A 111,598-nucleotide genomic window follows, 5' to 3' on the forward strand; every position below is an offset into this window, starting at 1 on the left:
AAATTGGCCAGGTGTGGTGGCACATGCCTGTAATCCCAGCACCTTGGGAGGCCAAGGTGGGCAGATCATGAGGTCAAGAGATCGAGACCATCCTGGCCAACATGGTGAAACCCCATCTCTACTAAAAATACAAAAATTAGCTGGGCGTGGTGGCATGCACCTGTAGTCCCAGCTGCTCCGGAGGCTGAGGCAGGAGGATCACTTGAACCTGGGAAGCAGAGGTTGCAGTGAGCCAAGATCGCACCACTGCATTCCAGCCTGGCGACAGAGCGAGACTCCGTCTAAAAAAAAAAAAAAAAAAAAAAAGAGATGGATACCATCCCGGCCAACATGGTAAAACCCCGTTTCTACTAAAAAATACAAAAATTAGCTGGGCATGGTGGCACTAGCCTGTAGTCCCAGGTACAGGGGAGGCTGAGGCAGGAGAAACACTTGAACCTAGGAGGCGGAGGTTGTAGTGAGCCAAGATTGCGCCATTGCACTCCAGCCTAGCGACAGAATGAGACTCTGTCTGAAAAAAGAAAAAAGGATACATAAAAACATGGAAAAAATGTGAAAGGATTTAAACCAAAATTTAGGTAGAGATGACTTCTATGCTAAAATTTTAGGCACGATTTAAAATTTTCCTTCAGTATGTTTGATTATATTTTTCAATGTGTGTACTATTTTTGGAATTCTTTTAAAGGCTCGTGTTTTAAAATAAATAAAAGTAACCTGCCTCTTAAGATTTCATATCCACTTCTCATCAAAGACATGCATATAACTGACAACAGTAAGGTGAAGAGAGGGTCATTTGATGGATGAGACCATTAGCACAGCTGCTGAAAGCTGTTGCCTGTCACCCAAGCTCTCTGTAAGGATTAACATTCCAGGACTGACACATAGCAGCTGTCAGTAAGCAAACTTAAATTCTGCCTCCTGGCTGTAGCAGAGGTTTGGGCACATGTTCCACATATCAGTGTCCCTAGGAAACATCACCGCAGACTCCATCGGTCACATTTTCCAAAGCGAGAAGCTGAAGAATCAGCCGTGGGCAGATGGAAAGAACCTTGCTTAAGGATGGAATTTGCCAGCCTGATTCCTCCCTCCTAGTTCCAAGGGCCACTAAGATGCTGCTTCCGGAGGCCGCAAGGAAAAAGAAAGCCTCTCCCTGGTGAAGGAGAAAAACATCTCCCTTGAGGAACACACCCAAAACAGGGCTTCTCTTAGATTCCAATAGCCTGACCTTCACAAGAGGGCAGACTATTTTCTCAGCTCCTCACAGAAACTATGGCTTGTGGCTTTCCTGGGGAAACTGAGGTACTGTGCAGTGTGAAGTCTCAAATTATGAGAAATTATGTTTAAAACATGGGTGGGGAAGGTAGTACCTTCTGAGCAACAAAATCATCACTTTTTCCACTATTTGGAAAAATAATTCAATTGGTACCCATGGATTTGAGTATCTGAACCTGACTTTATATAAGAATATATGAAAATACGAAGAATTAGCTGGGCGCGGTGGCGGGTGCCTGTAGTCCCAGCTGAGGCGGGAGAATGGTGTGAGCCCGGGAGGCGGAGCTTGCGGTGAGCCGAGATTGCGCCACTGCACTCTGGCCTGGGCGAAAGAGCGAGACTCCGTCTCAAAAAAAAAAAAAAAAAAAAAGAATATATGTGTGGCCGGACGCGGTGGCTCATGCCTGTAATCCCAGCAGTTTGGGAGGCCGAGGCGGGCAGATCACCTGAGGTGAGGAGTTTGAGACCAGCCTGGCCAACATGGCGAAACCCCATCTTTACTAAAAGTACAAAAATTACCCAGGCGTGGTGGCGGGTGCCTGTAATCCCAGCTACTCAGGAGGCTGAGGCAGGAGAATCACTTGAACCCGGGAGGTGGAGGTTGCAGTGAACCCAGATCACACCACAGCACTCCAGCCTGGCGACAAGAGTGCTACTCCATCTCAAAAAAAAAAAAAAAAAGGAATATTTATGTGTACCACATGTACAACATAATAATATGGCTATGTATGCACTGAAAAGTTTCAAACGGGCTTTGGTGACAAGAATTTTAAATTTTCTGTCTGGCCCAGTCAGTCATGGGACTTGCCCTCAAATGCCCTCTCCACACTCAATTTCATACCCTCCCCACCACACAGTCCTTCACGGATCTACTGTCTGGAATTACACAGCATAAATAAATCGCGGGGACAAACAAGGTCCTGCTCACTTGCAAACTCTTAAATGCACACTTACTGGCCAGGTCCCAGTATGGCCTCCAGGCCTGCCACAGCTACGGCGGGAGTCACTTCTGACCTTTCCTTCCCGCAGACTGACCCCTCCCATGATGCCCTGGGACGCACCGGAAGCGACTCCCCTCCTCTCCGGACAATTGAAAACATCGTTTCTCTCCTGTAGTGCCGGGGTGTCTCCTTCAAAGCACACTGCTGCAGTCTTCTTTTTTTTTTTTTCTTTTTTGAGACAGTTTCGCTCTTGTTGCCCGGGCTGGAGTGCAAGGGCGCGATCTCGACTCACTGCAACCTCTGCGATTACAAGCATGCGCCACCACGCCCGGCTAATTTTTGTATTTTTAGTAGAGACTTGGCGTTTCTCCATGTTGGTCGGCTGGTGTCGAACTCCCGACCTCAGGTGATCCTCCGCCTCGGCCTCCCAAAGTGCTGGATTACAGGCGTGAGCCACCGATCGGCGCACTGCTGCCCTCTTTTGACGCATTATCAGCACTTTGACCCACTCCCCTCCCTCCCCACAACTAGATCATAGTTGTTGAGAAAACAAACTTTCTCTTCAGTTCCTGAAAAAATGTCTTCATTAGCGTTCTGTTGAATGAAGAGCAGACATTCAATAAATTTTGTTGGACAGAATGAACCAATATTGTAGAAAAAGAGCAGATAACAGATCCAACACCCAGCACAGAAAAAGGAGGAAGAGGCCGGGCGCGGTGGCTCACGCTTGTAATCACAGCACTTCGGGAGGCCGAGGCAGGCGGATCACGAGGTCAGGAGATCGAGACCACGGTGAAACCCCGTCCCTACTAAAAATACAAAAAAATTAGCCAAGCGTGGTGGCGGGCGCCTGTAGTCCCAGCTACTTAGAGAGGCTGAGGCAGGAGAATGGCGTGAACCCGGAAGGCGGAGCTTGCAGTGAGCAGAGATCGCGCCACTGCACTCCAGCCTGGGTGACAGAGCGAGACTCCGTCTCAAAAAAAAAAAAAAAAAAAAGGAGGAAGAAAACAGCCTTTATAACAACAGCTGACATTTGAAACCCGAAGTCCTTACCTTAATTTCCAAGGCTCTAAACCATCTGGCTCTTGCCTACCTCTGCCACTACATTCCCTACTACTGATTCACTCTGCCCCACTGGCCCACCATCTCCCAGAGCGTTTGCATTTGTTTCCTCTGCCTGAAATACTGTCGCCGTTTGATATTTTCATGGCTTACTCATTCACTTCACTAGGTGTCTGCTCAAATATCACCTCTTCAGAGAAACTTTCCGACACAGCCACTGTTTCCTTATCCTGCTTTTCTTTCCTTCAGAGCATTTATCTTTAATTGACATATCTGTTTGTGACTTTATCCATTTTGTTCTCCAGTACTTAAAATCCTCCCAGCATATGGTAAGGTTTCAATGAATGTTGAATGAATGAATGAATGAATGCATGTTTACCATGTTGCCAGCTCTCTGCTAAGCCCTATGTATGTATTACAGCTTTGCAATTAACAGTTCCAGGTGGGAATTTCATCATCATTCTAGCTTGGATCATTCTAGGAGATCTCAAACTGATTCCATCTATCCTTGTCTTGGTCAGGCTTGTCTTGTCAGGAGGTTGCAGTGAGCCGAGATCATGCCATTGCACTCCAGCCTAGTGACAGAGTGAGACTCCGTCTCAAACAAACAAACGAAAAAGAATACATAAAAACATGGAAAAAAATGTGAAAAGATTTAAACCAAAATTTAGGTAGAGATTTTGAGGACTCTGCCATGATACCCCCCAACAACTTATCAGGTATAGTGATGAATTTACCACCACTTGCCCAAGACAGTCCTGGTTTTAAAATGGAAAGTCTCAAGAACTCCCTTAGCCCCAAACAAACTGGCATGGTTGGTCACCTACTTTCAGATATCCAGGCTCCTATCTTCCCTGTTTTGTTTTACTGCTATGTGGGGAGGAATGAATCTACACAGAAAATTGGCTACATATACTGGGTAGAATGAGAGGACTAAAAAGACAGTGGACAGGCTTTGGCAGCTGGTGGGCCTCACCAGACAGCAGCATCAAAGACATGAACAACATTGGAGACACTGACTTGGCTCCCAAAGCCCTCTGCCACTGTCAGTGGTTGGTGCGTTCACCGAAGAAAGCTCATGTTTTTCAAAATCACAGGGTTCTCTGTTGACATAGCCTCAACCACTCTCCCCTTTCCCAAACTATCATGTCACATTCAAATAGTTCCCTGCCATGCATTCATTAATTCACTTAATTACCACAAGAACCTCCTGAGTTAGTTATTGTTAACATTCCCATTCTACAGATGAGAAAACTGCGGCTGAGAAAGGTTAAGTAACTTGCCCAAATTCAACTAGCTTAAATAGTGAAGTCAGAATTTGAGACCCAGCATTCTGATTGTCAAGGTCCATTCTTAGTGACTGCATTATCATGCAGATTTTTTTTTTTTTTTTTTTGAGACGGAGTCTCGCTCTCTCACCCAGGCTGGAGTGCAGTGGCGCGATCTCGGCTCACTGCAAGCTCCACCTGCCGGGTTCACGCCATTCTCCTGCCTCAGCCTCTCCGAGTAGCTGGGACTACAGGCGCCCGCCACCATGCCCGGCTAATTTTTTTGTATTTTTTTAGTGGAGACGGGGTTTCACCGTGGTCTCGATCTCCTGACCTCATGATCCACCCGCCTCGGCCTCCCAAAGTGCTGGGATTACAAGCGTGAGCCACCGCGCCCGGCCAATCATGCAGATTTTAATTATATAAGTACATACTTTTACTGCATCCAACAAGTTTTTTTAGGACACATTAAGACCTCAGTGGTAGTAGTTAAAAGTAATCAGTCATGCTTTCCTTAGCTCTAATGAGGTTTTAAGCAGCTGAAGTAACCAAAACACAGCAAATAGACCCTGAGGTAGGAAGCAAACAGCAGGAGATCCTAACTCTCACCGACATGAGTCAAAGCTATGAAACCAGGCTGGAAAGTCTCCAGTTTACTGAACAGACCTAGCTGATAGGATTTTTTCTCTGAACACAATGTTCTCAGGTCATCCACACGATCTCTTCATGTTATTTTCGGTGAAGGATGCCTAGTTTATGTGTAATTCTGAGAAGCATGTATAATTCTGTGAGCATTAGCGTCTTACAGGATCTTGTAAAGCCAGAAGCAGCTGTCTTCAAGTGAAAATACAAACTGAACTTGGAGTCAAAAGATGTTTGTTTTAGCTCTCACTCTGCCACTTATTAGCCGTATGGTTAGTCACTTATCCTCACCAAGCCTCAGTTTTCCCACCTACAAAACTGTGATAAGTCTCTCTTCTCACTAACATTTAATAATCAATTTAAATAATGCTTTTGATAACCCCTATGAACTTTCTGCTTTGCACATTTTCAGTATATAAATACCAGCAGCAAAGAAGTTTATATATTCTATTTGAAAGAGTTCCAAATTTGCTCTGTTGAGTTTGAGAGTAGAATGGAGAGGGGTCTAATTTTATGTTTAGCATGAATTAGATAACCTGTCTAGAACCTCAATTTCTGATTCTGTAAGGTAGGAGTTACTTTAGACAATATTCAAAGCCTCCTTTAGTTCCAGAATCTATATTGTCATTCAAATCTTTAGTTAGGCAATTCAAATATGAATGGGGGCCATTCACCAATGTGACTTTCACCCAGAAATTTCTGTTCCTGGCTGGAAAACTTCCTGCTGCTTTTTGAAATTTCATCTGTTACATAAGCCCTGAGATAGCCTGAGTTGTAAGGGGTGAGGTATGATCCCACTATTAGCACAATTAATTGCCCTTTCTTCTCAAGTAGCCTTCTGAGGAGTGACCTCAATCACACTTTTTTCCTAGTCTTATTTGGCCTTGCTACTGCCTCCTTCTTCCCACTGCGCTATCCACATTGACATTTCCTCTGAATGCATCTTAAATAGTGATTCGTGAAGAGATTTGTCCCTAGGAAAATCAGAAAAATTTTTTCCTCCTCCTTAACACCTGCTCATTCCTTAATCCCTTGCTGCCACCCCCACCATCCTGCTGACATTGCTGTCAGGATCACCTCCCTGGCCAATCCAATGCCCTGTTCCTGGTCCTCGCTTTCTCCAGCTTCTCTGTAGCATTCTTCATGATAGCCTCTCTCTTGAAAATATCACCTCCTTGACTTATTTTGACACTAATAATAAAGTTACCTTCACTTTAGAGTAGACTAAATGATTTTGTAATAAGACTGAAGAAAATTTCCAGTCATAGAACTCCTCTCAGGTTTGAGAGAGGTGGGCTGATAGTGTGGGGTGGGAGCTATGGACTTGGGGGAATAGTGAGGAAATAGAGATGATGAAACCCCAAAACAAGGAATCTCTCAGAGGTGATGGATATGACTATTACCTTGATTATGCTATATGCATATGTCCAGACTCATCAAATTGTGCGCTTAAGTGTGTATAGCTTTTTGTATATCAATTATGCTTCAATACAGCTGTAAAAAAAAGAAAGAAAACAATGAGTCCCTTTCCCCCTGAAAAAGGGCCTATATGAATAAAAATAAGTGGTGACCAAACTTGTTTCTAAAGATGAAAGTGGTCTTCTTTACTTGATGACTTTTATGTTGCTGAGTAACCAGAAGAGTAGAAATGCATGTCTATGGCAGAGCTAAATGATTCCACATAATAGAGGAACAACTGAGTACCCTAGGGGTGCAGAGAAATTCCTGAAAGGAAGAAAGGAAAAGACATCCAGCGTCAGTGTAAAGAAAAATGGACTTTGCAGAACAGACATTTCTGATGGAAACAGATAATGTATTCTGAGATGTGTAATATAATCCTCTTCTACGTCTCCCCTAAAATATCTTTAGTAAATTCTGCATTGCTCATTTAGATTTTGGGGGATGGTGGATTATATGCTGAGACCAGGTCAGGGTGGGTGGACATGAAAATACACAGTTTGGCATGGGCTAGAAGCAGACTGCACACAGAGATAGCCACATCTAGATGGCATAGACAGGATTTCATTAGGTACCTGCATCATTCTCGTGACTTGGACAGAAGCAGAAAAATTTTTTCTGATTTTGCAGCTGAAGGGGAAAGACTCCAGAGTTGCTAGGAGAAGGGAGGGGGGCTCACCCCAGTCAGAAAATGGCAGAAGTAAGCTGGGGACTCTGTCAGGTCTTCTGACTCCAGCAAGATCTTACCACTTCTCACTTGGTATTTGCTTACTTGCAGAATGACCCTTATTTATTTTTATTTACTTTTTTCCTCTTTTTCTGCTTTCATTTCCTCTTCCCATGTCTGCAACACCTAGCCTTCCTGTGAGCACTCAACTTTCACAATAGTTTAAAGTATCACCTCTAGACAAATGATATCCTCCAACACAGAGGACGACATCTCTAGCCTTGACACCTCCTTTAAACATTGAACCCTCATCTCTGCCACATCATCTCACGCTCAATATGTCCAAAATCAACACTCATCTTTCTCCACTTCAGTGTCTCCTCTGGGCTGGTGTCATGGCCCTAGATTCCAGGCTGAAATGAGGGCTGCGTGACAGGCAGGATCCTTTGACGACTCTTTGCCCCTCAAACTCGGCAGTCATCAAAGCCCTTTGGGTCCTGCCTTTAGGGGACCTCTTGAGTTTTCTCTCTTTCCTTTTGAACTTCATTTTTATTCTCTGTAATTGAGGCCCTCTTCATTTTACACCAATTTTTTAAAAATTTTTTCTGCAAACACTTAACTATGATGACTTAATCATGTTTTTTTTTTTTTTTTTTTGTGAGACAGAATCTCACTCCGTTGCCCAGGCTGGAGTGCAGTGGCATGATCTCCACTCACTGCAAGCTCCGCCTCCTGAGTTCACACCATTCTCCTGCCTCAGCCTCCTGAGTAGCTGGGACTACAGGCGCCTGCCACCACAACAGGCTAATTTTTTTGTGTGTGTATTTTTAGTAGAGATGGGGTTTCACCGTGTTAGCCAGAATGGTCTCGATCTCCTGACCTCGTGATCCGCCCACATAGGCCTCCCAAAGTGCTGGGATTACAGGCATAAGCCACCGGGCCTGGCCAATTATTTTTTTTATTCAGTGTAATTGATTGTTAATATACACTGAGTAGATTTTAATATATTGATGTAATATGGGGTAGAGCCTCAAAAAATAAGCCTAGAACTCACAAAGGTCTTAAATGGGCCCTAATATACACTTCTTTTTTTAATTTTTTGAGATGGAGTCTTGCTCTGTCACCCAGGCTGGAGTGCAGTGGTGTGATCTTGGCTCACTGCAACCTCCATCTCCCAGGTTCAAGAGATTCTCCTGCCTCAGCCTCCCAAGTAGCTGGGATTACAGGCACTCGCCACCATGCCCAGCTAATTTTTGTGTTTTTAGTAGAGACGGGGTTTCACCATGTTGGCCAGGCTGGTATCAAATTTCTGACCTCAAGTGATACACCTGCCTTAGCCTCCCAAAGTGCTAGGATTACAGGCGTGAACCACCACACTTGGTCCCTAATACACACTTCTTTTACCACTTGGGGTTTGAAATTTCACTGTTCCTGCTTTGCCTAAATGGGACATTGTAGAAGAAAAACTACAAGCCCATGCAATGCTCTTGTCCCTGACTCTGCATAACAGAATCAGAGCCACCAGGGCTGGACTCAGAACCACCAGCCACCAGGATTCACAACCAGTGCAAAAGCCACCCTGCGGTGCTGTGGGGAATTTTAACACAGATCTGAAAGAACAGGGGCATTGAGGGCTAAAGTCTAAGCATCTAACAGCCTGCCTGCTCCCACGAGCCATCAGAACCTGTCCAGTCATCTAGGGAAGTTTTACACCAAGATTTTTTCAATAGTCACAAATTGCTTCTAGGCCGCCAGATTCTCTTGCCACCATTACATCATATCACCAGTTCTAGACTCATCTTCAAATATGTATGTGTGTGTGTGCGTGAGTGTGTGTGTGTGCGTGTGTGTGTGCGTGAGTGTGTGTGTGTGCGTGTGCGTGTGTGTGTTTGTGTAATCTGCCCACTTTCATGCTCACAAACCTCAAAAGGCCTCCCAGTGATCTCGGAATAATGCCTGACTCCTTTCCTGGGCACTGAAAATCCATCACAAATAAGCACAGCCCACTTCTGCCTTCACCTCCGTGTTACCCCCAACCCCACCCCAGTCCTGTGCCGTGGCCTGGCTTTCCCAGTTGACCTTCCTAAAATATCCTGGGAAGACTTGTTTCCAAGCCATGATCCCTCAGTTCCCTAAGCCTAGAACCTCCTTCCTGTTCCCCTCACCCAGTTAAAAGTCTGCGTCCTTTAAGAGACAGGAGAGACTAGAGGAAAAGGCATGGCTTTGGAATCAGAAATCCTGGATTTCAGTTCTGGTTCAATTGCGTACTAGCTGTGGGGCCTTTTAGCCAATCCCTTACCCTTTTAGGCCTCAGTTTCCCCATTTAGACAGCGGGAATAATAATAATATGAATCGTATAAACCTCTCAGCCTAGTAGAGAAAAATAAACATAACAAAATATATAAAATCGTCATGTAAACTGAAAAGTACTAAAAGATTATTATTATCTACAGTCACTACTCCCGTCCAGATCTCTTCCCTCCTTCAAAATAAATAAAATGTTATTATTAATAATTATCATAACAATTCTGCTAATATTTTATATATACAACACAATTTATGGTTTTCAAATACCTTGTACATACATCAAATCCACTGTCCACAATCCAATCAGTTTAGGATAGTTTCATCTTGGGAAAGTGATTTATCCTTTTCATGTCTATGCACTTCTCTTCCCATCTGCAATGTCAGCTCCTTCGGGGCAGTGATCTTAGCTCATATCCCTGTTCCCCATTCCCAGCACAGAGTCTAACGCCAAGTAGGCACTCAAACATGATGCATTTCCAAAAATGAGATGTTATAGGCATAGGCTCTAGAGCCAGAGAGCATTTGAAACTCATTTCAGCTGCTGACTAGTTGCATGGCCTTGGGCAGGTTGCTTAAACTCTCAGTGGTTACACAATAGGAAGGATATTAGCACCTACCTCACAGGACTATTATAAAGCTTCAGTGAATCAATATGGATAAAGCCTGGCATGTGGTGAGTTCTTAAGTCTTTTTTCATTTCTTTCTTTTTTTTTTTTTTTTTTTTTTTTGTTAATTTGAGATGGAGTCTTTCTCTGTCGCCCAGACTGGAGTGCAACGGCACCATCTTGGCTCACTGCAACCTCCACCTCCTGGGTTCATGCAGTTCTCATGCCTCAGCCTCCCAAGTAGCTGGGATTACAGGTGTGCACCACCATGCCTGGCTAATTTTATTGCTATCTTTAGTAGAGATGGGGTTTCGCCATGTTGGCCAGGCTGATGTCGAACTACTGACTTCAAGTGATCCACCTGGCTCGGCCTCCCAAAGTGCTGGGATTACAGGTGTAAGCCACCACACCCAGCCTAGTTCTTAAGTCTTCATTATTACCATTAAATGAAATTCAGAGTCTGATTCCATTCTTTTCTTATCACTTCAGGCCATTCAACACATGAGTCAGGATGACTCCCCTATGAGTCATCTTTATTCATTTATTCACCAGAACGAACATTTACTGAGCATCTGCTACATGCAAAAGGCTGCACCTTGAATAAAAGCAACTGTGCTTATGGCTGATCACTCTTGGTTGCTTTCTTCTGGGCCAGAACTTTGCTATGGATTATGTCCTTCAGCCCTTCCTCTCTTGTTTTCTGGAACAGGAAATAAATAAGTTTGCGTTCCAACATCAAATCACCTAGGGAAGTTCCAGGTCTAAAAAAAAAAAAGTATTCATATTTCTTTACTGAAGGGCTTCTCACATCCCTTAATATGCTAATATTTATGATGAATCTGTAACAGGAGGTAATAGAGTTTAACACATTTCTTAAGCTTATTTAACCACAGGACCATTTATTTCAAAGTGACCCTCCCAATCTGCATTCTGTCAAATCTACTTTAGAAAATACTTTGTGGAAGCTAGGCGTGGTGGCTCATGCCTGTAATCCCAGCACTTTGGGAGGCCAAGGCAGGCAGATCACCTGAGGTCGGGAGTTCGAGACCAGCCTGACCAACATGGTGAAACCCCGTCTCTATTAAAAATACAAAATTAGGTGGGCCTGGTGGCACATACCTGTAATCCCAGCTACTCGGGAGGCTGAGGCAGGAGAATCAGTTGAACCCAGGAGGTGGAGGTTGTGGTGGGCCGAGGTCGCGCCATTGCAATCCAATCTGGGCAACAAGAACAAAATTCTGTGAAAGAAAGAAAGAAAGCAAGAAAGAAAGAAAGGAAGGAAGGAAGGAAGGAAGGAAGGAAGGAAGGAAGGAAGGAAGGAAGGAAAGAAAGGAGGGAGGGAGGGAGGGAGGGAGGGAAAATACTTTATGGAAGTCCTATCTTTACCTACTCCTCCTCTGGTCTAAAATTAACTTTGATTAATGCAAACTGTGTTTTGGAAATGTCCTACCTACATGAAATTCTACCCACTGGAGACTGATGAAGGAACCTTTGATTCAGCAAACACTGATTATATACAATTTAAGCAGATCACTCTGCATTGCAGTAAATGGCTCTAACTTCTACATATACAGTTGTTCCTACATAGTCAAACATTGCTTATATTTTAGCAAAAAATAAAAAATCTCCTGAGTAACCATAATAATTGTCACAAAGACCACGTATTTTCATTAGAACCCACTAGAGCTGCACTCAGAACTTATTTACTCTTACTTTAGCCTGATCTTAATTTTGTAATCTCTTTCTCAATCGATAATACAAAATCAGGCTAGTAAAGACAAACTTACCACAGACAGAAATTACACCTGAGAGGCTGGCCATGAAGGCAAAGATAGAAAATCTAAAAAGTAAGGCCGAGTGTGGTGGCTCACACTTGTAATCCCAGCACTTTGGGAGGCCAAGGCGGGAGGATCACTTGAGGTCAGGAGTTCAAAACCATCCTGGCCAACATGGTGAAACCCCATCTCTACTAAAAATATAAAAATTAGCCAGGTGATTATAGCACATGCCTATATATAGCACATGCCTATAATCCCAGCTACTTGGGAGGCTGAGACAAGAGAATTGCTTGAACCCGGGAAACGGAGTTTGCAGCAGGCCAAGATCATGCCACTACACTCCAGCCTAGAGGAGACAGCAAGACTCTGTCTCAATAATAATAATAATAATAAATAAAAGTATACACCAAAATTCACAGCAGGAATAATTAGTGCAGGCATGACCCACCAAGAACCAGATCCTTGATGACTTTATTATATCATCTCCCAGACCCCCAGAGTGATCAAGAAAAGCTTAAATTCTATTCAAGATAGTAGGTTACACAGAGCAGGATAATGTAAAATACATTTTGGAACGCTTTTCTTCCACTAGATTTTTAAACAAACAAATACATAAATAAGACTGGATGTGTTAAAAGGTCAACCTTAAATTTCCAGAGATTTCTGAGATGAGAAGCACACCATCCCATACCAATGCCGGGTAAATGAGGTGTAGTTACTGTCCACACTAGTGATCACCCATTGCTTGACAAAGCATCCTGTGGTTCTGTCCTTCAGTGACCTTCTTAGCACACTCTGCTCCAGTTCCACTCAGCCCCTAGGACTCTCTAAGTCTCAAAGATCTGTGTCCAACGTCAAAATCCCCAAGCAGCTGACTTGGCATTATGCAGCCTCCGCTGGTCATTTATCCAAGTAACAAGAGTGAGTGATCAGGGCTACGACGCATTTACATCTAACAAGTAAATGGTGATCCCCCAAATATAGCCAAGTTAGAGTGCTGGGCTGGCAGATTTGGGAGTATAAAGAGAGCTGGGGGGTCATACTCCTGAAATTGCTGTGACTGCAGCATCTCTAGGTAAGTGCTCACAAGTGCCCACTTTTTTGCTCCATGTAGCTATAGTTGCACCTGATCAGGTTACCAGTCAAGGGGGGAAGACAACGAAGTAGCCTTTATGGAGGGCCTACTAAGTGCAAGGTCTTGTGTTGAGGGCAAGGTTGGAGATAAGATGGAAAGACAAGACAACTGCCTTTCAAGAAACTTTTACAAGGGGTGAAAAGACAAGAATATAAGCAATTATAAGACAAAAAATATTCACCTGCAGAACAAAACTGAGTATAATGCATGATTCCTCCTCTGATTATTTAGGTCAATGTTATACTGTTCAGTTGGCAAATTAACTTGGTAACTTGTGGTACCTCTTCTGTGATTGCTTAAGCTATTATTTGAAATTTTTATGGTTATTTGTTTCCCATGTCAGGATTTCTGAAAAATGGTTGTGGGAAAAAATAATCCCAAGCATCTTACCCATCTTACAAAGTGTCATAGTCTGATATGAATTGACTGGTTTGCAGACTGTTCTCACATGGTGTATTTTATGGACTTGGGACTGGATTGTGTCTGACAGTGCAATAGCATCCCTCAGAGACTTGTGATACTTTGAATTCAGGCCACCATCTCTATGGAGAACTTTCTGTTATAGACTCATAGGGCTGAAAGGAATCTTGGAGATTTTCTGGTGCATCTGATTCATTTTACAGAAGGAAATAGAAGCCCAAAGAAATCATAACAGCTACTAACAGAACTGATATTAGAATTTCTGTAGATCTGCCTCCATATTTTTTTAAATTGAGGATTCAGAATATAGTATATAATACTTCAATTTTTTAAGAAATTGTGAGAATTTTAGGATATAGCTGGAGATTATTTAAGATGCATTAAAGACGGAGAAGGAAGGAGGCAATAAAGATAGTAAACCAAATCCCAAGTGTCTGTTCCCACCTAAATAGGGCTTCATGAACTACTCCCCTGGCTCCATAAAAGCACTGAATGGTAAATGGGAAGTTTGCTTAGATTACATTTTGAAAATTTTTCAGACACTCATGCCTCCTTGAGATAGCCATGTAGTTTATAAACTCCTAGAGCTGAGATTCCTTAGTCCCAGGTGACTTTTCAGCTGCCCTACCTTCATCATCTTCAGGGGGAATTTAAAGCATTGAAGAGAATAAAGAAGTCTTTGTCCACAATTTATAACTTTTCTCCTATTGCCGAAAAGAGGTGACTGCCCCTAACCATCCAAGCTGCAATCTGGAGCATTCCCCTCCCTACTTTCTTTCTTCCCTGACCCCTCCCAGCCCCCAGTCAGAAGCAGTTTCTCTAAGTTCCCATAGTACTTTGTTTAGACTCCTTAAAAATTTGTCTTAATCCTGTTCAAAGACTTATTTGAGCATTCTCTTATCCCTTACTAACGTTTGCATTCCTATAGGGCAGATACTGTACTTTCTTCTTCATACCCCCTTAAGGAGCTGACACAGTACGTTGTACACACAGAAGTTTCTCAAGAGAGTATTAATTAAATGTTGTAAATAACCATTTAAAGAATAATGATTTTAATCAAAAGTAAAAATTCAAAACAGTAAATTTATTTCATTCCACACTGTCTACTGTGTATCTATTTAAGGTAGATAAACTAGAACAAACATAGTTTCTATATTCATTTAAACTCTTTGTAGCTCATTTGGGGTTCTTTTTTTTTTTTTTTTTTGGTTTGTTTTTTGTTTCTCAAATTATCCCCAGGAAGACGCTTTATTCCTGAAGGACACTGACTGTCACTTGGGAACCAAGAAGGTAATACACGTTCTCATTCTTGCCACACTCATAAGAAGATGAAATTGATGAATTTGAAACCAACAACTTAACTATTCTTAAAGGTAGATTTTAAAATATATACAGGTTTTACCAAAGGAAGAATGGCTTCTCGTATTTGCTCATTACACCGAAATGTACAAAATATAATGCAGAATTTTGACATACAAGCTCCAAGTCAATATACAGTACTTTGTTGGCCCAGAACACGATGTTCATAGGGTCCAAATGCAGTCTTCACACAAAGGCTAACTTTGCTGCTCCTTGATCAGAGTCTGCACCCCTGAATCCACACAGCTGCACCTTCCCTCACATGTAATACTGAAGGAATGGGGAGGGATCGGTTCAATCCTATGGCCGGTGTGGTAATAAAAACCCTATCCCCTTAAAATGTGTGTTTATTAGAGGTAATTCTAGATGAATTGGGACCAAAAAAGCCAAGGTGTCATTGAATCATGACCACACCATTGCTGACAAGACACAGTAGCAGTGAAATTCCCAGGAGAGGGATGAAAGTTGAGAGTAGTGTCATGGTACACAGAGGATAAACAGAGAGAGAGGAGCCCTCACAAGTGGGTGATGGAGATTAGGCAGGCGGGGGTGGTCATCTCAATTAGAAGGCCCTTAAAGACAGGAACAGAGGTGGTTGAAGGGGCACAGCTATGCAACGTTGGAAGCAGGTCCTGCTGTTGGAACAGAGAAGAGGCTAATTAAGGAAACTGTAGAGGGTGGTGCTCAGTGGGCAGCATGAGTCATGCCTAGAGACTTGGTCGGATCTAACAAGGTGAAGTTTATCAGTCAAAAATGAATGGTCTTCCCTTGGGTCCCAACTCACAGTTGCATAAATATAGGGAGAAGATCTGACTTCGCAACTGCATGCACGGAGAGGATTGAGGGCCTTTGCTTGACAGGGAGTGGTGCGTCAGCAGTGTGAGACGTGGCTGCCAACAGGCAATCACCACCTCAGGCATGACACCTAGGTCAAGAGAGGTGAGGGCACACTCCAGTGAAGGGTGACATGTGGTTTGGATATCACACTTTAAGAGATTAACAGGAGTGGGTTCAGGGAAGAGTGACCGAGATGGTAAGGGATTCAGAAGCACATCATAGAAGAAGCAAAGGAAGCTGAGACTATTTAGCATGGAGAGGATAGAGCTAAGCAGAACACAGAACGGCCATCAAAAGGGTGAAGAGTTGTCACCCAGGAAGACTTGAACTCGTTCTGCTGTTACAAGGGGTGGAATGAGAAACTATTGTCTGAAGTTACGGAGAGTCAGATTTTAATTTAAAGCAAGAAGAATCTTTGGCCTATCAAACCTGCCCCAAAGGGAAAAGAGTTGTGCCTAAAAGTATTCAATTAGGTTAGATGCACCATTGCAGGAATATGGAGGGATAACGCAAGCATCATCTAGGTAACACTACTAGGAGATGCTGGGTTCTGAGTCACGGTTAGAGTAAGTGAAGGGAGAAAAATCTCTACTTGAAAACTCTCAGTGAGGCCCAGATGTAAAAGCCTTGTTTTTCCAGGAGGACTAAAAATGTGGCTCAACTATCAGTTATGGCAGCCTTTCCCTGACTTCAGACTTTATTCTCCTATTGTCATCACAAGTTTTGCAATAGTCATGTTAACATCAATACTGTCAATTTACTTAATATTTTTATTTACATTGATTCATTTTCTTTTCTTACTTGTTTTTAAAGTTACCCTATATGCTTGCTATATCAGCATTAGCTGAGAAATTTGTAGGATATTTAAAAGCTCAAACCCAACTCCAGACCTACTGAATATTCACAGTAGGATTCATATGCCCATTTAAGTTTGAGAAACACTGATTTATATCATAGAATACATGGATGTAGCACACTTCCTAAACGTTAAACAAATATTACCCTATTTCCATCAATTCTGATTTTTTATATTTTTTACAAATTTATCTCTGAAATGAGGATGCATATTACAATCTATGAAAGAAGCATTGCAGTTTAAATTAGCTGCATTTTTTTTCTTTATTTGTGGAACTTATAATTGATGGCACATTTTGATAAAATAAGGTAACAGGCTTTAAAATAAGCATACAAATATTAAATAAAGAAATATTTGCCTAACATTATTTTGTGTACAAGCAACAAGACTGTGCCATGGTTTTGGCTTTAGAAAAGCAGAGTAGTTTCATACAAGCAAAGTAATGCTTTAAACCGGTAGTTCCCAAACATGTTTCTGAGGACCTTATCAAAAAATCAGATTCCCTGGTCCCAGCCACAGAGATTATGTTGCAGATGGTTTTGAAGTAAATCATCTTCCAACACTTTTGGGTATCATGCTTAACGCTAAGTCAAGCTACATATTACAAGGCCGTAAACCTGTAATCAGTCAGGGTTCCCTTATGCAATAGGGCAGCCATTCTCAAAGTGTGGTCTGTGGGTCCTGGTAGACTCCCAAGAACTTTTCAGGAGGTACATGAGGCTAAAACAATTTCACAATAATACCCAGCTGTTATTTGCCATCTTCACTGCATGAGTGATGCAAAAGCAAGGATGAATAAATGGCTGGTACCTTATTACAAATCAAGTCACCGCACCAAACTGTATTAGTAATTACTGTATTCTTCACTACCATACACTTGCACTAAAAAGTTTCATTAATAATTTTATGTGATGAAATGGGAAGTCCACCAAAGTTTGATGGTTGTCTCCTGGAAAAGCACATGTGCATTTGTGTGAGTTGCAAGCTGAACTAGCCACTTTATTCATAAAGCACCATTTTTATTTAAAAGACCAACTAGCAGACAAACTATGGTTATTCAGACTTGGATATCTGGCAAACATGTTCTCCAAAAGGAACAATGTTGTTGTCATCTCGGGGAAAAAACTGACAGCATCTGTTATAAATCACAACTTTGAGCCTTCAAGTACAAACAAGAATGCGTACAGGAAAACATGTATTTGCCACCATTAGCTTGACGGCTTCCTAATACTGAAAGAATTTTCAAATGATATCACAGTGGTGATATTGATGATTGTAATTTTTTTAATATTGTGTGAGAAAATGTGTCCACATTTGGAAGTACTATATAATTCAGTGAACCAGTATTTTCCAAACAACCAATGTATGAAATCCACATATGGGAAAAGAAGATCCACTCAAAATGCAAGACAGACTAGTGGATTATAATGTAATGGAGTATAAAATGCTTATTGATATGGCTTCAGATTCCACATTGCAACTAACCTTTAAGAAACTACCACTTATCAAGTTTTGGTAGAGTATCTAAGAAGAAAATTCACAATTATTTGAAAAGGTGATTAAAATACTCTTTCCTTTTCTGAATTACATAGCTAAATATTTTATATTTATTTTCACCAAACATACAGCAATGGCATGAATACAGAAGGAGATATGAGAATCCAACAGTCTTCCATTAAGGAGACATTAAAAAGATTTGCAAAAAATGAAAAACAACACTACCTTTCTCACTAATCTTTTTGTTTTGGAAAACATGGTAATTTTTATTAAAGTATTTATGTTGGCCAGGCACGGTGGCTCACGCTTTTAATCCCAGCACTTCGGGAGGCTGAGGCGGGAGGATCACTTGAGGTCAGGAGTTCAAGACCAGCCTGGCCAACATGGCGAAACCCCATCTCTACTAAAAACACAAAAATTAGCTGGGCATGGTGGCGGGCGCCTGTAGTCCCAGCTACTCAGGAGGCTAAGACAGGAGAATCACTTGAACCCAGGAGGTGGAGGTTGCAGTGAGCTGAGATTGCACCACTACACTCTAGCCTGGATGACACACTGAAACTCCATCTCAATAAAATAATAAAATAAAATATTTATGTTAATGTAATGAATTTGATAGTAATTTTTAGTCAATATTTTTTAATTTCTCAATTTCAATTTCCAATATGGTAAATATCAATAGATATGACTTACATAAACCAAATCTTATGGGGCTCTCAGTCATTTAGTTTTAAGAGTGCGAAGGAGTCCTGAAACCACAAAGTTTGAAAACTGCTGCTGTAGTGAAATCCACCTAAGCCATTACATTAGGGACTATCTTCAAAGAAATGAGAGAAGAAAGCCATGCGGATGAATTCTTTCTCATCCTCCAGGTAGTAACTGAGAGACTCTAAACCAGCGTGATGGCTGCAGGCCAAGAGCCTTATTTGTGGGTGCTACATTTGAATTCCAGTCCCTTACTATGAAAACCTAACCACGAACCCACAGATGGTTCAGCAGAGCCACTGGACAAAGTATAACTAAAATGCAACTTATCTGAATAAGGCCCCGCGGGAAGCGGATGCTTTTCTTTCTGTAAGACAGAACCCCACAGAATCACAGGAAAGGATATTTCAACAATGGCCAGTTACCAATAAAGAGAACAATTGCATAAAGGCTAAGATGGGGGAGAGAACTATAACATGTTCAACTTTCCCACTATAAAGAGGACATAAAATACCTTATTCAAAAAATATGATGTATTTCAGGCCAGGCGTGGTGGCTCACACCTGTAATCCCAGCACTTTGGGAGGCCAAGGCGGGTGGATCACCTGAGGTCAGGAGTTCAAGACCAGCCTGACAAACATGGTGAAACCCCATCTCTACTAAAAATACAAAAATTAGCCGGGCACCTGTAATCCCAACTACTCGAGAGGCTGAGGCAGGAGAATTGCTCAGACCTGGGAGGCAGAGGTTGCAGTGAACCGAGATTGCGCCATTACACTCCAGCCTGGGAGACAGAACAAGACTGTTCTCAAAAAAAAAAAAAAAAAAAGATTTATTTCTTAAGACAGATATAGAGAGATATGTGTGTGTATGTGTGTGTGTATGACTTGACTCCATTTTATGTCAGTTACAGAATTAAGTGGGAAAGAAAAGAGGAGAGAAGGGAAGGAAAGAGGAAAGAGACTTGAGGAAAATAGGTAGTGGAGTAGAGGGAAGAGGTGCAGAGGAGGAATGGGAGAAGCAAATTCTGAGAAAAGGAACAGTCCACACAGGACTTACAGAAACCTTAGACAGGAGCGAGGCTGGCTTCTCCCTTGTAAGCGGGAAGAGGCTGCGCCCCAGAGAGCTTAAGCGGTTTGATCAGTGCTAGGACTTTAAGATGAATTTTCTGCATTCTAAACAGGGACAATACATTACATAAAAGAAGGAAAAAATACATAAAGAGAAGAGCAAGAAAGGCAGCAAAGGGAGATAGTTTAGGAGAAAGTGATACAAGGGATAAGAGAGAGACTAATACCCCCTACACACACACACCCATACACACACACACACACACACACCATGCAGCGAGTTCTAAGGTGGCTATTAATCTAACTAAACAATGTTTGTCACACCCTGACACTGATAGGCACGAAGTTTAGAGACTGCGTTTAGAGTTTAGAAGCCCAGTACTTCCCGATCTCCTATGTATAGAAATTACCTGGGGATCTTGCTAAAAAGTAGGTGCTGATTCCATTATCTTGGGTGGGTCTGAGATTCTGCATTTCTTAATGAAGTCCTGCATGAAGCTGCTGCATTTCAAGGACCACTCTGGGAACGGGAAGCCACTATGCCAGCCATCCTCAGTGTGGTCCCTGGATCAGCAGCATCTGCATCACCTGGGAACTTGCTAGAAATGCCCATTTTTGGGCCCCACTTCAGACCTACTAAATCAGAAACCGTGGGGATGGGGCCCGTAATCTGGCTTTAACAGCCCCTCAAGGGGATTCGGGCATGTTAAAGTTTGGGACCATCGCCCTGGGCCATTTTGCCTCCCATCATCTTGTTATTTAAACAAATGTGACAAATCTTCATGTTCAAGTCATTCACTTTTCACGGGGCTAACCGAAATGTCTATTAAGAATTATCAGCATTCCAACGATGATTTTCAAATATTCTTAAGATTTTAGAATGACACTGAGATCACAGGCTCAAACACGATGAGTGATTTAGAAAGTGCTCCCTAGGCCGGGCTTGGTGGCTCATGCCTGTAATCCCAGCACTTTGGGAGGCCGAAACGAGCGGATCATCTGAGGTCAGGAGTTCAAGACCAGCCTGGCCAACATGGTAAAACCCTCTCTCTACTAAAAATATTTTTAAAATAGCTGGGTGTGGTGGCAGGCGCCTGCAATCCCAGCTACTCCGGAGGCTGAGGGAGGAGAATCGCTTGAACCTGGGAGGCAGAGTTTGCAGAGCCGAGATCGAGCCATTGCACTCCAGCCTGGGTGACAAGAGCAAAACTCTGTCTCAAAAAAGAAAGAAAGAAAGAAAGTGCTTCCTGAAGACTCTTTTATTGGGTTCACCTTGGTTCTAATTGATTCAGACATGCACAGATGGGGCTGAACTAAAATATTCCCAAAATCGACACTCAGATGATAAAAAAACAACCTTCATACTTTTTTGTTAGAATAAAATAATCCCCTTTAGCTTATTCCCGCTTGCACACTTTAAGCTCCTAGACCTGGCCATAGATCCCTCAGGACCTGTGTTCAATCTAGGAGCCTTTGAATCTGGCCCCCTGTTTGAATAGAATAAGGGTAGGGGCCCTGCAGCTTCAGCAGTCACCCAGGCACAAGACTCAACAGTCCCTTTGGTCTTCCTAGCCCTCTACAGTCATGAGCTCTGATACAGAAATGGCCATTTTTGGAGAAGCAGCTCCCTACCTCCGGAAACCAGAGAAGGAGAGAATTGAGGCTCAAAATCGTCCGTTCGATTCCAAGAAAGCCTGCTTTGTAGCGGATGATAAGGAAATGTACGTGAAAGGCATGATCCAGACTAGGGAAAACGACAAAGTCATAGTCAAGACGCTCGATGACCGGGTAAGTGTTGATTCCAGATGTCTTTGATAACATGGGCATGCTCATTTGTCTTTGGAGTAGAATATTAGAAATTGCATGCTGGTCCTTCGGAATCTGAAGACAGCACAAAACTTAGTTCAACTGTGTTGTGGTGAAGTAGCAGGTGAAAACCGCTATTACATGCATCTTCACTCTTGCCTCTTTCCTTCTCCAAGGACTTGGGCTTTGAGGGATTTTGTGGTGTTTGCTTTAGAGGAAAGCAGCAGGTGAGGGCAGAAAAGGTTGATCTATTTAAGGAAGAGGCTGATACTGGATGGGCCGACCAATTATACCTCTCTGGGCTGCAGAGTGGCTCCTACAGAGGAAGCTCAGGAGCCATTAACTCGTTTAATGTGGAGAATTATCATGTACCATTCAGTACTTACTGGACATCCACCAAGTCTAGGTCACAGCATTGATCGCTTTGCAAATATAAGCATACCTCTGCACCTGCTTTCCCAAAGTTTCCCAAAGATGTATATGGCAGGTATGAATCTCATTCACAAACTCAGGCATATGAGACAGACCTTGCTTTTATTTTTTGTTATTAAACTTAACCTCTGATTCCAGTCCTTTTTAAGTGGGCTGGGAAAAAATGTGTTCAGTCACTCTTGGGGTGCCCCCACCACCGCCTCAGGGATATGTCACATTTTCAGAACCTTACACACCACTACACGGGGGACTCACAGCCTCCCTGGAGGATCTATTAAGAAACAAGTCCCAGTCCTTAAAGATTCAGGATACATAGACTTTTCTACCTCCCCTTTGGCTACCTTGAGTGTCTGTCTCTCTTTTTCTAGTCTTGGGTGGTGGAGTGGAAGGGCCTCCCTTCCTCAAAACATTTGGTCTATACCAGCAGAACTCCTTCCTTTTACATTTTCTGCGAAACCCTCAAAGTTTTCCTAAGGACTTAGGCTTTTGGAAAACAAAATCCAGGAAGTATTACAAGCTCTTTTTCTTCTCCTGTCCAACTTTTTTTTTTTTTTTTTTTTGAGACGGAGTCTCACTCTGTTGCCCAGGCTGGAGTGCAGTGGCGCAATCTCAGCTCACTGCAAGCTCCGCCTCCCAGATTCACGCCATTCTCCTGCCTCAGCCTCCCTAGTAGCTGTTCTTGCCCTATTTTCTATCTCTCCTGAGCCATGGAGTGCAGAGCCAGCTTGAATGGGGGAGAGAGGTGGGAAAAACACAGAGAGGGAAAAAAAATTAAATAATATTCTGAAAATATTCAGCAAAGAACCATGATGCACCCCCAAATGTTTGAACTATTAGAGCAGAGGTACAAATAATTATGGGAGCCTCGAAGCAATAGGGGAGAGAGGAGATAGGTCGTGGAAGAGCTGGTGCTGGAGCTGAGCTTTGAAGGTTTCTAAACAAAATTTTCACGAAGACATTCCAGCTGAAGGAACCCTCATGAGCAGAGATTTTGTGGTGGAAAAGCACAGAACACTTGGAGCAGTTCTTTGTAACCTTCCAACCTTTGTCTCATCACAGCACTCACGACAAATAGGGTAAAGAGGCAACCTGGCCTTGGGGCCAAAGGGCTCCAAAGCTCTGCACACCTGTAACCCACTCCTGGTACACATGACAGCAGGATGACTGAGGGGCATCAGATCGGAATTGGTTACGTAGTTTGACCAGAATCAGATTCTTCAAGAACTGTTGTTTATGGATCATGTTGGGGCATGGAAATGATCCATAAAATTATCCATCACAATGGGGTAATTGCTCTACAATATCTCACTACTTCCACCACACCAGTAAAGTGCAATGTGGGTGCTTGGCTCACCCATTTATTACCTGCTTTTCCTCTCAATACCCAGACGCTCACTCTGAACAATGACCAGGTCTTCCCCATGAACCCTCCCAAATTTGACAAAATCGAGGACATGGCCATGATGACTCACCTGCATGAACCTGCTGTTCTGTACAACCTCAAAGAGCGCTACGCAGCCTGGATGATCTACGTGAGTGTCTGTAAACACCTTTTTATTTCATGTCTCTCTCTGAGTAAAAACGAGATCCAAATGATAAATGTTCTGATCTTCCCAGACCTACTCAGGCCTCTTCTGTGTCACCGTCAACCCCTATAAGTGGCTGCCGGTGTACAAGCCCGAGGTGGTGGCTGCCTACAGAGGCAAAAAGCGCCAGGAGGCCCCGCCCCACATCTTCTCTATCTCTGACAATGCCTATCAGTTCATGCTGACTGGTGAGTAATTTCTTTGATTCATATTTTTTGAAGCCAACCTTAGTTAATTTTTCAAGCTTTTGATGGGCATTGGCCATCTGAATGGTGCAATAATCAAAGGATCTTTGGAGAGTCAGATGATTTGGGGATGAAAAGCAAGGGGTACAACATCTTCCATTGCCAGTTACAGTGCATGACAAGGCCTGTGGTTATGGCTGAAGCTACACTGAGCTCATGCTTATTTGGGATAATGTGGAACACAAGGAGATGCCCTACCTTTGTCCCCAGGGAACCCCCAATCCAGGTGTACTTTGAAGAGAAACCATATCAGTAGCCACTCAGGGAATGCTATGTTGGAGAAATGGGTAAAGCAGTGTTCCCGCGTTCTTCCCCAAACTCAGGCCCCCCTTCACCTCCTTAAATTTCCAGAATGACCTGGGGAGTAGGGACATGGTAACACTGTCATGCCATGATGCCTAATATCAAGTCTGTCTGTTCAACCTTCACCTGACTTGACTTGGAACAGATACTAGAAGTAGGAGCAAGGCTGGGTGCGGTGGCTCACACCTGTAATCCCAGCACTTTGGGAGGCCGTGGCAGGTGGATCACTTGAGGTCAGGAGTTCGGGGCCAGCCTGGCCAACATGATGAAACCCTCTCTCTAGTAAAAATACAAAAAAAATTAGCCAGTCATGGTAGTGGGTGCCTGTAATCCCAGCTACTCAGGAGGCTGAGGCAGGAGAATTGCTCGCACCTGGGAGGAGGAGGTTGTGGTGAGCTGAGATCTCACCACTGCACTTCAGCCTGAGCAAAAAGAGTGAAACTCCATCTCAAAAAAAAAAAAAAAAAAAAAAAGAAGCAAGCCTCTGAATCTGAAACCTGTAGATGCTTAAAAATCATCTAATGCAATGGTGCCCAAACTTCTGTCATTTCTGTCTCACAATCACAATCCTTGCCATGTCTGCAAACTTAATATTTTTCTTGAAATTAATTAATGTTACATTTATTTTAAAGGGAAGACTAATACCACGATTTCTATTAGTTTGCTATTGCTGCTCCAGTATCACAGACTGGGGGGCTTACACAATAGAAATGTACTGTCCCACAGTTCTAGAGGATTGAAGTCCGAGGTCAAGGTGTCAACAGGATTGGTTAGTCTGAGGACGCTGAGAGAGAATCCGGCCCATGCCTCTCTCTCCTAGCTTCTATGATTTGCCAGCAGAAATCTTTGTTGTTTTTTATTTGTAGAAGCATCACCCTGATCCCTGCCTTAATCTTCATATGGCATTCTCCCCATGTGCTTGTGTGTCTCCAGATTTCTTCTGTTCATAAGGATACCAGTCATATTAGATCAGGGGCTTGCCCTACTCCAGCATGATCTCATCTTGACCCCTGCATCTTGTTTACATCTTATTTCCAAATAAGGTCACATTCTGAGGTACTAGGGGTTAGAAATTCAATACGTGAATTTTAGGAGGACACAGTTCAATCCATGCGCTATTGTAAATGAAAAACCAGTATCACTTTTCACAAGTAGAAGGTAAAGGTAAAAGAAAAATGCAATAAAACCAACTAGCATCTATAAATGCTAATAAAAAGCTGTGGCCCCACAGGCTCTGAACCTGACACTTGCTTTCTTTACGGAAAAGGGCGATGGGAAAGGACTAGCAGAGAGTTAGACTTCTGTAAACATGAGTAACTTCTACACTGTGGGCTTCACCACAGTGAGTAGAGAATCATTCACCTCCCAGGCTGGTCATGTTGCACATGCCACATTTGAGAAATCTGCCTAAATTGTCCCAAAGAAGATTAGACATGCCCAAATCATACCACTGGTTAATGGCAAAGACATTAACTAGAGCCTATGTTCTCCAACCACCCCCCAATGTTACTTTATTGTAACATTCTGTTTGTTGTTTATTTGTTTTGTTTTGCTTCCCTCTGCATTTCTAGATCGAGACAACCAGTCTATCCTCATCACGTGAGTAACACCTCTTTGTACCATCATGACTTGGAAACCAGTGCCCTCCCTTCTACTCTCCTTTATCTCATTTACTTTTAAATTGGCAGAGGAGAATCCGGGGCTGGGAAGACTGTGAATACCAAGCGTGTCATCCAGTATTTTGCAACAATTGCAGTTACTGGGGACAAGAAGAAGGAGACACAGCCAGGCAAAATGCAGGTGAGCAGCCACCTGCATCCGGAGGCTTATTGGAATAAGTATACTTTAAAGCCTGGATGAGCACCAAGTGTATGCAGGGTATGCACTCAGTAGAAATGGCAAATAGGAAAAACTCTTTCTTTCCTCTCTGTATCCTCACACAGAACACATCTGCCATCAAATGTATGGGGTTTTTCCATGCCAAACAATTCTCCAATTCTCTGCAGACACCAACTGGGTGTCCTACAATTCAATTCAATTCTGATACTAACTACCTAGAGAAAGCACCAAATCACACAAGTTAAGAGCTCAGTCCTGCAAAACTGACCCCACTTTAGATACCAGGGACCAGTCCGGGCCTCCTGAACTCCTAAGCAAGCAGCTACTAATTGGGAGGATCTCATGACCCCCGTCTCAGGTTTGATAATTACCTAGAATGCTTCATAGAACTCAGAGAAACACTTTGCTTACATTTGCCAGTTTGTTATAAAGGATGTTACAAAGGATGCGGAAGAAAAGCCAAGTGGAAAAGATGTCTAGGGCAAGGTATGGGGGAGGGGCAGGGTCTCTGCAGGTGACATCCTCCCAGTACCTCCAGGTGTTCATCAACCTGGAACCTCTCTGAAGCCTTCTGTGTAGGGTTTTTATAGAGGTTCCATTACATGAGCATGATTAATTAAATCACTGGCCATTGATGATTGACTCAACCTCCAGCCCTTCTTTCCTTCCCGGGGTCAGGAACAGGGCTGAAAGTTCCAACTCTCTAATCACGTGGTTGGTTCCCTGGCAACCAGTCCCCATCCTGAGCTGTCCAGGACCCCGAAGCCACCAATCATCTCATTAGCACACAAAAAGACATTTATCACTTCAGATATTCCAAGGGTTTTAGGAGCTGTGTACCAGGAAACTGGAAAAAAGACCAAAATATACCATTCCTATTATATCACAGTATCACATGGAGGAAAGCAGGAAGTGGTTCCGCTAGAATGGACTTGAGTTCTAGCACCAGCTCCATCAACTACAGCTGAGGGACCTTGACCAACTCCACATCCTCCTCTGGAGAAGGAATGTTTACGCCAGTAGTTTTCAAACTGGAGTACACATCAGAATCAACAGGAGAGATTCTTAACAAAGGGTGGCAGAGCCCAGGCCCAGAATTCCTGATTTTGTAGATCTAGGGTGGGACCTCATAGTTTGCATTTTTTTTTTTTTCCTTTTTATTTTGTAGAGACAGGGTCTCACTCTGTCACCCAGGCTGGAGTACAGTGGCGCACCATCACAGCTCACTGTAACTTCAAACTCTTGGGCTCAAGCGATCATCCTGCTTAGGCCTTCCGAGTAGCTAGGACTACAGGAACCACCATGCCTGGCTAGTTTTTTTTAATTTTTTGTAGAGATGGAGTCTCACTGTCTTTCCTAGGCTGGTATCAGACCATTGGCCTCAAGTAATCCTCCTGCCTCAGCCTTCTAAAGTGCTAATTACAAGTGTGAACTACCATACCTGGCATTTCTCATATATTCCCAGGTAGTGTTCACGCTGCTGGTCCAGGGACCACACTTTGAGAACCACTAGGTTTGACAGTAGTTTCTAAATCGCTCTGGGCCCAGAAGGATAAAGTAGTCATGGAGGTGAAGGTGAAAACTCTGCTTTCTATAGTGGATTTCTGAATAATCATTCTCATAACATATGTTTTTGCTACATAAAAAACCTTTTTGAGAACCACTGTTTTATTGTATCTCCCCTTGGTCGCTTGCTTTGCTCACATTCTATTTCTCCTTTTGAACACAAATATCTATATTAGGTGGGTCATATTACATTCAATAACAGAGATGCATGTTATAAAAATCCATGATTTATAATGAAATGTTATCAGAAAGGCAGTCTGGATGTTCTGATGGAGGAAATAATATTCCTGCCTAGAACCTGGTATGACCAGAAGTCACTTCGATTCTATGCTAATAAGAGCCTGTCTAGGATGGGACTTGGAAGACGCCTCAGGTCTGGTGGGGGTGGGGGGGTGTGGGTACTGCACTGACCACCAGGTGGAGCTGGTCGACATCTCTACCTGAACCTGCCCAGAGCACCCACCGTTTTAGTCACCAAGGGGCTACTTTAGAAAACCATCCAAAGTCCTCTTTTTCCTCTTCTTGTTTATTATTAGGGAACCCTGGAGGATCAGATCATCCAGGCCAACCCGCTGCTGGAGGCCTTTGGAAATGCCAAGACTGTGAGGAATGACAACTCCTCAAGATTTGTAAGACCCAGCCCACTTTTCAAGTATCCTCCCAAAACCATACCCTCTCCTGAAATGCTAGATATGAAAAACTGCCCCATAAACTGGAATATACGGGGGCCTTTTTCTACCCCCAAGTGATTGAGATCAATCTACCCACCTGGAATATTTTGATACACTTTGAGGAAGGTGTTGGCTTGGTCCTGGCAGAGGGAGGATTTGCCACCCTACCCTAACTAGGCAATGTCACCTCACAGCATCCTGAAGTCACTCACATGATTCAAATCCCACAATTAGAGATCAACTTTATGCTAAAATGGGTCTCTCTGTGTGGAAACATTTTAAAATGTTAACGTCCATTAAGCCATATCTATTGACCTAGCCACGGAAACTTTAGTGTGAATTAAGTTAGCAGATTTGACCTCTTCCAGTTCAGCAGGGACGGGGAGCAGGGAAAACCTAGTGAAGGCAGAAGAGCCCAAAAATTTGAAATAGGCTGGGTGCGGCGGCTCACGCCTGTAATCCCAGCACTTTGGGAGGCTGAGGTGGGCGGATCACTTGAGGCCAGGAGTTTGAGACGAGCCTGGCCAGCATGACGAAACCCCATCTCTACTAAAAATACAAAAAATTAGCTGGGAATGGTGGCGCATGCCTGTAATCCCAGCTACTTGGGAGGCTGAGGCAGGAGAATCGCTTGAACCCGGGAGGCAGAGGTTGCAGGGAGCTGAAATTGCAACACTGCACTCCAGCCTGGGCAACAGAGGGCGACTCTGTCTCAAAAAAAAAAAAGAAAAAAAAATTGGAATAGATTCATACTGAAGATATTGAAGGATATATGCCATCCTTCAACTTTTTACTTAGGTTCGTCTTAATCAAAAAGACATTTACTTCCCATTGGAAATAAACACACATCCAGCCCTCTATTTCATTTCACTGACCAGTGGAGCAAGTACTCAGAGGCGAGGCCATCATTTGTGCCTATGGTTGCAAAAGTACATTAAAACTTCACACATCTTAATAGCTAGATAGTCTCAAACTTGTATTTTGTCGCCTGAAAGATAAAACGGTTATCCATGAGGAAGTAGATAATCCATCAAGGACCATGGCTCTGAGCCTTGACTTTTGTTTCCTTGGATATGATCTTTGTACCCTGTGCACTGCCAGTTTGCACCTGTGTCCTCCCCAGTGCCCAAATAAACTCCTCTTCCTTGTGGAAGATCTGGGCACATGTTACACGGCAGATGTATGTTACCCATGCCTGGACCAAGTTAGTTATTGCACTGGCCTGACACCAGCTTAAAGTGAAAGACAATATCTTCAGGCACTCCCTCTTCTCATTCCCATTTACTTAGTTCATGGGCCTCTACTCTTAGCCCTGACCCAGAAGTCACAATCATTCTAATTATTTTGTCCTCTTTCCACCCTCCAAATATTTGCAGGCTAGGGATGACTTCCATTAAGCAGCTAAATATACTGAAGACACAGCACTTACAGTGCATGCAGGCCTTTACTGATCCTTCACTAACTTTTCCTAGGGTTCATTCAGAAAATATTGAGGCTATTACTAAGTACCATCCACATTTTAGACACTGTGGGTGAAAAAGCAAGAAAACATTTTTTGTCCTCAAATTTGCTCACAGTGTCGTTGAGGACCAATTAAGCAGATAATGTATGAAGCAGGTGCATACACACCAACATGCATATGAAATGTTACCTCCCACTCCCCAGAAAGTGGGCCACCTAGACCCTGTGTTGTTCTTTTGGCAGCCAGGGAGCCAGGCCTGAGCCTGAGCCCGGGCCTGTGAGCCAGATTTGTCTGTAGTTGGCCATATGTGAAACTCAGGCAAGAAATCTCAGAAGTAGCATCTATTAAAATACAGGCAAAAAAAAAAGTCAGAACAATCCAACCAGTTACAATTCAAAGGTGTTATGAAGATTTAAGAATCCAGGTATAAGAGAACAGGATAAAAACCAGGCAGGCAGTCAAGAATGGAGTAGTCCCAAGAAGAGAGCTGGAGAAGGAGCCTGTGGGCATCCCCTGAGTTGTAGGAACAGGGCTAGGTGCTTGGGTAGAGCTACCTGAGTCCTTGCTGACCCAGCTTGGGAGCACTGGGCACCAGGTGGAGAGGTGCCCATGTTCTGGCATCCCTTCCTTCTGAGCCAAGGAGAGGTCACAGTGGCCAGTATCAATGACAGTGAAGAATTGTTGGCAACAGATGTAAGCATGCCATTTATTTGTTTGTTTATGGACAGAATTACTGAGTTTATGAACTGAGAGACATGTTAGTGAGCTAATCGGAAAACTGAAATCCAGGGATACTAAGTGATTAGACTCAAGATCTCAGAGATCAAGGGCTCAGAGAATCAGCACAGATTGGCCCCTCCCTACTCAGCTCCTCCTCACAGCATTCCAAAATGGGAATCCCGAAGGTTCACCAAAGCAGGACTTCAGTTCTGTTCTCTAGCACTGTGGCAGCACCTATCCAAGGCCAGCCACAAAAACCATATAAATCAAATAACTATAACATTTGTCCACCTGTTATTGGACAGGGGAAGTTCATTCGGATTCATTTTGGAGCCACAGGAAAGCTGGCATCGGCAGACATCGAAACTTGTGAGTCCAAACACTCTGTAAATCCGCTGGTGTTTTGGCCACAAAAGCATCTCCCGGGAACCTGAAATCACGTTATTTTTGTTACCTTAGATCTATTAGAAAAATCCAGAGTGACATTTCAATTATCCAGTGAGAGAAGCTATCATATTTTCTACCAAATTATGTCAAACAAGAAGCCAGAACTAATCGGTAAGCTCTTGGAATACCTTTCTTATCTTCCAAATCGGTGACATTGGGAAAAAAGAAAAAAACCCAGAGTAAGTTATGCATAAGCCATTAAAGGGATATCTGTGTTTCACAGACCTGCTTCTGATCTCCACCAACCCCTTCGACTTCCCCTTCGTGAGCCAAGGAGAGGTCACGGTGGCCAGTATCGATGACAGTGAAGAACTGCTGGCAACAGATGTAAGCATGCCATTTATTTGTCTGTTTATGCACAGAATTATTGAGTTTATGAACTGAGAGACATGTTAGTGAGCTAATGGGAAAGCTGAAATCCAGGGACACTAAGTGATTAGACTCAAGATCTCAGAGATCAAGGGCTCAGAGAATCAGCACGGATTGGCCCCTCCCTACTCAGCACCTCCTCACAGCATTCCAAAATGGGAATCCAGAAGGTTCACCAAAGCCGGCCTTCAGTTCTGTTCTCTAGCATTTTAACTGGAATGCATTTTTGCATTTATAAGATGTTTAACCTAACATTCGTTGAAAGTTTTCATGTTGCAAAACCATCTACATGGTTCGTCAAGAAAATTTAGAAAATATAAAAAAGTATAAAGCAGAAAACCAACCCCACTCTGTAATAGCCTCTCCGTTTTTCCTTCTGCCTTTCACTTTAGGCTCACCTTAGACACCCAGCTCCTCAGTACACCTGTCAGGCCTGTGGTGTTTATTTTGGGGAAGTACCTGTAGGATTAATAATCATAATAACAATAATAACCAAATATATTGAGCACTTACATGTGCCAGGCACTGAGATAAGTGGCTTTACCTGCATTATCTCATTATGGTCTCAAAATTATGTCATTATTGTCTCCATTTTACAAATGTGGAAGCTGATTCTTAAAATACATATAATTTTCTGGAAGACATAATTCGTCAATGACAGAGTCTTTCCCTCCCTTCCTTCCTTCCTTCTTTCCTTCCTCTCTCTCTCTTTCTTTCTTTCTTCTCTTCTCTTCTTTCTTTTTTCAGACAGAGTCTCGCTCTGTCGCCCAGGCTGGAGTGCAATGGCATGATCTCAGCTCACTGCAACCTCCGCCTCCTGGGTTCAAGAGATTCTCTTGCCTCAGCCTCCCAAGTAGCTGGAACTACAAGGCATGCACCACCATGCCGGCTAATTTTTTGTGTGTGTATTTTTAGTAGAATTGGGGTTTCACTATGTTGGCCAGGCTGGTCTCAAACTCCTGACCTCTGGTGATCCGCCCAGCTCCGCCTCCCAAAGCACTGGGATTACAAGCACGAGCCACTGCACCAGGCCCAATGACAGAGTATTTAAACACAGGTCTGCCTAACTACAGAACTTACATTTTTAATTAAAGTATACAGTCTGTGAGCAATTCATCTCCACCCTTGTTGGCTCCACCCATACAAAAGCTGCAAGAGCTTGCGAAAAGGGGTCCTGTCCATCATCCTAGAGACACTGCCCCATGACCAGCTTCTTAGCCTTCATTTGGTAACATTTCCAGCTGATACTAATTGTTTTAACACTAATAGAAAAATTTTCATGATCAAATAAACTTGTTATCTTAGGTCTAATAGCATTAAAAGAAAAATTTTAGACAAATTAAATTTAGCAGAGTTTATTTGAGCAAAGAACGATTCATGAGTTGGACCACACTCAGCACCAGGAGAGGCTCAGAGAGCTCCACCCAGCAACATGGAGGGCAGTATTTATAGACAGAAAAAGGAAGTGACATACAGAAACAGCTGTCTTTGCCTTATCTGCAGGTGGTGTGATGAAGCATTTGTGTTATATGGACAATGTCCCATCAGTTTGGCAGCCTGTGATTGGCTGAAGCTTAGCTGCTGTGATTGGCTGAGACTCAGCTGCTGTGATTGGCTGAAGCTCAGCTGCTGTGATTGGCTGAGTCTCAGCTATTTGTTACAAGAATATACTCTTAGGTTGCAGTTTGTTTACGTACTAATTTAGGTTATAGTTTGCTATGTATGGAGGCAGTTTTAGAGCAAATTTAATTTAAGTTGTTATATATTTTTAATAAGGTTTCCCCAGTCTTCACTAACTTGTAAGCACAGAAAGGGCCAGGCTAATGACTGCTACAAGGCCCCCATCCCCTGAGAAAGGCCCACCTAAGGAATCTTAAAAGTCACCATGCCTAAGTCATGTCCTCACCGAGATGCCTGCTGCCAGATGCGGCTGTTGCTCCTTCCTCTCACGGAGCTTTTTTTTGCATTTTTCTTTTTTTCGAGATGGAGTCTCGCTCTGTCCCCAGGCTGGAGTGCAGTGGCGCGAACTCGGCTCACTGCAACTTCTGCCTCCCAGGTGCAAGCAATTCTCTGCTTCAGCCTCTCAAGTAGCTGGGATTACAGGCACCTGTCACCACGCTCGGCTAATTCTTGTATTTTTAGTAGAGACGGGTTTTCACCATGTTGGCAAGGCTGATCTTGCACTCCTGACCTTGTGATCCACCCGCCTCGGCCTCCCAAAGTTCTGGGATTACAGATGTGAGCTACCGCACCTGGCCTCACGGAGCTTTTATAGCCTGCCTGGTATAGTCTCCCTTTTTATGAACTCAAAGTCAACTGATTGGTAACCTCATAATGGGAGTGACATCCCATCATATACCCAGGTTCCACCTGCACCCCTTTGGAGACGACATTCTCCAAAAGGGTCCTCAGGCAGTGACACTTTCACCTGCTCCTTTCAGTGTTTTTGAAAGAGTTCTTTTTTAACCCACAATGACCCCTCCCTAGGACAGAGATATGCATCCCTGAAATGGGATATGGATTCAAGGGATGGCCATGATGGCCTCGGAATCTCTCCTCCCCATATATCCCAGCTCCTGGCATAGGCTCATTCTCCACTAAAGGGGGTGCCACTCCAAGAATGCCTGACTCTCCAATATCATCCTGCTAGTGTTGGCCTACTGGGTCTATCCTACCTGCTCACCAAACACGTCCAAACATGTTTCAATCCTACCAATGGACACTCTACAGGCTCAGGCTGCAAACCCTACTGCATAACCAATATGTGTATCCCAGAGAAGGATTTCTTTTTTTTGAAACCATTGTGGTGGAAGACAGGCAACGTGGTTATAAAACCAAACCAGCTAATGACCCTAGGTTTTGAAGGGACCAAGACCTAACTCCAGTCCCAGTCTTATCACACTCTCCCTGTATGACAGGCTACTTACCAACTAGACCCTCAATGGTTCATCCAGAAATATGGAAAAACCTGCACAGCTAAAGGGGCTTCATGGGGATTTAATAACATGCAGATGATGCCTACCCAATGTCTAGTACACAGAGCTCTGCAAAAGCTTGCCCCTTTCTCATTTGGGAAATGATGATACCATCTTTGATGATCTTCCCTTCCAGATCTAGTATTCCATAATGCATATTGTCTTGAGTCTGAACAATGCTGGAATTCCTAGATTACAATGCCAAACTCTTAAACCATTATACATTATTTCCCAGTCATTCTCCATGACATTCCCAGCTCTCAGTATCATAAAATGGTTCCCAATAGCCTCATCCAGAAAACTGCCCCCCCAAATCTATGTACAGTGGGAAAAGATCATAATCAGTTCTTTTTTTTTTTTTTTTTTTTTGAGATGGAGTCTCACTCTGTCTCCCAGGCTGGAGTGCAACAGTGCAATCTTGGCTCACTCCAACCTCTGCCTCCCAGGTTCAAGTGATCCTCCTGCCTCAGCCTCCTGAGTAGCTGGGACTACAGGCGCTGGCCACCATGTCTGGCTAATTTTTTGTGTTTTTAGTAGAGATGGAGTTTCACCATGTTGGCCAGGATGGTCTCAAACTCCTGACCTCGTAATCTGCCTGCCTTGGCCTCTCAAAGTTCTGGGATTACAGGCGTGAGCCACCGCGCCCGACTGTAATCAGTTCTTACTTTGATGGAAGGAAACAGACAATTCACATCTTTTTCCCACAGTCTCCACCCCCCCACACAAACACGTGAAACAAATGGTTTCTAATTTACCACACCCCACCTGTCATCCACTTATTTGGGCAAATGCTGTCTCATATGCTATATAAAAAAGAGGTAAGGTCTTTGCCAAGAAAAGGCTGCATATGAATCCCTGATTCCTTCTATGACAATTGTCCTTTTTTTCTTTCCAGAATGCCATTGACATACTGGGCTTCAGCTCAGAGGAGAAAGTTGGGATCTACAAACTGACGGGAGCCGTGATGCATTACGGGAACATGAAGTTCAAGCAGAAGCAGCGTGAGGAGCAGGCAGAACCGGACGGCACCGAAGGTAACCGCATCTGGGACAGGGAGGCAATTGGGTCCAGCTGTGTTCGTGTATGGGTGAGGCCACGTGAGATAAACTGCATTCATCTCTAGAGCTATTCTTCCAAAACTGCATAAATCAAATCTAGATTTCCTGAAGCTCAATGCAGCATGCACTAGGAAGTCCGCTCACTCAGTCAAGGACTCTTAGAGTGGTGAATCCTTGAACAAAAAGCATCATTCTTGTAAATGAATAATCACCACCCACTCCACTATCTTTCACCATCTAAATGTGCCTTTTTTTTTAAGGTGGACTTTTTTAGGCAATATTATTAGGTGAACTTCTCTTTCTCTCCACCAGGATGTATTCTTAATCACTCAGGCCTAAAATGAGGCCTTTGGTAAAGTGGGAGCCAAGTTTTCTTCCTCCCATCACCTCCACCCCAGCATCTGTTGAACTTGACCCTGAACCAAGAATGGTGAATGGTTCTTCCTCCCCATAACTCTCACCTGGCTGATCCTACCGCCATCCTCTCATCCCTAAGAGGCCTGGAGCTAGAGCAGAGGGCAGCAGGAAGGGCTGAGCAGTGACTGACTCCCCCACATACGTCCTGCTCACTAGACTTCTTAGCGCTCGTGATGCATCTTACAAGTTCATTGAATTAAAGCCTGGCAACATGGATTGTTCTTGATAATTCTGCCTTTTGATTATAGCCCCATGGTGTGTGAAACAGTGAGCTTTAAATTCTCAAGTAATAAAAAGGAAGTGCAGCCATAAATTAAAGGGTGGAAAAACCTACATAACCTTATCAGTGTCCCATAAATGCTTAGCAGCCTCCTATCCTAGGCCTGCCTAGGATAATTCTCCCTTTTTATTAACTCAAAGTCAACTGATTGGTCACCGCATCATGGGAGTTGTACAGGTTCCACTGCACTCAAGTAAAGGAGATTATACAAGGCATGTACACCAGGAGGCACACCTTGGGTGCCATCCTAGAATCCTGACCATCACAGTGGAGGGGACTTGAAGTCTTTACACAGGAAACACTTCTGACTGGGGCAATCAGGGGAGGCTTCCTGATAGAAGGGGCACTGACTTGGACTTTGAGGGATGAGTAGGATTCTGAAAAACTGGGGGAGAGATCAGTTCAAGCAGAAGAAATGTCATGAGGCCGGGCACAGCAGCTCACGCCTGTAATCCCAGCACTTTGGGAGGCCGAGGTGGGTGGATCATCTGAGGTTAGAGGTCGACACCAGCCTGGCCAACATGGTAAAACCCTGTCTCTACTAAAAATACAAATTAGCTGGGCATAACGGTGCCTGCCTGTAGTCCCAGCTACTTGGGAGACTGAGGCAGGAGAATCACTTGATCCCGGGAGGCGGAGGTTGCAGTGAGCCAAGATCGTGCCACTGCACTTCAGCCTGGGTGAAAATAGTGAAATTCCATGAAAGAAAGAGAGAGAGAGAGAGAGAGGGAGAAGGGAAGGGAAGGGAAGGGAAGGGAAGGGAAGGGAAGGGAAGGGAAGGGAAGGGAAGTGAAGGGAAGGGAGAATGAAGGGAGAAGGAAGGGAGAAGGAAGGGAGAAGGAAGGAAGGGTAATGTGCAAAGGGGCAGAGGATGAACTGTGATGGGGATGGAGGCACAGTGAGTGGTCCACTTTGGCTACAGAACAGGATATATGCAGTGGATATGTAAGAAATGAGAATTTTAAAGTAACAATTTTTGCATCAGTTTGGGAAGGTCTTGAGTGTCAGGATTAATGATTTAGAATATATGGCAGGCCCTGGAAGCTGCTGTCCAAGTAGCAGGGGAAGTACATGCAGACAACCTGAAATTAATCTGTCAGCAGCCAGGCTCACCTAGAGTGGGAAAACTTGAAAAAAAAAAAAAAAAAGTATCAGGCTCCTCAGCAACAGTGGACTACATTGATACACGTATTGATATACCTCAGTAGGGTCCCAGGCCCTCTTCCAGCCCTAGCAGCTGTGTGTGTGCAGTGCTTAGGAGCAGAAAGTGGAGGGCTATAATCAAAGCCTGAGCTCCAATGATATCAACGACGATATCAACCCAAGTTAATATTTGCTGGGCCCTCACTAGTCACCAGGCATGCTTCATGACAACCCTATAACATGAGTACTGTCACTGTCTCCCATTTTACAGATGACAAAACTGAGGCACAAAGAAGCAAAACCAAAATCTAAACCTAGGCAGTCTGACTCTAGAGCCCAGGCTCTTCGCCGCTATAACTGCTGGAAGCAATGGAGAGGCCAGGCATTTTGAGAGTGAAATAAGCAGGACTTGGTGCCTGTCTGAACAAAGGAATGTCAGGGGGCAAAAGAGAAGGACGTATCACCCCTTTCAAGTTTAAATGACTAGAAGAAGAATAATGGTACCATCCACCTGAATGGGCAAAGCGAGAAAAGGAGATAATTAGAGGAGAGAGTAAAGCACGCATCTGGCCTCCGATTAAGTACTTAACATAGACTGCCCTAGATTTTTATTAACTCGTCTCCCCACCCAGCAATGAGGCAAGGGTCCCAACCAAGAAGTTGTCCCTGGGGGCTGGGCACGGTGGCTCACACCTGTAAACCCATCACTTTGGGAGGTGGGCCAACATGGTGAAACCCCATCTCTACTAAAATACAAAAAATTAGCCAGGCGTGGTGGTGGGCACCTGTAGTCCCAGCTGCTCGGGAGGAGAGGCAGGAGAATGGCGTGAACCCGGGAGGGAGAGCTTGCAGTGAGCTGAGATCGCGCCACTGCACTCCAGCCTGGGCAACAGAGTGAGACTCTGTCTCAAAAAAAAAAAAAAAAAGTAGTCCCTGGGGAGCAGCATTTCTCTGCCTTTTTGATGAGCTCAATACAGGCCACCAGGTCCTTCTCAAAGTCAATGAACGTCTGCTGAAATATATGAAAACATATAACCCATGAACTGTAGGAAACAACTGCTTTTGACCATTTCCAAACATTTGAAGGCAGGGTCAAGTTTTGTACTTCTCCTTCAACTATGAGCATGGTACTTTGCTTAAATTAGGAAGGTGCCTCATGTATATTGTCAACTGTCCAAGTGGTGGCTCCTTTACTCATATAACATTTTAATGTATTGTCAGACTCCAACATAACTATGTAATTAATTTTTTTTTTTTTTTTTTGAGTCAGAGTCTTCCTCTTGTCACCCAGGCTTGAGTTCAATGGCACGATCTTGGCTCACTGCAAACTCCACCGCCTAGATTCAAGTGATTCTCCTTCCTCAGCCTCCTGAGTAGCTGGGATTACAGGCACTCGCCACAATGCCTGGCTAATTTTTGTATTTTTAGTAGAGACGGGGCCATGTTGGCCAGGCTGGTCTCGAACTCCTGACCTCAGGTGATCCACCTGCCTCGGCCTCCCAAAGTGCTGGGATTACAGGCATGAGCCACCGTGCTTGGCCTGTAATTAACATTTTTTTATGAAATCAAAATATCAGTAGGTCAAAACTGGCCAAGAAGTATCTTATTGTTAAAAGTGCATCTAGGAGGCAAACTGGAAGTTCCTGAGAACCATGGGCCCCTGGATATGGGATTGAAGCTTCAGTGAACAAGTCCAGACATGGTACAGATACGACAACTTGAAAACATTTAAGAAAATTACAGAAAACACTTCTGGGAGAAGCCAGGAGCTGACTGGACACTTTAGCAGCTACTGTTTTTCCATGATGCCATTTTTTTCTCTTACTCCAGTGGCTGACAAAGCCGGATACCTGATGGGACTGAATTCTGCAGAAATGCTGAAGGGCCTGTGCTGTCCAAGGGTGAAGGTTGGGAATGAATATGTCACTAAAGGGCAAAATGTCCAGCAGGTAATGGAGATGCTCTGAATGCAGTTGGTTGAGATCTTTTGCTATTTGAGCCATTATCTTAAAGTTCTTTCAGTTGCAGGTATCAGAAATGCACATGAAACCAGATTTCACATTAAGAGGAAATTCATTTTTAGGCTTCAGAGGCAACTGAAGGAATGCAAATCATTGAGTGCCCATTAGATGCCGTGAGGACCTGGAATTAGAAAGTGAAGAGTCCTCTGGAGCCAGGCAGCCTCCCTCCAGCTCCTCTGGGGTTCATGGGCTGTTGACTCTCTTCTCTGTTGTGTTCTTGCTAGGCAGATAAGTTTCCTGGACCTCTCTTGCCCGTGGCCACCCCATGGCTCTCAAGTTTATATCTCTGTGCTTCCAGCCTCACCCTGAGACTGAGACCAGTGTCTTTTGATCCCTATTCCAAATTCTTAGGAGAGATACTCAATTAATCCAATCTGGATCAAGTGTTCACCTCTGGTCTAATTAAGTGTGGCCAGGGGCTGGAGTCATGTGCTATAACCATGTTGTTAGAAAAATATCTTTGTTAATAGGATAGTTCTCAAAGAAAGGTGAACAGCAGGAGCTGGGCAAACACCTCATAAAATATTTAATAATATGTTGAATGATCTGAAATTGCCAATATTCAACTGCTTTTGATTTTCCTTTTCTTTTGTTTTTTTTTTGTTTTGTTTTGTTTTTCTGTTTTTTTTGAGACAGAGTCTTGCTATGTCATCAGGCTGGAGTGCAGTGGCACGACCTTGGCTCACTGCAACCTCCGCCTCCCAAGTTCAAGTGATTCTCCTGCCTCAGCCTCCCGAATAGCTGGGACTACAGGCATGCACCACCACACCTGGCTAATTTTTTGTATTTTTAGTAGAGACAGGGTTTCACCATGTTGGCCAGGATGGTCTCGAACTCCTGACCTCGTGATCCGCCCGCCTCAGTCTCCCAAAGTGCTGGGATTACAGGTGTGAGCCACCACACCTAGCCAACAGTTTTTGATTTTCAAGTCAATTTCATATGTTTCAACTTAATGCAGCCATAGAAACACTAACTCAAGGGTTGAGTGGGTGATCCTTTTTCAAGGTGACCAACTCGGTGGGTGCTCTGGCCAAAGCCGTCTACGAGAAGATGTTCCTGTGGATGGTCACCCGCATCAACCAGCAGCTGGACACCAAGCAGCCCAGGCAGTACTTCATTGGGGTCTTGGACATTGCTGGCTTTGAGATCTTTGATGTGAGTTGTGACCTTCTACTTTCTTGTCTGCTTTGCTGAATCTCCAATGTATTTTCCAAGCTCACTCAAATTATTTGGTATTTGAATCACCCAGTTCAACAGCCTGGAGCAGCTGTGCATCAACTTCACCAATGAGAAACTGCAACAGTTTTTCAACCACCACATGTTCGTGCTGGAGCAGGAGGAGTACAAGAAGGAAGGCATCGAGTGGGAGTTCATTGACTTCGGGATGGACCTGGCTGCCTGCATCGAGCTCATTGAGAAGGTAGAGAGATGCTGCTCCCTGGGACAGCTCCTCCTTGTTGGGGACCCTCCCCTTCCTGCTCTGATTCTTTTCTGCTCACAGATTGGTGCTCCTAGCCCCCAGGCTACAAGCCTTCAGGTAGATAACTGAATGCCTTTTTGCAAAGAGAATGAATGTCCTAAATCTGTTCTGACATTTAAAGAGGTTTATGGGTCATTAAAATCCAAGGGCTCAGTTATCTCCAAGAATGTGATGGAACCCCAGTAAGGACTGTGGCATTTCTTACCTATTTGACTTACCCAAAGACCCAAGGAGGTGGAACCATGTGGCAGTGTGGCTCTTGGAGGGATATTACTATGAAAACAGGAATGGACATTAACTTTTTTTTTTTTTTTTTTGAGACGGAGTCTTGCTCTGTCACCCAGGCTGGAGTGCAGTGGCGCAGTCTCGGCTCACTGCAACCTCCACCTCCCAGGTTCAAGCAATCCTCCTGTCTCCACCTCCTGAATAGTTGGGACTACAGGTGCCTGCCACCATGCCCAGATAAATTTTTTTTTTTTTTTTTTTTTTTTGTAGAGATGGGGTTTCACCATGTTGGCCAGGCTGGTCTCAAACTCCAGACCTTGTGATCCGCCCACCTCAGCCTCCCAGAGTACTGGGATTACAGATGTGAGCCACCAAGCCCAGCTGACATAAACTTTTTAAAAAGGAATTCCCATAACATTTGAGCACTGCTCATGTTGGAATGAGTATGTCTTCCTAAGGTGGCTACTGAGAAATTGAGACATTACTGTTCAAAATATTACTCACATTACTTTATGGCTATAGATGAAACAACTTTTTTGTACACCTATTGAAAAAAGTGTGCTACATTTATACACACATAATTTTATCCTATATTCTTTTGTTCAGCAAATATTAATTAAGCACATACTCTATGCCTAGCACTTTCTAATCATCCCCCAAACAGACCAAGAGTCTTGCTCTCACCGAGTGTACATGCCAGCGTTCCTGGTACCAGAGTGAAAGCATCAAAGAAGCTTTTTTGGCTTCTCCAGACCATGGAGCATGGGTATGCACTATTATATATGGAGATGTAGACTCTGTTATCCTCTTTCCAGCCTATGGGCATCTTCTCCATCCTGGAAGAGGAGTGCATGTTCCCCAAGGCAACAGACACCTCCTTCAAGAACAAGCTGTATGACCAGCATCTTGGAAAGTCCAACAACTTCCAGAAGCCCAAGCCTGCCAAAGGCAAGGCTGAGGCTCACTTCTCGCTGGTGCACTACGCCGGCACCGTGGACTACAACATCGCCGGCTGGCTGGACAAGAACAAGGACCCCCTGAACGAGACTGTGGTGGGGCTGTACCAGAAGTCTTCGCTGAAGCTTCTCTCCTTCCTTTTTTCCAACTATGCTGGTGCAGACACAGGTAAAATTCTATCATTTCTTTCCCTCTGTGGGATGTTCTATGTAATGACTCCTAACCCAGAGCTGCTTGTGAAGTAATCAGACATGAGCTTCAGCTGAGTATGTTTCTCTTTCAGCTCCATTTTTCTTCCTCCTGCTCTTATTCTTCCTCTTCTGTAAGAGATTGACCTCTACGGAGGTAAACAGGACCTCTCAGTGGCCAAGATAGTCAATATCACATTGTTTAATAGTTTTCTATTGAGGTATATGAATAAAATTCACCCTTAAAACTATTTAGTGGTTTTGGCTGGGCACAGTGGCTCACGCCTGTAATCCCAGATCTTTGGGACGCCAAGGCGGGGGCCAATAACTTGAGGTCAGGAGTTTGAGACCAGCCTGGCCAACATGGTGAAACCCTATCTCTACTAAAAATACAAAAATTAGCCGAGTGTGGTGGCACACACCTGTAGTGTGTGCAAGATACTCAGATACTCAGGAGGCTGAGGCAAGAGAATTGCTTTAACCTAGGAAGCAGAGGTTACAGTGAACAGAGTTCACATCACTGCCTTCCAGCCTGGGTGACAGAGTGAGACTCTGTCTATTAAAAAAAAAAATTTAATGGTTTTCAGGATATTCACAATGTTGTGTGACCATCACCACTGTGGAATTTGAGAAGATTTTTCACATCCCTGTAACCCATGAGCAGATTTCTTTTTTTTCTTTTTTTTTTTGAGACAGAGTCTTTCTCTGTCTCCAGGCTGGAGTGCAGTGGTGCAATCTCGGCTCACTGCAGGCTCCACCTCCTGGGCTCAAGCGATTCCCCTGCCTCAGCCTCCCAAGTAGCTGAGACTACAGATGCCCGCCACCATGCCCGGCTAATGTTTTGTATTTTTAGTAGAGACAGGGTTTCATCATGTTGGCCAGGATGGTCTTGATCTTCTGACCTTGTGATCCGCCCTCCTTTGCCTCCCAAAGTGCTGGGATTATAGGCATGAGCCACCATGCCTGTCCCCACGAGCAGATTTCTATCCCTAGCTTCTGGCAACCACTCATCAACTTTCTGTCCATTTCTGTACATTTGCCTATCTGGGCATTTCATGTAAATGGAATTATATACTGGATGCTCTTTTGTGTCTGGCTTCTTTCTCTCAGGTTACTGTTCTCAAGGTCTGTCCCTGTTGTAGCATGTATCAGGACTTTGTTCTTTCTTATGGACAAATAATAGTTCATTGTATGAATATATCACATTTTGTCTGCACATTCATCAGCCGATGAACTTTTTGGCTACTGTGTATGATGCTGCTATGAACATTTGTATAGAAGTTTATATGTGAACATATATTGGCAATTCTTTTGGGTATATATAGTACCTAGGAGTAGAGTTGCTGGGTCATATGATAAATGTGCTCAAAATTTTGAGTAACTTCTGAGCTCCTTTCCAGAGTGGTTACACAGGGGCCAGGTGTGGTGGCTCACACCTGTAATCCCAACACTTTGGGATGCTGAGGCAGAAGGATCATTTGAGGCCAGGAGTTCAAGACCAGTGTGGGCAACATAGAGATCCTGTCTCTAAAACAAAACAAAAGAAAACAAAACAAAACAATTAGCCAGAAGTGGTGGTGCACACCTGTAGTCCAGCTACTTGGGAGCCTGAGCTGGGAGGATCACATGAGAATGGGTGGCTGAGATTGCAGTGAGCCATGATTGGGCCACTGCACTCCAGCCTGGATGACAGAGTGAGACCCAATCTCAAATAAATAAATAAGTAACACAAGCCAGTAATACTTTTTAAGATTACCAGTAAATATACTTTTAAATAGTTGCCAACATAGAGTTTTAACATTATATGCCATTTTAAAGGTATACATTTAATAATAAAATATATGAAATATAATTATTCATTAAATAATGAGATCATTTTTAAAAAATGAAAGCCTAATGTCCTCTGGGCAAGGGAATGTAATAAATGGGAAATGGGCACGTGTGTAAACCTCAATGATGAAAATCATTTTCTTTGAATCTGACCACAATATCTCTGTAACTACATTGCATAACCTCACCTAGAGATAACATCAACTCTAACATAAGACCCTGTGTGGATATGGATTTGGGGAATCAGCTTTCCTGCCTTCCCTTCCCCAATCCAAACACACATTCATGCTAGATCCCGGGGACAAAGTGGGGTGAAGGGAAAGGAAGATGGGGGAGACTGGGGCATGACATTTTCCCCCAAGGCTGCATTTTGATTAAGTATCAGAGAAAATTGAGTCATTCCGAAAAAGTAGACTCCAAATTAAGATGGCAAATTGGGTTGCTTCCTTTAGGAAAGAAAAAAATCAACTTATAAAATATTCTTGAAAAAATTCCATTTTATTGCTTTCAGTTACTTACTCATTTAGAGATAAACAGGGATTAAAGAATAAAAGGAGGTAAATTCATGAAATAAACTACAAACATTGCCAGGCATGATGGCTCATGCCTGTAATCACAGCACTTCGAGAGGCCAAGGTGGGCAGATCACTTGAAGTCAGGAGTTCAAGACCAGCCTGGCCAATATGGTGAAACCTGTCTCTACTAAAAATACAAAAATTAGCCAGGCATGGTGATGCTCGCCTGCAGTCCCAGATACTTGGGAGGCTGAGGCAGGAGAATTGCTTGAACCCGGGAAACGAAGGTTGCAATGAGCCGAGATTGCGCCATTGCACTCCAGCCTGGGCATTGCAGCAAGACTCCATCTCAAAACAAACAAACAAACAACAACAACAACAAAAGAACAACAACAAAAAAAAATCAAAGAAAGAAACTACAAACATTAAGAGGGACATCTCAGTCTTGCAAATTATTCAGTTTGCTTTCAGCTCTGATTTCTAAAGGAAAGGACTCCCCTTTTCTACTGAGAGTTTAAGTTCTACTCCCAGTTAAATGCTACCCACACCCCACTCCCACCCCATTCCCACAATGATAAAGCCGAGGGTTCTCAATCCTGGGTAGTTTGGGGGCATTTTAAAAACAAACAGGCCAGGCACAGTGGCTCACGCCTATAATCCCAGCACTTTGGGAGGCCAAAGTCAGGAGTTCCAAGACCAGCCTGGCCAACATGGTGAAACCTCATCTCTACTAAAAATACAAAAATTAGCCAGGCGTGGTAACACACGCCTGTAGTCTCAGCTACTTGGGAGGCTGAGGCTAGAGAATGGCTTGAACCCGGGAGGTGGAGGTTGCAGTGAGTTGAGATGGTGCCATTGCACTCCAGCCTGGACAACAGAGCAAGACTCCATCTAAAACAAACAAACAAAACCTCAGGTCTCTTATGTCAAAAGGAAACCAGAACTCGGGGCAGGGAAGGGGTGGTTCAGGAAGCCCACTGCTGGGTCCTCTGGGATGCATCTGACATGCCCTTCTGTGTCTGTCTCCAGGCGACTCCGGAGGAAGCAAGAAGGGCGGGAAGAAGAAGGGCTCCTCTTTCCAGACCGTGTCAGCCGTGTTCAGGGTTGGTGTTTTGGCAGCTTCCACATTCACTTATTTTTCTGCCCAATGAAATGGCATTTGCTAAATGTGCTTGTTTTGGTTTATGTCCCAGGAAAATTTAAACAAATTGATGACTAACTTAAGGAGCACCCACCCTCACTTTGTACGATGTCTGATTCCCAATGAGACCAAGACTCCTGGTGAGTACCAGCAGATCTTGCCAAGTATTTGAACAGAACAGGACGCCCTGAGATAAATGCAAAATTCTGTGGGTGTGCGTTTGGAAAGAGTGATGGTCTGTATCACTTCTGAAAGTAGTCTCTGAAATAGGGTTGCCAGATTTAGCAGATAAAAATACCGGATGTACCCAACACAAAGAAATGATAAATGTTTGAGGTGATAGATATCCCAATTATGCAGATATGATCTTTGCACATTTCACGCTTGTATCAAAATATGTGTACCCCATAAATATGTTCAACTATTATGTAACCACAAAAATGCTAAAAACCGAATGCCATGTTAAATGTTATTAAATTTCAATTTCAGTTAAACAATGAAAAATATCTTAGTGTAAGTGTGACCTATGCAATATTTGGAATATACTTCCTCTAAAAAAGTATTCATCGTTTATCTGAAATTCACATTCAATGGGGCATCTGTATCTTATCTGGCACCCCTACTATGAAATCATATTCAAAATATTGTGTGTATGTATATAGGCACATCAGATCCGCAGCTTTCATAAGATAAAGGCTCTGTTGGCCCCCTTTACCCCAAAGTCAAATACCACTACATTTGGCAAAGAATCATCTTAGGTATCCCATAATCAAAATAGCATCAATAACAACTCTTTGAGGCCATACTGCATGTCAATCACTTTGTTATATTACCTCGAATCCTTGCAACAGTTCTCTGCAAGATACGCGTATTGATCTCCAGTTTATAAATGAGAAAACTGAGAATCAGAGACTATATATAAATATAGAAACCTGTGCCATAGAGGACTCCTTTAACTGTCACTTCATCCTGATTTGCAAATATTCTTGGAGTCTAGCTTTTTCAGTGTCATTTGTCACAAAAAGGAAAACAAACTGTCACATGGAGCTGTGGCTATGGGGTAGCTCACTCACGAGCTGAGCTGTTCTATGCCCAACACGGGCCTCCCAGCTCAGGATTAAACATCATGCCTCTGAACATTACAAGTGAACAGAGGTATAGATTGTCGGGGGGAAAAAAAAACAGTTCACCTATTACCACGTGATCCTAAGCAGAGCATCTGAGCACTTTCTGCCTCAACTTTCTCATCCATAAAACAAGGATAGGCCGGGGGCGGTGGCTCACGCCTATAATCCCAGCACTTTGGGAGGCTGAGGCGGGCAGATCACGAGGTCAGGAGATCGAGACCATCCTGGCTAACACAGTGAAACCCTGTCTCTACTAAAAATACAAAAAAATTAGCTGGGCGTGGTGGCGGGCACCTGTAGTCCCAGCTACTCGGGAGGCTGAGGCAGGAGAATGGCGTGAACCCAGGAGGTGGAGTTTGCAGTGAGCTGAGATCGCGCCACGGCATTCCAGCCTGGGCAACAGAGCGAAACTCCATCTCAGAAAAAAAAACAAGGATAAAGGTGGCATTTTAATCTATTATTTACTCTTTAATAAGCACTCATAAAGTGGTTACTCACTTTGCAAAGATTAGCTCATTTAACCCAACTTAGAGGGTTGTCGTGAGGGTTCAATGAGTAAGTGCAAGTCAAGAATTTACGACAGGGCTGAGCACATTGTGAACACCCAGCAAATGTTGGATGTTAATTATTATTATTATTATTATTACTCAGAACTAGAAACCTTACTCCCCATTAGCCAGGTGCGTTATAGTTAGTGAAATTGCATCTTCCATGAAAGTTAGGTTCTAAAGTCTAAGTCAAAGGCAATAACCAACTACATCATTGTGATATGCATTATCTGGGGCATCCTGCAGCCCCCTGACCAGTGAGCCAGCTTCTCCAGTGTTGGGAAGAGTGGTTTCTTTGGTCAAGCATCACACAGAATCATTGGCTTGTATGTAGGGCTTGGAAAAAATCCATTTCTGTTACTGTCGTCTTTGAGTACATGCTTGCATAAATCAAACATGCTTGTGGCCGACGCCTCTCTAAGCAGATGGCCTGCAAGGTAGTGGGGTTGGCTTCAAACTGTGCCTCTGGGAGGAATGCTTTTGGTAATCCACTGGCTTACATTTTTTTTTTTTTTTTTTTTTTGAGACAGAGTCTCGCTGTGTCTCTAGGCTGGAGTGCAGTGGTATGATCTCGGCTCATTGCAACCTCCGACTCCCTGGTTCAAGCTATTCTCCTACCTCAGCCTCCCGAGTAGCTGGGACTACAGGCATGTGCCACCACGCCCAGCTAATTTTTGTATTTTTAGTAGAGACGGGGTTTCACCATGTTGGCCAGGATGGTCTCAATCTCCTGACCTCGTGATCTGCCCACCTCAGCCTCCCAAAGTGCTGGGATTACAGGCGTGAGCCACCACGCCTGGCCCTACATTTTCTTTGGGAAGGTAAATGTTGCTGAAATGTCTGTCCCTTCCTGTTGTGTTTGCTTCTCCTTGGTCAAGCACCTAACTTTCTGTTTTCATGTCAATTTCTGGGACTAGCCCAACATTGATACAGAAGCCTGGTGACACCTTAGAAAGCACCTAGTGTGCCCTCTTTATTTTCTAGAAGATTAGAGACTATGGAGATTTCCATGCCTCACCGCAGGGCACCTAGAGCAGGGGCTGGGAGTCATGATCCATGATCAAATCTCAAGTCCCTCCCCACCCACAGGCACATACAGGGCTTGCTAGTTGTTCTCCTGAATCCTCCGGGGCTTCACGGGCACAGGTCCTCTGCTCGCCTGCTGAACAAGGGCCACTTGGGAGCAGGCTCCAGCCTCTACTCCTCTCATTCTCCTCTTGCAGCAAACCTGGGGCCTGCTAAGTCTGTGCTGCTGACTCACCAAAAGCTGGCTCGCTGCTGTTTTTAAATGTAGGTTTTATTATTGTTAAGGGATGGTGAGGCCAACCAACCAGAAGATGGTTACCATTAAAAAGACAGTCACGGCCAGGCACGGTGGCTCACGCCTATAATCCCAACACTTTGGGAGGTTGAGGTGGGTGGATCACCTGAGGTCAGGAGTTTGAGACCAGCCTAACATGGCGAAACCATGTCTCTACTAAAAATACAAAAATTAGCCTGGCGTGGTGGCACGCACCTGTAATCCCAGCTACTTGGGAGGCTGAGGCCGAATTGCTTGTACCTGGGAGGCGGAGGTTGCAGTGAGCCGAGATTGCGCCACTGCACTCCGGCCTCATTGACAGAGGGAGACTCCGTCTCAAAAAAAAAAGACACAGTGCTCAAGAGGAGAGGGCCTGCCACAGACGGCCACGAGGGGAAGCACCAGGGCTAGATTTGGGGGTGAGGGAGTAAGGAGAAATTACAGGCCAGAGCCTCGAGGGTCATTCCCATGGGATGGAGTGGGCGAGGCAGCATGAACAGGCCAAGCAGGTTCAGCACTGGCAAGTTTGAATGGTTTCAGCAGGCTTCAAAATGTAGGGACTTTCTCAAGTTGGCCGGTACCCGGGGCCCTGAGGTGACCAGGACAGGGAAATATTGGCCCAGAGTGTAAGAGCCCTGTGAGAGCCTGATAAAGGTAGGGGTCGGGGGTTAAGGGCTTTGGATGGCTGGTTTGCATGTGAAAGATGTGCCTGCGGGAGACTTTTTTGCCATCTCCCGGAATAGCTAGCCCCGGGAAGGGCAGTCTCTCCTGAGCCAGCGAGGCCCCGTGATGCCGGAGCATCATAAGATACAGCGTATTTCAAAAGCATGGCTAATACCACTGCCCACGGAGGCCAAGATGGCTGGAGAAAGGAGTGGGATGGAAGTGATACACTTGGAGAAATAAAGAGGAAAAGCCCTTCAGCAGCTAGCGCAGAAGAATGAGAGAATAGCTCAGGGAAATTTTTAGAAGTTTTACGCGTTGGTACAAAAGCAAAGGAGGCCCTTTACATGGACCTGATAGAAAACATCTCAGGCCGGGTTTAAGGAAAAACAAAGCAGGCCCTAAGAGAACTCAGCTCAGGATTCTGAGTCTGCACAACCCAGAGGGGCCGTGTGAGAGAGGAGAGTGCCGTCTCGGCTCTGCTACAGCCTTGCAAAGCCCTTCACCTCTCTGGGCCTCAGTCTCCCCCAGGGCCCTGCTACCCCATAGGATGCCTCTGCGGGAATTAGAAAAGATCTCCCAGTCTGAGTGGGACACGACCCCTGACAGGATGGACAGCCTGGCAAGCATGGTGGCATCTCTGGCCTCCCCACCGTAAAATGATGGTCCTTTCAGCTTTCTTCTGGCTCTAGAAGCTTCCATTTCTTGTTACTATGCCTTTTTCTCTCTGCTCCTGGCGCTTAAGAAGAAAGAGGCCTCAGCCACATGTTAAAGCAAGTGTTAATCATGCCTGCTTTCACCATTTTAACCTTTGTACTCATCTTTTTTCTCTCTTTTTTTTTTTTCAAGACAGGGTCTCACTCTGTCGCTCAGGCTGGAGTGCAGTGGCACCATCTCAGCTCACTGCAACCTCTGCCTCCCCAGTTTAAGCAATCCTCCTGCCTCAGCCTCCTGAGTAGCTGGGATTACAGGGACGCACCACCACACCCAGCTAAGTTTTTGTATTTTTAGTAGAGACGAGGTTTCACCATGTTGGCCAGGGTGGTCTCGAACTCCTGACCTCAGGCGATCCGCCCACCTCAGCCTCCCAAAGTGCTGGGATTACAGGCGTGAGCCACCACACCCGGTCTGTACTCATCTTAACTCACGTAATCCTCAACCGCCTGATGAAGAAGATACTACAGGTTGAATATCCCTTTATCTGAAATGCTTGGGACCACGAGTGTTGTGAATTTTAAATTTCTGTGGATATTGGAATATTTATATGTGCCTAATGAGATGTCTTGGGGATGGGACCAAGTCTAAAGACAAAATTCATCTGTTTCATATGGGTCTTATACACATAGCCCTAAGGTAATTTTATACAATATTTTACATAATTTTGTACGTGAAACAGTTTTGGCTGCGACCTGCCTCATGAGGTCAGTTGTGGAATTCTCCACTTGTGGCATCAAGTTGGAGCTCAAAAGTTTTCAGGTTTTGAGTTTTCTGATTCGGGATGCTCAACCTACATTATTATCCTTATTTTACAAATAAAGAAATTGAGGCAGAGACAGGCCAAGTACGCGAAGCTAGTAAATGGCACAGCTGGGATCTTAACCACTCAGAATCATCATCTGAGAGCTCATGGGAGTCGAATTAGACCATTTCTAAGGTTCTCTCCATATCGGCAGCTCTATGAATTTTTTAATTATTGTATTTATTTATTTATTTATTTGAGACTGAGTCTTGCTCTGTCACCCAGGTTGGAGTGCAGTGGCACAATCTCGGCTCACTGCAACCTCTGCCTCCCGGGTTCAAGCGATTCTCTTGACTCAGCCTCCCGAGTAGCTGAGACTACAGGCACCTGCCACCACACCTGACTAATTTTTGTATTTTTAGTAGAGATGGAGTTTCACCATGTTGGCCGGGCTGGTCTTGAACTCCTGACCTCAGGTGATCCGCCCACCTCGGCCTCCCAAGTGCTGGGATTACAGGCGTGAGCCACCGCACCTGGCCGGTTCTTTGAATGTCTGAGACATTTTCTCCTTGCTGTTAACCATGTTTTCTCTAGAGAATCACCACCTGATAGGACTTTCAGAAATGATTAAATGCCCCATGTCTGCACTGTTCAATAGGGTGGCCACCGTTACATGAAATGTTTACATTTACATGAAAAGTTTTAAAATGTTAATTAATTTTTAATTTTAATGAATTTAAATGTAAATAGCCACATGTGGCTGGTCACTACTGTATCTGACAGTGCAGCTCTACCAAAGCCTTAAAAATCATCTAATTGTATAGCAATGTCTCCCCACAGCTACCAGGGAAGCACGTGGGCATTCTAGAAGCTTCCCTAAGGTTAAGTCAAAGCCAGCCTTGGCCCCACCACTCCCATCCCAGCAACTTAGGGAGCCCACAAAGAGAAGCCATCAGGTTGCCATAGCCCCTATCCTCTAACCCCTCACACAGACCTGAGACAGAATTTTCTCCATCCTAGTTTGATTTGTGCCTGACCCAGGCTGGTTACCACGAGCACCCACATTACCTCCCCAAAGGGGCTTGCCCCTCTAGCTCCTCTCCTTCCAGCTAAGCTCCATTTCTCCCCCAATTCCTAGAGCAGGGGCTGAGTGGTCAGCAGATGACCGCCGCCCTGCCTTCAACCCCCTTCTGGGTCCCCTCCCACAGCCTCTTCTTCTTCTTTTTTTTTTTTTTTTTGAGGTGGAGTTTCACTCTTCTTGCCTAGGCTGGAGTGCAATGGCTCAATCTCAGCTCACTGCAACCCCTGCCTCCTGTGTTCAAGCGATTCTCCTGCCTCCGCCTCCCAAGTAGCTGGGGTTACAAGTGTGTGCCACCATGCCTGGCTAATTTTTGTATTTTTTGTAGAGACTGGGTTTCACCATGTTGGCCAGGCTGGTTTCGAACTCCTGACCTCAGGTGATACGCCCACCTCAGCCTCCCAAAGTGCTGGGATTATAGGCATGAGCCACTGCACCCAGCCGGCCTCCTCTTCTTTGCTGGGTTACTCCTCTGATTTTTCCATCCTGTCCTTGTGTAGATGCAAGAAGACATCTCAGGTTATCCCGTGGGAAGCCCTAGTGCACCCCATACTCACTCTGCCGGCTTTTGCAGCCTTGCTGCAGTCAGGCCTGAGGACAGAAAGCGCAGTGCTTTGGCTCTTACTGCCATGGTTATGGGGTGCTAGCATCTCCCCAAGAGGTTGGGATTATTTCTACTGCGGGACCTGCAGGCAGGCTCCAGGCACCCCCAGCCCTCTACCTTGGAGCTGGCACTGACTCTCCCACTCAAGTGTGGATGTGTTAGAGGGTCTCATGGTGCCTCAGACCATCAACAACAAATGAAGGGGCCACAGACACACCCCTGGGACGTTCTCTCTCCAGGTGTGATGGACCACTACTTGGTCATGCACCAGCTGCGCTGTAACGGGGTCCTCGAGGGCATCCGGATTTGCAGGAAGGGATTCCCCAGCCGGATCCTCTATGCTGACTTCAAGCAGCGGTAGGTTCCCTCTCTCCTGTGCATCTCTCTCCTTCTGAGGGCACCTTTTGCATTTCCCTAAGACATTTCTTGACCTGAATATTTGGTGAGCTCCCAAGCCCCCCAGAGTTTCCACAGACTTCATCTCTTGTTAGAGGAACTGATCCCCTGCCCACAGTGAGTGCTGGGCCAGCCCAAGTGGTTCCAAATTCAGAGCCCAGACCCTCTAGCCTGATTGTGACTCTAGACCAGGATGTCTCAACTTCCATACGATGGACATTCAGGCTAGATCGTCCTTTATTGTGGAGGCTGTGCTGGGTGTGGGAGGATTTTAGCAGTAACCCTGCCCTCTACTCAGAGATGTGGTAGCAAACCACACCCCTCCCCACCGAGCTGTGACAATCAAAACTCTCCAGACATTGCCAAATCACACCCAGCTGAGGCCCGCAGCTCTAGACTAACTCTCTCCTCTGAGCCGCCTTCAGGTTGCCCAAGTCCGGGCCTTGTCCAGGATGGAGGACAGGAGAGGACCTTCCAGAAGTAGGAGAACCAGGGCCTGCAGGTCACGGTTGATTTCAAGGCCTCTTTTATGCCAGAAAAGAACCATTTCCTCTGAAAGCAAACTTCCCACCATGCACTCGGCTGGGCTACCTTCTTTCATGCTTCTCTCCCACCCACCTTGCTTCTCTCCCAAGGGGGCTGATTCAAGCCCCCTTGCTAGAATCAACCCCTAGCTATTCCCATCTCCCAGACCAGCTGTACAATATTCCACTTCCTCCTAAGGCTGAAGCAGGAGAAGATTCTAGAAGGCTGGTCTCAGCTATGAAGCCTTTCGGGGATTGGAATCCATTCAGGAAATGTCCTCTCTCCTTAGGTACCGGATCCTCAATGCAAGTGCTATCCCTGAAGGGCAGTTCATTGACAGCAAAAACGCCTCGGAGAAGCTCCTCAACTCCATCGATGTGGACCAAGAGCAGTTCAGGTTCGGCAACACCAAGGTGAGCGCAGGCGAGGCTGGGACTCCCCTAGTAACCCCACAGCCCTGGGCTGCTTGTTAGCTGATCAGAAAAAGGATCCCCTTCCCCTTCTGGTCCACCTGACTGTCCTTGCCCAGTCGCCCAGGTAAAGGGCGCTCTGTGTCTAGGTAGACAGAGCTTGTCTCCCTGTTGGTTTGTAAGTGGCTGAAAGCTTAGATTGGAAGCCTGAGCCCCACCATGCAGCAAGGATAGGAAAAGCCAACGGGGAACTCTAGTGTCCCAGAGGTAAGAAAGAGCTGAAGAGAGAGGAGAACGTAGAGAGGACTCCAGAGACACTGAGGCCTTGAGGAGAATGACTCTAACCAATAAAACCAGCTAACAGGCAGGGTGCAGTGGCTCACGCCTTTAATCCCAGTGCTTTTGGGAGGCCGAAGTAGGATTGCTTGAGGCCAGGAGATGGAGGCTGCAGTGGGCTTGATCACACTACTGCACTCCAGCCTGGGCAACAAAGTGAAGCCCTGTCTCAAAAAACAAAAATAAGACAAAGTAGCTGCCATTTATTGAGCACGTGAGTTTCAGCCCTGTGAGAAGCCTCCTGCACGTACTTCACTGACTCCTCACTAACCAGCGAGGTGGGAGTGATGGTGCTAAGGGTGGCACTTACTCATCAGGTTCTTGGGAGGTCGAGAAACTTACTCAAGGTCACACAGGGATGGATAGATAGTAAGTGGCAAAGGTCAGCTTCAAATCCTGGCCTGCCTCCAAAGATCCACATCTCAGAAACGGGCAGGCTGGGGGTCCCCACCAAGAAAGAGCCTGCTGGCCCCAGAGGGTGCTTGGTTTCCCTGGAATGTTATGGAGGGAGTGGGCGAAGTGGGCCTGAGGGTGGGACCAACCTTCCCGGATGGACAGAGAGAGAGGGTGAAGCCAACGCATCTGTGAATCTCTCTGATCTGGGCACAACTGTATCCCATGGTTTCTTTCTGGACTCATCTTTGTTTCCTGTACGTGAGCTAAGTCAGAACTGGTCTCTATGGGGTGGTGGGGCCTGGAACACATGTTGTTTTTGTCGTTGTTGTTGTTGTTTTGTTTGTTTTGTTTTGAGACAGAGTCTTGCTCTGTCATCCAGGCTGGAGTGCAATGGTGCGATCTCTGCTCACCGCAACATCCACCTCCCAGGCTCAAGTGATGCTCCTGCCTCAGCCTCCTGAGTATCTGGGATTACAGGTGCCCACCACTATGCCTGGATAATTTTTGTATTTTTAGTAGAGACAGGGTTTCACCATGTTGGCCAGGCTGGTCTCGAACTCCTGACCTCAAATAATCTGCCTGCCTCGGCCTCCCAAAGAGCTGGGATTACAGGCATGAGCCACCACGCCCAGCCTGGAACAGACTCTGGAACAGGCTGCCTCACTGCCCAGGAGGAGCCACTGAGGAGACCAGAGCCGCCGAGAAGCAAGTCCTGGAAATGGAATTGCTGCCCCTGCTGTGCTCTGAGGGTTGAGGCTCAGAGTTGAGCAGAAACAGGCCCCCTCAAGGGCCTGGCTGGACATCTGCTGGGGGAAAAGATCAAGGCTCCTCTGTCTTTTAATGCAGGTGTTTTTCAAAGCTGGGCTCCTGGGGCTTTTGGAGGAGATGAGAGACGAGAAGCTGGTGACGCTGATGACGCGCACGCAGGCCGTGTGTAGGGGGTACCTGATGCGGGTGGAGTTCAAGAAGATGATGGAGAGGAGGTGACACAGACCCTCACCTCCACCTTATCCTGCCCTCTCTGCTTAGCAGCTGATTGTCGCTTCCTGCTTTTAGTCTTGGGATATCCATGTGCTTGCTCTTTCTTTCCTTCATTTGTTTAAGCCACATCTACTGAGCGGCAATCCTGGGCTGGGTGCTCTGCATGGCACTGGGGAGACAGAAATGAACCCTCCCTCACGGGGTCACAAAGGAGTGGGAAGCAGACACGTGCATGGCTGGTTTTAATGCCTGTAACAAGCTCAATGTTCGAGTTATAGTCGGGGGATAGGGAACTGGCAAGAATAAGCCCCCAGCCTGGTTAGGGGGTTGGAGTTGGCATGAAGGTGTCAGCAAGAAGAAAGCACTTTTTTTCTTTTCTTTTCTTTTCTTTTTTTTAGACAGATTCTTGCTCTGTCATCCACGCTGGAGTGCAGTGGCACAATCTCGGCTCACTGCAATCTCCACCTTCCAGGTTCAAGCGATTCTCCCGCCTCAGCCTCCCTAGTAGCTGGGATTACAGGCGTGCACCACCATGCCTGGCTAATTTTTTGTTTTTTGTTTGTTTGCTTGTTTTGTTTTGTTTTTAATAGAGATGGGGTTTCACCATGCTGGCCAGGCTGGTCTTGAACTGCTGACCTCAGGTGATCCGCCCACCTCAGCCTCCCACATTGCTGGGATTACAGGCGTGAGCCACTGCGCCCAGCTGAAGAAAGCACTTTCTGAAGCAAGCTCTACGTAACCTGAGAGTGGGTGGTCTGGGAGGAAGCCCGACAAGCAGGTGGCTGTCATTGGAATATAGAGCAAGAGGCAGGCAGTGGAGGTCTCCGTGTGTCACATTCAGAAACCCAGGCTGCACCCTGTCATTGATGAGAGCTGTAGAAGGTGTGTGCAGAGACAAGGGGTAGGATTGCGTCACTCTGGCAGCTAGGAGGAGAGTGAACACAAGGGCTATGGCTGGGCAAGGCCACAGTGTGGCAGAAGTCCAAATAAGAGATGACAAGGACCTGAAGTAGGACATGGTTGATGGGTGAGAGGGGAGGGCACGGATTAAAGGACCGTTTAAGTCTTATTCCTTTGATAATTCAAGAGAAGGAATAGCAGCATTGATGACTGGTCACCTGCAGGGATTGGAGGGAGAGGGGAGTGTGGGAGGGAGCCTGTTCTCCCTGGTTCCCTGATCCCCTGTGTGGCTCTGACTGTCAGAGCCATAATGGACTGCCATCGCGTATGCGTCAGGAATCACTCCCAGGCATCGAGCTTGGTGAAGCAAATGGAAGCCAGCACGGAGATGAAAAGAATCTCAAGAAGGGAAAGAGAAGCCAGTGTTCAGGAATCCATAAGCTAGTAAATATAAGGCTGTGGAGGGTGAAGGGGAAGAGATCATGTGGGTGATGCTGGAATGAAAACAGCAGTAGAAATTAGGAATACAGGCTGGTTGCGGTGGCTCACGCTTGTAACCCCAGCACTTTGGAGAGCCGAGGAGGGCAGATCACCTGAGGTCAGGAGTTCAAGACCAGCCAGGCCAACATGGTGAAACCCCATCTCTACTAAAAATACAAAAATTAGCCAGGCATGGTGATGCACACCTGTAATCCCAGCTACTCAGGAGGCTGAGGCAGAAGAATTGCTTGAACCCAGGAGGCAGACGTTGCAGTGAGCTGAGATCGCACCATTGCACTCTAGCTTGGGCAACAGAGCAAGACTCCATCTCAAAAAAAAAAAAAAAAAAAAAAAAGTCTCAAAAAAAAAGAATAGAAAAGAAAGAAATTGTGAGGACAGATCAAAGCTACCAGGGCAAGACACTGGGAAATGATCAAGGACAAGTCCTGGGTTTCTTCAGCAGGAAGAGGGACCCCAAAAAACGAAACACAATGAAACAGGAAAAATGTTGATGGAATCTAAGGCAGAGAAAGTTTCAAAAGTTAAGAGCTGATTAATTCATCAAATGTGGGAGAAAGACCCAATAAAATAGGAATGAAAGCTATTCCTTGCATTGAGCATTAGGAGGTCACCGACGCCGTCAGGCAGGGCACTCTCAGTAGGGTGGTGGAAAGGGCAGCCAGGTGACCAGGAGCCCGCAGGTGGCCCCACGCCCTCTCCTACCTTCCAACCTGTGCACCTGCCTCCGTTTCCTCTGCCCCTCATTTGCAGATCTACTCTGGATCCAGAGGATCCGCCAAGCTTGGCTGCACCTCCTTCCCACTTAACCGAGAAGGATGGAGGATGGGGTCTGTCGGGGACAGGTGGGGGGTGCAGAGACCAGACCTTGCTGGGTTTATTAATTCGAGTCCTAATGGGTGTACAGGGACTCCATCTTCTGCATCCAGTACAACATCCGCTCTTTTATGAACGTCAAGCACTGGCCCTGGATGAACCTGTTCTTCAAAATCAAGCCCCTGCTGAAGAGTGCAGAGGCCGAGAAGGAGATGGCCACCATGAAGGAAGACTTTGAGAGGACCAAGGAAGAACTGGCCCGATCTGAGGCTCGCCGGAAGGAGCTGGAGGAGAAAATGGTCTCCCTCCTGCAGGAGAAGAATGACCTCCAATTGCAGGTCCAGTCTGTAAGTACCTTCTACTTGAGAACGCAAAACACAGACTCTGGAGGACAGAAAAGGGGGAGGAACATTGAGGGCTCCATCAGGTGTCTATTCGAGAGACAGTGGTGTCACCCAGTGGTCATGTGGAGTATTGCAGCACCACCCTGCTCGTAAAAGGATGCCTGGTCCCGGGCTTAGCAAAGCAGTGAATGCCGGAAATTATGTCTGCAAAGAGAATTTGTGCTCTCCCTGATTTCTCCCCGTCATCGCAGAGTTAGATATATTTTGCTGTGGGCATGAGGGATATATATGTGTCATATGTATATGCACCACAGCTTTTAAAAATCAATAAAAATAAAAATAATCAAAATTAAATAACCCAATTCAAAGTAGCAAGAGTAATTTTCTATATATGATTTACAATAATATGTAAAAAGTGCTTTAGGCCGGGCGTGGTGGCTCATGCCTGTAAGCCCAACACTTTGGGAGGCCGAGGTGGGAGGATCGCTTGAGCCCAGGAGTTCAAGACCAGCCTGGGTATCATGGCAAAACCCCATCTCTATAAAAAAAAAATTTAAAAACTAGCAGGCACGGTGGTGCACGTCTCTAGTCCAAGATACTCAGAAGGCTGAGGTGGGAGGATCACCTGAGCCCAGGCAGTCGAGGTTTCAGTGAGCTGAGAACATGCTACTGCACTCCAGCCTGGGCAACACAGTGAGACCCTGATCTCAAAAAAAAAAAGTGCTTTAAAGATACATAGTTTTATCAAAGAAATGGGGCAGTATAGGCTGGACGCGGTGGCTCACACCTGTAATCCCAGGACTGTGGGAGACCGAGGTGGACAGATCACAAGGTCAGGAGATTAAGACCATCTTGGCTAACATGATGAAACTCCGTCTCTACTAAAAATGCAAAAAAAAAAAATTAGCCAGGTGTGGTGGCACATACCGGTAGTGCCAGCTACTCAGGAGGCTGAGGCAGGAGAATCGCCTGAACTCAGGAGGTGGAGGTTGCAGTGAGCCAAGATCGTGCCATTGTACTCCAGACTGGCAACAGAGCAAGACTCCATCAAAAAAAAAGGAAAGAGAAAAAAAGAAAGAAAGAAAGAAAGAAAGAAAGAAAGAAAGAAAGAAAGAAAGAAAGAAAGAAAGAAAGAAAAGGAAGGAAGGAAGGAAGGAAGGAAGGAAGGAAGGAAGGAAGGAAGGAAGGAAGGAAAGAAAGAAAGGAAAAGAAAAGAAATGGGGCAGTATAATTGTCTCTTTCACAGAGTGAAGGCATTTAGAATTTTCCCGTTTTAATAAATCCCCAAATAATTTTACCTTTTGTTTTTATACAGAGCATTTTCCACTCCCCTTTTCACTTTCCCAATCACTATAGTGAGTTAACAGGAGCACTTTCCCAGGTACAGCAGACAAGAGAACAGTTCTTGGAACCAGATAACTGGGTTTCTATCCCAGATGCTCCACCTGATAGCTGCGTGACCTTGGACGAGCTACATATCCTCTTTGTGCTTCCATTGTCTCATCTGTAAAATGGGCATAGTCAGAGTACTCACCTCATCCAGCTGTTGAAGAATCAGAGTGGTTAATTCCCGTAAAATGCCTAGCACACAGCTCATGCTTATAGAAAACATTAGCACGTGTGCTTGCCAGTCTCCTCCCACGCATTACTCTGCAGTGTGTGTCTTAAAATACTCTTATATGGGCCGGGCGTGGTGGCTCACGCCTGTAATCCCAGCACTTTGGGAGGCCGAGGTGGGTGGATCACGAGGTCACGAGATCGAGACCATCCTGGCCAACATGGTGAAACCCCATCTCTACTAAAAATACAAAAATTAGCTGGGCGTGGTGGCGGGCACCTGCAGTCCCAGCTACTCAGGAGACTGAGGCAGGAGAATCACTTGAACCCGGGAGGCGGAGGTTGCAGTTGCAGTGAGCCAAGATCGTGCCACTGCACTCCAGCCTGGCAACAGAGTGAGACTCTGTCTCAATAAATAAATAAATAAATACTCTTATGTGGGAATACATAGCCCAATTTAGAACAGAAGTAGCTGATCTTGGTCTGTCCAAGAGACTCACTGCAGCGTCTTCTGGGACATATGTATTCAATCACGAATTCTTGGGTGTTTTTAATTTTCTATTCTGTGGTTCGAGGAGACACAGCTAAGGAGACATGGGCAGAATTTTCCGTTGAAAGGACCAGGCCTGGTGGCTCATGCCTGTAATCCTCACACTTTCAGAAGCCAAGGCAGGAGGATCACTTGAGCTCAGAAGCTCGAGACCAGCCTGGGCAACATAGTGAGACCTTATCTCTAGAAAGTAAATAAATGCATACATTTAAAAACAAATTTAATGAAAGTTAAAACATGGTAATGTTTTGCAACTATTTTGTCAGCTTGAGATAACATAGAGTAGATGAGTCATTTTCCAACTGGTGGTAGCAGGAAGAGTGAGATGACCAGCTGTTCAAATGAGGCAGATTTCTAGAGGCTTCATTCTTTAAAATGAACTTGTAATTTCACGAACTCCTCTGTTTGAAATTATTATAAGTGAGGCCAGGCATGATGGCTCACACTTGTAGTCCCAGCACTTTGGGAGGCTGAGGCAGGAGGATCACTTGAGGCTAAAAGTTTAAGACAAGCCTGGGCAACACATAGAGGCCCCATCTGTACACACACAAAAAAAAGAAGCCAGTCATGGTGACACATACCTTGTAGTTCAAGCTACTTGGGAGGCTGAGGAGGGAGGATCACTTGAGCACAGGATTGTTGAGGATGCAGTGGGCTATACTCACACCACTGCATTTCAGCTCAGGCAACAGAGCAAGCCCTTGTCTCTAAAGAAATAAATGAACAAATTATTAAATGCGAATTTCTATAAGCAATGTCCTTGGTAGTTAAAAAAAAAAAAAAAAAAAAAAAAAAACATGTACACAGGCCAGGTGCAGTGACTCATGCCTGTAATCCCAGCACTTTGGAGGCCGAGGTGGAAGGATCACCTGAGGTCATGAGTTTGAGACCAGCCTGACCAGCATGGTGAAATCCCATCTCTACAAAAAATACAAAGATTAGCCAGGCATGGTAGCACACGCCTGTAATCCCAGCAACTCGGGAGGCTGAGGCAGGGAATTGCTGGAACCTGGGAGGCAGAGGTTGCAGTGAGCCAAGATCGCGCCATTACACTCTAGCCTGGGCCACAGAGCGAAACTCCATCTAAAAAGAAAAAATGTGTTTATGGGTGATATCTAAGTTTATGTACACGTGTGTGTGCAGTGTGTGCACATGTGCGTGCATGTGTGTGCATGACCCATTTCTTGGCTTAGGTGTAGATAATGGGCTTTTAGAGGGTGACACCCTTTCTTTGTAGCATTTTCAAAGAGGCCAATTCAAAACATAAAATGACCTGGTTCTTTCAGGAAACAGAAAATCTGATGGATGCTGAGGAACGGTGTGAAGGACTCATCAAAAGCAAGATCCTACTGGAAGCAAAAGTCAAGGAGTTGACTGAGAGATTGGAAGAGGAAGAGGAGATGAATTCTGAACTGGTTGCCAAGAAGAGGAATCTGGAAGATAAATGCTGTTCTCTCAAGAGAGACATTGATGACCTGGAGCTGACCTTGACAAAAGTTGAAAAGGAGAAGCATGCCACAGAGAACAAGGTGCGCAAACCCCAGGGGCTTAACCAGGCTTCTCTCGCTCTCTCTCTGTAAGGAGGAGAAAGGGTGGCGTAGGAGTCCAGTCAGTATAACATTGCCCAGAAATGAGAGGCTGGCGTCAAGGCGAAGGGTAGTTCTGTCCTCTACCGTCTTTTCTACCCATTTCTACCCATAGGCTCTTCTTTCTTCTTTCTTCTCTTCTTCTTCTTCTTCTTCTTCTTCTTCTTCTTCTTCTTCTTCTTCTTCTTCTTCTTCTTCTTCTTCTTCTTCTTCTTTTCTTCTTCTTCTTCTTCTTCTCTTCTTCTTCTTCCTCTTCCTTTTCCTCTTCTTCCTTCTCCTTCTCTTTCTTCTTCTTCTTTTCTTCTTCTTCTTTTTTTTTTGTGAGACGGAGTCTTGCTCTGTTGCCCAGGCAGATCTCACTACAGTGGCGCCATCTCGGCTCACTGCAACCTCCGCCTCCCAGGTTCAAGCAATTCTCCTGCCTCAGCCTCCTGAGTAGCTGGGATTACAGGCGTGCACCACCATGCCCAGCTAATTTTTTGTATTTTTAGTAGAGACGAGGTTTCACCATGTTGGCCAAGCTGGTCTCGAACTCCTAACCTCAGGTGATCCGCCCACCTCGGCCTCTCAAAGTGCTTGGATTACAGGTGTGAGCCACTGCACCCGGCTCCATAGGCCCTTCTCAACCCTCCCTGGCTGTATCACAAACTTCTAGCATTTCTTTGAGAGGATGGACTGTTTCATATTCTTCTTTGTTTCCCATAGCGTCAAGCACAGGGATTGCAAACAAGAAGGCCTACAGGGGCCAGGCAGATAGTGAAGGAGGCAGAAGACTGGATAACACCAAGGATTGACTGAGAGGAGTGGGTACCAGCAGGACAGAGACTGATGCAGCCTTTGGGAAAGTTATTTGGAATTACTTAGTCAAATTAAGAATCCAGATACCTTAAGACCCAGCAATTCTGCTCCTGGGTGTATAGATCAAGGAATTCTTCCACCTGTCCACAAGGCGACATGTCCTAGGGTGTTTGTAGTGGCATTGCTTGTGGGAGACAGCTGGAGGCAGTGCCAGGGTCCACCACGGGGAAAACGGAGAGCTAAAATGTAGTAGATACACACCAGGGAGCAGCACTACGTAACCATTAGGAGCAATGGGGTGTGCACACCAAATATTAAATACCTACTGCTAAATGGTGGAAAAATGCAAGAAAATGAAATGTAGGGCCAGGTGTGGTGGCTCACGCCTGTAATCCCAGCACTTTGGGAGGCCAAGGTGGGTGGATCATGAGGTCAGGAGATCGAGACCATCCTGGCTAACACGGTAAAACCCCATCTCTACTAAAAATACAAAAAAATTAGCTGGGCGTGGTGGTGGACGCCTGTAGTCCCAGCTACTTGGGAGGCTGAGGAAGGAGAATGGCATGAACCCAGGAGGTGGAGCTTGCAGTGAGCCGAGACTGTGCCACTGCACTCCAGCCTGGGAGACAGAGCAAGACTCCATCTCAAAAAAAAAAAAAAAAAAACCAAAATAATAAATAAATAAACTGTAACATTGTAAATGATAACATTGTAAACTACTATGTGGACTAAAGAAAATACGGCCAGATTCAGCCCATAGATTAGGAGTTAGCAACTCCTGATCTGGAAGCCTGCTGGATGTGGAAAAAGGTTTCACTTACTTCCTTCAAATTCCGTGTTGGATGCCCTCCTCCTGCTTCCCGATAACACAGCACTCCCGTTCCGAATTTTCTTTCTTTCTGTCTGTCTTTATTTTTGAGAAGGAGTCTCGCTCTGTTGCTAGGCTGGAGTGCAGTGGCGCAATCTCGCCTCACTGCAACCTCTGCCTCCTGGTTTCAAGCGATTCTCCTGTCTCAGCCTCCTGAGTAGCTGGGACTACAGGTGCCCGCCACCATGCCTGGCTAATTTTTATTTTGTATTTTTAGTAGAGACGAGGTGTCACCACATTAGCCAGGACAGTCTCTATCTCCTGACCTCATGATCCGCCCACCTCGGCCTCCCAAAGTGTGGGGATTACAGGCGTGAGCCACCGCGCCCGGTGTGAATTCTCTTGCATAGCACCTCATGCCTCTCCTCCCCTTCCTGCCTCATTCTAAACCCTATTCAGCCAACCTAACAAACACATTTCCACAGACGTATTATGAGTGAATACAGATTGATGTGTTACCCTTCAGAGGTAGCATATTTGCATTTTAAAAGTGCCCTTCCTTGTAAAATATAATGCCCTCCTTAAATGAATAATCCTAATGGGAGAATTTGAGACACCATGATAGACCGTTAAGGAAGATAAAGAACTGAGAGTCTGTCAATTCCAGGAGGTAAAAAAGTTGTAGCCAAAAAGAAAAGGAAAAGAGGAAAAATGAGCAAAGAAGCAATAGCTTTTGCTGATGGAAGCTTCTGGCGTAATCGTTTCCATATTAAATCAGTGTTGATATTGTCCCAGATAAAGAACCTTTCTGAAGAAATGACAGCACTTGAAGAAAACATTTCCAAATTGACCAAAGAAAAGAAATCTCTACAGGAGGCCCATCAGCAAACACTGGATGATCTTCAGGTTGAAGAAGATAAAGTCAACGGTCTAATCAAAATAAATGCCAAGCTTGAACAGCAAACAGATGATGTGAGGATATTTTACTACTATGCTTTAGCATTTATCACTTGTGGAAGCACAGACAGGAGATGGTCTAACTAGGACACAGGGCTTGAGAGGTCAGACTCTGGAATCGGCATCCCTAAATTCAGATCTCAGCCCCACGCTGACCCTGAAGGAGTGTGGGATACTGAGCAAGCTGCTTACCCTTGCAAAGCCTCAGTTTGTGCCTTGTGAAATGGCGATGTGAATAGCTCCATCTCAGAGGGTTTTCACAGAAAGCTCAGCACACAGAAAGTGTTCAGTAAAACCTAGCTGCTACTATTGCTATCATCACCATCATCATTATTATTAGCATCCACTTGTAGGTCCGTTGGGTTCCAAAACCTCCAATCGTGTTGAAACATTATTAAAGATGAGTTCTATTTGTGGCCACGAAAATTACCATTTCCGCCCCCATCACAAGACATTATTGTTCTTGATGTAAGAGCCACGTTTGAAGTTTTCAGGTTTTACTCATTGTCGTGGCTAGAGATTTTCTAGATAACTTTAATGTTTCTGAGCCCAGGGTAGGTGTGCTACTCCTCTACACTCCTGTTTCCTGTTCCCATGTGTGCATGTGTGTGTGCACACACATACATACACACGAATTCCTTGCCTCCCATGGTTGCATAATGTTAGCAGGGAAGCGTGATGGTGTGCAGCATAGACCTTCACAGTGCTATCCACAGAAACCCCCATTTGTATTGTCTGTGCACAAGTGTGCACCCATGGGTACCATACCCCTACAGAGAACATAGTCTCGGCCAGGCCAAGTGGGAATCAGCTGAGAGAGGCACCAGGAGGCCCCTGAGGGATCCAGCCCCACCCTGGGCAGACTTTTCTGGAAGACAGAAGAGAGGGGAGTTAGGGGCAAGATTTGCTTCCTCCTGGGGCCAGAGGCTTGCAGCCAGCACCCTACAGGAGCCCCAGGAAGCCCCAGGCCACATGTATGACTGCACCGGATAAAAGGGGCAAACGCTTCCCCAGTAGGGGCTTAATTTTCTACCTGTGTGTCTTCTCAGCTTGAGGGTTCCTTAGAGCAGGAGAAGAAACTGCGGGCGGACCTGGAAAGGGCGAAGAGGAAGCTGGAAGGAGATCTGAAAATGTCCCAGGAATCCATTATGGATCTAGAAAATGACAAGCAGCAAATAGAAGAGAAATTGAAAAAGTAGATATTTCTTTTACCACCTCTGTGTCTCAGCCTAAAAGCCAACTTTCACCCCCTCCAAGAGGCTTGTATTTCATGTTCTTTATTTTATTTTTTTCACCTATTTGCAGGAAGGAGTTTGAACTCAGTCAGTTGCAAGCCAAAATAGATGACGAACAAGTCCACAGTTTGCAGTTTCAAAAGAAGATTAAAGAACTGCAGGTAAAAGCATCAAAACCTTCCTAATCATGACAATCCCTTTGCAAGAGCGCCCCTCCTCACTCCTTCCCCCTTGTTTCCTTAGCTGCTTCTTTCCTTCCTCCTGCTAAAGCTAGAGAAGATGTCCTGTCCTTTCCTTTAGTTTTTGAAAATAATATTTTAATGTTCTAAGTAACCCACAAACATACCTCCTTGCAAAGGCTCAAAATAGGCCCAATAAAGCTGAATATTATTGATAAGGGTGCTTTGATCACCATCCCTAAGCCCAGTGCCCTCCCCGTCTTCTCAGAATTAATTGTCAATTTCAGTGGGATGTGCATGTTTCTGCCTCTTTTGCTATGTGTTTTTGTACACATTTAAGACCCCCCAAAAATACATAGTACACATGCAGAAAAGGTTCTCGTTTCTTTATATTCTTAGCATATCACACTGAGAGTATCACTCTGCAACTTGCTCCTTTCTTTTGGCAACATGATCTGCAGAGCTATCCATGATAGACGTGGATTGGTGTCTACCTGCTCCATAGACTTCTAGAACAAGTCTCCATCACAATCGATTTGTGCATTCTCTTATCCATGGACACTTAGGTTGTTTCCAAGTTTTTTTTACCAATTGAATGTTATAATTTTTTTTGTTGTTTTTTGAGACCAAGTCTTGCTCTGTCACCAGGCTGGAGCACAGTGGTGCAATCTCAGCTCACTGCAGCCTCCACCTCCCAGATTCAAGCTATTCTCCTGCCTCAGCCTCCCGAGTAGCTGGGACTACAGGCGCCCGCCACCACACCCGGCTAATTTTTGTAATTTTAGTAGAGGCGGAGTTTCACCATGTTGGCCAGGCTGGTTTCAAACTCCTGACCTCAAATGACCCAGCCACCTCGTGCTGCCTACCCACAATTCCTCGACACCCAGCCCCTCTCAAAGGGGGCTGCCCCCCCTCCACAATAACATTCCTGATAGAGTAATCCTTTCAGGCCCGCATAGAAGAGCTGGAGGAGGAAATTGAAGCGGAACACACTCTCAGAGCCAAGATTGAGAAGCAGCGTGCAGATCTGGCCAGGGAACTGGAGGAGATCAGCGAGAGGCTGGAAGGAGCCAGTGGGGCCACTTCAGCCCAGATTGAGATGAACAAGAAGCGGGAGGCTGAGTTCCAGAAAATGCGCAGGGACCTGGAGGAGGCCACCCTACAGCATGAAGCCACGGCGGCCACCCTGAGGAAGAGGCACGCAGATAGCGTGGCCGAGCTTGGGGAGCAGATTGACAACCTGCAGCGAGTGAAGCAGAAGCTGGAGAAGGAGAAGAGCGAGCTGAAGATGGAGATCGACGACATGGCCAGCAACATCGAGGCTCTCTCCAAGTCAAAGGTACCTGACTGACCCTTCTGATCTTGGAGAATGCAAGGCAGCTGGTGGCCACCTGCCCCTGGGCACGTGTAATTTGATGCCTCCAAACCACTGCATGTTCTACACTGAAACCCTCTTCCCTATTTCTGCCTGTTTCCAGTTCCTCAAATTCACTCAACGTCCTTTGTCTTATCCATTTGGGCTTCTGTAACAAAATATTTTAGACTGGGTAACTCATAAACGACAGAAATTTATCCCTCACAATTTTGGAGGCTGGGAAGTCCAGGATCAAAGTGCCAGCAAATTCGGTGTCTGTCGAAGGCCTGTTCCTCACAGATGGTGCCTTCTCATTGCATCCTCATGTGGTAGAAGGGGTGAACAAGTTCTCTCAGGCCTCTATTATAAGAACACTAATCCCATTCATAAGGGCTCCACCCCCATGACCTTATCACCTCCCAAAAGCCCCATCCCCCAACACCACTGGACTAGAAATTATGAATTTTGGGGGGACACAAACTTTCAGACCAAAATATCAAGATCACTTGATTCAAGCACGATTGAATGATCTGGCACCACTGTTTTGCTCTTGTTCCCCAGGCTGGATTGCAGTGGTGCCATCTCAGCTCACTGCAACCTCTACCTCCCAGGTTCAAGCGATTCTCCTGCCTCAGCCTCCCAAGTAGCTGGGATTACAGGCACACGCCACCAGGCCCGGCTAATTTTTGTGTTTTTGGTAGAGATGGGATTTCACCATGTTGGCCAGGCTGGTCTTGAATTCCTGGCCTCAGGTGATCCACCCAACTCGGCCTCCCAAAGTGCTGGGATTACAGGCATGAGCCACTGTGCCTGGCTGATTGGGGCTCTTTAAGAAAAAAGTATACAAACTTATGAAAATTAGGCATGAAAGTTAATATTTATAATGAGACAAAAAAGTCGCAGGTTACCTTGAAGACTCAAGTTCTTTTCTCCTGAGGCCTCTTTGGGCCATTTGCCAGAAGTGCCTTCTAGAATATTCTGCTTGTGATGGCTCCTTTTCCCTCGAACCTTCTGCAGCTCCCAGACTCTCTGTGGCCCATGCAAATGCGGGCCCTGAAGCTTATTTCACAAGCTTCATAGTGAACCCACTATGCATAGTGAACCTCTGTGCATGACCTCAAAGCAAAGAATTCCTCGTGGAGCATGTGTGCTCCTCGATTTAACACCTGCCCTCCTTGCAGGGTGCTCTGAGCTGTACTAGGAGCTGTTTGGCTGGGCTGGAAGAAGCAGTGGTGACCCTAGAAGTGGGGCTGTGGGCCTCTCACCGAGGGTTTCCCGTAAGGTCGGGGCATCTGTCCAGAAAAGGAAGGGAGAGATGGATCAGAGAACTAGAGTGGTCTCTCCAGCGCCCCCTGCTGCCAGTGTTTAGGGTCTGCGTCCACACAGCCCTGTTCCTCCTTGATTGCTTCTTCACTCCCCGACTGCAGCCTCTGGCTGCAGGTGACGACTCCTTTTCTCTTTCTTTCCTGCTTTCCAATGTGTTTGCCCTTTTTCCCTTTCTTAGTTTTCTTTCTTCCTCTAAGAACTTGGTTCTGTATATGTTCCCCTCCCACACCTGTCTCTCGCCAAGCCAGGCCAGCCTGCAGGGGTAGCTGGGTAGAAAGGGCCTCCAGCATCCCCCACGCACTGTGCCTATAAACAGCCCCCACTCCAGCCTCTCTATCTCCAGAATTGCCGTGTGCTGCTCTCTGTTCTCAATTTTAACATCCAGGGGAAGCAGCACTTCATGTCTCTTAACGCTTTTTCAGTTGTCCCCTTTGACGGTTCTCTTTGCAAGCTGCCATCGCGTTTCAACTCTCCCTGCTTTGATTCCTGCATGTTTGCGTGTCATCTTCTCAAAGAGATCCTAAGCTCCTCCAGGACTCCCCTGGAATCAGCATCCCTGCTTCCTCCACTGCCATCTCATACTTCCCATTCTAAGGAAAAACATATGCTTTATACATTTTATTTTCTATTTTATGGAGCAGCAGGAGGAGAGAAAGGTCAACACACACAAGGGTTTTGAACAAACTTCACGAAAATACAGGCCAACTGGAAGCCAGGGGGGTGAATCCCTTCATACCGCCTGCACCATGGGGAACCTTCTGTGTTATTGAATGAAATGCTTAACACTGTCATCTGAATATATTGCTTGCAAATATTCACGGGCTTGTATTGCTTGCAATTATTCACGAATCACTTATATTACAAGAGGATCCCAAAGATCCAGTTAAAAGTAACATCTTCCCAAAGGGCTGTTTACAAATCATTAAATACTTATCTACCTGATGTTCCAAGCGATTGGTGATTGAGCTGCATTCACAAATCTGAAATGATTATGATTTTTTTTTTTGAGACGGAGTTTCACTCTTGCCACCCAGGCTGGAGTGCAATGGCATGATCTTGGCTCACTGCAACCTCCGCCTCCTGGGTTCAAGTGATTCTCCTGCCTCAGCCTCCCGAGTAGCTGGGATTACAGGCATGTGCTCCCATGCCTGGCTAATTTTTGTATTTTTAGTTAAGACAGTGTCTCACCATGTTGGTCAGGCTGGTCTCAAACTCCTGACCTCAGGTGATCCACCTGCCTCAGCCTCCCAAAGTGCTGGGATTATAGGCATGAGCCACTGTGCCTGGCCGATTATGATTTTTTTGAAACTAACCTTTTTTTGTTCTGTACTTTTTATTTTACCTGACAAGAAACTAAACGATCACACTGTTCAGTTCAATGCTGGGCACTAGGAATCCATTTCTTCCCATTCATGTTGACTTTCTGTTTGTTAAAGAGTAACATAGAAAGAACGTGCCGGACGGTAGAAGATCAATTTAGTGAAATCAAAGCCAAGGACGAGCAACAGACACAGTTGATCCATGATCTGAACATGCAGAAAGCAAGACTGCAGACCCAAAATGGTGAGAATGGGCAGGGCTCTGGGGTCCAGCCGGGCCATGGGTGGTCGGTAACACTGACGTGGGGGCCACATCTGTTTGGTAGGGGAGCTGAGCCACCAAGTGGAAGAGAAGGAGTCTCTGATTTCACAGCTGACCAAAAGCAAGCAGGCCCTCACCCAGCAGCTGGAGGAGCTTAAGAGGCAAATGGAAGAAGAAACCAAGGTAAAGATATAGAGTCAGATTGAACCTGAGAAGCCAGGCCGTATGACCACTTCACCCGTGAAGCTGGTCGGAGCAGTGCTACATCAAGAAATCTGCTGCGGCTGGGCGCGGTGACTCACGCTTATAATCCCAGCACTTTGGGAGGCCAAGGCAGGTGGATCACGAGGTCAGGAGTTCAAGACCAGCCTGACCAAGACAGTGAAACCCCGTTTCTACTAAAAATACAAAAAAAATTAGCTGGGTGTACTGGCAGGTGCCTGTAATCCCAGCTACTCGGGAGGCTGAGGCAGAGAATTCCTTGAACCTGGGGGGCGGAGGTTGCAGTGAGCTGAGATCATGCCACTGCACTCCAGCCTGAAAGACAGAGCGAGACTCCATTAAAGAAAAAAAAGAAAGAAAGAAAGAACCTGTTGCTTCTCCTATCTGCCTTGCAGCATGGTGGGAACCTATCCTTTAAGGTTAGAGGACCTTGGCATTGGATCTCCTTCTTCAGGGATAGAAAACCACACCCATGGTGGTCCATCCCTGGGCTCCTCCGTCCCCCCCAGGGTGGTCTGAGAAACTCCCCTCTCCAGCCAGGGCATCTCCCCTCCATCACTGCACACACTTGACCATTCTGCCCAGCAATTCATCCCGGCCACTTGAAATCCCCCTCCTCTTTCTTCTTCATTATTCCTGGTGTGTCACCTCCTATACCACCCGATTTTAAGCTCCCCTTCTCCAAGAAGGCTGCATGGTTTTGGGAGCACCCTTGAGACAGTTGCATAAACATGAAGATCATCACCTTCTTGATTTCAATGTCTAGATATTGTGTTTATAATACATGTCTCCCCGCAGATCTATAAACTCATGGAGGGCAAGAATAGTTTGTCCCCACTGTACCTACTGTGCCCAGTAGAACAGTGCACACAGTAGGTGCTTGGTTCTGCCAACTCATATTCAAGTATCAGAAGAGGGGACCAAGAGTCCAAAAAACTGCATGAATGGAATTCCGAGGTTGCTGGACACTGGCTAAGACTTATAGGGCAATCTTTTGGAATTTTCCCAAGCTCCTTTTTCTTCTGAAAAAGGACAAGCGCCATATTTGTCTCCCGTCTTTCTGTTCTATGGTAAAGATCTTTGGTAGATGAGGGGAAGGGGGAAGTGGTGAGAACCCAAGCCTGAACAAGTACTGAGAAGGGCCACTGCAGGAGTGGGCTGTCCTTTGGCCAGGATACGGCAACAGCTGAGTTTTCCTTCTTAGGCAAAGTTTGTCATTTATTGCCTTTTTTTTTTTTTTTTTTTTTTTTTTTGAGATGGAGTTTCACACTTGTCGCCCTGGCTGGAGTGCAATGGCGCGATCTTGGCTCACCACAACCTCTGCCTCCCGGGTTCAAGCGATTCTCCTGCCTCAGCCTCCCAAGTAGCTGGCATTACAGGCATGTGCCACTATGCCCGGCTAATTTTGTATTTTTAGTAGTGACAGGGTTTCTCCATGTTGATCAGGCTGGTCTCAAACTCCCGATCTCAGGTGATCCGCCCATCTTGGCCTCCCAAACTGCTGGGATTACAAGCATGAGCCACCACGCCTGGCCTATTGCATTTTTAAAAAGATGAAAATGTACAAATTACTGAAGTAGGCTGACAGAACTCTCTTTGATGGTGGCACCAGAGGGCGTCTTGTGGCCATTATAGTCGGAGCTAAACTATTGCCCTTACATCCCTCCACATGGGAGGGAGTGAGGGACGGAGGCCTCTAGGCATGTCTTCTCTGCCTAGGAGGAGGAAGTCGGGCCATGGAAACAGTGAAGCTCACATCAGTAATCCCCAGTGTGGGGACATAGCCTACTGGTGACATCAAAAGATGCTTTCAGGCTTCTCCTGGTCACAGCATTCCATACCATTGCATCAAGTAGTGAGAAAATTATTCCCTTTTTAATTGTTCCAATCCATTTGATTATATCAAGGAAAAGGCCTCAGTGTGAACCATACTTCCTTAGCATTTGCTTATTTACCCTATTAAGAAATAGAGGGTAGACCCCAGGCATGGAGTCCCAGCAGGCAATAGTACCTAGCTAGACATGATAACATTGCTTTATTTCCATTGCACTTATGGTTACCTTCTGTTTATGGCAAATGTCAATGGTTTTCCACTTACTGTCCTGTCACAGTTTACTCTTTTGTTAAATATATTTAAATATAATTAAGGAGTCCATTTGAAAAAAAATTAAATAAACCAGGTGATATGCTGATAGGGCAAAATTGGCAAAGACAGCATAGGGATAATTCAAGGTGGGGAAAAGCGATTTAAATGAAAATACCTGAACTTGGAAAAGGGTCAGATGTTTTTGCAATATGTCACCGCTGTCATTCCCAGGCCAAGAATGCCCTGGCACACGCCCTGCAGTCCTCCCGCCACGACTGTGACCTGCTGCGGGAACAGTATGAGGAGGAGCAGGAAGCCAAGGCTGAGCTGCAGAGGGCGCTGTCCAAAGCCAACAGTGAGGTTGCCCAGTGGAGGACCAAATACGAAACGGACGCCATCCAGCGCACAGAGGAGCTGGAGGAGGCCAAGTAGGGGTTCCAGGGTGGCAATAGCAGAGGGGGCCCGAGGACACAAGCCAAGGGACCAGGAGTCTTCATATCTTGAGAGGTTCTCTCTTTCCTGCCCATGCCTTTGTGATTTCTGAAACATTCAGATTGTACCCCCCACCCTCTGGGGTCTCCCTGTCCTTCTTCTCAGGAACTGTCCATTCCACCTAGCTCCCTGGGGGTGCTCCTTAGGGAACTGTTTTGCCACCAAGCATTTTAAGAATCTCTCGGTGACACTTGGATCCTCTCCACTCACCAAATCCTAGGTCTTGGTCTCATCTAACACCAGTCCCTTCCATGCTATTCATTTCTCTTCCCATCTGACAGTTACCTTCTGAAATATTCCACCTTTGCCAAGGGGGAAAAAAAAATCTGGTTTTCCTAGGAAAAAACTGGCTCAGAGGCTGCAGGAAGCAGAGGAGAACACGGAGACGGCGAACTCCAAGTGCGCATCCTTGGAAAAAACCAAGCAGAGGCTGCAGGGAGAGGTGGACGATCTGATGCGGGATCTGGAGCACTCCCACACCGCCTGTGCCACCCTGGACAAGAAGCAGAGGAACTTCGACAAGGTCCTTCCCCAGCCACTTTCTTTGTGAAGATGGCATGAGGATAATTCAAGTTGGGGAAATGCTATTTACATGAAAATACCTGAATTTGGAAAAGGGTCAAATGTTTTGCAGTGGCAATGGTGAAAACAGCAGTTTCACGCTTAGATGTGTGAGATACCTACACATCCTAGAAGGCCCCCAGTTGGAGCATCATTTCCCAGCTTGGGGGACTTGAGGTGTCTCTAGACTACTGTGACAGTCCCTCCAAAGGCAATTTTATTTTTAGTGAAAGCTAATTCAGTTCCACTGAGATCGTAATGTCTGTGAGAATGCAGCAGAGGGTCTGCAGGAATATCACAGTTTGTGGTCCCTGATCTAGAACAGTGCTCCTCCTCTTTCTTCAGTCCCTAAGGATGGAAGGGCAAAATGTTGGCGTTACTGACAGCCCTTGTTTGCATGAACTCTTCTGAGTCACCCCTACTTTCTGCTTCTCCCATGTCCCTTTGTCATCTCCCAGGTCCTTGCAGAGTGGAAGCAAAAGCTGGACGAAAGCCAGGCTGAGTTAGAGGCTGCTCAGAAGGAGTCCAGGTCACTCAGCACTGAACTCTTCAAGATGAGGAACGCCTACGAGGAGGTGGTGGACCAGTTAGAGACACTGAGGCGAGAGAACAAAAATCTGCAAGGTGAGCTCTCTCCACCACCGGTGGGTGCTACGTCCCCCTCTCCTCCTGCCAACCCCTTCCCCATTTGGCCACAGCCATCTCCAGATGCCTCCTTCCAACTGCCCCACACAATCCTCACCCATCATGCCTCACACTGACTCAGTTTGCCCCAAGGCCCAAACCTTTTTAATGTAAGGCACGGCAGCAGCTAAGTCTCATTTTTGAGAACTGAAGGCACAGTGGGTTGCTGAGCCCACTGCTCTGTTGGAGAAGACCCTTCGGTGATTCTGTCTCTAAGTGGCTTTGTATTCTAGCACATGCCACTGAATCCCTTAGGACCTCAGACTTATGATCTACAAAATCAGAAGACCACACCCAACACTTTCCAAAGCCCCTTCTGGTTCTGCAGATTATGATTCTATGCATTTTCCACGCAATTGTTTTATCCGGTCTTCTCTATGACCATTTTGTATAGTGTACTTTTTTTTTTTTTTGAGACGGAGTCTCGCTCTGTCGCCCAGGCTGGAGTGCAGTGGCGCAATCTCGGCTCACTGCAAGCTCCGCCTCTCGGGTTCACGCCATTCTCCTGTCTCAGCCTCTCTGAGTAGCTGGGACTACAGGGGCCCGCCACCACGCCTGTCTAATTTTTTGTATTTTTAGTAGAGACAGGGTTTCACCGTGGTCTCGATCTCCTGACCTCGTGATCCGCCCGCCTCGGCCTCCCAAAGTGCTGGGATTACAAGCGTGAGCCACCGCACCCGGCCCTGTATACTGTACTTTTGAAGTTTTAAGTTTCTATTCTTTACTTGTGGTTCCTGTCTGCCTAGTGCAGGTGAGGCAACACATCCCTGTCTTGCCAACACCTCATCTGAACAGCTGCCCTGTATTCTCTCCTGTATAAATGTCATGAATGAATCGCCCATCCCTGAATTGCCTGGCAAATGCCTATACTATAAACTGGAGCCTGTTGAAACAGCCTAAATCAAGCCTGTCCTTTGCAGAAGAGATTTCCGACTTAACTGAGCAGATTGCAGAAACTGGCAAGAATCTTCAGGAAGTGGAAAAGACCAAGAAGCTAGTGGAGCAGGAAAAGTCGGATCTGCAGGTCGCCTTAGAAGAAGTGGAGGTAAGTGTCTGGGATAGGACATTCGGAAATTCAGGAGGACAGGGAACTGAAAGAGGCTGCCCTTCACCACCCCATGGGGCTCTTCCTGCCAGGAGGCCCTGAGTCTCCACTGGGAGTTCATTCAGCCATCCCAGGGGCTGAAACATCCACGGGCTGCTACTTTATCTCCTGGGTGTCCTCTGGCACAGTTCTCCTTTGAAAATAAATAAATGTGTTCATTAATGTTCTTCAATGTCTTCCTCTCAGGAAGCAGAAAATCAATCACATTACATCCTGAGAGCAGTGCAGAATCTCTCAGTTATGTTTAACATAGAGGCACAGACAATCATCTTTGGCTATCAAGAATCCTGTATAATCAAAACACACCCAGTGTCTCCTGATGCAGTAATCGGTGGTGGCCAGGATGACTAGTGGTTTCTAGGGAAATACAAACCGACACAGGATAACAGCAGAGCAGTTGCCCTGTCATTTTAGAGAATAGATTGACTCCTGATTTATGGTCACTATTAAAAGAGATACCGTCAATAAAATTTTCACCAATTAAGAAAGATACTCTATCTCAAGTCATAAGATAATTTGTTCATGAGCAATGCAAAGTTTTAGTCCCAGTTTCATCACTATTAGGGATATTTGGGAGCAAGCCAAATACTCAGACCTCTCTGAATATTGTTCTCTTCATCTATAAAATGGGTATAAGAATACCTATTTACAGCCAGGCGTGGTGGCTCACAACTGTAATCCTAGTATTTTGGGAGGCTGAGGCAGGCAGATCACCTGGAAGGTCAGGAGTTCAAGACCAGCCTAGGCAACATGGTGAAACCCTGTCTTTACCAAAAATACAAAAATTAGCCAGGCACAGTAGCGGGCACCTGTAATCCCAACTACTCGGGAGACTGAGGCAGGAGAATCGCTTCAACCCAGGGGGTGGAGGTTGCAGTGAGCCGAGATTGTGCCACTGCACTCCAGCCTGGGCAACAGAGCGAGACTCTGTCAAAAAAAAAAAAAAAAAAAAAAAAGCCCTATTTGGGCTGAGCACCATGGCTCACACCTGTAATCCCAACACTTTAGGAGGCCAAGGAGGGAGGATCACTTGAGCCCAGGAGTTCAGGACCAGCCTGAGCAACATAGACCCTGTCTCTACCAAAAAAAAAAAAAAAAAATTAAATCTAATTCTTTTTTAAAAAAAAGAATACCCATTTGATCGTATGGGGATGAAAATACCCATTCAGGAAGGTGGCTGTCCACGGCACTCTCAATCACTCCTTTGCTTTCATCAGGGTTCCTTGGAACACGAGGAGAGCAAGATCTTGCGCGTGCAGCTAGAGCTGAGCCAGGTGAAATCCGAGCTAGACCGCAAGGTCATTGAGAAGGATGAAGAAATCGAGCAGCTAAAAAGAAACAGCCAGCGGGCAGCAGAGGCCCTGCAGAGCGTGCTGGATGCTGAAATCCGCAGCCGGAACGACGCCCTGAGGCTAAAGAAGAAGATGGAGGGAGATCTCAATGAGATGGAGATTCAGCTGGGCCACTCCAACCGCCAGGTGGCAGAAACCCAGAAGCACCTGCGCACGGTACAGGGCCAGCTCAAGGTGAGCACGGTGGCCGCCTCTGCGTACCTGAACGGGTCCCAGCCTGCCAGGCGGCTCTGGCCTCACTCCGGGTCTCCCCTGCAGGACTCCCAGCTGCACCTGGACGACGCCCTGAGGAGTAACGAGGACCTCAAGGAGCAGCTGGCCATCGTGGAGCGCAGGAATGGCCTCCTGCTGGAGGAGCTGGAGGAAATGAAGGTGGCCCTGGAGCAGACGGAGCGGACCCGCAGGCTGTCAGAGCAGGAGCTGCTGGACGCCAGCGACCGCGTGCAGCTCCTGCACTCCCAGGTGCGTCGGCCCTCACTCCTCTGCTGAAGGTCCACCCTGGGGCAGTTAACGCCTCCTGCACCCCCAGCTGCTTCCGCTATCCCTCCGCTCAGGGCCCACGCCGTGGGAAGGAGCACCCGGTTTCTCCCAGACTAGTGGTCAAGACCAATTTTCTTTAAGCTTGCTTCTTGGAATAACTGACTCTTGATTGGCAGATTTCTGAGCTTTCTCTCATCCAAACATTAAACATCTTGCACGTTGTGGGGAAATTGAGCAACGAAGGAAGGATTAATTATTGCGTAAGGTACCTGGAAGTAGTATTTAAGTGGAAACCTTAGAATATTAAGATTTTATTTCAAAATAATTATTTTTGACCCGGCTCAGTGCCACACTTATAATCCCAGCACTTTGGGAGGCCAAGGTGGGAGGTTCGCTTTAGCCCAGGAGTTGAGGCTGCAATGAACTATGATCATGCCACTGCACTCCAGCCTGGGCAACAGAGGGAGACCCTGCCAAAAAACAAACAAATAAACAACAACAATAACAAAACACAAAATAATTATTTTTATAAAAGACTTTAAAACTCCTTTGTTTAGAATGACAAATTAGCCTGGTAATCACATGGGCAAGTCACAGACAGCTGTAACCACCAACACAGCTCAGTTTTTGTTTCAGCAAAATGAATTTTGCTTTAACTTGTTCCTGCCTGTGGTTCATACTACAGAATGAAATTACAGGGATTCTGCATCTTCAGAGCTGCTTCTCTTCCCTGTTCTGACTTCAGGATCTGGACCTACCTCAATTGCTTTTGCTGCTTGTTCTTTTGTTTCAAATTCCACAAACGCAAATCCCTTTGGATCTCCAGTAGACTTATAATGTGGTATACTTATATAAACAACATTGTCACATTTCCCAAAGACTCTTTCAATCCAGCTGTGATTAACATTTTTGGGAAGTAACTCCTATTATAAATTAAAAGCAATATTAAAGTTTTTCACAATCAGAATGTCAATACATTTTTAACTTAAAAAAACTCCTTTGTTTAAAAAAATAGAAAAAACAAGCAAATACACGGAAGAAAAAAGTCAAGCATATTATTAACATTCTGGGGTCTCTCATTCTTAGGCCCCTTGTGAATTATATAAATATTATATTTTTGCCTCTAATCCCAGGACTTTGGGATTGTTCGATCTCAGGAGTTTGAGACCAGCGTGGGCAACATGGCAAAACCCTGTCTCTACAAAAAAAAAAAAAAGTTTTAATTAAAAATAAATACATATTATAGTAAAAATATGAGTACTCTTTTGCAACCTCTGTTTTTATTTAACAATCATGAACATATTTTGACATCTTTTTTTTTTTTTTTTTTTTGAGACAGAGTCTCGTTTTGTCGCCAGGCTGGAGTGCAGTGGTGCGATCTCGGTTCCCTGCAATCTCCGCCTCCTGGGTTCAAGTGATTCTCCTGCCTCAGCCTCCTGAGTTGCTGGGATTACAGGTGCACGTCACCACACCTAGCTAATTTTTGTATTTTTGTAGAGACGGGGTTTCACCATGTTGGCCAGGATTGTCTCGATCTCCTGGCTTCAGGTGATCCGCCCACCTCAGCCCCCCAAGTGCTGAGATTATAGGCATGAGCCACTGTGCCCAACCTCGACATCTTTAAATAGTCTTCTATATGATTTTTAATGACAGAAAAATAGGTTGTTCTACTTGTATATTATAGTACTTTCATTTAATCTGTCCTCCGTGGTTATTTTAGATTGTTCTCAATAAAAATTTTACTTTTAGAAAGACTGTTTTGATGAACTTCCTCATAACTAAATTTTCATATACTTCCATGATTACTATCATCTTAATGTTTCTAGAAGTAAATAAATTTCTAAAAATGAAATTTCAGGGTCCAAACAGCAAAGATATTTGTAATATATTATAAATTGTTCTTTAACAAGCTTGTCCCAATTTTTATTTCCACTGGGGAAATGTGTGAGAGTTCTCTTCTATAAATTCTCAAATATTCTAGCTCTTATTTTAAAAATCTTCACCAATTTTATTGCTGAAACATACCTCACTGAGTTTTTAGTATTTTTTTTATTGCTAATGAGGTGGAACATTTTATCACATTTGTTGGCCGTTTGAATTTCCTCTAGTATGTTTTACCCATTTGTAGTTTTTGCCCTTTTTTTGATTGATTTGCCTTATTTATATGTTAAGAAAGGGAATATTTTCTTCTGTAATATACATTGCAAATGTTTTCCAGTTTGTCATCACCCTTACAATTCTATTTATGGCATATTTTGATTATTTGAATTATTTTTCATTTTATATAGTATGTCTATCATCATTTCCTTGTTCCAGCACTTTTTACTGAATAATCTATCCATCCTCACATATTTGAAATTCTACTTTTATCATTTACTCAATTCTTCGATGTACAATTCTTGGGTCTGTTTCAGGACTTTCTGTTCAGTTAAGAATAAAGAAAGAATGTACAGTACTGTACCCAGCAGGTCACCCACGTGAAAAATAAGAAATGGAACAGGATCACAATTTACTTCCTTCCCCAGCCAACCCTCTCCCTTCCAATTTTTTTAAGTGCCCCAATAGAACCCACAGCTCTGATATCTAATTCTTCTTGTAGAACACGAGCCTGATAAATACCAAGAAAAAACTGGAGGCTGACATAGCTCAGTGCCAGGCAGAGATGGAGAACTCGATCCAGGAGTCCAGGAACGCAGAGGAGAAGGCCAAGAAGGCCATCACGGATGTGAGCTCTGTTCTTCCTTTTCAGAGATGGGGTTTGGAACTGAGAAAGGGGGGGCCTCTGAGCCAGGGCGTGGCATGTATGTTTCATCTCTTATGACAACAATCGGTTAGTGGTGGCTTCCCAGACAGATGTAATGAGGTACAGTCTCAGCAGTGGCAAAGTGGGAGGGGAGGCTGTGGGGAATCAGCAATGACTGGCCCCAGTCAGACAGGGGAGGCTCAGCACCATGATCCCAGCCTTCGCCTCTTCTGCAAGCTCTGGGTAGGGATGGGCGGACAGGGCCTCTGATGTGTCCTGTGAATTTAACCAGGCTGCCATGATGGCTGAGGAGCTAAAGAAGGAACAGGACACCAGCGCCCACCTGGAGCGGATGAAGAAGAACCTGGAGCAGACGGTGAAGGACCTGCAGCACCGTCTAGATGAGGCTGAGCAGCTGGCGCTGAAGGGCGGGAAGAAGCAGATCCAGAAACTGGAGAACCGGGTAGAGTTTTTGAGAGGACTCTTACTCTGAAAGTGACAGCCTCGGACAGAGCCACAGTCCAGAAACTGGGATGGTGGGAAAAGGCCACTGAATGAATAGATTGCAAATTCAGTTTCAGGACTGCTTGAAAAATTCCCTGTGAGCCTCATTTCTCACCTCTTTCTGTTTCACCTGTTCCTATGCCCCAACACACACACACATACACACACATCTATTTTGGTATGCTCACACCTCAGTAAATGTAATATAATGATGTGTGTTAATGTTCACATTCCATTTGCTATGTAGATTCAGATGCACACACATACATGGAAAAAGCTATTAACATATACTTTACCGTCATAAAATTACTCATTTTGATGCATTTACATTTTGGACCAAGCTTCACTTTGATCAACATGGCCCATCCTACATAAAATCTGCAGTTTCCGTTTTCTCCCAATCTCAGGTTTCCTTCCCTCCCCAGCTTTTCTCATCTGTCAGTGCAGGCTGCAATTCTGGCACAGGTATGTCTCTTGCTCCAGCCCCAAAAGAGGGCAATCGGGGCTTCTTCTTTTAGGTTGATGCACCAGAAAAGTTCAACCCCCCGACACCTGGACATCCTGCTCTTTCTTTATCTGGGAGCATATCCTGCAGTTATTGTTCAGTTTCTTTGCTGACTGTTCCCTTTGTTTCCTGTCTCCCTTGGTTTTCCTTTTAGACCCATGTGGTTTATTTCGATCATTTTAAAATGGGCTGCACTAGCAGTTGACATTTTGGAGGAGGGCTCTGCGGAGGAGGCTGTTCCAATGTCTCTTGTCCCAGGGAGACAGGAAATGAAAGAGTGGGAGGAAAGGAGGATGAGGAGGAGGAAAAGAGAAGGAGACAACTTTTCCCAGCAGGAAAGCCTCCAAATACTGTCATTCTTTATGCAAACCACCCGAGGATATCCCCGCCGGGCACATGGTCCCATTAAATGTGAAAGGATTTTTTTTAGGGGGGTGCTAAAAACAACAAGGCCATAGACTTTTTGAATAACAAAAGTAAACACCAGGGAAGTTAGAACTTCCCCAAAAATTCTTTAATGTTTATTTTCAATTATCCCCAGTCCTATTCCATTACAACGAGTTTAGGCCTGTTCTCGTGGATCCCTCCTGTGGGGAAAGGATTAGATCTCATGACACCTTCTGCCATACTTTGATTCCTGGGTTGGCAGGGAGCCCTCGGCCACCCTCCCCCTCCCATGGTGAGGCACCTTGACTGTCCTCCCATCCCCTGCCCAGTTATGTGACTTCCATAAACCTTACAGAAGCCTAGAAAGAATTCCCAGGAAAACAAATGTTTTGTAGAACCTGATGGAGACATTTCCTGGGTCCAGGAGGTGTAGGGTGGGGAGCTTTTGGGAACAGTGGCCAGAGTAATCCCGTCCCATTGGTAGTTTTCAAGGTTGATCTAGTGAGTCTCCAAGTCGCCCCTGCTCTGCAGCCACTGGGATTCGCAGTGGAGTGGAGCATGCAGCTGGCTGCTGCCCCTCCCCGGCTTGAGTCTCTGGATTGTGGAGTTGGGACCACAGTTGGTGACTTATGTCCTCAGTGGCTGCCCTTTCCCCTCAAGACTTCAGGAAAGGCAGAAGCAACTGTGAAATTAACAACACCTGTGTAGTGCTTTGTCATTCTAACAATACTTTCACATACTTTCATATGATCTCCACATTTGAGGGAGGCTGGGCAGGAAATATTATCTCCATCCTAAATATACAGAAACTCATGCTCAGTGGTGGTGACTGACTTGCTTTGGGTCTATCAAGTGGGCCTGGAGAGTGCTTTGACTACTAGCCTGGCCCAGGTTCTCTTCATGATCCCTGCTGCCTTACTTGATCTGTAATCAGGGCCACCATGAACAGCTGGGCAGGTTTCACCTGCAAGGACAAGTCAGGTTAGCTTTTGCTGCGCTTGCCAAATGACCTGGCTCCACAAAAGGGGGCATCTAAGCAAAGCCTGACCCATCAGCTATGCTCTGTGCACCTGAGGCTGCCTCTGCCCAATGAAGGCATCTTATTCTCACTTGCTCAAAGCACCTGCATTGTCAATAAAATGTGGCTCCTGAGACCTAGGAGGAGACATCTTGGCAAAAATCCCACTAGGGGATCTTTTTTTTTTTTTTTTTACTTTAAGTTCTGGGGTACATGTGCAGAATGTGCAGGTTTGTTATATAGGTATAAACTTGCTATGTTGGTTTGCTGCACCCATCAACCCATCATTTACATTAGGTATTACTCCTAATGCTATCCCTTCCCTAGCCCCCTGCCCCCTGACAGGTCCTGGTGTGTGATGTTCCCCTTCCTGTGACCATGTGTTCTCATTGTTCAGCTCCCACTTATGAGTGAGAACATGTGGTGTTTGGTTTTCTGTTCCTGTGTTAGTTTACTGAGAATGATGGTTTCCAGCTTCATCCATGTCCCTGCAGAGGACATGAACTCATCCTTTTTTATGGCTGCATAGTATTCCATGGTGTATATGTGCCATATTTTCTTTATCCAGTCTATCACTGATGGGCATTTGGGTTGGTTCCAAGACTTTGCTATTGTGAACGGTGCCTCAGTAAACATACATGTGCATGTGTCTTTATAGAATGATTTATAATCCTTTGGGAATATACCCAATAATGGGATTGCTGGGTCAAATGGTATTTCTAGTTCTACATCCTTGAGGAATTGCCACACTGTCTTCCACAATGGTTGAACTAAGTTACACTCCCACCAACGGTGTAAAAGTGTTCCTATTTCTCCACATCGTCTCCAGCATCTGTTGTTTTCCTGACTTTTTAATGACCATTAGGGGATCTTGAGTTCACTCTAGAATGATTGGCCCATGAGTCCATGAGAGAAGTCTGGGAGAGGAGAGTTGAATTCCGTGTTCCTTTCCTCCTACCCAGGTGCGGGAGCTGGAAAATGAGCTTGATGTGGAACAGAAGAGGGGAGCTGAAGCCCTGAAGGGAGCCCACAAGTACGAACGCAAAGTCAAGGAGATGACTTACCAGGTAGAGGTCCCAAAAACCTCCTCAGTGAATGCTGTATGGACCAAGCCCCATCAGAAGTGGCCATAGGTTTGCGGGCCCCTGCCATATGTACTCTGTCTGCAGGCTGAGGAGGACCGCAAGAATATCCTCAGGCTCCAGGACCTGGTGGACAAGCTGCAGGCGAAAGTGAAGTCTTACAAGAGGCAGGCTGAGGAGGCGGTGAGCACAGGAGGTCCCCGGCAGTGCCCACAGACAGACAGTCCCTGGGGCATCCTGGGTATCCCTGCCATCCTGGTGGGTAAAGTCCCCTGAGCCTCAGGCCTGAGTTTGCATTTGCAGGCTATAAACACAGAGACACCTGCCCTCTTCCTCTCCTGGTCCATGTTAAGCCTTCCCGGCCTTCACCATCTCTGTGCCCTCTTGCCTCACCCTACTTGGCCAGCCCCCTCCATCCCCTTCATCCTGCCCACTGGGACTCACTTGACACCCCCTAAAGCATGTTAGCCTACCCTGCTATTGTTGGATCACCCTGACTCTCTCAAACCACCCCAGCCTACCCTCAAAGCCCTTCCTGCTCCCATGACCTGACCTGAGATACCTCATCCTAATTCCCACCATCCCACCACAGCCCACCCTCCTAGGCATCTCCAGCCTTCCTCAGCCCTCCCTAACTCCCTCCACTCCATCCCATCCTTTTTGATCCACCCTTTGATCAAATCGGTGAAATCAATAGGAAAGAAATGGAATGGGCTGAAATCAGTGTTTCCCAAAGTGTCTTCTGAGGACACTGGTTCTGAGGGATGTTAATAGCAGGAAGGGGGGGCTGCCATGGGGAGGAGCTTATTCTTTTATAGAAAAGAAATAGTTTGGGAAAATCTGAGTTAAACAAAGTTACACTGGTTGCTTTACTTCAAGGATATCTCAGATTTTGTAGATGTTGTAGAGTTTGATATGTCATCAACTCTACAAAGTGGAAGAGGGGTTCCAGAATATACCATTTCTCACACTTCATTGACTTTGGAACCTTCTTACTGTATGCAGAGCATCCCTCAGGGCTACTGTTCTGAGGACCAAAATTTAGGGGAGTCTGCCCTGGACAAATGACTGAGCTTCTCCCATTGCTCTTTTTCCTCCCTTCCCTGGAGCCTGGCTGGTTCAATCCTGACCTCAGGGAAGCAGATTTGAACTGGTTCAATACTGAGAGCAATTCATGCACATGGGATGAGTACAGTCCCAGCAGGATCGGCAGGCTAGAGGGTGCCCAGGAGGACACCTTAGTCAGGAATCCTTGACATTCCCCCAAATAGACCAGTACAGTGGCCTGGCCTTAGACAGATGGTGCTAGGCAGAGGCACAGGACGAGGGAGACTTGGGCCATTGGTCTCTATACCTTCAGGTGCCTTGGGAGAGCTCTGGACTTAGGTCTCCCCCAAAGATCTCTATGGAACAGATACCATATAGAAGAGGTGCAAGGGAACATGTGGAGGTCCTAGAAGGGACAGTAGCACCTGCAAGGTGATCTGAGGCAGTACACATGGTCGTGAGCTGGGAGCCTTGTCCTCACACTCTGGAGAAAGCCTACCTGCCCTCTCTGTCATCAGGGAATCCAGGGCCCTGTTGCTTAACTCCTCAGAGGCTTTCAGAGACAGGGCACCTCATAAGCAGACTGAGGGGCTCTACAGCCTCATACCCCCTCTGTCTCCTGTGCAGGAGGAGCAGGCCAACACGCAGCTGTCCAGATGCCGGAGAGTCCAGCATGAGCTAGAGGAGGCCGCGGAGAGGGCGGACATCGCTGAGTCCCAGGTCAACAAGCTGAGGGCCAAGAGCCGAGACGTGGGCAGCCAGGTAAGAGCAGGTACCTGAGATGTAGGGGCCAGCTAAGAACAGATATTGTATGGGGGCCAGGTAAGAGCGAATGCCTGAGTGTGGGAGGCCAGATAAGGGCAGGTACCTGAGATGTGGGGACCAGGTAAGAGCAGGTACCTGAGATGTAGGGGGCCAGGTAAGAGCAAGTACCTGAGTATGGCTTCTTCCCAAGAAATCCCAAGCCCCAGGGAAGTCCCATGGACCACCCAGGGAGAGCTTAGAAGATGACTGTTGATCCTCTCCTTCCTGCTGCTGGTTGCGCCCTCCCAAATGCTACTGTTTCAGCAAAGACTCCTGTAGTTCCAGGCTCTGGAGAGAATGAGCAGTGAGGCATGACACTGTCATCCCTGTCTCGCCCTGTTGCTACAGATGCTGCCCATGAAGCCCCTGATTTGCAGGGCGTTTGTCCTGTCACCAGTAGCTAGATTGGTTTGCTTTTACAATGTGCAAAGGGAAACAATGCCATTCCTTAATATTCCTCTGAAGTTCCAAATTTTCCAGCTGCTTCACTTCAAGATGATGTTCAGTCTCCCATTTAGTTGACTCATTTCCTATGTACAATTATTTTTTCTCCCACAGAAGATGGAAGAATGAGGCTCACCTGATGCTCGTTGCCATGGGACACCTCCGAGAGAGTGGAGGGAAAATGTGTGAGAAATAAATTCTCCTAAATACTCGGATTCCTGGCTCTTCTGTGTTTATTATCATGGTCCATTCCTCTTCTATGAAGCTGATATTTAGACTCTTGCTGCTCTATTGTAAATATAAAATAAGGAATGTGAAAGTGGAGGCTCTTTGCTCCAAGTAGAAAACATGGAAATCCAACCCATGGCCAGGTAAATCACTAGCTTCCAGAAACATTTAAAAATAAAGACCCTGTATCACCCTACATCTCTCAGAATAGCTATTATCAGAAAGACAAAAGTGTTGGTGAGGACGTGGAGAAAAGGGAACCCTTGTGCACTGTTGGTGGAAATGCAGATTGGTACAACCTAATAGCAGTTTTTCAAAAACTTAAAAATGGAACTACCATATGATCCAGCCATCCCACTACTGGGCATATATCCAAAGGAAATTGAATCAGGATCCTGAAGAGATATCTACACTTCCATGCTTATTGCATCACTGTTCACAATAGCCACAATGTGGAAACAAACTAAATGTCCATCAATGGATAAATGGATAAAGAAAATGTGTATATACGTATATATATGTATATATCTCGTATATATGTATATATCACCACAATGTGCATATATATGCAAATGTACATATATACGCAAATTTGAATATATACATATACTATTGGGAATACTATTGGGCCATAAAAAAGAAGGAAATCCTGCAATTTGTGACAACATAGGTGAACTTGGGGGACATTATGCTAAGTGAAATAAGCCAGATGCAGAAAGACAAACACTGCATGACCTCACTTCTTTGTGGAATCTAAGATAGTCAAACTCATAGAGGCAAAGAGTAGAATAATGGTTGCCAGAGGCTGGGAGTAGGAGGAAACGGGAAGATGTTTGTCAAAGGTACACATTTTCGGTTATACAAGATGAATACATTCTGGAGATCTACAGCAGCAGGCCTATCTGTAGTTAATAATGTATGCATGTATTAAAACATCAATTTGTGTACCTTAAATATATACAATTCCTCTTGTCAATTATACTTCAATAAAGCTGAAAACATCCAAAAGGAAAGAAGGAAGGAGGGGAAGGAGGGAAGGAGGAAGAGAAGGAAGGAAAGAAAATAAGATTCTTTCAGATAACTGTAGTACATTTTCCTCCTAGGAACTCATAATTCTTGCAAAATCACTTCCCCATTTTCTCTCTGAATTTACAGATAGGGACACTGGGGCCCAGATGGATTAAGCACTCTGACTATAGTTGTCTAGGGCAGAGTGGAAACTACACCCTGGAGATCCTAGACTTGCAGGCCGCCAAGCAACTCTGCTTTTCCATCCCATCCCTTTTAGAGGCCTTGTCGTACAATTCTCTCATGCCCACCCACAGTTCCCCTTAACATCTGAGAAGGTAGTAGGTACTGTCAAACTCATTCGCTCCTAGGAAGACAGGTGCTTTAGAAAAGGTTGGATAGGGGCTCAGGTACCACCTCGCTCCTCCTTCCAGCTAGGGTAACTCCTCCCCACCTGCATGGAGCCTCCTCAGGGTGTTCAGGGCCAAAAGGGAAAGGGAGCAGCTGGGTCCAAAGAGATGTTAATTTTCCAAGTCCAGGATGAGACTGGACCCAGGCACCATTCTCCCTCCCCAATGGGAAAGAAGACTACTGCTAGTTTCACATCTCTCTCTTGGATCTTAAGGATCTTATCCATTCTGATTATGTTGATTTGCTTACCCTGAAGGGGCAGAGTAAAATGGAATAAGGACCCTTATGGGTGGATTAGGAGCCAAGATTAAATGTGAGCCTCATCCTGACCACTTAATAGCTGTAGCTGTGTGGCCTTGGGTTGATCACATATATTCTCTGAACCTGAGTTTCCTCATTGGTCAAACTGACCTGTGTGGACAGAAGCACAGGCTTTAGGTTCTGGCAAAGCTAGATGGAATCCCAGTGCTGTCACAAACCAACTGTGTGGCCATGGGCAAGTTACTCTCATTGCTTAGTCTCAATTTCCTTATTCTGTAAGGTGTAGATAACAATAAAAATCATAGCTTTGCCAGGAGGGATGAGGAGGTTGGAGTGACAGCAAGAGGCACACGGTTTCTTTTGGGATAATGGATGTTCTAAAATTGATTGTGGTGGTGGCAGTATAACTGTGAATATATTAAAAGCCATTGAATTTTACACTTTAAACGGATAAATTGTATGGTGTATGATTACATCTTAATAAAACTGTTTTAAAAATTCATAGCTTCTATTACCTGATAGTAAGTACTGGCTTACTATGTACCAGGAACTGAGATAAGTACACTATTCTCTAACATCTTAGATTATTCCTTCTCTCTGGCCTTCTAGATTCTCCTTTTCATCTCATCATCAGCCCGCCCCAAATGCCTTTGACACAGTGGGGTTGGAAATTGAGGAGGATTGGCAGCAGTGGTGGTAGCAGAAAATGATTCTGAGGTCACCTTCCTCTAACTTCACCACTACCATTATTATGGCTATCATCATCACCATCATCATCATCATCATCACCATCATCATCATGATCACCGTCATCACCTTCATCACTATTAAAATCGCCACCACCATCACCATCACCACCATCACCATCACCATCACCATCACCATCATCATCGTCATCACCACCATCACCATCACCATCACCACCATCACCATCATCATCACCACCACCATCACCATCATCATCATCACCACCACCTTCTCAAGATCACCATCATCACCATCATCATCATCACCATCATCATCATCACCATCACCATCATCTTCTCAAGATCATACCATCATCATCACCACCACCTTCTCAAGATCACCATCATCACCATCACCATCATCATTGCTGAAAGAGTCCATTGAAATGATCTTTATAATTGCCTCGTCTTCACAGTCAAAAAAATCCAAGGTCAGGAAGGAGAATAATATTATTTCAAACACACAGAACAACATTGTATGATGCTAAGTGGTCACACGCCCATTTTTCTCTTTTCCATTCCATCCTCCCAACAAGCCTATTAGAAGACCAAGCAGGTGTAATACTCTCATTTTCTGGAGGTGATGCAGACAAGTTATGACTTGCCCAATGTTTGAGGAGGAGATGAGATTGCAGCTCTTCAGTCTCACATTGGTGGGTTTTCCCTCTGCAAGGACAAGTGGTCAGGATCCTGAGTCCCAACCTGTCGGAGTCCCAATTCTGCTACCACTCACTAGCTTTGAGACCCTGGGCAAGTTACTTCATGACTAAGCCTCTGTTTCCCCAGATGTGAAATAGAGTGTAACAGTTTACTTTATAGGGTTGTTTTAAGAAGGAAATAAGAATATGCAAGAAGCACAGGTGGTCTAGAGTGGGGCACATAGCACTCTGATAACCTGTTATCATGATGCAGAGGGTTGAGACCTGGCCCCAGGAGGTAGGTGGAGTACAAGACAGGGATTCGGTTGGACAACAGTCTGGGGTTTTGGCTGTGTCTCTAAGGGGTTTTCTCTGGTTTGAGAAGTTAACATATGGAGTTGGGGGTCATTTTTTAAATCCTGTGGACTCACTTCTCCCTGACACGCCAACAAAACCAAATCTGAATTCCATCTTCTCAAGAACTCCCAGTTCAGTGGGGGCTCTCTAGGATTAAGATACCCCCAAGAAGCTGTGCACTTACTTGGCTCCCATATCCCAGCTCCTGACCCACACATCTCTGAGTCAGAAGAGAAAAAACCTTCCTATGTCCTTCACAGTACATAACAGTGTCTTACGCTTCATCAGAACTCTGATTATTGAAGGAATGAATTAACGAATGAATAAGAGAGACACCAGGTCCACCCTGATGGTAAGTAACTAAAGATACATATCTTTTTTCTTTTCTGGGGACTAGAAGAAAGAGAAGAGAGTGAAGCTGAGGTTTGTGTGCTGAGTTTTCTTTCCCAGCATGAATATGTCAAATTTCATCTGGCAGCTGGAAACCAGTCTTAAGCCCTCAGGCTGAGCTGGGTACTTCTGGACCCTCCTACTGTCTTGCAAAATGGAAAAGGAGGTAGAGGGGACCTTGGCTTGGGTCTTCCACACCATAAGATAGGGAGTGAACAGAACAAGAACAAAAGCAAGAAAGCTTGGGTTCCTATCCCGGCATGTCAATACTTTCCAGAGGGTCTTGGGCAAGTCAAGAAATGTTCCTGAGCCTCAACGTGGGGCTAAAAGTCCTGGTATTACCTACCCACAGGATGCAGCTGTTAAAAGGTTCCCATGCGATGCACAAAAATGTTTCCTCAACTATGCAGCATTGCCCAAATTGAAGATGGTATTGTTGCTTCTGTTTCACTAACAATAATGAAAATAATAATGCTGTTGTTGTTGTTGTTGTTATTCAGGAGTAAAACCGAGCCTCCAAACCTGAACTTTCAGCTCTAGGGAGTTGGAGAGCAGTGCCTACCCTGGCCTAACGCCCCCTTCAAAACAGAGCTTTGCTGCCACCTCCTGGCTGTGGAAAGGCATGCTTTTCATTACACAAATGACCTAGAGATGATGAAACTCATAAAATCTTGGATTCGCTCTTCAGAGTCAGAGGTGTCAGTCGGAATCATGTTCATCTGGAACAGCCCACTGGTTTTGCAAATGACAAAAGTCCAGATTAGTGACATGATCTGGTAACCCCTCAAGATATAGCATCAGAATCAGATATCCCAGGTCTTTTGGCTCCCAGACCAGGGCTTCCCCAACTGAGTATCCACAGAAAAGGACCTTGCAGAATCTTGAGATGGAGGGCTAAGACTCACCGGACAGACAAAGAGTGGTCCCTAGTGATGGCCTTGGCAGTAAAGAGTATGACATGGCCAAGGGTCTCTCCCCAAACCTCATGCTTCTCATGCCAGGCTGGAAGAGAAGTGTTGGTCCCAGGGGAGAAGCAGTATACCTACACAAATAGCCTCCTGCCCTTCGCAGGAACAGGTGACCAGACCCTAAATGTTTCTGGGACGAAGGTGGCCCATAGCAATTCCGAAAGCAAGGTTCCCTGGCCCTTTTTCTAGCCCAACACAAAGGACAGGATGTGCACTCCACGGCAGGATACTCAAGGTGCAATTTGACCCTTGAGACCCTTTCAACCTTTCTCCAACGTGCTCAATGTCCCAAGAGGTTGACATCAATGGGATCCTTTGCCCTGGTCTTTGGGTGGGCCTACCCAACGGGGAGCTGGGCTAGAAGAGCAGAGGGAAGGAGGAGATTAAGAGCAGTGTTTATTCCCCGTGTCTCTCCCTGTAGTCCAAAATCCCATTCCATGTCAGGTATCCCAGTCCCCGAACATTTCTGTCTCCAGATTCTGGTAACCGAGTCCCTCTTACCCCCAGCTTGTACCTCCTTGCAGGCCTAGGGAAGATAATGGAGCCCTGTTAATAGACCTGGAATTCTACTCTATCTCTGTGGATTTTCTATACCTGCCCACACCTTTGTAGAGAGTCTGTTCCTCAAACACTCTTCATATTATGCTAATTTGGATGTTGACATGGTTTGGATTTGTGTCCCCGCCCAAATCTCATGTCAAATTGTAATCCCCAGTGTTGGAGGAGGGGCCTGACGGGAGGTGATTGGATCATGGGGGTGGATTTTCCCCCCTTGCTGTTCTTGTGATAGTGAGTTCTCATGAGATCTGGTTGTTTAAAAGTGGGTAGCACCTCCCACTTCTCTCTTTTCCTCCTGCTCCAGCCATGTAAGACATTGCCTGCTTCCCCTTGCCTTCTGCCATGATTGTAAGTTTCCTGAGGCTTCCCCAGAACCTGTACAGCCTGCAGAAACATGAACCAACTAAACCTCTTTATAAATTACCTTGTCTCAGGTAGTTCTTTGTAACAGTGGGGGAACAGACTAATACAGAAGTGCTGTCTGTTTTCTGCAGGTTCAATTTGCCTGATACAGGACTCCTGCCCTACACATCTATTTTACTGCTTTATGGCCTCTTCTACAGAGCAGGGCCAGCTGACCATGCAAAGTAAGAGTGCTATCTCACAGCTATTTGTGAATATCTTCAGGTCATAAATTCCATTCAGTAGACAGTAATGTATTCAGTTTCATTGCACACTTCAACTTGGCACTGACCTTCACCAAAATCAAGCTTTTAAGATTACTTTCAGGTCTCTTTTTTAATTCAAGCCAGAGTTTACACTCCTAACTCTTGAAGAAGCAATCATTTCTACCTGGGCACTAAGTGAGATCAGTGTTGGCCTAGAACTAGCTCATTCCAGCTCAGAAGAGCCAATTATAAAATTTTCAGGAATTTTGTGAGCCAGCTGTTAAACAGAGACGCTATCAAAATTAAATTATGCAACTTACAATTAAATAAATTATATTAATAAGAAAGGTACTAAATAGTCAAAACTTACAACTTCTTAATTATTTACTACATTGTATCTATAATTTCTTGCAGTTACCTACAACTATTAAATCTGTGTGGTGAAAATAGTATCTAATCATGTGCTCTTTGTACCTCTTTCCATCTCTGCATTCAGTGTTGTTATGTTCTTAGCTTGGGATTAGCCATGGCTGGAATATTTGCACCACAGAAATTGGCAAACACTACAGAACAGGTTTTTTTCCTTTCTTTGTTAAACATTTACCAGCACATTATTGAATGGACCCAGTGAAATCCTAGTAAAAACACAACTGCAGCTCTGTATATAAAAAACTTGGAGGCCGGGTGCAGTGGCTCACACCTGTAATCCCAGCACTTTGGGAGGCCGAGGCAGGTGGATCACCTGAGGTCAGGAGTTCGAGACCAGCCTGGCCAACATGGTGAAACCGCATCTCTACTAAAAATACAAAAGTTAGCCGGGTGTGGAGGCGCACGCCTGTAGTCCCAGCTACTCGGGAGCCTGAGGCAGGAGAATCACTTGAACTTGGGAGGCAGAGTTTGCAGTGAGCAGACATTGCACCATTGCGCTCCAGCCTGGATGACAGAGTGAGACTCTGTCTCTAAATAAATAAATAAATAAAATTTAAAAAGATATTGGAATATGTAGGGCCACCCACTCTTCCTAACAGCCCACAAGTCCAACTAGGTAAGCTTATACAAGGTAGCAAATTGAGAAATCTTCTCAGGACTAGGGATTTACATACTGCACAGTGCAGGGAAGGGAAGGAAGGCAGAAAGACAGGTGTAAGCTATGCTGACCAAGTCTCAACTTCACTGCTATACTCTATGATAAGAATTCCTTCAGCTGTAACAGAAAGTCAGCTACAAGTCTTTCCAGGGGAAAAAAAAAAGGAAAATATATTGGTTTACCTAAATGAAAATTCCAAGGGTAGTCAATTTTCAGGCTGACTGGATCCATGGATTCATGGTTAGATCTGGGTTTTAAGATGATTTCTTAATTCTTTCTCTCTTTCCTTCTCTCAGTTCTGCTTTCCTCTAAATTAACTTTATTCCCAAGAAGGTGACCCCTTTAGGATGACAAAATGGCCAGGCCTCTAACCTATATCTTAAAATCTTAGGAGCCTAAAGATAGTTCCAGCAAAACCCTAGGGCTGATTCTCATTGGCTGTAATTGCCTAGCATGGTCATGTGCCCCTGGTCAGGAGGTGGTAGGAGGATGTGGTACTTTGATGAATCAGATCTGATTCATGAGCCCACCTCTGAAGCTTTGGGTGGAACCAGCCCCACCCAGACTGCGTGAACTGAGAGTCAAGAGGGGTGTTTCTTATCCCTCCCACTACTAGGTCAAGTTCCTAGTCCCAGAAGAAACAGTGTGGAAAGAGACAAGGAATTCCATGATGAGGGCTCACTAGACTGCACTGAGTCTATTTCTCACTTTTAAATTTCAGCTGGTCATGCCTTCCCATTGGATCATTGTGTAGACAAAACCACATGATGGCTGCAAACGCCCTCCAGCCCCGCCCAAAATAAGCTATCTAAGAACGCCAGTAGGCACTTTCCTCTCTTCTGTACTTGTCCTCACTTGTCTTTTTACCACGAAAGAGACAATGCTGCTAAGATTCTAAGATGCAGGCTATATCTCTTTCTTCCCTCGCTGTTGAACCAGCTGGCACTCAGACCCAGCAGACACCTCTCGTCCTTCAACTCCTGCTAAGAGTCCAACTTATCTTAATGAATATGATTCCCCACCCCCACCGCCATGACCCAAATTCCATGAGAGGCCTCTCACTGCTGACAGGAGGAGAAGGAGACCATTGCTCAGAGCCACTGCCCCCAGCCAGGAGTTTCTTGTCCCATGACTCAGGAAGGAGAGATCCGAGTGGCGCCAGACAAAACATCTGGACTTAAAAAATCTGGACATGGCTGGGATCCGGACCCAGGGCCGCCCACAGCAGGTTGGCGGCTCCTGCTGAAGCTAGCAGACAACTCATCCATTCAGCCAGGAGTTGACAGAGGACCTATGATGTGCCAGGAGCTGTGTATTAGTCTGTTTACATGCTGCTGATAAAGACATACCCGAGAGAGGGCAATTTACAAAAGAAAGAGGCTTAATTGGACTTACAGTTCCACGTGGCTGAGGAAGCCTCACAATCATGGTGGAAGGCAAGGAGGAGCAAGTCCCATCTTACCTGGACGGCAGCAGGCCAAGAGAGAATGAAGAAGCAAAAGCGGAAACCCCTGACAAAACCGTCAGATCTCGTGAGACTTATTCACCACCACGAGAACAGTATGGGGGAAACCTGCCCCCATGAGCCAATTCTCTCCCACTGGGTCCCTCCGACAACACGTGGGAATTATGGGAGTACAATTCAGGATGAAATTTGGGTGGGGACACAGAGCCAAACTATATCAAGCTGTTCCAAGCACAGAGAGCACGGTAGTGAAATAAATAACAAGAATTTGAAGTGCCTTCCTCTCAGAGATATCCCAAATTCATCTCGTGCATAAACTGTCCCCCCCGACTGGTTCGATTCTGATCTGCCTCACTTGCTCTCTCCCTTCCCTAGGAAATGCTTCCTTTCTGAGCACTTTGCTGATTGTAATCATTCTCTTCTCAGGTTATCTTGGCGTTGTCATTATCATCTTAATATCTTCTAGTAGACAAGGCAATCCTTATATGGCTACCAGAAAGGATGAAGGTTAACAGCAACTTTGTTATAATAAAAAAAAAAAAAAACTGCAAATAACCTAAAATGCTTAGAAACAGATGACTGTCTGAATATACTAGTAATAATTATAATCAGAGCAGCTAAAGTTAATTGGGTGCTTATGAGGGGCTAGGTGCTGTTTTAGGAGTTTTTGCATGCCTCAGCTTATGTAATTCTCACAAAACCTCTATGCTGTGGGTTCTTATTTTATCCTCATTTTACAGGTTGGGCTCAGAGAGGTTAAGAATTTGCCCAGCATCACACAGCTAGTAAGTGATGGGGCCTGAGTTTACAACCACCATGCTACTGTGGGATTACTTGGAGGGTTATGTACACGTTAAAGGGCAAAAGCACACCCAAATGTTTGGCTGCCTTGAGATGTATATATTAACGCATACTAAAAGAAGTTAAATGAAAGAAGTCTACATTAATATACTCGCACTAATCATAACCATGTGAAATGTATGGACGTGTCAGAAAAGCCAACATTCAGGGGAACGAAATGGAAGTTCTAATCTATTTAAGTCTTCATTTCTCTGTAAAGCTGTGTATAATTTTTTTAAGTTATCTACCTATGAGTTTTATGCCCTCTGGACTAGGCAAATCATTCACTAATTTGACAGATGAATCCTTGCTGAGATGTTAACGAGTGAGACTGGCTCAATCCCTTCACGCCTTCCCAGAAAAGACATTTTATAAGAACTTCTGAAAACAAAGCCTTGGCTCAAGACTGGCTTTCGGGGAGTGAGCTTGGCTCTGGGCAGTCCTGAGAGATGAAAGAAGAAACATTGGGTTAGTGGAGATGGGCCATCCTTGCGAAGGGTCTTGACCTCGTCAGAAGCCCCTCTCCAGAGCAAACAAGCAACCCCTCTCACCTCTCTATGCTATCCTCCCTTCCCCTTAAGTTCCCCAGGATGCTTTAAGGAGTGAGTGGAGGAAGGAAAGCCCAGGTTACTAGAGTCAAATTGAGGTGACTCTAGATGTGGCAGTCAGGGGTCCTCTGAGAGATCAGTGAGAGCAGGAGGCACAACAGGGCAAGAGTCCAGGTTAGGCAGATGCACATTCCACTGTCCAGCTCTGGGGTAATTTCCTTCCTCCAGCTGCAGGAGCTTCCCAGAAGCCTGAGCCATCTGAAAATCCCCCAAGGGCTGGAGCCAGCCCAGGAAACACTGAACAAAACAGCTACAAATGCTGGGAGGGTGGGGAGGAAGAATGAGAAAAGAGAAGAGGAGGCACTGGCTTAGGGGCAGAGAACGGATAGCATCTATAGGGCCAGCCTGTATGGTGTGGGGAGCATATCTGGAAATATTGCGGATGTGGAAGAGTTGAGAGAACTGGTCATATTTAGCCTAGAGAAGAAGGAGAATGGGAGGATGATGATTAGCTTCAAATATTAGGTAGACACTCATGAGAAAAGATATCAGATGTATTCTGCACTGCTCTAGTCTAGAGCTTGCTATTCTAAGTGTGGTCCATGGACTAGCAGCATCAATATCCCGTGGGCACTTAGAAAGACAAAATTTCAGGTCCCTCCCAGACGTAGTGAACCCATCCTTCACAGGATCCCCAGGTGACTTGTGCCCACATTAAGTTTGAGAAGTGCAAATCTGGAGCACTGCCACTCAAGTCGTGGTCCAGGGACAAGTGCTCATCTCCTGAACTGTTTGTTAATGATCTTCCATGCGGTAAGTATAGAAATTGAGAGCATTTGGATGCTTTTTCTTTTTCTTTTTTTCTTTTTTTTTTTTGAGATGGAGTTTCACTGTTGTTGCCCAGGCTGGAGTGCAATGGTGCGATCTCAGCTTACTGTAACCTCCTCCTCCCGGGTTCAGGCGATTCTCCTGCCTCAGCCTCCAGAATAGCTGGGATTACAAGCATGTGCCACCATGCCTGGCTAATTTTTTATATTTTTAGTAGAGACAGGGTTTCACCATGTTGGTCAGGCTGGTCTCAAACTCCTGACCTCAGGTGATCCGCTCGCCTCAGCCTCCCAAAGTGCTGGGATTATGGCGCGAGCCACCGCACCTGGCCGTTTGGACACTTTTAAAGCAATTTAATGCTGTGGTGACATCCAAGTTCATGGTCAGCAGACACATCCCATTGAACAGAATGTATTTTCAGTGTTGCAGAACTGGTTGTACCTGGAAGGTCCACAATGGATGGAGGTGGGAGGATCGTTTACCACAGAGAGTTTGAGAAGCTGTGTACAGAACAGTGGTTCCCAAACTTCAGCAAGTCTCAGAATCACCAGGAGGGCTTATTAAAATGCAGACTGCCGACCCCATCCCCAAAGTTTCTGATTCACTAGTTCTGGGGTGGGGCCTGAGAATCTGCATTGCTAACAAGCTCCCACGGGGTGCTGATGCTGGTGGTACCATAACCACACAGTGAGAACTACTGATCTAGATTAAAAGACAGGTCCAGAGCAGTAGATAAGAGTTATAGGACCCAGACTCTAGCTCAATATGAAGAATATTCTAACAGTATTAAACTAACCCCAAAGCTAGCAGAAACAAAGAAATAACTAAAATTAGAGCAGAACTAAATGAAATTGAGACCCAAAAATCCATACAAAGGGTCAACAAAACCAAAACTTTGTTTTTCGAAAGGATAAACAAGAGTGATAGGCAACTAGGTAGATTAAAAAAGAAAAAAGAGAGAAGATCCAAATAAGCACAATCAGAAATGACAGAGATGACATTACAACCGATCCCACAGAAATACAAAAGATCCTCAGAGGATACAAAGGCATAAGAATGATATAATGAACTTTGGGGACTCAGGGGGAAAGGCAGAGGGTGGTGAGGGATTAAAGACTATACATTGGGTACAGTATGCACTGCTCAGGTGACAGGGGCACCAAAATCTCAGAAATTACCACTAAAGAACTTATCCATGTAACAAAAAACTATCTGTTCCCCAAAAAGTATTGAAATAAAAAATATCCTGTTTTCCCCCAAGAACTATTGAAATAAAAAATAAAATCTTGAGACTGTAATGAACACCTCTATGCATATAAACTAGAAAATCTAGAGGAAATGGATAAATTCCTAGAAACACACAACCTCCCAAGATTGAATTAGGAAGAAATTGAAACCCTGAACAGACTAATATCGAGTTCTGAAGTTGAATCAGTAATTTAAAAACCTACCAACAAAAAAAGCCCTAGACCAGATGGATTCACAGCTGAATTCTACCATACTTACAAAGAAGAGCTGGTACTAATTCTACTGAAACTATTCCAAAAAACTGAGGAGGAGGGACTCCTCCCTAACTCATTCTATGAAGCCAGCATCACCCTGATATCAAAATCTGGCAAAGACATAATGAGAAAAGACACCTACAGGCCAATATCCCTGATAAACATAAGCACAAAAATCCTCAACAAAGTATTAGCAGATTGAATCCAGCAGTACATCAAAAAGTCAATTCACCACAATCAAGTAGGCTTTATTCCTGGGATGCAAGATTGGTCCAATATACACAAATCAATGGATGTGATTCATCATATAAATAGAGTTAAAAATAAAAATGATTTGATTATCTCAATAGATGCAAGAAAAGTTTTTGATAAAATCCAACATCCCTTTAGAATAAGAACCCTCAACAAACTAGGCACCAAGGGAACATACCTCAAAATAATAAGAGCCTTCTATGACAAACCCACAGCCAACTTCATACTCAATGGGCAAAAGCTGGAAGCATTTGCCTTAAGAACAAGAACAAGGCAAGGATGCCCAGCATCACTATTCCTATTCAATATAGTTAGAAGTCCTAGCCAAAGCAATCAGGCAAGAGAAAGAAATAAAAGGCATCTACATAGGAAAAGGAAAAGTCAAATTATCTCCCTTAGCTGACAGTATGATACTATACCTAGAAAACCCTAAAGACTCCAGCAAGGCAGGGCGCAGTGGCTCACACCTATAATCCCAGCATTTTGAGAGGCTGAGGTGGGAGGTTTACTTGAGGTCAGGAGTTTGAGACAAGTGTGGCCAACATGGCAAAACCTTGTCTCACTAAAAATACAGAGCAGTTTGGAGATTTATCAAAGAACTTAGAACTGCCATTCAGCCCAGCAATCTCATTACTAGGTATACACCCAAAGGAAAATAAGTCATTCTACCAAAAAGACACATGCATTTTTATGTTCACTGCAGCCCTATTCACAATAGCAAAGACATGGAATCAACCTACGTGCCCATCTATGGTGGACTGGATAAAGAAAATGTGGTACATATACACTGTGGAATACTACTCAGCCATAAAAAAAATGCTCAAAGATTCAATGCAGAAGCAGACTTGAGAATCAGCTATCTTCTAGTAAGCCAGAAATTTTAAAGATTTGCAAAAATGTAAGACAATACTACTTTCAACTCACTATTTTTTGTTTTGTTTTGGGAAATAGTCATTTTCATAAAAATAGATTATATTAAGGTAATGCATCAATTATTGCTATCTTAAATTAGTAATGTTTGTAATTTCTCAGTTTTATTGTCTAGTATGGTAAATTTCAACAGATAGGACCCAAATAAATGAAAATTCTTTGAGGTCTTTAATAATTTTTAAGAGTGTAAGGGGGTCCGGAGACCAAACTTTGGGAAACCTTTTAGCTAATCCTTGAAGAAGTCTATTGTGGCCAGGAGTTATCTCCTTCTACTCCTCTCTCAGCACAGCCTCAACCTGCCCTCAGTGAAGCAAACATGCCCAGGGTTCAGTGGAGGAAAAGGGAAAAGGAAACCTCCTAACTTCCTGGAATGTGCCCTGGACAGCTCCCCCAGAATGCCAGGGGAAGTGTCACATCCTGTTCTCCCGAACAAATGACTATAGAGGTCTCTCCATCACTGAAGGTGCTGGGCATATCTGAGCCAGTAGGGAGAAAAGAGGGATGGAGCGAGACTCCTAGAACTACAGAACAAGGAGAACTCCTTATCACACCCACACTACTCTGCCGATCCTGCTTCCAGCCAATACTTCCACTAATAGCTTTGGAGGGAATGTGAATTTAGCTGCTGTGCTGGTTTTAGGGACCCTGTACCTTCGCTTTCTATGATCCCCTGTCTTCTCCCTCCCCCGAAAAAAACAAGCACTTGGGGGCATCCCCCCATCGCATATCCTGCAAGCTTACAAAAACTAGTTATCCACCAGGCTTAAGGGAAGACTGGTATAAATGATCTGTGGTTTCCCATTGCTTCCAGCATTATAGAGCCCAGAGTGGAGAAGCTGTATCTGTGCTCTACTCATTACTGTAAATGACTAGTGTAATACACAAGGAGATGCTTCGCGGCTCTGGAAAAAAACAGTGCAGTGAAGATGGTTGTGAAACACTCATGTCAGGATTGCTATATTTCTTTTTTTAATTTAATTTTATTTTATTTATGTATTTATTTTTGAGACAGAGTTTCACTCTTGTTTCCCAGGCTGGAGTGCAATGGCACGATCTCGGTTCACCAAAACCTCTGCCTCCCGGGTTCAAGCGATTCTCCTGCCTCAGCCTCCTGAGTAGCTGGGATTACAGGCATGCGCCACCACACCCGGCTAATTTTGTATTTTTAGTAGAGACGGGGCTTCTCCATGTTGGTCAGGCTGGTCTCGAACTCCGGACCTCAGGTGATCTGCCCGCCTCGGCCTCTCAAAATGCTGGGATTACAGGCATGAGCCACTGTGCCTGGCCAGGATTGCTATATTTCTTGGCTTTAAACACTGATGAGAGTGAAACTTTTAAGGAAGAAATAATTCCAGTTTTACCCAAACTTTTCCAGAGGAGGAATGGGGACAAGAAAGTCACGCCCCAGCTTATTTTATGAGGCCAGTATTATCTTGATATCAAAGCAAAAATTATAGGTCAATTTCACATATGAACATCGATGCAACAAATCCTAAAAAACATATTAGCAAACTGAATTCAGCAATATATAAGAAAAATAATATAACCTGACATAAGGTTGGATTTATTCCAGAATTTTACATTTAATTTAACATTAGAGAATCTATTCAAGTTAAGACACTACATAAACAGATAAAAGCAGAAATTCATGTGATCATTTCAATAGATGCAGAAAATGTATATTTGATAAAATTCATAGCCATAGATGATTTTTAAAAATGCTTTCTCTTAAACTGGGAATAAAAGGGAACTTCCATGATGTGAGAAAGAGTCTCTACAAAAGTCTTACAAAAACATCAGATTAAGGAAATGTTGAAACCTTTTCCTTTGAGATCAGGAATAAGATACGAATGCCAACCATCATTATTTCTATTCATCAAGGTACTAGAAGTCCTACCTAATACAATACAGCAGGAAAAAGACACTTAAAATACAAGGATTGGGAAGGAAAGAACAAAATTATTATTTGCTGATTGTATACAAAGAAATTTCCAAAGAATCAACATATAAAAATTATAATTAATAACAAGGTTTAGCAAGGTAGCTGTTTTCAAAAATCAAAATACGCTAAATGCAATGAGGTATACCAAATTGGCTCTTGGAAGAGAAAAAAAAGACTAGTGGAAAAACTGGTGAAATCCAAACACAGCCTGGAATTTACCTATTAGTAATGTACTGATGTTGAGCTGTTAGTTTTGACAAATGTACCGTGGTTACATAAGATGTTAGCATTAGGGAAGGCTGTGTTTGGGGTATACAGGAACCCCCTGCACCATATTTGCAAATTTTCCATAAATCTAAAATTATTCCCAAGTAAAATGTTTATTTATAATTTTTGTTGGTTTAAAATTTTCTTTTTTTGGAGACAGGATCTTGCTCTGTCACCCAGGCTGGAGTGCAGTGGCATGACCACAGCCCACAGCTGCTTCGACCTCCCAGGCTCAAGCAATCCTCCCACATCAGCCGCCCAAGTAGCTGGGACTACAGGCACACACCACCAAGCCTAGCTAGCTAATGTTTTTTTTTTTTTTTTTTTTTTTTTCGTAGAGACAGGGCTCTCACTGCGTTGCCCAGGCTGATCTCAAACTCCTGGCCTCAAATGATCCTCCTACCTTGGCCTCCCAAACTGCTGAGATTACAGATATGAGCTACCACGCCTGGCTATAAAATTTTTTTGACTTAAAATTCAAAAGTAAATTGTAAGTGTATATACAAGCATCAAATAATTTCAAAGGTTGAAAATTATTTTTTAAAACTATGCTGTTTCTAATTAAATAAAATGAATCAGGTTCTTAGCAGTAAATCAAACAAAGCATGTATAAGACCTCTGTGAGAAAAATCATAAAACACTCTCATTAAGAGTGTTCTGAGGTGAGCAGGTCCATGCAAACCTACACCCAAAGGCCAAGGGAGCTGAGAAGCCAAAGAAAGAGGCTGACAAATCCAGTTTCTCAAGAAGAAATATTTAATGGGGACTTATGAACAGAAGTGATGACACAGTGGATCCCCATACCCACTCTTCAGAAAATATCTTTTCTATAGCAAGCTTTTATGGTAAAACAGGTGCAGCTGGTCATATCTCAGACTTTCTTACTGCAACTCATGACCACCGGAAAGGTTATGTGACCATCTTTATGATGGGTTATCTGTGCTACAGGTATTGTTTTAAGACCTGGCTGCAGACCACCTTGGTATGCAGGAATTAAACATTGGTCATCATTGCAGTTTAGCTTCAAGATGCCTTTTGCCATGCAAGAGACTTTTTTCCTACACAGAACTATTTGATTAAAAGACCTAAAGGTATACCACATTCATCGGTTAGAAGACGCAATAGCATAAAGGTATGAATTCCTCCCAAATTGATTTATTCAGTGCAATCCACATAAAAAGTCTCTACAGAGTTTTCTTTCTTCCCTCCTTTCCCTCTCCTTCTCTCTCTCTGTATACATCTCTATCTCTGCCTTTCTCTGTCTCTAACTCTGCCTTTCTCTATCTGTCTCTGTCTTTCTTTTTCATTACAGAGCTTAACAAGATAATTCCAGATTTTATAAGGAAATGTAAAAGATCAAGAATAGCTAAGACACTATTGGCCAGGTGCAGTGACTCATGCCTGTAATCCCAGCACTTTGGGAGGCTGAGGCCGATGTAATGCTTGAGTCCAGGAGTTTAAGACCACCCTGGGCAACATGGCAAAACCCCATCACTACTAAAAATACAAAAAATTAGCCGGGCATGGTGGTGGATGCCTGTAATCCCAGCTACTTGCCGAGGCACGAGAATTGCTTGAACCAGGGAGGCTGAGGTCGCAGTGAGCCAAGATCGCACCACTGCACTCCAGCTTGGACAACAGAATGAAACTCTATCTCAAAAAAAAAAAAAAAAAAAAAAAAACAGCTAAGACACTCTTAAAGAAGAAAAAGGCAAAAATGTTTGCTCTACAAAAAGACTCATGGGACACTGAGAAGAACATCTCTTTTAAGAGAAAGCAGCTTGATTTCAACAAATACTATGCCACAGTAAATAGTGAATATTTGTTGAGAGTGCTTGTTACGTGCCAGGTACTGCTCTAAATCTTCTTTTATACTCATTCCATTCCTCACAACATTCCAAAGAGATAGATACATTCTTACTCCACTAACAATATGGGAAAACCGAAGTATAGAGTTTAAGTGACATGCCCAAAGAGCTATTGACAGATGCGGAATTTGAACCTAGATTGTCAGGGTCCCACATTTAGTCATAATGATATAATTTAGAACACGGATGAACTTACTGGTGAGGTGAGACTTAATAGTTTTTTATTTGTTTATTTATGTAAAAGAAAAAGAAATGTAATTAGAAACTAAAATCTGAACCAGAATATTTCCATTCAAGTATGAAGCAAACTAAAATATGACATGATTTTGATGGAGTGTAAAGAAAGAGTGTCCATTTGACTTTGACACTTGGGAATTTTCCATCAAATGGAACAGAGTTAGTGAGACAGGATTACATTTCCTCTTGTTATGGGTCGAATTGTGTCCCCCAAAAAGGATACGTTGGAGTCCTCATCCCCAGGACCTCAGAATATGACCTTATTTAGAGATAGGCTCTTCACAGAGGTAATTAAGTTAACATTAAGTTAATTAGGGTCATTGGGGTGGGCCCTAATCCAATAGGACTTGTATCCTAATAGAAAGGGGAAATTTGGACGCAGACATGCACATAGGGAGAATGCCATGTGAAGATTGCATTTATGCTGCCAAAAGCCAGAAGCTAGGAGAGAGGTCTGGAATTGATCCTCCCCTAGTCCTTGCCCTAGAGAAGGATGACCCTGTCAGCATCTTGATCTTAGGCTTCTGGCCTGCAGAACTGTGAAATAATTTATTTCTCTTGTTTAAGTCACTCAGTTTGTGGTACTTCATTAGGACCACCCTAACAAACAAATATACCTCTCTACAGGTCTAATTACACTGCTTGGCTCAACAATGAAAAATAGTTAATGTCTTTTGCTGGTTTTCACTTTTTAGAGTCAATCTATAGACAAGGCACAGAAAACTTAATTTCATTCATATGGACTCTTGAGGGACATCAAATAGCTGAAACAATTTTGAAAAGAACAGAGTTGGAGGTCTCATACTTCCTGATTTCAAAACCTACTACAAAGCTATAGTAATCAAAATAGTATGGTATTAGCATAAAGACAGACATATAGACCAATGGACTAGAATAGAGAGCCCAGAAATAAACCCTCACATATATGTCAATAATTTTCAATAAGGTTACTGATATGGTTTGGCTCTGTGTCCCCATCCAAATCTCATCTTGAATTATAATCTCCACAGTCCCCACATGTCAAAGGAGGGAACTGGTGGGAGGTGACTGGATCATGGAGGCAGTTTCCCCCATGCTGTTCTCATGATAGTGAGTAGTGAGTGAGTTTTGTAAGTGTTTGGCAGTTCCTCTTTCACACACTCTCTCTTGCCTGCCACCATGTAAGACATGCCTCCCCTCCCACCATGATTGAAAGTTTTTTGAGGCCTCCCCAGTCATGTGTAACTGTGAGTCAATTAAACTTCTTTTCTTTATAAACTGTCTGGTCTCAGGTATTCTTTATAGCAGTGTGAAAATGGACTAACACAGGTACCAAACCATTTAATGGGGAAAGGGTGGTTTTTTCAACTAATAGTGCTGAGAAAACTGGATATTCACATGCAAAAGAATGAAATTGCATCTTTGCCATATACCATATACAAAATTAACTCAAAATAGATCAAAGACACAAAATTATAAAACTCTTAGAACACATAGGGAAAAAGCTTTATGGTATTGAATTTGACAATAATTTCTTGGATGTGGTACCAAAGGCCCAGCCAATAAAAGTAAAAATAGATAAACTGGACTACATAAAAATAAAAACTTTTGTACAGCTCACAACACAATCAACAGAGTGAAAAGGCAACCTACAGAATGGGAGAAAATATTTGCAAATCATATAATTGGTAAGGGGTTAACATCCAGAATATATAAAGAACTCCTACAACTCATTAACAATAAAACAAATAACCTGATTTTAAAATAGGCAAAGGGCTTGAGTAGACATTTCACCAAAGAAGATATACAAATGGCCAACAAGCACAGTAGTTTTGATTTGCATTTCCGTAATGATGAAAAGATGCCAACATACCTCATCATTAGGAAAATGCAAATCCAAACTACAACGAGATATCAGCTTACACTCATCAGATGGCAACTATCAAAATGAAATAAGAAACTAACAAGAGTGGGCAAGGATGTGGGAAAATTGGAACCTTTGTGCACTGTTGGTGAAAATGTAAAACAATGTAGTTTCTATGAAAAGCAGTATAATGGTTCCTCAAAAAATTAAAAATAGAATTGCCATGATCCAGCAATTCTGCTTCTGAGTATATGCACAAAAGGATTGAATGCAGAGTCTCAAAGTGATAGATGTACAGTCACATTCATAGCAGCATTTTTCACAATAGCCAAGAGGTGAAAGCAATTCAATATCTATTGAGGAATAAATGCATAAGCAAAATATGGTATAGCTACACAATAAAATATTCTTCAGCCTAAAAAGAAATGAAATTCTGCAATATGCTACAACATGGATGAACCTCGAGGGCATTATGCTAAGTGAAATAAGCCAGTCACACAGACACGCAAAACTGTATGATTCCACTTATATGAGGTACTTAGAGTAGTCAAAATCATATTGACAAAAAGAATAGTGGTTGCCAGGGACTTGGAGAATGAAATGGAGTGTTGTGGGGGTTTTCGTATTTTTCATTTGTTTGTTTTTTGAGACATGGTCTCACTTTGTCACCCAGGCTGGAGTGCAGTGATGCAATCATAGCTTACTACAGCCTCAACCTCTTGGGTCAAGTGATCCTCCTACCTTAGCCTCCCGAGTAGCTGGGACTACAGGCATGCACCACTATACCTGGCTAATTTTTTTTTTGAGATGCAGGGTCTCCCTATGTTGCCCAGGCTGGTCTTGAAGTCCTGGGCTCAGAAATTAGCTGGGCATGGAGGTGCGTGCCTGTGGTCCCAGCTACTTGGGAGGCTGAGATGGGAGGATCACTTGAGCTTGGGAGGTCGAGATTACAGTAAGCTGTGATCCCACTATTGCACTCCAGCCTCCCATCTCAGCCTCCCAAAGTGCTTGGATTACAGGCGTGAGTCACTGGACCTGGCCTGAATTGTTTAATGGTTACAAGGTTTCTGTTTTACAAGAGTTCTGGAGCTGGCTGGTGGTGATGGCTGTACAACAATGTGAAAACTTAACACTGAACGGTACATTTAAAAAAACGTTAAGATGGACGAGCGTGGTGGCTCATGCCTGTTATCCCAGAACTTTAGGAGGCCGAAGCGGGTGGTCACTCGAGGTCAGGAGTTCGAGACCAGCCTGGCCAACATGGTGAAACCCTGCCTTAACTAAAAATACAAAAATTAGCTGGGCATGGTGGCAGGCATTTGAAATCCCAGCTATTCAGGAGGCTGAGGCAGGAGAATCACTTGAACCCGGGGAGTGGAGGTTGCAGTGAGCCGAGATTGTACCATTGCACTCCAGCCTGGGTGACAGAGCAAGACTCCATCTCAAAAAAAAAAAAGGGGGTTAAGACAGCAAATTCAGCACATTTTCTGTTACGTATATTTTGCCACAATTTTTTTTAAAATCCCAGTTTCAGTTACAGAACAGAATATAAATATTATAAACTCTGACAGGCTAAAACTGAGCATCCAGTGGACAGATGTCAGGAGTTAGGGTGGAGGGGGCAGAAAAGAGGCGAAGGATGAGTGACAGCACTGATCTTCTCATCCTCCAGAAGGGAAAGTTCACTGATACCATCTACAGTTGGATAACACACGCAGCAGAGGGTAAGTGTATTATTTAGAGTGGTAAAGCTAGCTACAAGTGGGGCTAAAAGCAATCACGTAACTGAAAAAAAAAAAAAAAAAGCAGCGAGTGCAAGCCAGATTTCTTCCCGAGCAAATTCCAAAGTCAATTTTATACCATGTAAAGTTGATATCTCCAGAAGAAGCAGCAATAAATATATGAAGGGAATTACAGTGGTAAAAGAAATTCCGAAATACATGAACAGATGTTCCATGGTGGCAGAATAGTGTGTTTCGAGGAGGGATCAAGCTTCCACGAGATGCAGTGCCTGTTCCTGCCCCATCGGCCCCCGCTGTACCCAAGCCATATCTCAGTAATTCCCTCTTTCCCATCCATCAACACCATTTCCAGAACTTTCATTATTTGAAATAACCCACCATCCATCTCCAGAACTCTTTTCATCATGTAAAACTGAAACCCTATAACCATGAAACAACTCAGGCTGGTTCTTCAAGACCCGCCGAATTATTACCTTTTTGGAGGAGTCCCTTCAAGACTCCCTCCTGCTCCTTCGTGAACCTCAGTCCTGTATTCCTCAATCCTAGAACTTGCCTTACTCTGGTAGCTAAGTGTATTGTTTAACCCCTAAAAGCTATCCTTGATAGCTAAGGCTGCGTGCCTCCTGGTGCGAGGGGGCGCGGCTTCAGCCTCACAGTCTTCTATGATTTAGGAATAAGAACCATGTCAGGGAGTTGTAGAAGTGTAAAGTGTCCAGTTTTATAGGAAGACAGTTTGAAGATAACAGATCCACAATGGCGAAAGAGCTCTTTGTGTGGTTGGATTACAGATTAATTTTTTCTATATTATTCTCATTATTTTTTCAAATTTCCTACAGTGATTTTTTTGTATTACTTCATTTAAAAAAGTTACGCTCCCTCCAAAACAAACAAAAAACCACAAAAATTTAGTATAGCACCTGGCATAGAATGGCCTCAACAAATGCTAATTCAATCTTCTTACCCCTCCATACGGGTGGGGGTTTTTTTGTTTTGTTTTGTTTTGTTTTTTACTCTTTGGGGTCAGGGACACCTTTGTCAACCCCATGAAAGCTGTAGACACCTTCCCCATAAGCAGTTGTGCACACAAGCAAATACATACACACAATACATTTTTCATGTGACTATTTTAGAGTAAAATAAATAAATGAGTGAAGGAATGAATTAACAAATGAATAAATGAAGAGGTCTACAAAGCTACAGAAATAGCATTCCCTCAGACTCCCCCAGCATAACCTTAGGTAGCAGAAGTCAAGGCCAGCTAGGTGCCGTTTCCAAGTACTTTGGGAGGCTGAGGCAGGAGGATCACTTGTATCCAGGAGTTTGAGACCAGCCTGCACAACATAGCGAGACCCTATCTCTTTTTTTGTTTTTGAGATGGAGTCTTGCTCTGTCACCCAGGCTGGAGTGCAGTGGCGTGATCTCAGCTCACTGCAAGCTCCGCCTCCCAGGTTCATGCCATTCTCCTGCCTCAGCCTCCCGAGTAGCTGGGACTACAGGCGCCCACCACCACGCCCGGTTAATTTTTTTGTATTTTTAGTAGAGACGGGGTTTCACTGTGTTAGCCAGGTTGGTCTCCATCTCCTGACCTTGTGATCCGCCCGTCTCAGCCTCCCAAAGTGCTGGGATTACAGGCGTGAGCCACTGTGGCCGGCCGTGAGACCCGCATCTCTACAAAAAATAAAAAATAATCCAGGCGTGGTGGTGCGCACCTGTGGTCCCAACTACTCAAGAGGCTGACTTGAGCTGGGGAGGTCAAAGCTGCTGTGAGCCGTGATCCTGCCACTGCACTCCAGCCTGGGTGACAGAGTGAGATGGTGTCTCAAAAAAAAAAAAAAAAAGGTCAAGGCCAAAGGATACAGGTGAGAAAGAATGTCCAAGCCAAGGTTTAGTGGGATCCCTTATGCGCTGGTCCCCAGAGGGCTCTGGCTGTCAACACACTCCACGGAAGATTCAGACACACTCTGAGCTCACCTGCTCTGTAAAGATTCTCTCTCTCCTGAGGTGAACCCAAGAGAACCACCAGGACCCATAAGGGTTTGCTTCAGACTCAAAATAGCCCCAGGCATTCAGAAAGTTCAGGAATGTGTTCAGAGAAAGGTGAAGGATGGGCTGAAGGGGTTGGGGATGCAGAGAAAAATCTTTTTAGTGAACTAGAATTCCTGTCTGATGCCAAGAACAAACTGGGAATTCCCAGAATACTTCCTTTTGTTTTTTCCTCTTCAGCATCCGTGCCCTTCCCAAGAACCCTGGCATCTGACAAAAGCTGCCAAAATTCTATTTTCAGATGTTATGCAAATCATCTCCCCGCCCCTGCCTCCCCTGGAAAGCCCAACTGAGCAATGAGCAGAGAAAAAGTGAGGAGTGGGGAGGCTGCCCTGGCACGGCAGAATCTAGAAGGCAGCAAGAGTGTCGTGGGGTCAGGGGCTCAGCTAACTACTACCATGTCTGCCCATAATAAAGTGCAAACTGGGAGGAGGTGGTCAGCAGATGCCCAGATCACCCAAACTAATGTCATTCAGCTATTCTAATTTCGGCAGAGCCCTGTCAAAGTGGGTTTGTTTGTTTCCAGGCACAACTCCTGGCAATTATTACCCCGGGGTTATTTACTGCCACCAAGGACAAAAGAGGAAGGAAGTGGCAACTAAGAAGCCTGGGACTTCAAGGTTTGCTCCCGGACTTCATCCTGTACCAAAAACTCGTGGTTGTCCCTGAAACTAAGGGATAAGGGGAAATGGTATATTCCAAAGAGCGCGTGCCCTTCCCGTACCAAACAATCCCCAGAGGCCAAAATAATACTAATAACTACCACTATTTATGTTTATTGAGTGCTTACTATGCTCTCCACACCTTCCTAAGCTTTTCACTCCCCTACAATCCTGTAAGGGAGATACTATTGTGCCCATTTTGTAGACGCAGAGACAGGGGTTAAAATTTATCCAAAGCCACACTGTAGAAAGGGAAAGAGCCAGACTCACCTGGGGATGGGGTTCCGGAGCACTTCACTGTACTTCCTCGCTAGTAGCAGGGATGGCAAGGAAAGCAGAAAATCCCGGGCTGGTGTTCTCTGCAGCCCTCCCAAAGCATCCCTGGTCCCTCTCCAGAGGCTACCTGGGTCAGACCTTAGGATCTCCGTGGCTTTAGGAGTCACAGGGGCTCCATCAGGGCAGCCGTGGTCCAGAGGCCACTGGTTCTCCCACTCAGAGGCTCTTGGGGCAGGTTTTGGGGGCTGCAGTCAGTCCCCTTTCTTCCTCCCTGTCACATCCACACCTCCACCAGGTGGGCTCTGGGGCCCCAAAGCAGGGACTCCATGCCCAGCTGCAGACCCCGCATGCTAGGCTGGCTCACAGGTAGTCATTTACTGTGAGGCAGGGCCAAGCCTACCTCCCGTGATCCCCACCCCCAGGCCTGGCTTCCTCACGCAGGTCCCTGCGGGGGCAGTTCCAGCTCCTCCGCTGAGTCAGGTGCAAGGAATAGAGTGGACACTGACAATCATTCTGCATTTGGGGCAAGGGATTCCCCTCCCCACTCAGTCGCACACATATACACGCACCCAAGAACTCCTTATTTCCTGGGGACCACAACAGCGCTCCTTATCCGACAGAAGAACAAAGCCTTTTTAAGCCTCAGCCTGTAAGATCAGTGCCAGCCTATTTCCAGGCACTTGTAAGAATCCCTTTCATTACCATCACCTCCTCTTTCTGCCATGGCCATGTTGTAAGGCTTTTCTTGAACCTCCCTTTTCTCTCCCTGCACCTTGGACTTGTGCTTCTCCAACCCCTTGTCACACTTTCAGTTCGGCTCTTCCTGCTTTTGTCCTTCCTTTCATGGTTAACATTGATCTCTGCCCAGTGGGTTTTGTGAAGTTTCCTGGCATGAATCTTTCATCTTCGACCTCTGTTATCTGTGGTTATTTTAATAGTAGCACCCTGTGGGGGGATCCATTCTCACTCCTCAGACCTAAAAAGTTCCTTTCTGATGCATCAGACCTGCCAATTTCTATAAATATCGATTCATCAATTTGTTTACTTTGTTGACTTTACCCTTCTTCCAGTCTTGTTCAACATTACATCCCTAGGCCAGGCGTGGTGGCTCACGCCTGTAATACCAGCATCACCTGAGGTTAGGAGTTTGAGACCAGCATCACCTGAGGTCAGGAGTTTGAGACCAGCCTGACCAACATGGCAAAACCACGTCTGTATTAAAAATACAAAAATTATCCAGGCATGGTGGTGGGCACCTGTAATCCCAGCCACTCGGGAGGCTGAGGCACGAGAATCACTTGAGCCCGGGAGGCAGAGTTTGCAGTGAGCCAAGATTGAGCCACTGCACTCCAGCCTGGGAGACAGAGCAAGACTCTATCCTCAAAAACAAAACAAAACAAAACAAAAGAAAACAAAACAAAAAACAATTACATCCCTAGTACCTGGCTGGGACACTGCCAAGCATACAGTAGCGACTCGATAAATATTTGCAGAATGTGTTAAATCCTCTTCTGTACAATGGGGCTTTCAGTATTATCTACCTTGGGATTCTTGGGAAGAGTAAATAAGTTAATACATGTAAAGCACCTAAAACTGTGTCCAGCATGAAGTGAGTTTTCTATAAATGTGATCTAGGGCCATCATTATTCACCGCAAATCCAGTGTGTACTAGAGGGGAGAAATGGGAAAGACGTAATTCCAGCAGGTGAGGCA

At 44.9% G+C, this 111,598-nt stretch overlaps 1 protein-coding gene and 1 long non-coding RNA gene across 3 annotated transcripts; one reads left to right on the plus strand and one right to left on the minus strand.

Moving 5' to 3' along the window:
* The first annotated feature begins 13,047 nt into the window (after positions 1-13,047).
* On the plus strand, positions 13,048-85,595 carry MYH13 (myosin heavy chain 13). Of its 2 annotated transcripts, XM_055256121.2 has the most exons (41): positions 13,048-13,075; positions 14,795-14,845; positions 21,449-21,664; positions 23,503-23,646; positions 23,732-23,888; positions 25,820-25,847; positions 25,937-26,048; positions 28,190-28,282; positions 30,812-30,875; positions 30,966-31,064; positions 31,177-31,280; positions 35,193-35,331; positions 39,026-39,144; positions 40,222-40,371; positions 40,466-40,636; positions 41,737-42,046; positions 45,441-45,514; positions 45,605-45,692; positions 52,571-52,688; positions 53,542-53,665; positions 55,241-55,377; positions 57,681-57,936; positions 61,327-61,569; positions 64,028-64,204; positions 65,239-65,384; positions 65,495-65,585; positions 66,553-66,942; positions 69,720-69,846; positions 69,929-70,047; positions 72,404-72,600; positions 73,004-73,187; positions 73,684-73,849; positions 74,830-74,954; positions 76,232-76,540; positions 76,625-76,828; positions 79,446-79,571; positions 79,882-80,052; positions 82,966-83,070; positions 83,173-83,268; positions 84,760-84,894; positions 85,495-85,595. In XM_055256121.2, the coding sequence occupies exons 3-41, from the start codon at positions 21,461-21,463 to the stop codon at positions 85,507-85,509; spliced, it is 5,817 nt and encodes a 1,938-aa protein (XP_055112096.2). In that variant the 5' UTR covers positions 13,048-13,075; positions 14,795-14,845; positions 21,449-21,460; the 3' UTR covers positions 85,510-85,595. The 2 variants fall into 2 exon arrangements, with proteins under 2 accessions (XP_055112096.2, XP_063485507.1); XM_063629437.1 differs by lacking the exons at positions 13,048-13,075; positions 14,795-14,845 and adding an exon at positions 44,992-44,997 and having other exon boundaries at positions 21,461-21,664.
* On the minus strand, positions 45,336-94,096 carry LOC134735266 (uncharacterized). Its single transcript, XR_010118260.1, has 4 exons — positions 94,036-94,096; positions 65,223-65,343; positions 60,622-60,747; positions 45,336-45,551 (listed from the first exon to the last, which is right to left on the minus strand). It is a non-coding gene; the product is annotated as an uncharacterized lncRNA (long non-coding RNA).
* Positions 94,097-111,598: the final 17,502 nt, after the last annotated feature.

Source organism: Symphalangus syndactylus, chromosome 20, assembly GCF_028878055.3.
Source record: "Symphalangus syndactylus isolate Jambi chromosome 20, NHGRI_mSymSyn1-v2.1_pri, whole genome shotgun sequence".
Classification (NCBI taxonomy): domain Eukaryota; kingdom Metazoa; phylum Chordata; class Mammalia; order Primates; family Hylobatidae; genus Symphalangus; species Symphalangus syndactylus.

Excerpts from the sequence above, each read along its gene's own strand:
- MYH13 (XM_063629437.1), top strand. The coding sequence starts at position 21,461 with ATGAGCTCTGATACAGAAATGGCCATTTTTGGAGAAGCAGCTCCCTAC. Across the intron at positions 26,049-28,189 it reads CACAGCCAGGCAAAATGCAG|GGAACCCTGGAGGATCAGAT; the intron begins GTGAGCAGCCAC and ends GTTTATTATTAG. Across the intron at positions 53,666-55,240 it reads TCAGGTTCGGCAACACCAAG|GTGTTTTTCAAAGCTGGGCT; the intron begins GTGAGCGCAGGC and ends CTTTTAATGCAG.